We start from the raw sequence: 144,179 nt of genomic DNA on the forward strand, positions 1-144,179 counted from the left end.
CACACACACACACACACTCCAAAGAAAGGCTATGGGAAGATACACACACACTCTCTCTCTCTCTCCAAAGAAAGGCTATGTGAAGATGTAGCAAAACGTTAGCCTGGGAGCCATAAAGAGGTCTTACGCTGCCAGATCTTAATCTTAGATACTCCAGCCTCCAGAACTGGAAGAAAGTAAATATCTGACTGTTGTACTTTGTTATGGCAACTGAACAAACTCATACAGTGGCTGATTTTGTGACTGATAACTTTCAGTTAGCAGAGAGTTAGAAACAGGGCTTCCCTGGTGGCTCAGTGATAAAGAATCCACCTACCAATGCGGGAGATACGGGTTTGATCCCTGGTCCAGGAAGATCTCAGTGCCATAGAGTGGCTAAGCCTGTGTGCCACAGCCATTGAGCCTGTGCTCTAGAGCCCAGGAACCACAGCTACTGAGACCATGTGCTGCACCTGCTGAAGTCCTCATGCCCTAGAGTGGTTCTCCACAAGAGAAGCCACCACAATGAGAAGCCCTTGCACCACATCAAAGAGTAGCCCCTGCTCGCCACATCTAGAGAAAAGTCCTCATAGCAACAAAGACCCAGCAGAGCCAAAAATAAATAAATAAAATAAGTGCACACTTAAAAAAATGTAAGTAAGAAACCACCAGGGGGATTCAGTCAATGTCCCTTTTAGGGGCAGAAGTGACCCTCTTCACTTCCAGTCGTGTCCTCTTGGCCAGAGCTCAGCCACATGGTCCCACCCAACTGCAAGAAAGGCTGGGAAACATAATCTTTGTCCCAAGTGGCCATGCACCCAGCTAAAAGTGAGAAGTTAACGTAGAACTAAAGGTCAGACTTTGGTAGATCAGATTAGATCAGATCAGTCGCTCAGTCATGTCTGACTCTCTGCGACCCCATGGATCCCAGCACGCCAGGCCTCCCTGTGCATCACCAACTCCCGGAGTTCACTGAGACTCTCGTCCATCGAGTCAGTGATGCCATCCAGCCATCTCATCCTCTGTCGTCCCCTTCTTCTCCTGCCCCCAATCCCTCCCAGCATCACAGTCTTTTCCAATGAGTCAACTCTTCGCATGAGGTGGCCAAAGTACTGGAGTTTCAGCTTTAGCATCATTCCTTCCAAAGAAATCCCAGGGCTGATCTCCTTCAGAATGGACTGGTTGGATCTCCTTGCAGTCCAAGGGACTCTCAAGAGTCTTCTCCAACACCTCAGTTCAAAAGCATCAATTCTTTGGCGCTCAGCCTTCTTCACAGTCCAACTCTCACATCCATACATGACCATAGGAAAAACCATAGCCTTGACTAGACGAACCTTTGTTGGCAAAGTAATGTCTCTGCTTTTGAATATGCTATCTAGGTTGGTCATAACTTTCCTTCCAAAGAGTAAGCGTCTTTTAATTTCATGGCTGCAGTCACCATCTGCAGTGATTTTGGAGCCCAGAAAAATAAAGTCTGACACTGTTTGCACTGTTTCCCCATCTATTTCCCATGAAGTGGTGGGACCATTTTTGCCATGACACATGAGAAGGCATTTCCTTTATAGGATCGCACTAAACACTGGTGTTTCTGTAGGGAATCTTGTTAAAATGCAGATTCCAGTTCAATAGGTCAAGGATGGAGACGAGGGACTTTCCTGGCGATCCAGTGGTTAGGACTTCTCCTTCCAGTGCAGAGGATGTAGGTTCGATTCCTGGTCAAGGAGCTAAGATCCCACATACCTCGCAGCCTAAAAAACATAAAAAAAGAAGCAATATTGTAACAAATTCAATAAAAATTTTTAAAATGGTCAGTGGTCCACATCAAAAAAAAAAAAAGAAAAAGATTAAGAAAAAAAAAGAATGAGAACAAGATTCTGTATTTCCAAACAAGCTCCCAGATGATGCCAGTACTGCTGGGAGATAAATCACACTTCAGTAGTGATGCTATACACAGTACTCTATTCCTTTTCACACTCCATTACTTACAGATCCAATTCTTTTTCATGACAGCCTGATAATCCATTGACTTGATAGATTTTGATTTATTATTTTCATATTGGTGGATAGTCATGCTTTTTCCAATTCCCTCTCTACAAATAATGCCACAATAATTATTCATAAACATATATCCTTACAAATGGTGCTTTGATTTCTATTAGGCAGAATTGTACAAATGGGATTTCCAGGTCAAACCATGTGAGTATGTAGTGTTAATAGATCCTACCAGAACAGCCTCCTTCCTGCCAGCAGTGGGTAAGAGTGCCTCTTTTCCCATCTCCCCACCAGCTTGTGGATATTATGAATCTTTAAAAATTTTGCTAATTTGATAAGATGGAAAATGGTATCTCATCATGTTTTTGTTTTGGCGTTTTTTTTTGTTTGTTTTTGGCATTTTTTTTTTTTTGGCCACACCACAAGGCATGTGCGAACTCAGTTCTTGGATTGAAACCAAGTCCCCTGCAGTAGAAGCATGGAGTATTAACTACTGGTTCATCAGAATGTACCAGCATAGTTTTAATTTAACTTCTAGCAATATATTGAATCTTTTGGCTACTGAATCTAACCATTGAGTTTCTGAGTTGCATCTTTCTCCCTTGAATTATTTATCTTTTTTCTCATCAATTTATAGGAGATTTTTGCACATTGGTCGATATAAACATTTATCTAGCACATGCTCCAAATATGTTCACTATTTAGTTTCAAATATAAAAGTTTAAATATGTAATCTGCATATATTTTCTCTGGAATATGTTGCAAAATGAAGAAAAGTGTGAAGAAGAAAAAGAAACCACCTGTAATCCCACTGCTCACTGACAACTTTGGTTGACTTTTTGATGCCCAGGGAGTCAAGGTAACTCTTAAATTATTGTGCAGTGGAGCCAGACAAAACTGGAAATCCACCAGTTTGGGGGAGCCAGGCAAAACTGGGGTTCCTGAGTTCACAATTTACCAGCTGAGGAGTATTCTAAAGACTTATTTCATCTCTCTGAACAGTAACTTACTCATCTGTAAGGGGTATTAATAATGCTCATACCTTTTGAGTGAACATAACACCTGTGATACAGTCTGTGTTTAGTTATATGCACATTTTACATGTTTATATGCATATTTACAAATCTCACACTGAACACATTATTTTACATTCTGCTTGGTCTTGTTGCATTAAGTATACACACTGTTACTCAACCTTAAACCTTCATAAATATTATTGCACGGACTAATTATTGCATAATTAGTATTGTTCAACATCCAAGTTTCCAATGATGTATTTTCTCTTACAAGTAACGTCACAGAATAAACTTTTTTCTCCAGTTAGGTAGAAAAAGAAAGATGAAGTTACTGGGTCAAAGTGTATGAATATGTTCTTGATGTATATTACCAAATCACTTACTAAACAGGTTTGGTTTTAAATTTTTATTGAAGTTGATTTACCATGTTGTGTTGTGCCTCTTAGTCCCAAAGCCCAATCTCTGGCCCCTCCCCCTTTCTTCTTCTCACAGGTAACCTCCAGTGTGTTCTCTATGTCTGTGGTGTGTGCGTGTGTGTGTGTTTGTCGCTCAGTCGTGTCCAACTTTGTGACCCCATGGACTATAGCCCACCAGGCTCGTCTGTCCATGGGATTTCCCAGGCAAGAATACTGGAGTGGGTCGGCATTTCCTTGTGTGTGTGTGTGTGTGACTGAATATATGTATAATGGAATATTAGGCTTCCCTGGAGGCTTGGATGGTAAAGAATCCACCTGCAATGTAGGAGACCTGGGTTTGATCCCTGGGTTGGGAAGATCCCTGGGAGAAGGGAATGACAACCCACTCTAGGATTTTTGCCTGGAGAATGCCATGGACAAAGAAACCTAGTGGACTACAGTCCATGGAATCGTAAAGAGTCAGACACGACTCAGCAACTTACACTAACTAATAATGGAATATTACTCAGCCATAAAAATGAACGAAAATTTGCCATTTGCAACAACACAAATGAATCTGGAGGGTAATATGCTTAGTGAAATAAGTCAGACAGAAGAAAGACAAATACTGTATGCTTTCACTTATATGTTGAATCTAAAATATAAATGAATAAATATAACAAAACAATTGGACTCACAGACATTTGTCTCCTCATCAGTTGTGAAATGCTTCCTACCTAGTATGTTCCCTTCTACCTTACCTGTTATATTCTTCAGTGAATCTCTTTTATCCATGATGCCTTCCAACATGTCCATAAAAAAGGTATCTAAGAATGAAATTGCACTACTTCTCAGTACTTGTTAATAAATAACATTTTCCCCAGTGTTGTCATGTGAATCAGCTGTTTGAACATATAGTTTCTTCCACAAAATGATTTAGTTGAGGTGAAAACATGAATAATATTGTTTTCTTTCTTTTTTTTTTATGTCTCCCTCTCTCTTTACATGTTTCTTTTTAAAAATATTTATTTTTGACTGTGCTGAGACTTTGTTGCTGTGCACAGGCTTTCTCTAGTTGCTGCAGCAGGGGCTACTCTCTAGTCGTGGTGCTCGGGCTTCTCAATGCGGTGGCTTCTCTCCTTGTGGTGCATGGGCTTGGTTGTTCTCAGGCACGTAGGATCTTCCCAGACCAGGGATCCAACCAGTGTCGCTTGCATTCCAAGGTAGATTCTTAACCACTGGACCACCATGGAAGCCCCCTTTCAGGGGTTCATCCTAGCGTTACAAGGGGTATGACTGGCTCTGCTTAAGATAGACAATTGAGCGTCCAGACGTACCTGGACAGCTCCAGGACTGGACAGGGCAAGAAGACTAGCTGAGCCCTGGGTCACATGGAGCAGGAGAGGACAGTGGAGGGGAATTCCAGGAGGGATCCGCTCAAAAGAGGAGGATGAGACCCCAACATGTTGCATATGAGGCACTAGCTTCACGTTCTCATGTCTGAAGGCTGATAAATTGGGCTTTCTCTGAGCAACAGCCACTAAAGTCCCAAGTTTCTGCCTCAGAAATCTCTTGACTTGGCTCTTCCTCCGGACGCCGCTGCAGCAATGTCCTCTGTTGGCACAGGAGCGCCCCCTGCAGTTCCTCCTTGTATTACCCCTAGAGGAACCTTAGAAAAAAGGTCGGATTATTTCTCATCTCCCTGAAGAACCACACCTTTGGGGTCGTCACTGTAAAGGCCCTTCATATGTGGCATCAACCTTTCCAACCCCACCTCCCTGCCTTCCCTATACACACACACACACACACACACACACACATTTCACACTTCTGTGCTTTGCACTTGCTGCTTCTGTCTGTCTGCTAGAAAGTCCTGCTTTCTCCCAACTGCATTATCACCTCCTCCAAAGAGCTTGCCTTGATAATCTCATGTCCCAAGCAGTTTGGGTTCCTAGGTCCTTTCATTTTTCCACACTTTATAGGGATGCTGTGAGGGTTACATGAGTCAATGCCTAGAGCCTGGCAAACAGTGAAGGCTCAATAACAGTAAGATATTTTTAATTTTTATTTTTATTATCTTTACAATTATTAGGGCTTCCCTGGTGGTTCAGACAGTAAAGAATCTGCCTGCAATGCAGGAGACCAGGTCAATTCCTGGGTCGGGAGGATCTGCTGGAGAAGGGAATGGCAACCCACTCCAGTATTCTTGCCTGGAGAATCTTATGGAAAGAGGAGCTGGCAGGCTACAGTCCATGGGGTGGCAAAGAGTTGGACATGACTGAGCAACTAACACTTAAGATTATTACTTAAAATATAAAATTGTTTTATTTATCTTGGTGGCTCCTGAGACCTGGCACACAGCAGGTGCTAGATAAACACCGAAGGAATGAATGGCAGAGGACAGGCTTTCCAAGCCGAGACATAGAAAGGAGGTGGTCCCAGGCCTGACCTCCAGACATTTCTGTAGCTGCTTTCCATGCTCTGGCCTCCAGCTGCATCAGGCTCCAGACAAGGTGGTCTGTCCAACTTCAGCCAGCGAAGCTCTCTGTACCTGGCCATGTCAAGTGAAATTACCTGGGCAGACATTCTCGAAGATGGCTCACACCTTTGCCCACTGAATTCTACTCTCTACCAATCAGAGTCATCTTTGGGAAAAGCAGGATGGTGAGAACTTCAAATAAAGTTTGTCAACCCCCCGTGCCACCCCCCTACCCCCAATATCCCTGGCCCCATGCCTTCCCAGTCCTGATCCTAGCCTGGACTGGTTGATCAGTGGATCCAGGAGAAGCCTGCTATGGCCAACAGACATGGCAATTTTCTCAGCAGAAGGCTTTTAGCTCCATGCCTGGTTATTCCTGCAGCAGAACATGGCTGGGTACTAGTAGCCACCCCATCTGTCTTCATTGCTCTCCATGTTTAGAGCTCCCTGAGGTCCCCGGGGAACAGGAGTAGAGCACAGAATAGGGAGCAGGGGCTATGGAGGGGACCTATGTGCCAATCCCAGTGTCAGGCCAGGCACATGCATTATAAAATACCCCTCATAACCATTGAGGAGATAATCTACCTCTCACTCTGCTTTATAGCCGAGGAACCTGAAGGATCAGGTGATTTAGCCAAATGTCACAGGATCTGAAGCTTGGCTTCTTTCTTTCATGAAATCCCATTTCCATGAAAACCTTCAGTTTTCTCATCTGTAAAATGAGGATAATTATACCCATCTTACAAGGTGCAAATGTGCACGTTAGTTGCTCAGTTGTGTCTTTGTGACCCCATGGACCGTAGCCCGCCAAGCTCCTCTGTCCATGGAATTCTCCAGGCAAGAATACTGGAGTGGGTTGCCATTTCCTTCTCCAGGGGATCTGCCTGGTCTAGGTATCAAACCAGGGTCCCTGCACTGCAGGTGGATTATTTACCATCCAAACCAGTACATGAAATATGATAACACAGGGAACTATACTCAGTACCTTGTAATAATCTATAGGGGAAAAGAATCTGAAACAGAATATATATATATATATATATATATATATATATATATGTATATAACTGAATATATATATAACTGAATATATATATAACTGAATATATATATAAGTGAATCATTCTGCTGTATACCTGAAACTAACACAACATTGTAAATCAACTATACCTCAATTTAAAAAAATAAAGAGGTGTACTTAAAAGAAAATAAAAAGAATGTACATTAATGGATATTTAAAAATTTTTGGTAAATGTTAGTAAAGTGTTTTACTTCATTTGCTTAAGACATGACACATGAACTGAGCTCCCCGCCCCCACCATGATGTCAATCTGATGGGATGTTTTTGTCATTCCTTGGCCTGGGGTGGGGCCTTGATGATGAGACTGCAGAAACAGGACTGGGAGGCTTCTCTGAGATAATACTAACAGCCCTTACATGTGTATATTCTTCAGCGTTTACAAAACACAATCGCAGATGCTATCTCCCAAGATGTTCATCTCATCTCTGTGACTTGGGAATTCTTAGCCCCATTTCACAGAAGGATAAGTACCTAAGGCAGGGCGGGGCTGCAGACCTCAGGCTTGTGCTGCAGTGTGCCCTCTTCTGGATCAAGTGGCCATCCACTGTGGATTGGAAACTCTGAAGTCACGCCTAGCAGGCAATACTATCTGAGCACCTTGATAAAATGCTGATCCTCAGCCCCACCAGGTGTGGGTGGAAAGTCGCTAGGTCTGGAGCAAATGTCAAGCATCTGCATTTTCATCCAGTTTACCTGGAGATTGGCTCCCTGGTGCTCTGAGAAGCAGCAGAAGAGAATGCCGAGTTCCTGGAAGTCTTGACAAGATCAGCCAGTAGTAAATCTCTGATGGAGCTAAATCACAAAGTGGGGTGCAAGAGACAGCATGGAGGGGTGGAGATGGATCAGAGTAGCAGCTTTTTTTTTTTGACCGAGACACACTGGCTTATGGGATCTTCCTTCCCTGATCAGAGATTAAACCTGGACCCTTTGCAATGAGGGCTTCCCCTAGTGACTCAGCAGCAACCCGTTCCAGTATCCTTGCCTGGGAAATCCCATGGACAGAGGAGCCTGATGGGTTACAGTCCATGGAGTCATAAAAGAGTCGGATACTACTTACAGACTAAACAACAAACAACAGCAATAACCTTGGCAGAGAAAGCCCCAAGTCCTAATCACTGGACCATCAGGGAATTTCAACACCTATTTAAATGTCTCAAGAGTATTTTGGCCACACAACAAGCCAGAATGTGTGCATTAATTTCCAAACATCTCCCTTGTGGCTCAGCTGGTAAAGAATCCACCTGCAGCATGGGAGACCTGGCTTCTATCTCAGGGTTGGGAATATCCCCTGGAGAAGGGAAAGGCTACCCACTCCAGTGTTCTGACCTGGAGAATTCCATGAACTATACAGTCATGGGGTCACAAAGAGTCAGACACAACTGAACGACTTTCACTTTCAAAACGTGTGTATGTGTATATACATATGTATGTACACACATACACATATGTGCACATACATGTACACATATGTGTATGTGTATATATGTATATGTTTCACTTATAAGAAGTACTTGGAGTAGTCAAACCCACAGAGACAGAAAGAGAAATGGTGATTGCCCAGGGATAGGAGGAGGTGGAAAGGTGGTGACGTAAAAGTTCTGGAGAGGGATTGGTGATGGTTACACAAAAGTCTGAATATACTCAATGCTATTGAACTATACACTTAAATGTGGTTTGAATGGTACATTTTATGTTATGTGTATATTTTATCACACACAAAATATATAAATATGTGTGTGTGTTAACTCACTTAAATCACGTCTGGCTCTTCATGTCTGGCCACCAGGCTCCTCTGTCCATGGGATTCTCCAGGCAAGAATATTGGAGTGGGTTGCCATGTCCTCCTCCAGGGGATCTTCCTGACTCAGGGATCGAACCCACATCACTTTATGTCTCCTGCATTGGCAGGCAGGTTATTTCCCACTAGTGCCACCTGGGAGGCCCATGTATATATATACACGTGTGTGTGTGTGTGTGTGTGTGTGTGTGTGTGTGTGTGTAGAACACAAATGAAAGAAGCATCTGAGTCCCTCACATACCAAAAAAGAAAAAAGGCCGACAGTGCAGGAGAAAAATTATTTTTGAATTCAACTCCTTACTTGTTTGCAAATATTTGTTTAATGGTATATGCCAGGCACAAGTCTAAGGGCTGGGAGTACAGCAAGAACAGTAAGACAAGGAGATTCCATACCAATTGGAAAAATGATAATAAACTAAAAAGGAAAGCAAGAAGGCTGAGCACTGAAGAATTGATGCTTTTGAACTGTGGTGCTGAAGTAGATAGACTTCAAGAGAGTCCCTTGGACAGCAAGGAGATCAAAGTAGTCAATCCTAAAGGAAATCAACCCTGAATATTCATTGGAAGGACTGATGCTGAAGCTAAAGCTCCAATCCTTTGGCCACCTGCTGCAAAACGCTGACTCATTGGAAAAGATCTTGATACTGGCAAAGACTGAGTGCAGGAGAAGAAGGAGGCGTCAGAGGATGAGATGGCTGGATGGCATCAATGACTCAATGGACATGAGTTTGAGCAAGCTCCCGGAGTTGGTGATGGACAGGGAAGCCTGGTGTGCTGCAGTTCATTGGGGTTGCAAGAAGTTGGACATGACTTAGCGATTGACCAACAGCAGGAGATGCTGGTAGAATTAACCATGGCCCAGTTGTTTATGCTACTTGTAGGTGGCTACTCATAGTTCCAGTCTTCTCTCCACACTATCATTCTGAGGCTAGGCTACTGGAGGAGTGCTGAAATAAATGGAAAACCTCACCCACATCTACCTCAAACGTTAATTTGCTTATGAATCATTTGGGGGCTCCAGTTAAAGTGTGGATTCTGAACCAGCCAGTCTGAGGTGTTGAACCTGAGATTCTGCATTTCTGCCCACACTCCTGGGCCAGCAGGACTATGACTGTTGAGGCTTGTGGTTCCCAGCCTTGATTGTATCTGGGAATCACCTGGGAGCTTAAAAAAAAGCCTGATGTCTGGATGTCACAGACAGAGAGTGTGGGTTTTTAAGGCTGGAGTGTGGCGGGGGGTTAATGGCATTTTTAAAGGTCCCAGTATTCTAACCTGCTGCAGAGATAGAAAAGCAGAGCTTTAAAAATCATCCAGGGAGTTTTTGTTTGTTTGTTTGTTTTAATGTAGGTTCCCAGGTGGCTCAGTGGTGAAGAATCCGCTTGCCAAAGCAGGAGAGGCAGGTTCCATACCTGGGATAGGAAGATCCCCTGGAGGAGGGCATGGCAACCCAATCCAGTGTTCTAGCCTGGAGAATCCCATGGACAGAGGAGTCCATGGGGTCGCAAAGAGTTGACAAGGCTTAAGGACTAAACAACATGTTCTAGGATAACAATTCCTAAAGCCTTTGATTTTTCAAACCTTAGAAAAGGTTCCCCCAAAAATGTGCGTTTTAGCAGGCACCCCTAGAGACTCCACTGCCCATGAATCGCATTCACGCGGGAGCGCTCCCCCTCCCCCGCTCCAAACGATGCCCAAGGCCAGCGATTATCTGAATCAGATACAGCGGGTTTGGACTCCAGGCTCATTCAATAGCTGCATAATTGCAGGTAAATCACCTTAAAACAAAACAAAACAAAACCTTATTTGCCTTTCCCACTAAGGTTAATATAGTGTGTGGCTATTTCTGAAGAATAGATTCCACAAGGGGAATTTCTGCATCAAGAAGAATTTGCTTGCAAATTTCAACAGATACCAAAATTCATTCAAATGCATTCTTCTTTGCATTCCTAACACTGTGGAGAATTCTTTTTATCACACACGCACCCCCACAGGTGAATCTTTCAAATTCTTGCCATCGACGAGTGGAAAAATGGGATCCCCGTTGTTGCTTTCGTTCGTATTTCCCTGTTGAGCAGGGAGGTTGAGTTCTCTTCATTCATATATTTATTTTAAAATATTTACAATCCGTCTGATGTGCCTGATTATCCCTATTGTGGGTAAATCCTTCGACTTAGTTTTCCTTTCCTCCGCTATAGAATGGAGGCAATACTATCTCCCAAGGCGGTTGTGAAGATTAGAAGAGATCTCATGAATATACAGTGCTTAGTATAGGAGTGGATGTACAGTAGGCGTTCCAGGAATGTTTGCCTTTGAAACTCGCGCAGGAGCCCACCCTACCGCGGGCAGCAGGTCTGAGCCCCAGGCAGGTTCATTCTACCCAAGGGAGGGGAGAGGGAAAGAGGGCGGGAGGTGGGAGGTAATTAACAACGCGGAGGTACCAGCTCCTCCGCGCAGTGCGCACCATTCGCGCAGCGTCCGCGGTCCATCACATCCCCACTAAAGTGCCCCCTGTCCAGTTCGCCTTCCTGCATCTGCCCCACATAGGGACAAGCCACTGGACCGACTAGGTACCACCCAGTCAAACCCCACGGTCCGCGGAGCTCCAGCCTTCCCTCGGTGTCTTATCGCCCCCACGTGGTCAATCTGAGCTCTCTTCCTCCCGGGCCGGTCTTTGCACCAACAGCAATTCCTGGCGCCACTCCCGGCTGCGCAGGAGCCAGACATCAGACCGCGGGCCAGAGAATAGATGTCTCATTCACATACCTTTGGTCTTCAAACCCTCTGGCCACCCTGCGCCCCGGCTCCCCGCGGAGTCAAACCGAGGAAGATTCTCAGGCTGCCCTATTGACCTGAAGCTTAGGGTCAAAGTTCTGAAAGAAAGGGGGACTTTTCAGCACTAACCCCCACCTGCCTGGCCCCACAGGGCAGCCCCACACCCCTCGGGTAACAAAGGGCGTCTCTTGATTACTTTAATAATAACCACACTTTCATCTTAACCTAACACATTATCCTCGTAACATCAACTGTCAGCCTCTGGTCTTTGTCATATGTATATTCAATGTCTGTAGTTTTGCAGAAACAGTATGAAATTTATAAGCTACATATTTTACTTTGGGATCTTTCCTGCTTTCGTCTCCTGTTTCCTTCTTTTCTACTCCTTGAGGGCAGTTAACAGCCAGGGGTTCTTTCTCTACCTTCCTCTCTCCCCGATCAGGTAATCGTAGATTTGCATATATGCACTTTTGTGTGACTCTTTAACTGAAATTATGTCACTTAATCCTCATAGTAACTCTGCAACAAATTATGCCCATTTTATGTATTTAATTTTGACTGTGCTTGGTCTTCGTTGCTGCTCCGGCTTTTCTCTAGTTGCAGGCAACAAGTGGGGATTAGTGTTCATTGCAGTGTGTGGGTTTCTCATTGCAGTGGCTTCTCTTACTGTGGAGCATGGGCTCTAGGGCACTCTGGCTTCAGTAGTTGCAGCTTGCAGCCTGGGTTGCTCTTTGGCAACTGGGATCTTCCCAAATTAGGGATTGAACCCCTGTCTCCTGCATTGGCGGGTAGATTCTTTTCCACTGAGCCACCAGGGAAGCCCTATTTGTTTACTTCTATTGTTGTTTAATTTTTTGGCCATGCTGCACGGCATGGGGGATCCTAGTTCCCAGATCAGGGATGGAAACCGAGCTCCCTGCATTGGCAGTGGGGAGTCTTAATCACTGGACCACCAGGGAAGTCCCAAATTATACCCATTTTAGAGTTGAGGAAACTGAGGTTATGATTTTGTTTTCATTTCTATTTATTGAGTGTTTACTACTTGTAGGATTCTGTGCTAAACGTTATATATCTTATCCCCTTGATCTTCAAAACCTGTTACTTGCAGTTGTGGAAACAGATTAAAGAGATCAAGGAAAATTATACTAAACAAGTAAATAGTAATACAGCTGATTGTGACTACAAAGCAGTCTCTCGTTACCTGTCACTCTTCGAAACTGCCCTCTGGATTGAAAGAAATCAGAAGTGAAATTGTGGGTGGTGGGATGATAAGTGGATTATTACAAGCTTCCTGCTTTGTGACTGTAGTTATTTTAACAATGGTGTTGGTTCCTTATGGATAAAACTGCCGTGAAAATATCTGAGTTGCAGAGGGCCCAGCAGAATTAAATGAGACCATATCACGTCTGTCTAAACTATAAGCAGCAGGATACAAAGATGAGATCAATTAAAATAGTGGAAATAGTTTATTGGTTTCCTTTTTCTTGTTTTATTAATTGATTATTCTTTGATCTTTTATAATTTTATTTTTATTTACTTGTTTAGTTTTGGCTGTGCTGTGTTTTCATTGCTGTACAGACTTTTCTCTAGTTGTGGTGAGCGGGGGCTGCTCTAGTTTCGGTGTGCTGGCTTCTCATCGTGGTGGTTTCTCTTGTTGCAGAGCATGGACTCTAGGTCTCACAGGCTTCAGTAGCTTCGGCTCCCAGGCTCTAGAGCACAGGCTCAGTAGTTGTGATGCATGGGCTTAGTTGCTCCGTGGCATGTGAAATCCAGACCAGGGATCGAACCCATGTCCCTGCATTGGCAGTCGAATTGTTTATCACTGAGCCACCAGGGAAGCCCTTGAATATTGTTAATCCTGAAAATAGTGCCTCTGTTGAAAGAGGTCAAAGGATGGGTGAGATGAAGATTGGAGTTAATAATCTCTTCCTTTGACCCTCCTCCCCTATTCCTCTCTCCTGAGATAAACAGTGTGGTGTTTGGTGTAGGTACTTCTAAACTTTATCCCAATGAAAATATTCCATTTAAACAGATATAGAAGCCATTCCATTTGGCTGCAATCATACTACTCACACTCCTTTGCAACCTGGAGATTTGTCACTTATCTGCTTTAATCATTCCATCTAGGCTGCTGACTCATTTGCAACATATCAGAGTACAAATGTATCTTCATCTATTCAGCCTTTAGTCTGAGTATTTCTTCAAAAGATACTTTTGAAGAAAGAACACCCTTTCCCCTTCATTACTTCTCAGAATCAAAGCCTCTCTCTGCCACTGGGCAAATTTCTGACCTTTCTGGGGAGTGCGGATTTCCTCTGTCTCCTGAAAGCACCTGAGTTCTGACTAGTGAACTCTGCATTGTCTGGGCTCCTCTTCCTACCCATGTTCTTTCTGCTTGCAACAAAGCAGATGCCAAGGTTGAGCTGATCCCAACCTTGCTGTTATCCTTCCTGACATATTCTCTGAGTGAGCTCTTGTTGTTCAATAGCTCAATCATGTCTGACTCTTTGTGACCCCATGGACTGCATCACACCAGGCTTCCCTGTCCATCACCATCTCCCAGAGTTTGTTTATTTCATGTTTACTGAGTTGATGATGTCATCCAACTATTTCATCCTCTGTCACCCCCTTCTCCTCCTGCCCTCAATTTTTCCTAGCATCAGGGTCTTTTCCAGTAAGTTGGCTCTTTGCATCAGGTGGTAAGGATTGGAGCTTCAGCTTCAGCATCAGTTCTTCCAATGAATATTCAGGGTTGATTTCCTTTAGAATTGACTAGTTTGATCTCCTTGCTGTCCATGAACAGTATGAAAAGAGTGAGTTCTAAAAGTCCTTATCTCCCAATTCATCCCACCCGCTTCCCTTCCCCATTTGGTATCCATACATTTGTTTGTTTGTTCTCTGTGTCTCTATTTCTGCTTTGCAAATAGGTTCATCTGTACCATTTTTCTAAATGAATTGTGAGATTGGGAATGACATATATATACACTATTGATACTGTATATAGCAAATAGACAACTAATAAGAACCTACTGTATAGTTCAGAGAACTCAGTACTCTGTGGTGACCTAAATGGGAAGGAAATTTTTAAAAAAGGAGGGATATATGTATACATATAGCTGACTCACTTTGCTGTACAGTAGAAACTAACACAACATTGTAAAGCAACTATACTCCAATAAAAATTGATTTTAAAAAAGTTAAAGTAGAACTACAAAAAAATCGTAAAATAAAAGCTCCCTGGACTTCCTTGATGGTCCAGTGGCTAAGACTCCAGGCTCCCAATTCAGGGGCCCCAAGTTCAATCCCTGGTCAGGGAACTAGATCCCACATGCTGCAACTAAGACCTGGTGCAGTCAAATGAAGAAATAAATAAATATTAAAAAAAAAAAAAAAGCTCCCTTCTTTTCAGGAGGCAGAAGACAGGGAGCCTCCCACTGCAACAGCGCCTGGAGAAATCCTTCCATACCCAGCACTAAAGAGTGATGACAGAAGAGTGGCCCTGGGCTCCTGGGAGCCAGCCCAGGCTTAATCACTGGACAAGAGGTGTCTTCTGGCTCCCACAGACCAGGCTCAGGCCCTTTGCCCACTCTGCTGGGTGAAGGCCTCTCTCTCCAGTCCATTCTCTTCCTCACTTGCCACAGGGATCTTAAGGATCACATCACATCTGAGCCTCCCTGGCTCAGAAACTTGGAATGGTTTCCCATTTTCTCCTGACTAAAGCCCCAGGTTTGTTTTGTTTTTTTTTTTACCACAGAGACCTGGGAAATCCATTATTTTCAAAAGGCAGCAAACCAAACCATCTCCTCCTTCTTTTAGATTCTATGGAAGTTTCTGCACTAGAAATCCAAGAGCCTGGGAAAGGAGGTGGGAGGGAGGTTCAAGAGGGAGGGGACATATGTATACCTATGGCTGATTCATGTTGATGTTTAGCAGAAACCAACATAGTACTGTAAAACAATTATCCTTCAATGAAAAATAAATACATAATAAAATAAACCTTAAGAAAAAAAGAAATCCAAGACTCATCTTTTTCTCTTCTACCATTTATTCACTGACTTTATTTTTTTGGGCTCCAAAATCGCTGCAGATGGTAATTTCAGCCTTGAAATTAAAAGACACTTGCTCCTTGGAAGAAAGTTATAACCAACCTAAACGGCATATTAAAAAGCAGAGACATTACTTTGCAGACAAAGGTCCATCTAGTCAAAGCCATGGTTTTTCCAGTAGTCATGTATGGATGTGATAGTTGGACTATAAAGAAAGCTGAGTGCTGAAGAATTGATGCTTTTGATCTGTGGTATTGGAGAAGACTCTTGAGAGTCCCTCAGACAGCAAGGAAATCCAACCAGTCCATCCGAAAGGAAATCAGTCCTGAATATTCGTTGGAAGGACTGATGCTCAAGCTGAAACTCCAATACTTTGGCCATCTGATGGGAAGAACTGACTCATTTGAAAAGACCCTGAAAGGGTCGGTGATGCTGGAAAGATTGAAGGCAGAAGGAAAAGGGGAAGACGGAGAATGAAGTGGTTGGATGGCATCACCAACTTGATGGACATGAATTTGAGTAAGCTCAGGGAGTTGGTGATGGACAGGGAAGCCTGGCGTGCTGCAGTCCATGGGGTTGCAAAGAGTCAGACACAATCGAGCGACTGAATTGACTGACTGACTGACTGAATTATTCACTTAATTCCAGTGTCCCTGGCCTTCCTGCCTCAAAAATAATTGTCAAGTTCTTTTATTTCTCTCCACTCCCATTACAGAGAGCTCACTTTCTCATTCCTCCCCTCCCCACCAAGCCTTTGATTGGGCTGTTCCTCCTGCCTTCCCCATTTTTCTTATTGCACCAGCCCGAGCAGGGGAAGCAGCAAAAGAAGATACTCTCTTGCTCTAAAGAGGGATGCTGAGCCAAGATGAGGGATGCTAAAGCTGTTGGAAGTAGCCAGTACATATTGCCCTAGGTTTATTATTTTAAGTCATTGTCCACTTGAGGAATTTAAAAGTAGCTCATGGCAGAGGCATTATGGGACTTGTGATGGTTGAATTTTTTTATGTCTGGCATGTTTAAGTCAGTCACTGTGGACCTGCTTGTTATGGTGTTCTCATGATGTCTGGAGGAGGGGCGATACCTTTACAGGTGGAAGAGTGTTTTCTATTCCAGCTCTCAACTTACCATGGAGTTACAGACCCATACGCCGCTAAGTCGAAAACGCATTTAAGTCAGCCAACCTTCTGAATATTATAGCCTCACCTATTTTAAATGTGCTCAGAATATTAGCCTCAGTTCAGTTCAGTCACTCAGTCGTGTCCAACTGTGCGATTCCCATGGACTGCAGCACACCAGGCTTCCCTGTCCATCACCAACACCTTTAGCTTACTCAAACTCATGTCCATGGAGTCAGTGATGCGGTCCAACCATCTCATCCTCTGTCATCCCCTTCTCCTCCTGCCTTCAATCTTTCCCAGCATCAGGGTCTTTTCCAAGGAGTCAGTTCTTCACACCAGGTGGCCCAAGTATTGAAGCTGCAACTTCAGCATCAGTCCTTCCAGTGAATATTCAGGACTGATTTCCTTGGGATTGACTGGTTTGATCTTCTTGCACCCCAAGGGACTCTCAAGAGTCTTCTCCAACACCACAGATCAAAAGAATCAATTCTTTGGTGCTCAGCTTTCTTTATGGTCCAACTCTCACATCCATACATGACTACTGGAAAAACCATAGCTTTGACTAGATGGACCTTTGTTGGCAAAGTAATGTCCCTGCTTTTTAATATGCTGTCTAGGTTGGTCATAGTTTTTCTTCCAAGGAGCAAGTGTCTTTTAATTTCGTGGCTTCAGTCACCATCTGCAGTGATTTTAGAGCCCAAGAAAATAAAGTCTGTCACTGTTTCCATTGTTTCCCCATCTATTTGCCATGAAGTGATGAGCCCAGATGCCATGATCTTAGTTTTTCAAATGCTGATTTAAGCCAGGTTTTTCACTCTCCTCTTTGACCTTCACCAAGAGGCTCTTTAGTTCCCCTTCACTTTCTGCCGTAAGGGTGATGTCATCTGCACATTAGTCAGGCAAAATCTTCTAATACAAAGCCTATTATTATTTTTAATTGCACTGGGCCTTTCATTGCTGTGGCAGGCTTTCCTAGCTGCGGTGAGCAGGGACTACTCTCTAGTTGCGGTGCGCATGCAGGCTTCTCTCTGCAGTGGCGTCTCTTGTTGCTGAGCACAGGCTAAGTGCACGAACTTCAGCAGTTGCAGCACACGGGCTCGGCAGTTGTGCCACTGGAGCTCTAGAGTGCGGGCTCAGTAGTTGTGGCTCACAGGCTTAGCAGCTGTGTGGCATGTGGAATCTTCCTGGATTGGGAATTGAACCTGTTCTGCTGCTTTGGCAGGTGGGTTCCTATTCACTGAACCACCAAGGCAGAGTTCCAAAGAATAGCAAGAAGAGATAAGAAAGCCTTCTTCAGCGATCAATGCAAAGAAATAGAGGAAAACATCAGAATGGGAAAGACTAGGGATCTCTTCAAGAAAATCAGAGATACCAAAGGAACATTTCATGCAAAGATGGGCTCGATAAAGGATAGAAATGGTATGGACCTAACAGAAGCAGAAGATATTAAGAAGAGATGGCAAGAATACACAGAAGAACTGTACAAAAAAGATCTTCACGACCCAGATAATCACTATGGTGTGATCACTGACCTAGAGCCAGACATCCTGGAATGTGAAGTCAAGTGGGCCTTAGAAAGTGTCACTACAAACAAAGCTAGTGGAGGTGATGGAATTCCAGTTGAGCTATTCCAAATCCTGAAAGATGATGCTGTGAAAGTGCTGCACTCAATATGCCAGCAAATTGGGAAAACTCAGCAGTGGCCACAGGACTGGAACAGGTCAGTTTTCATTCCAATCCCAAAGAAAGGCAATGCCAAAGAATGCTCAAACTACCACACAATTGCACTCATCTCACACGCTAGTAAAGTAATGCTCAAAATTCTCCAAGCCACGCTTCAGCAATACGTGAACCGTGAACTTCTTGATGTTCAATCTGGTTTTAGAAAAGGCAGAGGAACCAGAGATCAAATTGCCAACATCTGCTGGATCATCGAAAAAGCAAGAGAGTTCCAAAAAACATCTATTTCTGCTTTATTGACTATGCCAAAGCCTTTGACTGTGTGGATCACAATAAACTGTGGAAAATTCTGAAAGAGATGGGAATACCAGACCACCTGACCTGCCTCTTGAGAAATTTGTATGCAGGTCAGGAAGCAACAGTTAGAACTGGACATGGAACAACAGACTGGTTCCAAATAGGAAAAGGAGTATGTCAAGGCTCTATATTGTCACCCTGTTTATTTAACTTATATGCAGAGTACATCATGAGAAACGCTGGACTGGAAGAAACACAAGCTGGAATCAAGATTGCCGGGAGAAATATCAATAACCTCAGATATGCAGATGACACCACCCTTATGGCAGAAAGTGAAGACGAACTCAAAAGCCTCTTGATGAAAGTGAAAGTGGAGAGTGAAAAAGTTGGCTTAAAGCCCAACATTCAGAAAACGAAGATCATGGCATCTGGTCCCATCACTTCATGGGAAATAGATGGGGAAACAGTGTCAGACTTTATTTTTCTGGGCTCCAAAATCACTGCAGATGGTGACTGCAGCCATGAAATTAAAAGACGCTTACTCTTTGGAAGGAAAGTTATGACCAACCTAGATGGCATATTCAAAAGCAGAGGCATTACTTTGCCAACAAAGGTTCGTCTAGTCAAGGCTATGGTTTTTCCTGTGGTCATGTATGGATGTGAGAGTTGGACTGTGAAGAAGGCTGAGCACCAAAGAATTGATGCTTTTGAACTGTGGTGTTGGAGAAGACTCTTGAGAGTCCCTTGGACTGCAAGGAGATCCAACCAGTCCATTCTGAAGGAGATCAGCCCTGGGATTTCTTTGGAAGGAATGATGCTAAAGTTGAAACCCCAGTACTTTGGCCACCTCATGTGAAGAATTGACTCATTGGAAAAGACTCTGATGGTGGGAGGGATTGGGGGCAAGAGGAGAAGGGGATGACAGAGGATGAGATGGCTGGATGGCATCACTGACTCGATGGACGTGAGTCTCAGTGAACTCCGGGAGTTGGTGATGGACAGGGAGGCCTGGCGTGCTGCAATTCATGGGGTCGCAAAGAGTCGGACACGACTGAGCGACTGATCTGATCTGATCTGAAAGTGAAAAACAGGATAGCTGTCTGAGTGCAGAATGATTTTAAGTGTACTGGTTGTTTCTCTTCCTAACTGTGTGGCCGAATTCCCAGCATCACTAGAGAATACATCACGCAATGTATCACTAGCTCAGGAAGAGATCAAAATTTTAAATTCAAAGTACAGTTTCTACTGAATGTATATCATTTTCACATCAATATAATGTCCAAAGATCCTGTTTGAAAGGTCTGTGAAAGTGAAGTGAAAGTTGCTCAGTCGTGTCCGATTCTTTGTGACCCCATGGACTGTCCATGGAATTTTTCAGGCCAGAATAGTGGAGTGGGTAGCCTTTCCCTTCAAGGGATCTTCCCAACCCAGGGATCAAACCCAGATCTCCCACACTGCAGGTGGATTCTTTGTAGCTCAGCTACAAGGGAAGCCCCTGAAAGGTCTGTACTACTACTACTACTAAGTCATTTCAGTCGTGTCCGACTCTGTGTGACCCCATAGACGGCAGCCCACCAGGCTCCCCCGTCCCTGGGATTCTTCAGGCAGGAACACTGGAGTGGATTGCCATTTCCTTCTCCAACGCATGAAAGTGAAAAGTGAAAGGGAAGTCGCTCAGTCGTGTCCGACTCGATTTCTTGGGAGAAAAGGTGAAAATGAGCCCCCTGGTGGCAGTTACGGTAGTTGCAGGACTAGAATCTGGATGGGGAAGTCTCCTTAGGCAAAGTGCCTTACAAATCTAGTTCTCAAAAGAGCAAACGTCCCTGGAAGTGATCCAGAAAACATCCAGAGTTCCTGCTTTGCCCTTGACTTACTCCAAGAGTAAGACTGAGTCACTCCATGATCCCTGATTGCACTGGAAACTTGTTCTGTCTCCACTTCCTTGGAGAAATACAATCACTTTTGGTGTAAATGCTTCCATAGGAAAGTATCAGTGAGAAACAATCTGGAAAAAGAAAACTGCCTGGAATATCCTAAGTGTCCGCTTTTCTGTTCTTCTAGGAGGCAAAGGGCAGGCTAGATAGCTCGTTTTCAGAATTTCTCACAGTCTTCCTGACCTCTGGACCAGTACTCACTGCCAAGGTATTGCTTTCCTGAGGGAATCTGGAAGCTGGAAGCTGTGTGCATGTGCTTACTCCCAGCACAGAGTCTATAAGCTGTGTGGCTTCCCTATGGGACCCCACCCCTGCAGGGGTGGGGGATGTAACCCACTTCAGTGAAAAATGGAGAAGGTAGTAGGCTAAAGCAACAGCATCAGGCAGAGCCAAATGGATGCTCAGGGTCCCAGCCCACTTTTCCTCTCATTTAAATTAAACCCTAAGATCTCATTCCTTTAGAAAACTTCCAGGATTTGAGATTTTTAAATCTGTTTTTAACATTAGGATTGTTGAACCATCTTTTCTCCTTCACTTTGCAAATAGTTATTTATTGCCATGACTGGTACATTTCCTTTCTTCCTCATTTGGCTATTTTCTGAGGGCTGCAGCTATGTCAATTACATGTTATGTTCTCCAAATCCAGTTTGACAAATAAGCGATCAAGTACCACACCTTATGCTGGATGCTGATGGGATTACAAGAAGGGGTACCCATACCTTCTGAGATCTCAGCTATTAAGGAGATTGGTTTGTACCAATTACTGGCTCAACTGCATCCTGTGGGGCAAGTCTGGAGGGAGAGGGCTTGAAAAGATGTCAGAAAAGCAACAACTTGAAGGAGGAGGAGGTAGGGTTTGGAGTCCAGAAAAAGAGCTCTGGGAGACAGTGCTGGAGACTCCATTCTGGCGACCCCTGAGGAGTTGTCAGGTTCTTGTGGCCCAGCCCCTGAGCTTCCAACACTGCTTTCGTACTGATAGCCAGCAGAGGCACAGGCAGAATTAAAATGAAAGAAGGGGGGCTTGCTTCCCTGCTGATCCATTGGCTAAGACTCCGAGATCCTAATGCAGAGGGCCAGAGTTCCATCCCTGGCCAGGGAACTAGATTCACATGTGTCGCAACCAAGATCACAGACCCCGTGTGAAAGTGTGTTAGTCTCTCGGTCATGTCCAACTCTTTATGACCCCATGGGTTGTAGCCCACCAGTCTCCTCTGTCCATGGGATTTCCCAGGCAGGAATACTGGAGTGGGTAGCCATTCTGTTCTCCAGGGATCTTCCAGACCTAGGGATCAAACCCGGGTCTCCTGCATTGCAGGTGGATTCTTTACCATCTGAGCCACCAAGAAAGCCCAGGTTAGATACTTGCAAATCCTTAAGACAGCTTGGTATGAGGGAGTAGGCAAGAACCTTAACTAGGGACTGGAATTCCTGGGATTTGGTCCCAGTTCTGCTCTGATTGGCTGTTAATAAGGGGCAAATCACAGCATCTTTCTGGACCTGAGTTTTACAATAAGAATGGTAATAATAACATCTGCCATGGTATTTTTTATAACTTTAAATTTTATTATTTTACTATATATTTTTATTTATTTGACTGCACCAGGTCCCAGCCTCAGCAAGCGAGATCTTTTTTTTTTCAGTTGCTGCATGTGGAATCTGCAGCTCCCTGACCAGGGATCAAACCTGGGCCTCCTGCATTGGGAGCCTGGAGTCCTAGTTACTGGACCACCAGGGAAATCCCTAAATAGCTAGCTCTCAGGGTGGTTGTGAGGGTCAAAGGATCTGCAGCTGGAACCGAGTTGGCAGAATGGGAAGAAATCAACAGGATCCCTCGCTGGGGTGAAGCGGAAAATAGTCACTGAAGCAGGCTAAGAGAGGAAGAAAAAAAAGAGTTGAACTGGCTAGGAGCCAAGCTGAACAGGGAAGAAAGACAGTTGGAGCCTCATTAAGCAGTGAGAATCTGGGAAGAGCACACAAAGATCTGTGACGTGTGCCCAGCTTACAAACTGCTCAAACTCTATGGGGCAGACATCACGTGTCTGTAAGATGGAAACAATCATTACAACCCTGAAGGCTGTGTCTGGCGAGTTTGTGCCTGGCAGCTCTGCACGCCAGATGCCTCCATCAGACACATCGTGATCGCAACACAACTGGCTTTGCCATAGCCTTTGCTCTGCGCAGCCTCCCTTTAGGGTAGAATGGTCTTTATGTCTCTGGCACAGAGTAGAAACTGAGCTAATGTGTTTGGATTATGAGTCCAGTGAATTTTGAAAAGGACTTGGTCCTGTGAAGTCTTTGGGAGAGGACGAGAAGATGCCTGTTTAGAACAGGTTCAGTTCAGTGTCCGACTCTTTGCGACCCCATGAACCCACAGCACGCCAGGCCTTCCTGTCCATCACCAACTCCCGGAGTTTACCCAAACTCATGTCCATTAGAACAGGTTAGGAATAAGTTTTCTTTCTATTGTCTTAAATTAATTTTTATTGAAGTATAGTTGCTTGAAATGTGTTAGTTTCTGCTGTATAACAAAGTGAATCAGTTATACACACATGTATATCCCCCTTTTGGGGTTTCTTTCCCATTTAGGTCACCACAGAGCACTGTAATAGAGCTCCCGCTATACAGCATGTGTGTATGTGTGTGTGTGTGTGTGCTCAGTCATGTCTAACTCTGCGACTCCATGGACTGTAGCCCACCAGGCTCTTCTGTCCATGGAATTTTTCAGGCAAGAATATTGGAGCCAGTTGCCATTTCCTACTCCAGGGGATCTTCCCAATCCAGGATCTGAACCCTTGTCTCTTGCGACTGCAGCATCGTCAGGCAGATTCTTCACCACAGAGCTACCTGGGAAGCCCTGTGCTACACAGTAGGTTCTCATTAATTATCTATTTTATACATGGTATCAATAGTGTATATGTGTCAAGTCCAGTCTCCCATTTCATTCCCTGGCCCTTGATGTCCATATGTTTCTTCTCAACATTTGTGTCTCTATTTCTGCTTTGTAAATAAGATCATCTATAAGGAATAAGTTTTCTTGAGAGTAGGGTTATGACTCTTTGGAGACCTATGATCCCATTTTAAAATCTGAAAAATTCCATTTTGGAGCTAGTTCCCTCAAATAAGAATCAACCATATATCATTTCTAAAAGTTTTATTAAACCATTTAGACTTGAAAGAAGTCACAATAGTTAACACACTTTTAAGTGCGTTCTGTACACCACCAACCCAAATGGATTGAGTTCAGAATTTTTATAAATAAAAAATAAACTTATTTACAGTGAAAAATAAAAACGTTAGCAAGTTAGATGATTAAACTGTTATCTACAATCAGTTCTGAGACAGTATCAACCTACAGTATTACATTTAAGACATTTAAGATTTCATTAGATTTAAAAAGTCCATAATTGAAGCAGTTAGTTGTAATATATGATTTGTTTCTTACTACGGCTTTTTTTCCTTCTCCAAGCCAGAATTTTTGACCAATTTACACAAAAAGCTTCATTTTCCTTTTATTGGAGGTAAAAGTACAAAAAACCCTTAAAAACCTTTCTCCCTAGAACTATCTGAGGAATAAAGCTATTTAATGCTACAAATGACCCTAGAAAACTAGCTATATAATTTGTGCTACTTGTCCTCCAAAATAATGCAGCTTCCTAATTCACCCACCAGGGACAAAAATGGGAGTCAGCTTTGTTTTGAAATCAGTCTTAAAACTTCCACTATCTCTCTAGAAAGCATCTTTCTATAACAATATGGTTACCACCATGTAGGGACTTTCATTTTTCTGTACTATAAAAATATTTCCATTTCGTAATTCTCTCTGTACATTTTAGGGATTGCTTCTACCTCCTTAGGCAAAACGTGAGGACAGAATGCTTGGCCAGCCAGTTTCAACAGACCAACGAGGGAAAGGACCGCATGTGACAGCCCTCCCCTCGACTGGAGCGAAAATCAAAAGTTGGCTCAGATGAGGTGTGAGCTCCAAAATCCAGTTTAAAATCTGATTTAGAAAAGGCAGCCTAAAACAAAATCAAGTGGAGAACCATATTTTCAAGTCTGCGATTTTGGAAAAGCAACATTCCTCTGAAGCAGGCTATTCTGACGTCACTTGTTAGGGGCGAGAGCGGAACTTAAGGCTAATTGCTGGGCAAAGGGCTGTGGGGGCTGCTGGAGTGTCTTGAATGTTTTGCTCCGGGCGAGCTCATGGAGCGAGACCTCTGTCTGAGGAGTGTCTTTTCTGGAAACTCCAAGTCCTCGAAGATCGCGTTTTCAATGATGCTCGCCGCTTCTGGCCGTTCAGTAGGGGATGGGGACAGCATGTCTTGCACCATGGCATACTGAAAGATAAAAATTGTTTTGTGATGGCCACTAAACCATTGCCTAAATCAGGAGTCCACTAAATATTATGTTTCCGTAACTATGTTAAGTTGGTGAGCCAGTTTCTCTTTTTTTCTCAATTAATTTTTATTGGAATACAGTTGCTCTACAATGTTGTGTTAGTTGTGCTGAACGTTGTCGAACCTGGGTTTCTGGCATTGCAGGCAGATTCTTTACCATCTGAGCCACTTGATTCCATAGGGAATCAGTTATAGGTACACATATATCCCCCCTTTTTTGGATTGCCTTCCCATTTAGCTCACCACAGAGTACTGAGTAGAGTTCCCTTTGCTATAGAGAAGCTTCTCGCTGGTTATCTATTTTATACATAGGATCAGCAGGGTATGTATGTCAATCCCAATCTCCCAAGTCATCCCACCCCATCCCACCCACCTCACCTCACCCTCCCTTGTCCATATGTTTGTTCTCTACATCTGTGTGTGAGCAACTTCTCAGCTCTGCCACTGAAATACAAAAGCAGCCACAGACCGTACGTAAACAGGTGGGCCTGCCAGTGTTCCCATGAAATTTTATTACCAAAACAGGTAGCAGGCTGGATTTGGCCTATGGGTCATAGTTTGGCCAAGTCTTGCTCCAAATACACATGGACTATTCCAGGTTAATTGGTTGTTTCCTAATATAAAGGGCCTTAAATCACATCTCTGAAACACAGTCTGACCCTTAAAATAAATTCATCTTACAACTGCATGTGAATGTACAATTACTTCAATAAAGATGTCAATTAAAAAATAATCATACCAAATAGAGACACCGAGAAGGGACATGTGGACACAGAGGGACGGGGAGGATGGGATGAACGGGGAAAGGAGTGTTGATGTACATACACTACCATGTGTAAAAGAGACAGCTAGTGGGAAGCTGCTATATAGCACAGGGAGCTCAGCTCAGTGCTCTGTGATGACTTAGATGGGTGGGATAAGGAGGCAAATAGAGGAAGATACGAGAGGGAGAGGATATATGTAAATGTATAGCTGATTCACTTCATTGTACAGCGGAGACTAACAACACTGTAAAGCAATTATACCCCAATAAATAAAAAGAAAAATAAATCATGCCAGTGGTCAGTACCTAGCCCCTTTTCCTGATTTTTTTCCAACCACTTTAATATAACACAGATTCTTGTGAGTCCCCCAGGAACTGATTCACCACTTTGCAAAATATACAACAAACTAATTTTTAGTAAAATAAACTTCACTTTAAGTTAGCATATCTCTATATTGTTATAAAGTTCATTTTTAATGCAACCCTTCAATATACTTAAAATACTGAAAGATCAATTAGACTTTTTCCAATTTGATAATTAGCCACAAATTTTAATTTTCTTCAACTGAATTTACTAAGAAAATCCAAGAACCATCAGTGCGTAAATTTTAAAGTGATGTGCTTGTGGACATAATATAAATAAACAAAAACTGCAAAAAGAAACTTCAAACGTTCATTACACAGTTTTCACTATCAAGACCATTTTAACTTTCCCTTCCCACTATTCTGAATCATTTACTGTTTCTCTGAGGGGTATAATTCCAACACACAAAATCAGGGGAAATGAGTGACTTTTTTTTAAGAAGCTGGTTTTTAAGATCTGTGTCAAATTCATTAAGATAAAGAAATTAATGGCCTGATTATAATGGCAACTTGATTCCTATGAAGGTGGGGTCTTTAGGTTCAGCCTTACTGAAAGGTGTGCACATGCTCAATTGCTCAGTCATGTCGGACTCTTTGTGACCCCATGGACTACATACAGACTGCCAGGCTCCTCTGTCCATGGAGTTTTCCAGATAAGAATATTGGAGTGGTTGCCATGATCGAACCTGCGTCTCTTGCATCTTCTGCATTGGCAGGAAGGTTCTTTACCACTGAGCTACCTGGGAAGCCCTACTCAAAGGCAAGGTTGTTACAATCCCTGAATGGGCTATCATGCAGCATGGAGCAGACTCCTAGCTGCCAGAACAGGGACTAAACTCACAACCCTGCAGTGGAAGGTCACACTCTTAACCAGGGAATTCCCCAGCCTTTGGTTTAACAAGTTGTATGTTGTTGGGATCAGGTCACTTTCCTCTTTAGACCTTAGGCCTCCTCATCTATAAAATGTGGAAACTGATGAGCTGACTGCTGACTTCACATCCTAAGTAAGATTTTAAAGAAAATAAAAGATGAGAATTATACCAACCTCACGAGGATATTTTTGAGCAAATAGTGGTGGAAATTTGAGATCTCTTACATCAGTTAGGATCTGCAAAGAAAGAAAAGTGTTACTTATCTTTAAATCCATTTTGATATGTTAATCTATTTAAACAGAGATATTTTTTGATACTGTAAGAAAGGCTGAACATTAAGTAGATAGAAAATTTATCAATAGCTTTTTCTGACTTGATAATCTACACATCAGTGCTTCCTGGGCACAGATTTATCTGCCACCAAATCACCATATAATTTACATATATTAGAACTGTACATGATCCTGACATCTGGATTTTAACTGAAAATGGACTGATCTGCATAAAAAATAATTCAATCATTCATGAACACACATTTGTGTTCTTAAGTGGGTAACTTTTTCTACTAGTCACTGATCACTTGTATTTGATATAAAAGGACACAGTGTTCTTTTTGAGTGAAGTAAACTAAGTCAATTGTGCTAAATTCTGAATATAAAAAATAAACTAGCTTTTTGGGAAATTTTCATACAAACAGGATAACAGTGTCTACTTTGTATGATTGCTTTGAGACTTAAATGAGGTAATTCAGGCAAACTATTTGGCACAGTGCCTTAAACTCCTTTAAAACATTTTTATTACTTATTTATTTTCGGTTGCTCTGGGTCTTCGTTGCTACACTTGGGCTCTCTCTAGTTGCAGCAAGTGGGGGCTATTCTCTAGCTGTGGTGTGTGGGTTCCTCACTGTGGTGGCTTCTCTTGTTGCAGAACACAGGCTCTAGGCACATGGGTTTCAGTAGCTGTGGCACATGGGCTCAGTAGTTGTGGCTCCCGGGCTCTAGGCACAGGCTCAGTAGTTGTGGCTCAGGGGCTTCGTTGCCCCACAGCATATGGAATCTTCCTGGACCAGGGATTGAACCCATGTCCCCTGCATTGGCAGGTGGATTCTTTACCACTGTGCCACCAGGGAAGTCCCTGATACTCCTTTTGTAATGAATTAGTTTTGAGAAATGAAATAAAGCAAGTATGTCTTCATATTTCTTGAGAAATAAGCTAAAATGTACTTAAACAAAAACATGAACTGGGCTGGCATTTGTCACTTCCCACTAAAGGAAAACAGAAACTTCACTAGAAGAATCTATGACACAAGCCATAGAAGGGAGTGTTTCACCTGCTAATAGGTAGGTCCTACCAAATAATGTGCAGATAAATGCTTGAGTCTTGAATCACAGAATTTTTAATCCCATAACATGTTTTTTTTTTTTTAACCTGCTGCCCTTTCATTAAGAAAATGAAATGGGAAGCCACTGGCTGGAATAAATTAGTCGTAATACATAATACATATACTTGGCAAAGGACTTGAAAAGATGGTCAAGGTCATTAGTCATCAGAGAAATGCAAAGTGAAACCACAATCTGATTGTACTGTACTCCTATCAGAATACCCAAAAAATGTAAAGACTAAAACCTAAGTGTTGATAAGGATGCCGAGGACCTAGAACTCGCCTACACTGTGGGTGAGAATATAAAATGGCACTTTCTTATACAGTTAAACCATTTACACATAATTTACCAATCCTACCTCCTAATTACCCAAGACTAATGAAAAACAGATGTGTGTCTACAAAGAGACCAGTTTACAAATGTTCACAGCAACTTCCACTTTATTTACAGGTGTTTCCAACAGGTAAATGGACACAGGAACTACGTATAGATACCATGGCATGTTACTTAATAAAAAGGAGAAACTGCTGACACACTGAGTAATGAATGAACCTTAAAACCTTTAAGGCGAGTCAAAGAAGGCAGACACAAATGTATATACATGTATGATTCCATTCATATGAAACTTTCTAAGACAAAATAGATGAGTGGTTGCTTGGAATCAGGATGGGATGAAAGAACAGGAGACTGACTGGGAAGGAACAAAAGGCAACTTTTGGGGATGATAGAAATATTCTGTATTTTGAATGTAGTGGTCATTACATGAAGGTTTAAAAGTATCAAAATCCCATAAAAATGTAGAAAGTGGGTACACTGTACTGTATGTAAATTATACCTCAATAAAATTAGTTTTTCAAAAAACATCTTGGTCAAATCACTGAATAGTCTCTTTTACATTCACTAATAGAATCTCAGAGGGGTTCTGGCTAAACAACGCAGATTTTCTGGAATTCCTTGATGGTCCAGTGGCTAGGACTCTGCCCTCCCACTGCCGGGGGCCTGGGTTCAATCCCTTGTTAGGGAACTAGATCCCACATGCCACAACAAAAGATCAGAGATCCTCTGTGCTACAACTAAGATCCAGTGCAACCAAAAAAAAAAAAAAAAAAGAGTAAACATGGCAGATTTGTTTTTTTAACTATATTTCAAAGTAAACATTTTCACTAAAACAACTCCAAAGAAAGGAAAAACATTTTAAATCTTTAAAATGAGTGCAATGGAAGAAAAGATCACATCTTTGGAAAGAGAGAGAAAGTAGATGGAAACATAGTGTAACTACTTTAGCTCAACAGAGAAAGGTAAACCAGGGTGCCCACGGGGGATAAGGCCAACAGATGGGGAACTGCTTAGCTGTGTGGAACCTGCAGGAAGTGGGGGTGAGGGATGAAGATGGCTGTAGGAGAGCTGTGGGAAGTTCTGTATATGAAGTGATATTATAAACCCCCATAGGACACAAAGGGCTTCCCCGATGGCTCAAACAGTAAAGAATCTGCCTGCAATGCGGGAGACCCAGATTCAATCCCTGAGTCAGGAAGATCCTCTGGAGAAGAGAATGGCAACCCACTCCAGTATTCTTCCCTGGGGAATCCCATGGACAGAGGAGCCTGGCAGGCTACAGCCCATGGGATAGCAAAGAGTCAGACAGGACTGAGCAACTAACGCTTTCACTGTTCACAGGACACAGAGGTTTGTCCTTTGAAGAAACTGAACCAAGGCATTCCAAACAGAGGCATGAGGATGAATTGGGGGGTGGGGGGCATGGAAAACAGAACGAGTGAAGATCTTCAACAGTAAGACACTCTCCACCCCCATCCATCCCAATTCTTTCTCAAGCAGGAGAATGAAGCTTCTTCTCTGGAGAGAATGAGGAAAGTCCGAGATGCTAACGTGGGGATGCTAACATGTGGGAGATGCTAACATGTGGGAGATGCTAACATGCTAACACTCGTTCTCCCCCACCTCCACCCTGAAGAAAGCACTGGATCATAACACTTAACAGTCATGTCCACTTCAGGTTTTTTTTCTTTTGGTTGCATGGCTTGCAGGATCTTAGTTCCCTGTCCAGGGATGGAATAGGGATCCACAGCAGGTGAAAGCTCTGAGTCCTAACCACTGGACTGCCAGGGAATTCCCTTTTTTGTTTATTTTTTAATGTCCACTTCTGGTTACCATTTTAGAGCACCATTCTTAAATATGAACAGTCAGGATTGTCAACATGTGAAACACACACACAAATCATTAGAAAACTCAGAGATATTAGTAGGGAGAAAGTAAGTGTGACTATAAAGGGGTAGCAAGAGGGATGGAACACTTCTGTATCTAGACTGCAGTGTTGGTTACAGAAACCATAAAGAGATAAAATACCCAGAATACAAAGTACCAATGTCAAATTTATGTTGTACTATAATTATGTAAGACATAACACTTAGAAATTAGATGGAGGGTATTTCTTATATTATCTTTGCAACTTTCTGTGCATCTATAATAATTTCAAACAGAAAGCTAAAAAAAAAAAAGGAAAGAGACAGTATAGGGGAAGAAATACATACATACATATAATTGAGATTCTCAGCAATATGAAGAGACTGAATTCATGTAAAAAGAGTGCAAATACTACAAAAAAGGAACAATCTTAGACGATAAAAACTGAATTGTCAAAGGAATTACGAAAGTTAGAGAAGAACAAGTTAAGGAACTTCTGCAAAAAATAGTACAAAAAGACAATAATAGAAAATAGGAGGGAAAAAAATTAGACATTTTTAGGAATAAGTCAGGAGTCCCAGAAAAAACAAAAAAATTGAAGAATTTATCCAAAAAAAATATGAGAAACTTACTAGACTGAAGGATGAATCCTTCTAACTCAAAGAATCTACCAAGTGCTAAGTACAGTAAGTGAGCAGGGGGTGGGCAGGGTTGGTGGGGAGATCTGAAAGGATCTGAGAGGACTAAATTTCACAACAGCACTGATAAAAACTAAATCCCTAAAGCCCTCAGAAAGGAAGATATAACAGATCCAAAATACCCCATATAAAAAAAAAAGACACATCAAAATGGTATCAGCTTTTCAACAGCACTATTGGAAGCTATAAGAGAACGGGGCAATGCCCTCAAGGTTCTGAAGGAAAGTTATTTTCAATCTAGAACTAGAACCTAGTCAATTTATCAATTATGTATAAGGATAGGGAAAAAAAATACATTTTCAGATACCCGAGGACTCTAAAATTTTCCCTCATACATTCTTTCTGAGAAATTTACTGCAGAATGTGCTCCAGCAAAATAAGAGAGTAATAATAATGAGAGTAAACAAAACAAAACATGAAATCTAGGAAACAAGGGATCCAAGCCAGGATCCAAGGTGATTAACATCTGGGTTGCTCCTACCTACTAGTCATTATGAAAATGCTACTATGAACATCTGTGTACCAATTTTTGTGTGGACCTATGTTTTAATTTCTCTTGGAGAAATAGGAGTAGAACCTAGAAGAACACGGTCATTCCATGTTTACCTTTTTGAGGATGGGTCACACTGTCTTACACAGTGGAATGTACCACTTTACACTCCTACCAGCAATGCACAAGAGCACTAATATCTCCATATCCTCGCCAACACTTATTTTCTGCTCTTATTTTATTCTATGATAGCTATTCTGGATGGTGTGAAGTGGTATCTCACTGTGATTTCAATTCACATTTCCCTGATGAATAGTGATGCTGTACCTACTGGCCATCTGTAATCTTCAGAGAAATATATATTCAAGTCCTTTGCCCATTTTTTAACAGGGTTGTTTGTTTCTTGTTGTTGAACTCTAGTCATCCTTTATATATTCTAGGCACTATTTTTAAGACTTTCAGTACTATACTCCTTAAAGGCAATAGTCATGGTTTAGTTTGAGAGGGGAAAGAAAACTTAACTACGCTTAGTTTTTCAGCTTTTAAGCATATGACTGTGTGGTCATTTGTTCTCTGGAAAATTCTCTTGACCACCACCATCGCCCCACCCTGTGGTTCCCCTAGCTTTGCCCTTATGACAAATTTGAGTGCAAAATATGGTTAAGTTATGATGAATTTAAGCAACAGCAAGAAAACAGACAATTCACCACAATAATTTTTGAAGACTGAGCTTTAAATGGAAGCAAAGAGTCTACAAATTATTTCTCTTCTACTTGCAGTCAACCAAGTTGTTGGTATTAAGAATAACTTATTTTTCTCTTACAACTCATTCTTTTGTCAATTGAAGAGTATTTTCTTCTGCCTTTTTGGAGGGGAGGGGAAGAACTTACCCTGACCCTTTCCATCTGAGTGCCGAACGGGTATAGTAATTCAAACAGAATGAGCCCCAAAGAAAAGATGTCCACTTTATGAGAGTAGCTGTTGCCATGAATCTGAAATCCCAAATAAAGAAGATTAGGAGAACAGTCACAGAGACAGTATCATAGATGATCATATAGCGTGAGTGAATCCCAACAATGACTTAGTCCCTACTTGGTTTAAATGTAATCCTGCAGGTAAAAATGTTAGCAAAGAGTTAATCATCTCTGAAGCCTCTTTTCTTTAAGTCACCCACAGCAAGAGTAATTAAACTACTCAGCATCACAGAAGGAAGCCCAGGTATAGCACTGAGATATGCATCAGTAAAATAGGCCAGCGGAAGCCAGGAGCCAGGAAAAGCTGCCCCCATACCCCTGAGGTGAAGTTTTTCAAAGCCGGCACTATCTAAAGCAAATCTCTCATTTCTGACTATCTTAGTCCTCACCTATTTTCATGAGAAAATCTTCCAAACCACTCATCAACTGTGGTTAGCCCTCATTACGGCACTTAATTATGGACTTCTCTGCATTCTCGGCTGTATTTTTCATGTGTGTTATTTCTTACTCTTCACAACTAGATTATAAAGACCTGGAGGGAAGGGAGCTGCTTCTTTTGTATTCCTACCATCCAGAACTGGGCAAAGTAGAGAGAAGGCGTTAACAAGAACTTATTTGCTAAAAGGAACAAACGAATTACAACCCAACAGACTCTTAAAAAGTCTCATTCAAATTAAAAGTGACCTCCTAGGACTCATAAGAAGCCTTTCATTTGGGAAAATGAAGCTAGCCACATAACTTGACACTTGGCAAAGGCCAACAAAGGCCGGAACTTTGAGAATACTCACATCAATATTTCTTTTTATTTAGTTAGAGGTATGCAGAATCTTAGTTCCCCAACCAGGGATCAAATACCCAAAAGTGAAAGGATGGAGTCTTAACCGCTGGACCACCAGCCAATGCACCAAGATATTTTTTTAACTCTTATTTACCTAAAAATACCTATTTTCTTTTACACGAATGACTTTTGTCCAGAAACATGATTTGCAGGTCATAGCTATTTTTCATCAAAACTGTACTTATTGGTTTATTGTCTTCTAGAGTTGAGTGTTACAGAAAACAAGCTCTTTAAGCTGTAACCTCTTTTTTTCCCTACCTAAATACTTTAATACTATTTTTCCTTTATCTTGAAATTCAAGATGTCTAAGTATAGGACTATATAAAAAAAAACCAATTAAATTAAAAAATGAAAATGTTAAGCATGAAAAATAACACACTTAAATAATGCAAACAACTCAGGCAGTCTAGAAGGATATTGTACAACAGTAAAATAAAGGCTGATTCCTATGACTGGTCTCTGATAAAACCTTCCAAAGATAATCTAATCCATTGGTTCTTAAAGTGTGGTCTATGGATCCCTGGGGATCCCAACATCCTTTCAGGAGGTCTACAAAGTCAAGACTATTTTCATAATAATTCTAAGATATGATTTGTCTTTTCACTGTGTTGACATTTGCTCTGCTGAATCTTAGCACAAATTAAGGCAATGGCACCAAACCATACTAGTAGTAATTATGTTCTTCAGTTTACATACTGGGGGAGTAGGGTGGGAGCAAAAAAAAGCAAGAGAAAAGGAGAAAGCAAGAGAGCCAGTGAGAGAGAAAGAGAGAGAAAGAAAAAGCAAGAGAAAGAGAAACAGAAAAAAGAGAGAAAATGAAAGTAAGAGATACAAAGAGAGAAAGAGAGAGAGAAAAGGAGAAAGAGAAAGCAAGAGAGAGAAAGAGAAAGAGAGAAAAGGAAAAAGAGAAAGCGAGAGAGAAAGCAACAGCAAGAGAAAGAAAAAGAGGGAAAGAGAAAGCAAGAAAGAAAAGAGAAAAAGAGAAAGAGAAAGTGGAAGTAAGAGAGAGAAGGACAGTTTCACTTAAAATATCCTTGCTGAAGCAGTAAAACTGATTAATTTTATTATGTCTTGCCCCTCAGGCACGCATCTTCTTAATATTTTGTGTGACACAGTGAGCAGTGTTCATAAAGCAGTTCTGCTCCACGCTGAAGTAAAATGCTGTCTCAAGAGAAAGCATTTATGCAATTGTTCGAGTTCCTATGTGAACTTCTCACTGAGCACTTCTCATCGAGCACCACTCTGACTTGAAAGAAAAACTGGTAGACCAACTGTGGTTATTCAGACTTGGAACTTGACAGTATTTTCTCAAAGATGAATGAAGTGAGAATGGCACTTCAAGGAAAACTGACAGTTGTTGCCAAAGATAAAAGCTGAACTTTGAAGTGAACTTCAGAATTTTGGAAAATTTGTGTCCATCACTGGGAACCTGACAGCTTTCCTAATACTTAAAAGCGCTTTCTGGTGAGCTTGGTTGGTGATATTAAAATATTGATGATTTTTAAAAATATTATATGAGATTGAGAGGAATAGGAGAAGGGGGTGACAGAGGATGAGATGGTTGGATGGCATCACCGACTCAATGGACATGAGTTTGAGCAAACTCTGGGGGATAATAAAGGCCAGGGAAGCCTGGTGGCTACAGTCCATGGCATTCAAAGAGTTGGACACGACTTAGCAAATAAACAACAACAATACTGAATTGTGACAATTTTTGGAAGACACATAACGTAGAGACCCAATAATTTCCAAATGACCAACGCACAACTTTAAAAACTCATGCATGAAAAAGAGGTCCATTCAAAGTGTGAAATGGGTGTTACAGTAACAGAATACAGAATGTCCACTGCTATGGTTTTAGATTCCACAGGGCAAATGATTCTTCAGAAACTTTTGCTTATTGAGTTTTGGTGATGCCCATATCTACCTGGAAATGGTATTAAAATGTTCCTCCCTTCCCCACTGCGTATCTGTTTGAGGTCAGATTTGCTTAATATACTTGAACCAAAATAACATAGTTCAAGGGATTAAATGCAAAAGCAGATATGAAATCTAACCCTTTTAAGTCAGAGAGTAAAGAGCTTTAAAAAAATGGAAATAAATACCACTATTCTCACTAGTTTTCTTTGGGAAAATATTTATTTTTCAGAAAGTATCTTGAAGATTTGATAGATTTAAGACAGTTATTTTTAATTGAATTACTAAAATTTTATAAATTTCTGCTTTCATCTCTAATGTGGCAAATATTGATAGATATAATCTCACAAGAAAAATTATTAAGCTCTCAATCATATTTAAGTATAAACAGGCACTGGCCAAAAAGTCTGAGAACCACTCATCTAAGCATCTATAAGCTTGTGAATATCATCAGCTCTGGGGATGCTACACTGAATCTCCTAGGATGCCCTGCTCTGACCACTTCCGGTCTCTGTTCCATTTACAGTTTTTCCCACAAGGCAACACAGCTCAGCCTGTCTGCCTCTGTTTCCTGCCATGCCTGTGGATGAACACAGAGGGCAGTTCACTAAACTACCTCCAACTGTCTCTGAAAACAGTTCCTACCTAGTTCACATAAGGGGAAATGAGAGTTAGGTTTGGGAGGAGGACATTCAAAGTCTCCTCTAAATTTCTGGGACTTCCCTGGTGGTCCAGTGGTAAAGAGTCTGCCTGCCAGTGTAACAGACACAGGTTCGATCCCTGGTCTGGGAGGGTGCCACCTGCCACAGAGCAACTAAGCTCGTGGGCCACAACTATTGAGCCAGTGATTCAGAGCCTGGGAACTGCAACTACTGAGCCCATGGGCTACAACCGAAGCCCGCTGCCTAGAGCCTGTGCTCTGCAATAAAAGAAGCCACCACAATGAGAAGCCTGCGCACCACAACAGAGAGCAGCCCCTGCTCGCCACAACCAGAGAAAAGCCTGCAGCAATGAAGACCCAGCAGAGCCAAAAATAAATAAACACTAAATTTCTGGCTGTTGTCAGGTTCTGGTTCAGAAGGCAAGCACATTTCATGCATTGTGAATATTTTTCTTTATCCACCCCCAATCCAGGTTGCAGGAATTGCACCCTAGCTGTGTTGCCTGTGGAACACTACTGTCAGTTTTCATCATTTTCAGATTTTTATTTTATTGGGTATTTGAAATGTAGCACAGATGGAGATTCACAGGGGTACATCTAGCTTGCTGCCATCCTCATTAATAAATTATTTAGGGACTTCCCTGGTGGTCCAGTGGTTAAGACTCTGTGCTTCCAAAGTACGTGGCATAGGTTCGATCTATCATCAGGGAACTAAGATCCTGCAGGCCAGACTTCATGGCCAAAAAAAAAAAAAGACAGAGCATACCTAAAAAAACTATTTTAACAAAAATCTATTTATCCTCAGAAGGAAAAGGAAGAGCTCACCTGTTCCGGGCTCATATACAGCTTGGTCCCCACTTGCCCCGTGTGCCTGGCATAGCCCGGCATTGGGGTCAGAACCATCTGATCTTCCTCGTCTTGGTCCATTGCTGTCACCAGTCCAAAATCCCCAACCTTGACCACATCATCCATTGTAAAGAATATGTTGGAAGGCTGGAAAAAAGCAGGTAAAAGCACAGTGGGTGTGTATGGAGGAGAGACAGGGACGAGAACTATTTAAATGACTACAGAAAATAAATACAGGACACTTGATATTCTCAGGCATCTTTCCCTTTACAATGGACTAATGTGAAAATGAAAACAACCCTTCATTCTAGACAAGTACTGTGAATAAAGAAAAGGCAAGGGGAGCAAGTGTTCATTGAACATCTGTCTAAATAAATCCTTAGAGATTCACATTCCCTAGTGTCTAGGTACTTAATCCTCAATCTCCTTATTCTTTTCTTAATTTTTTATTTTGTATTGGGGGTACAGCCAATTAACAATGTTATGCCAGTTTCAGGTGAACAGCAAAGGGACTCAGCCACACACACACACACACACACACACACACACACACATACACACACACGTATCCATTTACCCCCAAACTCCTTTTCCCATCCGGGCAGCCACATAACAACTAAATCTCATTATTCTATACACTCGGCAAGCTCCTCTACATTCTGACCTAAAGGATGATTATAATAATAACAAACACACACAGAGCACTTGCAATAGGCCAGAAGATGATCTAAGTGGTTTATTACTGTTTATTATTATTAACTCATGCAATACTCATAACCCTTTTAGTCCTATTGGTCCCTCCTTCCACAGATATGAAAACTGAGGCCCAGAGAAGCTAAGTAAATCACCCAAGGTCACCCAGTTAGTAAGGAGTGGAGCAGGTTCAAACCCAGGCAGTCTGGCTCCATGAGAAAAGGGTATCTGCTCCACTGCCACGTGTCCAATTCTTGCCCTACTGTAGCAAATCACTACTACATGGTGAATGAATGAAACAGACTGACATTTGGGCTTGTTATAAAAGGGAAATGTAGGCTGTCAAGGAGAATAATAAGAGCTCTTAACAACAATCTTTATATATATATATGTGTGTGTGTGTGTATATATATATATATTTTTTTTTTTTTTTTTTTTTCCTGGCTGTGCAGCTTGAGGAATCTTGGTTCCCTGATCAGGGATTGAACCTGGGCCCCACATTAGTGAAAGTGCAGAGTCCTAACACTGGACTGCCAGGGAATTCCCTTAACTACAATCTTATGTTGTCTCTTCTAATACAGGGTCCCATATACCTTGTCCCAAATTCTAAACTTTGTCCCGAATTCTAAACTCTTATATGCAGCTGCTCATTGGATATACCTGACCATGGGCTCCTCACATTCAAAATCCTGCACAAGAAATATATCACCCTGGGACTTCCCCGGCAGCCCAGAAGCTAAGACTTCGCCTTCCAATGCAGAGAATCAGGTTGGATTCCTGGTCTTGCGGAGCTAAGATCCCACATGCCTCTTGGCCAAGAAACCAAAACATAAGTCATAGTAACAAATTCAATAAAGACTTTAAAAATGGAATGGTCCACAGCAAAAAAAAAAAAAATATATATATATATATATATGCATATATAATATTATCATCTTTTCCTACAGCTTACTCTAACCTCAGCTAACATGACCACCATTCATAGGCCTTTGAAATAAGGGGGAAAAAAAGCCATTTAGCTCATAAAATTTACTTTCGTTGGGCTTCAAATGGGGCTTCCCAACTGGTACTAGTGGTAAAGAATCTACCTGCCAATGCAGGAGATGCTGGAGATGCAGTTTCAATCCTTGGGTCAGAAAGATCCCCTGGAGAAGGAAATAGCAACTCACTCCAGTATTCTTGCCTGGAGAATCCCATGGACAGAGGAGCCAGGTGGGCTACGGTCCACGGGATCAAGAAGAGTTGGACACGACTGACTGACTTAGCATACTTTTCAACTGGGAATATATATATAACTGAATCCCTTTGCTGTTCACCTGAAACTAATACAACATTGTGTTACTTCAATAAAAATAAATAAGTACTGGAGAAGGAAATGGCAACCCATTCCAGTATTCTTGCTTGGGAAATTCCACAGAGAGAGGAGCCTGGCTGGCTACAGTCCATGGGGTGGCAAAGAGTCAGACGTGATCAAGCAACTGAATAACAACAACAAACTGAGGCTGAGATGTGCAGTCACTCAGCTCCCAGGGGGCTGGCCCAGATGGGCCTGACTCTGAAAAGTGGTTCAGAAAAGTCAAGTCCATCTTCTAAAAAGAAAAATAAATAAGTAAAGGACTTCCTTGGTGGGCCAGTGGTTAAGAATCCACCTGCCAATGCAGGGGACACTGGTTCAATCCCACGTGTTGGGGAGCAACTAAGCCCATCAGTTCAGTGCAATTCAGTTGCTCAGTCATGTCCAACTCTTCGCAAGCCCATGGACTGCAGCATGCCCATGCACCACAACTACTGAAGTCAAAGCACTCTAGAGTCTGTGCTCTGCAACAAGAGAAGCCACAGCACTAAAAGATCCTGTGTGCTGCAACAAAGACCCAATGCACTCAAATAAATAAGATCAATTTTTAAAAAGTAAGTAAATGAAATAAATAGAAAAATAAAACAGGTTGAAACCCTCGGGTGACAAACCACAGATAACAGACCTTGAGGTCCCTGTGCATGAGCCCTTTGCTGTGCAGAAACTCCACCGCCTCTGCAATCTGCAGAAAGACGTGCAAACATACGCTCCTCTCTCTCGCCTCAATGGTGCAGCGGCTGTTCAGCCAGTCTTTGAGGTTTTCCTTTCTGCACAGCTGCATCTGGATGTACAGATACACCTTGGGCGAACTGGGCTGGAGTTTCCCCACCGAGCTTTTAGTGAGGTCTAAACTTAAAGTGGTTGGTCTTGACGGAGAAACAGACACAGTAGGTTCCGAAGATTTGCTACCGGAATGCCGGAGTGCAGACAGTTTATTCGAATAATGGTTGCCCACAGGGGGTTGGTTCATTCTGGGCTCCTCTTTGCTGGACGCGTTATCACAGCCAGAATCTTCAAATACTATAGACGAGGAGGTTCGCTCCCTGGACCTTATGTAAGGAGAAGCTTCCGAAGGACAAAGTTCAAAGGAGTGCCCTTCATCATTACCATCCATGGTACCATCCTCCCCCTCGCAGTCTGTAAGGCAGCTGTCCTGGAGTTGGCATACTGCATCTGCTGACTTGCTCACATTTCCGTGGTCCATCCCGGAAAACTCCAGCGGAGAGAACTGGCTCTCGGATGAACTGGTCTGGCTGCAAGAAATCCCAACTGAAAAAGACCTGCTGCTGTGTGGCGAAGGAGCTATGATTTCAATACATTCCTTTGTAGAGAAAGGATCCATTCTGCGTATTTTAACAGAAGGCGCGTCCACGGGACTAGGAGAGCTGAGCGGCCAGTCTGTGCTAAGAATGGGAGAAGTAAAAGGCACAAGAGTGAACATGTGCAGATTAAATTGCATGAACTACATCCTCTGTCTGCTTGTTTATTAAATTTTTTTAGAGTATCTTTTTTTAAATTTATTTTTTTACTGAAGTACAATTGTTTTACAATGTTATGTTCTTCCCAAGTGGCACTAGTGGTAATGCAGGAGATTTAAGAGACGTGGGGTTGATCCCTGGGTCGGGAAGATCCCCTGGAGGAGGGCATGGCAGCCCATTCCGGTACTCTTGCCTGGAGAATACCATGGAGGGAGGAGCCTGGCGGGCCACGGTTCATAGGGTTGCAGAGTCTGACACACTGAAGCGACTTAGCATGCATGCTGTACAACATGAATCAGCTATAAGTATACATATATGCCCTCCTTCTTGAGCCTCCCTCCTACCCTCTATTGATTTATTTTTATTGAGGTATAGCTGACTTACAATGTTGTAACTACACCCTTTGCTTCCAAAGCTTCAATTATAATAAAGCCAGTTACCAAAGGAGGACACAGAAATTCAATGAAAACATGCCACAGGAGACAAAGATCAGTCGGGCCATTCCTTAATTGGAAAGCTTGATTTCATACCAGAAACTGTTATCTGGGACTGTCATGCCCAGAGCAGCCAGGTTCTATGTAAAACACAAGGCACAAAGGAAGATCAAGGCCAGGAACCCTCAGTACCTGTGATTTGGAAGCCCCCATCCAAATCAGGGCTTGACATACAGAGCCACTTCTCCTGGTCCTTCTGTGGTTGGGCTATAGACAATGGTCACTGCAGCTAACTAGGTACCTCATGTGGACCTAGGGCTGTGTTAGGTACTTTTAGGCAGAAATTTTATTCCAGCTGAATACAATGTAGTTTATTTAGTAGCTAAGTGGTCTACTTAGTAAGTAGGCTTCCTAGGTGGCTCAGTGGTAAAGAATCCACCTGCCAATGCAGGAGACACAGGAGATATAGGTTTGATCCCTGGGTGGGGAATATCCCTTGGAGGAGGAAATTCCACTCCAGTATTCTTCCCTGGAAAATTCCACGGACGTAGGAACCTGGTGGGCTACAGTCCACTGGGTCACAGAGTCGGACACAACTGAGTACGCACGTGTTCGCACACACGCATGTACTCATGCTATTGAGTAAGTAGTCTATTTTTACTCCAGCCCTTTGGTAAGTAACCTGTTTCCTTTTTCTTTTTATTTAGTAGTTTTTAAAAGGACCTTCTCTCCTAGGGAATAGCATATTTAACATAGGAATTATCTACAGGTTGCCTGAGTTCATATATTTTTAAATGCAAGTAGTTTAAAACTACTTCAGAAAGGAGTTGTAAAATTGCTAACCATCAGTCCTAAGAAACTAAATGAAAATTGAAAATAAAAAATGGAGACAAAAGTCAGACAGTGTCTCTCATTGAGAAAGGCTACTGTAAATCCCTCAGTGAATTATAAATCATAGAGCCCTATCTACCAATGAGTTTAGAAATTCATGTTCTGGACAAACAAAGGGAAAAAAAAGTTCATGTTCTAAAAACTAAACCAACTTAAGTAACTAAAGAAGATTCTAAAACATGATAACAGAATCAGTAATGTGCTATTCTTTTGTTGAAAAAAAAAACCAACCTCTAAAGTTATAGTAATAGAAAGGATATTTTATTCATGTAAATCAAAGATTAACCTGAAAGAAACACTCATTTTTAAGTCTATGTCAAACCAAGTTACCTGTCATCTTTCAGCCAAATTTCATCCATTTTTTCTTGCCACTTTTCTGGTGGCGCTTCCAACCAAGCATTGAAATATCTCACAATTCCTGGGTGTTCAAGCTTGGCTAAGGCTTTCACTTCTCGCATTACCTTCTCCCGAGCCAGTTCCCTGAAACAGAGAAACAAAGAAGACCCTGAAGGTTGCTCTGAAGAAGCAGTTATATCCAACAGTGCAAAATACTAAGAAAAGAATTCTTGCTTGACTCTAAAAATCAGAAACAGAAAAATCAGCCTAGTAGCATAATTCTAAAAACCAACAAAGTGTTGTATTAAAAAAAAATGTATAGTATTTATTTTCTCTTCTAGAAATAAGTGCTACAAGTGTACCCATCCACTCAAATAAAGAGTTCTTAACTGACGAAAAATGAATGACTACAGACCCTTAAAGGTAATTGCTTAATGCTCATTCCTTAATAGGGAGATGAAGAGGTGGAAGTGAAGTATTCAGAAAAGAGGGCTCAGCCTGGCAGCTCTGGAAGACAGAGAAGAAGCACCCTGACAAGGTATACGCAAGAATCCAAAAGGCTTGTATGTGTGTCCTTCTTTGTTTAAAGCCTCAGGCTTCTCTGGTGGCTCATACGGTAAGGAATCTGCCTGCAACAAAGGAGATCCAGCTTTGATTCCTGGGTGAGGAAGATCCCCTGGAGAAGGGAATGGCAACCCACTCCAGTATTCTTGCCTGGAGAATTCCATGGACAGTGGAGCCTGGCAGGCTACAGTCCATGGGGTCGCAAAGAGTAGGACATGACTGCGTGACTAACACTTTCACTTTCACTGAATATCACGGCAGTAATGTTTAGCCAGAAAAGCATCTGGAGTTGATCTGCTCTGACACCTTTTCTGATGGATCTAAGCTCACATTCAAGGGATTCCACCATCACCTGAAACAACATAATATTAATGAATATGTTATATCCTCTTCCCTCCCTAAGAGTCAGCTACTCCCACTTTTCTCACTGGGCTTTATTACTGTTAATGGTCCTGCCCTGAAAATTCCAATAGATTTCTGAATTCTTCACATTCAGTGACCAAATCCTATCAGCTCCTCCTTTTAATTCCTGACACTCATTTCTTCCTCACTTGGAGAACAGATGGGGGAACAATGGAAACAGTGACAGACTTTATTTTCTTGGGCTCCAAAATCACTGTGGTGGTGAATCGACTCATGAAATTAAAAGATGCTTGCTCCTTAGAAGAAAAGCTATGACAAACCTAGAAAGCATTTAAAAAGCAGAGACATCATTTTGCTGACAAAGGTCCATATAGTCAAAGCTATAGCTTTACCAGTAGTCATATACAGATGTGAGAGTTGGATCATAAAAAGACTTAGTGTGGAAGAATTGATGCTTTTGAACTGTGGTGCTGGAGAAGACTCTTGAGGGTCCCTTGAACTGCAAGGAGATCAAACTAGTCAATTCGAAAAGAAATCAACCCTGAATATTCACTGGAAGGACTGATGCTGAAGCCCCAATCCTTTGGCCACCTGATTTGAAGAGCCTACTCATTGGAAAAGACCCTGATGCTGGAAAAGACTGAAGGCAGGAGGAGAAGGGGGCGACAGAGGATGAGATGGTTAGATGGCATCACTGACTCAATGGACATGAGTTTGAGCAAACTTTGGGAGACAGTGAAGGATAGGGAAGCCTGTTGTGCTGCAGTTTATGGGGTGCCACAGAGTTGGATGCGAGTGAGCGACTGAACAATTCCTTCCTCATCTGTCTCTACTTCTGCTGCACTAATGCTCTGCATCTTAGGATTGAACTTCTAAAAAAAAAAAATCTACTGAACATGCTTACATGCTTGTCTCTTACTACATACCACCTCCACTTTGATCATGTCCTTCTTCTGCTCAAAGGCACAAAGTTGACTGTCTATGGAATAAAATCTAAACTCCTTGCCTGGCATTTCAGGTGCTGGAAGCCACTTTTCCCATCTTTCTTCCGTACTCTCCTCCATTTTTTTTGGCCATGCTGCAAAGCTTACAGGACCTTAGTTCTCTGACCAGGGATCAAACCCATGCCCTGAGCAGTGGAAGCATGGAGTCTTAACCACTCGTTCACCAGGGAAGTCCTACCCCTCCATTTTTACCCTTGCTTCACTCCTGCCAGAATCCTTACTAATATTTACACCTCTGCGAGTGTGTGCCCAGAGACTACGCTCAGCCCATTCAGTGCATCTGGCTGTCCTTCCCCTACGTGTGTCCACCAAGGGACAGGCTCCCCTTGAACATGGTACAGACATCACCACCATCATAAGGCTTGCTTTCTTTGACTGCTTTTTGGCTATATCTGTGCTTTCCTCATGAGAACCTATTTACTAAGCTAAGCCATGGGTGATAATCTCACTCGCTTTGCAGTTATTTGAGTACACATACAAGGGCCTCAAATAGTTACAGGGTCTGGAGGGCAGAAGCCTTTCTTAATTTTACATCCTATCCAGAGCCTAATATATAGGAATATTTAAACTACGCAAAAATTATATACCAAAGAAAAGAAAATTATATATCAAAGCACTCATGTTACCAACCACGGTTCTTGGCTTCCTTAATCAATAGAAATTGATCAGAAGCCAGATAAGAAATTCAGGCAAGGCTTTACGGGGGCCCCTGCTATAGCAGGGGCAGCGAGAATAAACAACAGGTTCCCTTGCTCACTCACTGCCCGAGGAGGAGCAAGTTGGTTCCTTACATGGGGTGAGTGTAGGCATGTGTCCAGGGGTTGTGCCAGAGGGGTGGCTTAGGTGGTCTGCCCACCCCTTAGGTGGTGTTGTGTGCAGAGGGCATGCGCAGTACCCTGCTCTTGCTCCAGGATCTTCAAAAGAGGCAGTTGGGTTTTTTGATCTCTTTGTATCTTTTGTCCACAATTCGCCACAACTGCACATGCATGCACTATTTATTAGTCCTATGTATTAATAGTTTCTTTGTATTTTGTTGCTTGAGGAGAAGTGTGTCCAGGTGCAAGCATCGCAGCAAAGGGTCCCAGGTTCCAGCCTGTCTCACTCAGACCGTCTCATTCCTGTGTCTCTATCTGTTGGACAGCACGTTTAACTATTCATTAGAATGACAGTCCAGCAATTAGTGAACGTTTAATCAAGAATCCAAAGGAGAGGATGTCCCTGGCGGTCCCTGGTTAAGAATCCACCTGCCAGTGCAGGGGACACAGGTTTGGCCCCTGGTCCAGGAAGATCCCAGATGCCCGGCTGGAGCAACTGAGCCTGTGCGCCACAACTATTGAACCCATGTGCCCTAGAGCCCGTGCTGCGCAGGAACAGAAGTCCCCTGCTCGTCACATCTAGAGAACGCCCTCGTGCAGCAACAAAGACCCAGCACAGCCAAAAGTAAATAAATTCATTATTTAAAGAAAAGAACCCACAGGAGGCTTCCACAATAGATGGCAAGAAAGGTATCTGAAAGCCAATCATTTTAAGCAGCACACGTTTTGAGCCCAAAATTCTATTTTCAGGAATCTATCCTAAGGAAATAGATGTGATCAAAATTTTCTATAAAAGACGAACACTGCAAAGTTATTTTTAATTTCAACAAATTGGAAACCTAAGTATTTAATAACAGCAAACAGTTAAATAAGATATGGTACAAGTATTCGTTGGACTATTATCCAGGCATAAAACATCTTCAAAATATTTTAGCATTTCAATAACAAACCCTTAATTTCAAGGAAAATACTGAGCACACAACAAAGGAAGCAATAGATACACTGTATTATATTGATAACTGTGCTACCAATGAGGTAAATTTATGACCAGTAAAAAAAATCAAAAGAAAATACCCTAAAATGTTAAAAGTCTTTATTACTAGGTAGAGCAGACATGGATTGGTCTTTATTTTAATACTATTTCTTATTTTCCACAATAAATATAGATTATTTTTCAATGGTGATATGTACTAGAAGTTTGTAGTTACCAAAATTCACTGTGGGAATGCCCTGAGTTGTTAAGAATCAAAAACAGGGCATATTTGTTAAAAGGATACAAAGCGGTCAGCTGATTACCTGGTGGCACTTAGGACATAAGATTCAGAAACTATGTTTTCTATAGTCTCTATGGGGTACAGTAAGAAGGACATATTGCCTATGAGATTAGATAATACAGTTCCAACTCCAAGTTTACTAAAAGTATCATCCATTACCTGTTGGGGAGACGGATTCTCTTGATAGCATAATTGCAGTCATCAACCTTGTTTCTAGCTTCAAAGACAACTCCAAACCCCCCACGGCCCATGCACTGAATTGGTTCAAAGTCTGTTAGATACCTAAAAAAAAAAAAGTAAATTTCTAAAAGTTTGCAATAGTTTTAAATTTTGCTTTATATAAACTAAATCTAGAAATTATCTTAATAGACTGTAAATAAATTCTTATTTAGCTTTCTTTGCTTTTCTATTTGTATAAATGAAGCAAACACATTTTAATTTTTTCCTTGGGAAATTTATAAAAAGTTAAAAAGCTTCTGCTTCATGGGGAATCACTTATTAATCATTTATTCTTACAGCAATTTTTTTCTTAATTTATTTAATTTGAGGCTAATTACTTTAGAATATTGTAGTGGTTTTTGCCATACATTACCATGAATAAGCCATGGGTATACATGTGTTCCCCAACTCCCCTCCCACCTTTCTCCCCATCCCATCCCTCAGGGTCATCCCAGTGCACCAGCCCTGAGCACCCTGTCTCATGCATCGAACCTGGACTCAAATCTGTTTCACATATAATTATATACATATTTCAATGCTACTCTCTCAAATCATCCCACCCTCGCTCTCTCCCACAGAGTCCAAAAGACTGCTCTATACATCTGTGTCTTTTTTGCTGTCTTTCATATAGGGTCATTGTTACCATCTTTCTAAATTCCATATATATGCGTTAGTATACTGTATTGATGTTTTTCTTTCTGGCTTACTTCACTCTGTATAATAGGCTCCAGTTTCATCCACCTCATTAGAACTGATTCAAATGTATTCTTTTTAATGGCTGAGTAATATTCCATTGTGTATATGTACCACAGCTTTCTTATCCATTTGTCTGCCAATGGACATCTAGGTTGCTTCCATGTCCTGGCTATTATAAACAGTGCTGTGATGAACACTGGGGTACATGTATCTCTTTCAATTCTGGTTTCCTCGGTGTGTATGCCCAGCAGTGGGATTGCTGGGTCATATGGCAGTTCTATTTCCAGTTTTTTAAGGAATCTCCACACTGTTCTCCATAGTGGCTATACTAGTTTGCATTCCCACCAACAGTGTAAGAGGGTTCCCTTTTCTCCACACCCTCTGCAGCATTTATTGTTTGTAGACTTTTTGATAGCAGCCATTCTGACTGGCGTGAGATGGCACAACACTGTGGCTTTGATTTGCATTTCTCTGATAATGAGTGATGTTGAGCATCTTTTCATGTGTGTGTTAGCCATCTGTATGTCTTCTTTGGAGAAATGTCTGTTTAATTCTTTGGCCCATTTTTTGACTGGGTTGTTTATTTTTCTGGAATTGAGATTCAGGAGCTGCTTGTATATCTTTGAGATTAATTCTTTGTCAGTTGCTTCATTTGCTATTATTTTCTCCCATTCTGAAGGCTGTCTTTTCACAGCAATTTTAAAACTCTTCTGTCCTATCCAATACTTTCCATCATCCATCAAAATAATTAATCCTTAATTCTGTAACCTTTTATCTCCTGTGGCATTCTGTATTCAAGTAGAAAATGTATTTTACTCTTATGTCAGTGCCTGTATATTTTATGGAAAAGATTTAATCAGTCCTATTATATTTAAGTAACTTTTTTTTTTTGGCTGCACCATGCAGCATGTGGGATCTTAGTTCCGCGACCAGGGATCAAATCCGTGCCCCCTGCAGTGGAAGCATGCAGTCTTAACCATGGACTGCCAAGAAAGTCCCTTAAGTACATTTTTATCCAGAAATCTCTCTAGGAACCAAAGCTATCTGAAATTTGCTGAGATGCCTCAGGAGTCAGTGTGCTCATCACCAAAGGTATTTGGACAGAAGCTAACTCACCATCTGGCACTTACAGGCAGACCTCCACTTTGTAGCCTATTTCCCCATTACTGTCTGGCCTTGCTTCTCTGCTCTGTATATTCCAGTCAGCTTGCACCAGGTTTTCTCAAACTTGAGGGCTTTTGCTTCCACTATTGGCTCCAATGGGAACTTATTTGGACTTAATAAAATTCTATTCTTCATTCATTCTGTTTATCTCACCACCTCTGTAAGGCCTTCCTAGACCCCTGTCTTAATGATCTTATAGCACTTTGCACACAGTACATGGAATATTTAAATTAAGTCTTACTATTTTGCAGTTATTTACATGCAGCTTTCTCTCTCCGCTGCCACTGAACTGTAGGGGACTTGACTACCTGGTGGCTCAAACAGTAAAGAAACTGCCTGCGATGCAGGAGACCTAATTCAATCCCTGGGTCAGGAAGGTCCCCTGGAGAAGGCAATGGCAACCCACTTCAGTATTCTTGCCTGGAGAATCCCATGGACAGAGGAGCCTAGCAGGCTACAGTCCATGGGGTCGCAAAGAGTTGGACAGGACTGAGTGACTAACAGACTTGACTGCAGGAAAGCATTCTTTTTTCTCTCTGTATTTCCATAGTCTGGTTTTACTTGGCAAATAGAAGGTCCAACAAATATCTATCGAATAATGCATGAATTAATAAATAAATGAATGCATGCATGTGTGCTGTGGAAGATATTCTTCCAGCCACGGAAGGGAGTGTTGAACTAGATTACCTTTGGTGTCCCTTATAAGGCTAAGTTTATTACTTTATGACTTGCACACTCATATTAATTTAGCAGTTGGCTCAGCTGGTTAGAGCATGGTGTTAGGAATAGAGACAATACATCCCAACCCTCCATGGGCCAATTACTGTCCAGAGAATGAAGAGTCATAATCTGTATGCCTAAAAATACATACTCAAGGTAATTCAGTACAAATCCATCTCCCCAACTGCAAAAGCCCATGAAGTTCACATCCTCCTCCTGGAGGGCCAACTGAATTATCTTCCTACATTAAAGAAAACACTAACATGAAAATAGATATATCTTTTGAAAAAGAGATATATCCATTATATATAAAATCATATCCTATACATGATTACAGACTCTATAAACCTAAGTATCACCTTGACTCAGGTCCCAACTTAGGACTTAAATTCATGACTAAATCCAGAGTTCATGCTCTTAATGATGCTTAGAACATAGTAGGCACTCAATAAACACCAGGTATTACACAGAGCTCCGGTATTTTAAAAACAACAGCATTCTCTTCATACTGAATAAAATGAAAGGAAAATTAAGTCTGATTCAATTTTAGAGTACATTATTCCAATTCTCTTCAGAACAGCCTTACAAATATATGCTTATTCATCATACCCCACTCAGCCTCCATCTCCACCTGTCACTTACTCATGATTTATGCTTTAATTAAAATGTGACCTCATGTATGACACCTTGAATCATCAGGGTCAGGATTAGTCACTTAGCTCGTGGGTTTTTTTCTTATATGTTTTATCTAGTATCACCTTCCTCCACAGATTTTAAGCTCCTCCAGGTGATAAGCCCAGTCTTTTTATTGATATTTCCCCCAAAGCCTGAGTTACTGTCCTGTACATAGTTCCTCAGCATAGATGTTGAATGAACAATGAATGGCTTGGGTAGTGAATTGCCCATGGAGCTGGTGGGCCCGTCTCCTCTCCCTCCCTGCCTGCTGGTGGTGTTGGCCACTGACATGTAAGTCAGCATCTCTATTAGCAAGGGTATTAAAGCCTTTACCACTTGCTGGTCACCCAGTACGTTTTGCTAGAACATACTGATTACAGTCAATTCTCAATTTTTGAGGATACAGTATGAATGCAGCTTAGATAAATTCACAGATGATCAAAATAACACACATTTTAGTTGTAATTATCAGTCTTTTCTGTCATAAAGCTGTTATTATCCTGGATATTAAGCAATAAGTTTCATACAGAACTTCCCCTTGTCCCCACATTACGGAAGTGCTAGGCACAATATCAAAACCAAGGGGAAATGTAGCAATAATCCATGGAATAAGAAAACCAAACCACAGCATCATTTCTAGTCCCACAAAGCATTAAAATCTGTACACCTGACAGATCTGCTAACAGATTCTCTACTTATATTTTACTTTCAAATTATTTGAATTGGCTGCTTTTTAAGTAACCAATCTCTTTTTTATGCTTTTAACAATGATCTATTCTATTGGTGTATTTCTCCCATTTTTCTGCTTTTTATTTTAGACAGAACAAGGATAAGATAAATGAGGATTAAGTAACACAGGAGATCTACATCATACTCTAATAATATAATAATTAACATTATTATTTATATCATATTTTAGTAATGTAATAATTATCAATTATTAATGTCAAGCCCAATACATGGTAAACCCTCAATAACTAAGTTATCTGAATAACAACTCAATTTGATGGCCATAATTCTTTTTTTAATTTCAATTTTACTGAGATGTAATTGACATACATGGTGGCTGTAATTCTAAACTTTTGTAACACTATGCATCTATCTATCTTTTATGCCACTTTGAATGAGTTTAAGTCATTTGAAGGATAAGTCTGTTTCAGGGCTTCCCAGGTGGCGCTAGTGGTAAAGAACTCGCCTGCCAATGAAGGAGACATAAGAGAATAGGGTTTGATCCCTGGGTCTGGAAAATCCCCTGGAGGAGGGCATGGCAACCCACTCCAGTATTCTTGCCTGGAGAATCCCAAGGACAGAGAAGCCTGATGGGCCACAGTCCACAAGGTCAAAAAGAGTTGGACATGACTGAAGCGACTTAGTACACATACATTAAAAAAAAAAAAAGTTAAACAAGATCTTAGTTTAGAGGTGGTTTCTTCTTTTTTAATTGAAATATAGTTGGCATATAATATGTAAGTTTCAGCCGCACTATATAACGATTTGGCATTTGTATACAATATAAAATGATCACCATGGTAAGTCTAGTAACCATCTGCTTCCATAGACAGTTACTGCAGTATCATTAACCATATTCCTTACACTGTCTATTATATCCCTGTGACTTACCATATAACTGGAGGTTTAGAGCACATGTCAAATGAACAACTACTCTAGTCTTCATCTATTTCGCTCACCAGTCCCACTCCTCTCCATTCTGGCAATCCATTTGTCCTCTCTATCTAGGGCTATTCCTTTCTGGATTGGAACAGTTACCAGCAAAAGCTACAGCACACACACACTTTAGCATAAGACTCTTACCGTGACACGTATCCAGAATTTTTTATGTCATTCCAGCTACTGTCATTAGCTTCTCCACTGACAGCATCATATTTATTTTCAGTTTGACACTGAGTTTCAGATTCCTTCCTTTGCTGAAGAGGTGGGGGAAAAGAAATCACTCTCAGTACAAAAGCTGAACTGAAGTTAGCTAACAATATTAGGCTGTAAAATAACATGGAAGAACAAATAATACTGAAAAAATGTATTAGAAGAACACAAAACAACAGCATTTTCTTTGTCAAAGGGAAGGGAAATGATCAGGGTGGAGCTAGGGTTGAAGAGTGAAGGAGGAGTGACAAGCACATGGAAACAAAAATATAGGCAACAGTGATTTCAGGGTGAAATTTAAGGAAATGTACCCTTTGCCCAGCACATGGGCACGTGCGCACGCACACACACACATAAAGTTTTCTAGAGTCCCAACACTCTGAAATAAATGAGATTCCAAAAAATGTCTTACTCTGTGAGGATGAGGATGGAAGAGTCTGCGTACAATGAAAGTTGTTGCTACAATACAAAACACGATGGTTCCAACTATTTCTTTCCACCAGTGTAAGAGAAGAACAGGGTCCTTCTTGCGGATGTTCTTGTAATTCGGGTTGTCAAGAAATCTGACCGTGATCTGCGTGCTCCGTTTGTTTCTTTCCCTCTTATAGTATGGCAGATAATAACCATTATCTTCAAAAAAATAAACATTAGAAGTGGGTTTCTTTAAAAAGATAAACCAATATAGTTCCACCATTAATTGCTAATAATTATCTAATTTCCTATGACTTATAACACTTTCAATTCCTTTTTTTAAAATATCATCTCTTTAGCAAATTTCCACAGCCTCATTTACCGTGCTTTTTCTTCCTTCTACACAGATATATTTTTCTTTATTCCATAACACCATACATTTTCTTTCTACTGAATAATAATAAGACTAAAAAAAAACTCTTATTCATTTTCTCATTAATAATTCAATCCTTTAAGTGGAAAATAAAATTAGTATTCAAACTTCCTTCAAGAATTTTAAACTTTCCTTTCATTTAGCCCCAAAAAAATACCAAAATACCAAATTTTAGCATGACTCGTTCTTCACAAGGAAAGGAAAACATTTCCACTGTGCTCTCTGGTTCATTTCAGGCTGTCAAAATGAGTCTGTCCTAGAAAGCAGCTTTCTTTTTAACTTCTGTTTTACACAGTATGGGCAGATTACACAATTCTCTTTTGCGTTCTATGTTGATCAATAACAGACTTTAGCACCTTGTTCTGTTTTTTTTTTTTTTTAACGAAATCAATTTAAATTCTACAATAACCTCCCAGTTCTACCATCTAGGGTAACTAACTGATGAGGAGCCTATGTTTTTGCCTAATACAGATTTGAGGATTTTTTTTTTTAATGTTCAACTGTTCAAAAGATGTTCAACTTTCATATCTGAATATACCCAGCTTTCCCGGTGGCTCAGATGGTAAAGCGTCTGCCTACAATGCGGGAGACCTGGGTTCAGTCCCTGGGTCAGGAAGATCTCCTGGAGAAGGAAATGGCAACCCACTCCAGTATTCTTCCCTGAAAAATCCCATGGACAGAGGAACCTGGTAGGCTACAGTCCATGGGGTTGCAAAGAGTTGGACACAACTGAGCGACTTTACTTTCACTTTCCTAAATAAACAGGAATGTGTTGCATGCCAAATTTCACCTATTTTTGACTTCCATGCTAATTTTCCTTGTCTTAAAACAAAATTAAAATAATCCCATTGTATAGCATTTTCACATAGCTCTTATGGGAAACATCTATTTTCACTATACAGATGGATATTACATAGACTACATTATATAAGCTGATCATTAAATAAGAGGTAATAACAAGAACTAATGCTTACTGAACATTTACTATTTGCCAGACTTGGTGCTAATTAAGACTAAGCATTATTGGATTTCCCTGGTGGAGCACTGGATAAGAATCCATCTGGCAAGTTCAGGGGACATGGGTTTAATCCCTGGTCTGGGAAGATTCCACATGCTGAGGGGTATCTAAGCCCATGTGCCACAACTGTGTTCCAGAGCCTGTTCAGTCACAACCATTGAGCCACAATTACTGAAGCCTGTATGCTTTAGGTCCCACAAGCCACAACTAATGAGCCCGGGCACCAGAACTGTTGAAGCCCTCGTGCCCTAGAGCCTGTGCCCTGCAACAAGAGAAGCCAACACAATGAGAAGCCCTTGCGTACTCATGGTGGGAAGCCCCTGCTCTGCATAACTAGAGAAAGCCCACATGCAGCAATGAAGACCCAGGGCAGCCAAAAACAAATACATTTTTTAAAATAAATAAATATAGCAGTGTGTACGTGTCAAAACAAAAAAAGACTACATTATTTCATTTAGACCTTAGAACAATTCGATAAGTAGATATATAGGATTATCATATCTTTGTTTTACAGATGAAGGAATAGAGACATAGGTAAGTTAGGTGTGTCCAATCTAGCATGTGACAAAACCCCTGCAAACAGTCTCTGGAACCTTGGCCACCATATACAACTTTTGCTTCCCAAGATATTTTATTTTTTACCCTCCAACTGATTACCCTGCATTTGAATTCTATTAATTTCAAATTAATAAACTAAAATAAATAGAAGAGTCAGACACCATTTTCAGTTCAAAGGTAATCACACTTACCATAAGGATACTGCAAGATTGAAAGCGCACCATTACTGTACTCTTCGTGAGAAAACTTATCATTACTAAGACATTTGTCAAATTCATCAGAGCCCACCAAGACAGGAGTTCTAGAAGGAGAATCTAAAAGAAAACGGTGAAATCTTCACTGTTATGATTTTAATGAAAATGTGCATGCCTCATTCATTCAAAACACAGATATTCAACCACAGTTCAGTTTAAACATGTTAGTCAAACAATGGCCCAAGATTTTTTCCCTTGAAAAGCAGTCTTGTAGAGAAGATGAATCATTTATACAAGTCATTAAAATCTGATGTGGTGTATGTGATAAAAAAACATATACAAGGTACAGAAAGACAGCCGAAGAAAATAGATGGCTTAATATTTGAATTCAATTCATTTGAGTGTCTCAAAGAATATGATGTGATAGCCAGATAATGTTTCACAAATATTCTTAACATAAATATAAACTAAATGATACCAAGGCATGGTCAGAGAATGATTAAAAATTTTTCTAACCTGTCTAGAAAAACATTTTATTAACACTGATTTCTACAGAAGCAGCTGTTGCTTCGATGAAATCATGTTGTAAATGATAATTAAAATTCATTAACTTCTGAAATACCTTCCCCATTTATTAGAAAGTACAAGCATGTGTGCTCAGTAGTGTCTTACTCTTTGCGATCCCAAGGACTATAGCCCACCAGGCTCCTCTATCCATGGGGTTCTCCAGGCAAGAATACTGGAGTGGGTAGCGATTTCCTCCTCCAGGGGATTTTCCTGACTCAGTGAGTGAACCTGTCTGCATTGGCAGGCAGGTTCTTTACCTGCTGAGCCATTAGGAGGGCCATTAGAAAGTACAGAGTATATAATAGTTGTGATCCTCGTGATACTCAAAACTAGGGCAAAGACAGTCATGATCAGGCCTCTGAACATCTTAATAACATTTATAAAAGTTCACAGTTCACTTACGAATTAGAGGTTTCCATTTGATGGTTGGCAAAGGAATAATAGCATTTTCACTATTGACAGATTCCAAGGCCTTGGGACTCGTAGGAAACTTTTCTGAAATTCTGACTGATGATTGCAGATACAGCTGGCCTCTGTACATTCCTAAATCAACCAGAACCCTGTCAATTACATTTAGAATCAAGTGCCAATGATTTTTTTTCCAAAAAGGTTCATTTTGATTTAATAAAATTAGACGAATTTCAGTTATTTATTCATGTGCTACACAGCTCTTTTCAAAGACTCATGCCTGAAGCACTCAAATTTGACCCAAAGGTTATTCAACAAAAACAGGGCAGGAAAGTTATGTACACGTTACAATGTTTCTCACTGAATAATCTTTGGTAAAAACTGGAAAACCCCTCTGGCAGGAAAACTGAAAGAAATAATTGTAATCTTAGGAAACTAATAGCTTAGATGAAGTCACCTTTTCTTTAAGAAAACCTAAACACCTATCATTCACAAGATACTAACAATTCAATTAAATACTGTCATATCATGTGTGTGACATGTTACTCTTTCAAATTCTTGCATTTCACTGAGATTGAGGGGTGGGTAGCACATTGATAGCGCTAAAAGAATTTTATGAGAATTTGGCCACAAAATTAGTTCAAATAATTAGATTTTAGGGTCTTCAAAATGTATTATATTAAAGGCTTTCAATTGCCCAGTAGCACACAAGAATTTTGTTTTAATTTTTTGGATAAGCTGTATAGATGTATCAGTTCAGTTCAGTCGCTCAGTCGTGTCCGACTCTTTGCGACCCCATGAATTGCAGCATGCCAGGCCTCCCTGTCCATCACCAACTTCCAGAGTTCACTCAGACTCACATCCATTGAGTCAGTGATGCCATCCAGCCATCTCATATAGAAAAAACTAAATATAATCTTTAAGAGGGTGCAAGTTGATAGGGATACAAATACAAATGTAAAAAGTTTTAGACTTTGAGGATACATAAGTAACATGAAACCATGCTATGTAATGGCAACACTGTTAAGCATTTTAAATAAAGGTCTCTGAGAAAAAGAATACACTATGGTAATTAGAAGTTTCAAAACTGAAAGAATGAGAAAACACTGCAGAACAGAAATCAAAGTATAAATCTTAAGGCCAGAGAATGTACTAAGAAATTAAAACTCCTATAGGCACACCTGAAGTAGGGAGAGACCATGTAGAAATAAAACCTGGATTCAACATGTACTATCTCGAGCTAAGAGACATCCACTCACCCAAGTAAACACTGTTTTCTGTGGCTCCCCGGGCAGCTTCTACAATATCTTCTTCATCTTCTAAAACTCCATCATTGGGCGCGTAACTTGTATCATCAAAAAGACTGATGGGAATGACTTTGCCATCCTTAACCAACCAGGCAGATGCAATGGGAGTACAAAACTAAACAAACAACAAAAGGAAAAGAAAATTTAAATATCTTCAAGCAGTATTTATATGTATCCCAACTCCTGAAATACCATTTAAAGACACAGATTTATTTAAAATTTTTTCATTTTCCAGCTTTTTTGTTATTGTTCAGCTTTATTGAGGTATAATTGACAAATAAAAATGTATGTACTTATGATATTGTTGTTTAGTTGCTAAGTCATGTCCAACTCTTTTGTGACCCCATGGGCTATAGCCTGCCAGGATTCTCTCTCCACGGAATTTCCCAGGCAAGAATACTGGTGGGGGTTGCCATTTCCTTCTCTAGGAAGAAGATCTTCCTAGACCCAGGATTTCTCTAGGATCTTCCCGACCCAGGGATTGAATCTGTGTCTTTTGCATGGCAGACGGGTCTATACCACTGAGCTACCTGGGAAGCCATTTATCGTATAGAGTATGATATTTTGGTACATGTACACACTGTGAAATAATTAGCACAATCAAGCTGATATAGCCATCATTTCATAGTTACTTTGTATGTGTATTGTAAGAACATTTAAGATCAACTCTTCACTTCTGTTTAATATTATAAGGATCCTCCATGCTGTTTCCCATAACATCTAGGTCAAAGAAACGCTGCTATAAGCTGTTCACCTCACCCACACTTGCTATCTTCTGTCTTTTTCATAATAGCCACATTCTAACAGAGGGCTTCCCTTGTGGCTCAGCTGGTAAAGAATCCACCTGCAATGCAGGAGACCTGGATTCAATCCCTGGGTTGGGAAGATCTCCTGGAGAAGGGAAAGGCTACCCACTCCAGTATTCTGGCCTGGAGAATTCCAAGGACTGTATAGTCCATGGGGTCACTGTATAGTATAGTCCAAGAATCAAATACAACTGAGCAACTTTCACATTCTAACCGATGTAAAATCACAAATTTCTTAGAGCACAGAGAACAAGTTGAAAAATTGCAAAATGGCAGTCACCTCCCCTTACCCAACGTGTCTGGTCAGACTGAGAAGGAAAGAAACGCATTCATAAATTCTCAGCGGTTCTAGGTACCTGGTATTCCCACTCCAGGTGTCCTCCCTTCTTATTAAACGCCATAACTTTCCAATCTGCAACGGAGACCTTTATCACTGTATCCATCATGACAGCTTCCTGCTCTTCCACGTCTGAAATAATTTTAGACTGTTCTTTGTTTCCACTGGGCTTTAAGGTGCTTTCAATAAATCCGGCTCTAGTTTCCATGTCTGGAATATACCGAAGTTCAAAGTGGCCAACACTGAAATTCCACCTTAAATTTACAAAGACGTGTTTTAGAAATTTACATTTTAAAAAAGGGACCAAATAATAAAGAACTCTTGTAGAGTGAAGAAACAAACACTAAAATTTGGGTGATGAGAAAAGGAACAATTAAACACAATCTTCTGGAAAAGAGCACACTATACTGATTTCAGCCACAAGAGGGCATAAGTTGGGTCCTGGCCCTTTAGAAACTGGTTCTGAGAGCTGTGATCTGACAACAGCTATGGGATAGATTTTTCTCTCAAAGATTAACAAATGTTCACATTTCTAAATCAAGGCAATCTTCTCAAAACACATCAAAGTCACATCAAAATGACGCAGCTTGCAGTCGGTCCTACTTCTTAATTAAAGTGTGGAAACATTTCACTCAAGTGTAGAGAAATTAACCCTTATTGGGATATCCCAATAAGCCAATGTAAAAGGCAAGATGAATACATCAAGTTTAGATTTTTATGAAAATAGAGCCTTGAAAGGCAATGTGACCCAGTATACCAAGTCTGAAGGTCATAACACCTCAGTTTCAATCTTAGTTCTCTTTGGTTAGCCTTAACCTTGCCTGAGTTTCAGTGTCCGTATCTGTAAAGTGGTAGCAGTAATGTTCCTCTATAATTAACATACAGAAAAATCACATATCTATTGACACTATAATGGTCTTGACACTTAGATATAAAATGGCCCTAGAATTCTGACATCTGTTAAAAAGTAGATACTCAAGGAATATGGATCTCAGGTGGCAGACTCTTCCCATTCTGATAATTCAAATTCTGTTAAGTTGCACATCTGCTCCTATGGTGGCTGAACACCCAACAAGCACTCAACATTTAGGGAAACAAAATCTCATCAGGATAAAGGAGCTCCGGTTGCCAGCAAAGCCCTCGACTTACAGTCCAGGGAATGAAGAGAGAATACATTCTTCACTGAACTTGAGAAACGTTTTCAGGAAACAATGATTGTGCATCAAATTAGACAAAATCTCAAAGAATGGTTCAAAGTCCGGTTCACTTTCAAAAAGATAAACATGGGCTCTCAAATTCTTTTTATTGCATGGCAATTTAGAATTTAAACATTAGGTTTAAAAAAACTCAAGCATGTAATTTATGACCACTAGCATATCTAATCCAATCACATAATTTTATCTTAGTTTTTTAAATATTTATTTTATTTGGCTGCATTGGGTCTTAGTTGTGGCAAGCAGGATCCTTTGCTGTGGTGTGCGGGCTTCTCTCTAGTTTTGGCTTGTGGGCTCAGCAGATGTGGCATGTGGGCTTATTTGCCCTGTAGCGTGTGGGATCTTAGTTCCCTGTCAGGGATTGATCCCAGATTCCCACCCCCCACACTGGAAGGCAGATTCTCAACCACTGGACCACCAGGGACGTTCCTAATCACATTATTTTAAATGTAAAAATTTACATTATTTGAAAAAGGAAACAAAAAAGTATTTGACCAAATAAATTATACTTTAACACTTTAAGAAAATAGATTAAAATATTATTTTAAAATTGAGGTGGTAGTCAGACAAACCACAAAACTATCTACCAGAGAGAACTTCAGAGTCCAACAGGCCCAAGTGAAACAAAGCACATCAGCTTTGTCTGTCTGTATTCAAAGAACTTTGACCAGTGAGGTTGCTGTGAAAAGTATCATAACCTAAAACTAAGCTAATATATGGGCTTCCCTGGTGACTCTGGTAAAGAATCTTCCTGCAATGCGGGAGACGCAGAGATTTGGCTTTAATCCCTGAGTGGGGAAGATCCCCTGGAGGAGGAAATGGCAACTCACTCCAGTATTCTTGCCTAGGAAACCCCATGGAAAGAAACACCTGGGGGGCTACAATCCATGGGGTCGCCAAGAGTCAAACACAACTGAGCGACTAAGCAATCACAACAACAAAGCTAACATACAGTCATCGTATGGGACTCCTCCTGGTTACCATATCCAAAAGCACATGGTGAGAAGTTCAGCTCAAGATTTGTTAATATTAATAGTCATGAAGCCGTTTTAAATTTAGGGGCTACAGGGAGTTCCCTGATGATCCAGTGGTAAAGAATCTGCCTTCCGATGCAGGGGACGTGGGTTCAACCCTTGGTGGGGGAACTAAGATACCACATGCCACACATCACAACTGGAGAAGCCTGTATGCTGCAGCCAACACCCAGCACAGCCTAAATAAACAGATAAATTGAGGGGCTACATTTCTCTTTAAAAAGTAGTATGCTTTTGGGGAAACAAAAACAGTTCAGAAAATCTCAACAAAGAAAAAGCCGATGAACTCTGGTCTTACTGTACTTCTAAACATCAACAGCAACATCATCTAAATACACACTTCTCATTGCCACTGCGAGGTCCAACGGCTCTCACAGTTTTCTGGGTGCGCTGCAGAAGCAAGATGTCTTCTTCTTGTTCCATTTCATCATTATCCCACTGGCGACAACCCAGAGCTGAACAGATGTACCTCACCTGAAAAGACAGGTGTAAAATTAGTAAAGAGAATACATTCCAGGAGATCAGAGACAGTAAAAGACTCTCGATAATTTATAAAAAGTGAAAGGAAATTGAGGAAATGTATAAAAAGTACCCAAGGATTAAGAAGCAACAGCTGTACTGTTTAGCACAGGGGCCTCTACTCAATACTCTGTAATGGCCTATATGGGCTTCCCTGGTGGCTCAGCAGTACAGAATCCGCCTGCCAAAGCAGGAGACATGGGTTCAATGGAGAAGGAAATGGCAACCCACTCTAGTATTCTTGCCTGGAAAATCCCATGAAAGCTACAGTCCAAGGGGTCGCAAAGAGTTGGACACCACTTAGCGACTAAACAACGATGACAGTGGCCTATATGGGAAAAGAATCTTAAAAAAGAGTGGATATATGTACAACTGATTCACTTTGCTGTATACCTGAAACTAACATAACACTGTAAATCAACTATACTCCAATAAAATTTTTTTAATAAATTTTTAAAAACTGGAAAAAAAAAAAAAGCAGCAATAGCTAGATTACCACCAGTTCCTAAAATGAAACATTCAGAACCATAGAAGTGCCAGTGAATATTTACTTCAGGGAACGAGTTTCAGAATTTAGACAATTTCAGTCTTACTGTGAGCATTTATTTCCATGAAGAAATGGAGAGCTAGTTGTGATCTCTTAGTAATAATACCATGAATAAAATCCAAGGTGAGCTAAAAAAAAAAAAAAAAAAGAAAAACCACCTCGGAGATTCCATATAGCAGATGCATTTAGTTCTAAAAAATTCAAACCTTCTCTAACAGCTGTTAGCATTTTCAAGTACCTCTTTCAAATCCTCATTCAAAGGAAAGGGGAAATTCTTTGAATGGTGTGACCAAAATCCTCACAGAAAGAAGCGTACCTGCTAGGATACCAGAATTTTGGAGCAGCACATCAAACCACAAAACTAGCTGCCCAGGTTCAGTCCCACTGCTTCACAAATGAGAACACTGAAGGAGAGAGAGGACCATAAGGCCTCCTCAGTACAATACAGATGCAGGTGGCTGGAGAAGGCAAAAAAAAGCTTGCGAGAACAAGAAGGGCCTATGGGCCGAACACTCAGACAAGGGATCATCAAACTTGAAAAACTCAAGGATCAAAGACCTTTTCTCTATTCTTCCTTGTTTTCAAGTCTATATACAAATATTCAAGTATCAATGTGTTCAGGGGTTAGAAAGAGATTTTTACCTTTCTAAAAAAGCGTATTTTTAGTTATTCCCAACAATGGATTTATAAGACCCAATCTTAACAGTCAGATTATTTCCTAAGAGCTAAGAATGGAGAAAGCATAGGTCATTAACAGCATGACTTTTTCATCAGACAGATTTAAATCAAATCTGACCTTGGAAGTTTCTGAACCTTTGAAAGCCTCAATTTTCTCATCTTAAAATGAGCACGAACTTGCCTCTTAGATTCTCTCATGACAGGCTCAAACTAGAGAAATAAATAAGTAGTAGCGCTTATTCTTATCATCAGGATTATTATTAATCCTTGGAGCATTCCTCATCTATCCAAATAAAAAATTTTAAATGTAACCATTAGAAATATTGTGATAATTTCAAAATGATGCATGAAAAATGCATCTGACACACAGCAGACCAGTTATTCCTTCTCTTCCTTCTGCTGTTCCTGGCTCTGCTGTTTGACTCTGTTGTTTATTCTGTTGTTTTGGATAAATTCAGTTTTTCTTAATAGTACTTCCCCCTTTCTACTTCACAGTTCTTTTATCAAAAGAAATGATATCCTTGGGGAAAAATTATAACAGACCTCAACCAGTAATAGTACAGTTTAAGAAATTATTTCTTCTATTCTTGTTTAGTCTGACTGTGTTCTTGCCTGGAGAATCCCATGGACAGGGGAGCCTGGTGGGCTGCCGTCTATGGGGTCGCACAGAGTCGGACACGACTGAAGTGACTGAGCAGCAGCAGCAGCTCCCCAAACAAACTAAACATTTTTACTCACCTTTCCACTATATGCACTGAGTCCATATGTAGTGAGAGACTTTCCTCCAACCAAGACAACATCATCTCCAAACTTATAAGACGATTCGAGAAGTGATTCAACTGTAAACGGAACTGTTTCCATGCTCTCACGGTCCCGGTCCCACTGGAAGAGGTCTCCATCCAGGGAAGGAATGATCATCTTGTTCCCAAATACCTAAAATAAAAGCTAACTTTTAAAAGGATTCTATGAATGAATAAAGAAGATGTGCTACACATATACAATGGAATATTACTCAGTCATAAAAAAGAGCGGAACAATGCCATTTGCAGGAACATGGATGGACCTAGAGATTATCACGCTAAATGAAGTAAACCAGACAAAGATAAATATCATACATATCACTTATATGTGGAATCTAAAACACAACACAAATGAACCTAACTACACAAAAGAAACAGACTCACAACAGACACTGAGAATATACCTGCGGCTGCCAAGGGATGGAGGGTGGGGGAGGGATGGATTGGAAGGTTAAAACTAGCAGATGTGAACTATTATACGTAGAATGAGTAAACCAACCACAAGGTCCCACTGTTTAGCATAGGGAATTATATTCAATATGCTGTGATAAATCAAATAGGAAAAGAATATGAAACAGGATATATATATATATATATAACTGAATCACCTTGCTGTACATAGAAATTAACACGACATTGTAAATCAACTATATGTCAATAAAACAAATAAATAATAAAAATAAAAGGATAAAAATAAATATAAATATAATGTTAATAGTTAAACAATTGACAAATTAATTAATAATTAAATAATTACCAAATTAATTAATGATTAAATAAATAATAAATAATTTTTAAAATAAATAAAAGAATCAGCAGGAACTAACAGCCATGGTCTCATGCCTGATGTACTTTGGCCTCTGGAGCAGCATACAAAGTTGTACAGCTTATCAACCAAAAGCAATTTAAAAGAACCACCCGTCTCTCCTGGGGCCCACAGGTACACTCCAGTATGGTTTTCCTCAAACTCTGTTCACCAGGAGCCAAGAGTGCTCCATAACAAGACCAAATGAGAGTTCTGTGACTAAGTGTGTTCAAGCAGAAGTTACTGTAGGAGTTCTTATGGTGATTACTATGCTAATGGATAATGTAATTTTCTAGTAAAGGGACAGTTTATGCAGCACTTTCCAGGCCTATTTTATCCAAGCCAGTTACCATCAATGATTCAGGTCTAAGGAACATAGGTTGATTTAAGCAGCATCCCACTCTTTCTTTCATTCAATTTCTCAGATCTGCTATGAGCAAGAAGCCTGGTAACCAAGCTTAATGATTTCATGCTCTTAGTTGTCCTTCCTTCTTTTAACAACGTTTATGGAGGGCCTATTACATGTCATAGGAAATACTGCCGTGGTCTCATGCCTGATGTACTTTGGCCTCTGGAGCAGCATATGAAGTTGCACAGCTTATCAACCAAAAGCAATTTAAAAGAACCACCTGTCTCTCCTGGGGCCCACAGGTACACTCCAGTATGGTTTTCATAGGAAACAGAATAGGAAAGACTAGAGATCACTTCAAGAAAATTAGAGATACTAAGGGAATATTTCATGCAAAGATGGGCTCAATAAAGGACAGAAATGGTAGGGACCTAACAGAAGCAGAAGATACTAAGAAGAGGTGGCAAGAATACACAGAAGAACTACACAAAAATGATCTTCACGACCCAGATAATCAGGATGCTGTGATCACTCACCTAGAGCCAGATATCCTGGAATGTGAAGTCAAGTGGGCCTTAGAAAGTGTCACTACAAACAAAGCTAGTGGAGGTGATGGAATTCCAGTTGAGCTCTTTCAAATCCTAAAAGACGATGCTGTGAAAGTGCTGCACTCAATATGTCAGCAAATTTGGAAAATTCAGCAGTGGGCACAGGACTGGAAAAGGTCAGTTTTCATTCCAATCCCAAAGAAAGGCAATGCCAAAGAATGCTCAAACTACCGCACAATTGCACTCAGCTCACATGCTAGTAAAGTAATGCTCAAAATTCTCCAAGCCAGGCTTCAGCAATACGTGAACCATGAACTTCCAGATGTTCAAGCTGGATTTAGAAAAGGCAGAGGAATTAGAGATCAAATTGCCAACATTCGCTGGATCATCGAAAAAGCAAAAGACTTCCAGAAAAACATCTATTTCTACTTTACTGACTGCCAAAGCCTTTGACTGTGTGGATCACAATAAACTGGAAAATTCTGAAAGAGATGGGAATACCAGACCACCTGACCTGCCTCTTGAGAGATCTGTATGCAGGTCAGGAAGCAACAGGTAGAACTGGACATGGAACAGACTGGTTCCAAATAGGAAAAGGAGTACGTCAAGGCTGTATATTGTCACCTTGCTTATTTAACTTCTATGCAGAGTACATCATGAGAAACACTGGGCTGGACGAAGCACAAGCTGGAATCAAGATTGCCTGGAGAAATACCAATAACCTCAGGGATGCAGATGACACCACCCTTATGGCAGAAAGTGAAGAACTAAAGAGCCTCTTGATGAAGGTGAAAGAAGAGAGTAAAAAAGTTGGCTTAAAGCTCAACATTCAGAAAACTAAGATCATGGCATCTGGTCCCATCACTTCATGGGAAATAGATGGGGAGACAGTGGAAACAGTTGCTGACTTTATTTTTGGGGGCTCCAAAAATCACTGCAGATGGTGACTGCAACCATGAAATTAAAAGACGCTTACTCCTTGGAAGGAAAGTTATGACCAACCTAGACAGCATATTAAAAAGCAGAGACATTACTTTGTCAACAAAGGTCCGTCTAGTCAAGGCTATGGTTTTTCCAGTAGTCATGTATGGATGTAAGAGTTGGACTATAAAGAAAGCTGAGCGCTGAAGAACTGATGCTTTTGAACTGTGGTGTTAGAGAAGACTCTTGAGAGACCCTTGGACTGCAAGGAGATCCAACCAGTCCATCCTAAAGGAAATCAGTCCTGAGTGTTCTTTGGAAGGACTGATGTTGAAGATGAAACTCCAATATTTTGGCCACCTGATGCGAAGAGCTGACTCATTTGAAAAGACCCTGATGTTGGAAAAGATTGAAGGCAGGAGGAGAAGGGGACGACAGAGGATGAGATGGTTCGATGGCATCACCAACTCAATGGACATGAGTTTGGGTAAACTCCAGGAGTTGGTGATAGACAGGGAGGCCTGGTGTGCTGCGGTTCATGGGGTTGCAAAGAGTCGGACACGACTGAGCGACTGAACTGAACTGAACTGATTACACGTCAGGGACTATTCAGTTGCTTAGGATACACAAGTAAGCAAAACAAAAAGAAAACAAAAACACCTGCCAATGTGGCTCTCAAACTCTGGACTGGGGAGTTAAATAACATAATAAATAATTACAGACTATGTTAGGGGATAAATGCCATAAGGAAAAAAAACAGAACAAGATGAAGGAGGAAGGGAAAGTATATGCATAGGAGAGGAAGGGACTGTCATTAATGGTTAAGTTCAGGGCAGGCTCCCATAGAGAAAGTAACATCTGAGCAAACTCTAAACACAAGTACTAACTCTGATGATATAGGGGAACAGCCCTTGCAAAGGTCTTAAGCAGGAAGTACACGGTGACAGCGGAGGGGAACAGGCTGGAGAGGCAAGGATGGAGAGCAAGCGGAAAGCCCAAAACTGTGGTGGTTGTGGACAGTGGAGGTGATGCCGGTGGTTAGATTAGGGATGCGATTGGAAGGTAAAGCCAGTAGGATTTCATGGTGGATTCCCTGTACACACGAGCGAAAGAAAAGAGCCCAGGATGACTCTAAAGGAGCCCAGGATGACTCTAAAGGTTTTGGCCAAGAACACCTTGTTTCTGGAGAAAGAGTTTAAATTAGTACATGCCTTTGTGACACTGGCCTTTCAGCATTAACAAATAGACGCAACTCAGGAATTCCCTGGTGGTTCAGTGGTTAGGACTTGGTGCTGTCAGTGCTGGGGTCCAAGTTCAATTCCTGGTCAAGGAACTAAGATCCTGCAAGCCATGTGGTGCAAAAAAAAAAAAAGGACACAGCTTGACTTATTTCAGCTAATGCCACAACTATTTTCCTGACTGTGAAGGCTCAAAACTTTGGAAAAGGGGCTATGAAAGAAGTATGAGTTTAAAAACCAAAAGCCTCCAAACAAATGTCAATATAAATGTAAAAAAAAATTTTTTTTTCTCTATGGACTTCTTTGTTCCTTAAGCAGCAGAATCTTTTCTTTAAAGAGATACTTACAGGGATATTTTAAAGAGATCCTTTTCTGTCACAAAGAGTTTTAAGTGTTGTTCAGTTAATATGTTCTTTCCCCCACCCCCTACCCCCAGGTTTGTCCCACACTCCTGGAGTTCTAGAAAACAGGTTGAAAAACACGACTCTAATCCACTTCTTTCCTTCATTTCGTAGTTCAAATCCTTATATCTCTGGTTTGAACTATTATAATAATCTCTTCACAGGTCTTAGCTGGAAATTTCCTCAACCTAACCTCTGTGTATCTTCTAGATTAATCTCTAAGTCAGTTAAGCTTGTTATGACACTATTCAAAAATCCTCAATAGCTCTCCATTATCTTCTTACTAAAGACCCCAAATGCTAAGTCCAACATTCAAAGTCCTCTAAACACAACCTCATACAACCTTCTCCTCCTTGTCTTTCTTTTTTTAATTTTTTAATTTTTTTTTTCCTCCTTGTCTTTCACCTTTCCCCACGTGGGTGGAAATCAGGCATCATTACTTAGGCAGGATATTTAATGTTATTACTGTTATTGTTCACTTATGTCATTGTCAATGTCATTCATTCTCCCTGGAACACCCCAGTACCAACTCTGCCCACTGAAATCCCATTCGGCCTTCAGGCTAGCATCGCTTATATTTTTCCTTTGAAATCCAAGAAAATTTTAGCAGTGGAAGTTCACTGACCGAAGTCTTCCTACTATACTTTTTGCTGTGACTATACTGAGGCAATATTACAGTCTCCAAAAGTGTTCACTGTACTGTTAAATGTTAAATATGTTAATGTGTACGTGTTTATGCTTATACAGTGGCTGTAAAATTAATGCACTCAAACCTAGTGGGCAGACTCTATCAAACTCCGTTCCCTCAGCAAGAGAACAAAGGCCTCTGAGAGACATGGCTGACTCTTGGGCTGGGGCAAGGCAGGTAGAAGGTGAATCTTTAATATCTTATTGGTCTGAAAAGTAAGAATATATACAAAAAAAAAGATGGAAACATGTCACTGACCACATCTGGAACTGAAGCACCAGAATGATTAACTACTGAATTATAAAGCATTGAAAAAAAAATAAGGAATTTATGAGTCCATATTGTTAACAAACAGATAAAATAAACAACATATGGGAGAGAAGGGAATGCTTTTACTGCAATAAAATGCCAAGAGTCTACTGATATATTTGAAGGGAGGACTGCAGTTGGAAAAATTAGCATCTTGCAGTCATCACAGTTAAGACTGTGTCAGGCAAAAATCAGCCATGGTGTGAAATCTAGGGGTAATTTTGACGAGGAGCAGGATATCTGCATGGTCCTAAAGTATCTTCCTGCGCTTCCCTGGTGGCTCAGTGGTAAGGAATCCAACAGCCAATGCAGGAGACGCAAGTTCAATCCCTGGGTCGGAAAGATCCCCTGGAGGAAAAAATGGCAACCCAGTCCAATATTCTTGCCTAGAGAATTTCATGGACAGATAAGCCTGGCAGGCTCTAGTCCATAGGGTCGCAAAAGAGTTGGACATGACTTAGCAACTAAACAACAACAAAGTATCTTCCAAACTGCTTATGAGTAACAGTAGATTAAAAACAAAAAAACAGAAAAGTCATTATATAGCGGAGAATTTAGACAATACCTTGACCAGATGATCAAATGAGTTTGATAGACAGGAAACCCTAAGAGAAGGTTACCTACACAGCATTCTGAACCAAGAATGCACAGCCTGGATCTAATTATCAGGAAACATCAGACAAGCACAAAAGAAGGAAAATTCTATTTTATTTTTAAGTAAAAAGCCAGAGAGACAATATTTTTCAAAAATGTCAATGTTGTAAAAGATAGTGTCTGTGGGGAAAAAAATCCAGATTAAAAGAAGCTAATGTGACAAGTAACTGTACTACCTGACCCTAGACTAGATGCTACACTGGTAATGAAAGACACCATAAAAGACATTATTAAGTCAACTGATAAAACTGGAATATAGACGACTGATTAAAAGTTGATGACTGTACTGTGGTTATGTAAGAGAGTATCTCTATTAAGAAATGCATGCTGAAGCATTTAGGAGTAAAGAGCTATAATGGATATTTCATTTATCTTTAGATATTTCAAAAAAAAAAGAGTATGTATGGGGGTTTGGGAGAGGAGAGATTACACATACAACTCAAATGATAGAGCAAATAAGTTTTGAGCAGATTAATCTGGGAATACAAGGGTTGGTTCTTTTTTTTTTTTTTGGTACTACTTTTCATACCAAAACGTGTGCAACTTCTTGTACTGTGAAATTACTTCCAAATAAGAGATTAAAGAGAACAGATACTCAGCTTTGCAGCTGTAATTAAAATCAGAAGGCTATACCATGAAATTGAAGGTTCATCATAATTCTTGCTATTTAAAGATCTCCAACTATTTCTCTTTGTTTTTTAAAAATCTAAATTTGGGGAGACTTCCCTGACGGCTCAGTGGTTAGGACTCTTCCGCTCCACTGCCAGGGGCCTGGGTTCAATCCCTGGTCGGGAACTAAGATCCCACAAGCCATGTAGCACGGTCAAAAGTAAATAAATACATAAATAAAAATAAACATTTGATTTTTAATGAGCTCTCAAATGACACTGGCATGTATACATATACACCGCAAATTATCTTAGAATTTTAACATTACTATTTTATTCTTTGCTTTCTTCTATTTACTGATAACAGATAAAAAAATTCTAATTTCAAAAATCAAAGCCTTTCATCTTTTGAAGAATGTTCAACTCAAAGTTGTCATTAAGAACAGATTTAGGTCATGGTGAAGCTACCAAAGTAATCTCCCCTTTTAAGTTACACATTAGTCAGGAAATCAAGAGTTTATTGTTCTCTACCATCCACATTCTCTCTTCTATTTACTAGAACAATAAATTCAAACTATGATATAAAAATGATAATAAGGGACATCCCTGGTGGGCCAATGGCTAAGACTCCTGGCTCTCAACGCACGGGGTTTGAGTTCAATTCCTGGTCTGGGAACGAGATCCCACATGTTGCAACTAAAGATCAAAGCTCCTACATGCCACAACTAAGACTTGATGCAATGAAATAATATTTTTTTAATTATAATAAAAATAATGATAATAAAAACTTCAATAAAATGATAAAATTAAAAAACAGGTATTGTCTGGTAATGTCAACAGCAAGCACTGGCTGAGGACAAATAGGCAGAGCAGGTGTGTATCACTACAAGAAAGAGGAAGAGTGGTTGCTGGGTCTGCAGGAAACAAATAACATTTATTTTTACTTGTTTCCTCTTCCATTAAACAACTTCTCTTTCTCTAAACAAGCGGCAGGTCCTTAGGGAATGCAAAGGCTTCGAAGTGCAACCACCCTCAATCACTACCCCCCCACCCCCTACACACAAAAAAGAACAAACAAAAACCTCCATCAGATGAACAGGAGCTAAAGTTCACCTTTGCTTCCAAATGTAAAAGAAAGTAAACTTATCTGCAATTAAAAATACGGTTTAAACAACCAAGAAGATGTCATGTGATTGACCATACGGAGACAAACTGCCTTATTTTATTTGCCTTTTTTTTTTTTTTTTTGGACTTATTTTAAAAGAGGACAAAACCCAAAACAAAAAAGCATTATGATTCCAGCCTTGATCATGTCATATTTCTGGATGATGATTTTAAAGTTTACTTTCAAATAGCTGCTCTTCACTAATTGGCTGCTTATGAGTCATACTCACGGCTGCTAACCTCTGCACCAATCTTTGTGAAGTCTTTGAGGCTGCAGCTGTGAAAGCAGATGGCGCTTTTTCCTTGAGAGCCACAGAAGCGGTCGAGGCCTGCAGTTCAGGTAGAGAGATGACCTCACCTCTCAGAAAAGCATTACCTCACCCTCCCAGCATAGGAATGAGTCACCCGGAGAGTCAGCTGCAAATCTCTTGGTATAAAAAAAATGTAGGTTATGGTGATGCATTTTCACATTCCATCAGTTTGTCTCTGGAAGGAGCCATTTGTTCTGATTCGCTGCTCTGCATCTCAGACTAATTACGTGCTTCGCTTCCCACTTCAGTCATTTTCAAAAACACACATGCTTATTATTTGGGGGTGGTGGCGGGGTTTCCCTCTATTTGTTTTTTCCTGTGAATAATTTTAAAATAAAAGGTTTGTCAAATTGGCAGGCAAACTCGGTATCAAAGATCCAACCCCGGTCTTTAACCACCAAGTCACAAAGCAGCTTAGTAAAAGTAATTTAGTTACCATTTCTGATCAAAACCTGAATGGCATAATGCATACCAGTGGCACCCGGAATCAAGGACTGCTATTTGAAATCAGAATGTGAGGATAAGAACTCTGTTTTCAAGTGGCAGAAGGAACTTCAACTGAGAAAATAAAGGAACTGACTGAAAACAAAAATTCCTCTTATTTGAAAAAAACATATTTTCATTTGGTTCTTCGTTCTTTTTCTATGCGATCACCTCCCCACCCACCCAGCCCCAACCTCCCACCATCAACACATATACTTTGGGTGGGTAATATTCAACTTTAACTTAAAATGAAAGTTTTGAAACATCAAATGTAAAGAGATGACTATAATAAAACCCCATGTGTCTATGACCCAGTTTCAACAATCATCAGCATTTTGCTACTTTCCATTCATCTGCTACATCTATTTGTTAGGGCAGTATTTTAAAGTCAGTCACAGGCATCATGTCATTTCACCTACACATACTTCAGTATTTGCTGCTGAGAAATAAGTACCATGCCAAATGTTACATCTAACAGAATTAAGAGGAATTCCTTAAAAATCATCTAACATTCAAATTTCCCTGACTGTTGCAAAAACATACTATATAATTGGGGCTTCCTTGGTGGTGCTAGTGGTAAAGAACCCACCTGCCAAGGCAGGAGATGTGAGAGATGTGCGTTCAATCCCTAGGTCAAAAAGATCCCCTGGAGGAGGGCATGGCAACACACTCCAGTATTTCTGCCTGGGAAATCCCATGGACAGAGGAGCCTGGTAGGCTATATAGTCCATGGAGTCTCAGAGTCAGACACGACTGAAGTGACTTAGCACTCAGAACTATATAATTCATTTGCTCCAACAGGAATATAAAGTCCACATATCACATTTTATTCTTTTTGTCCCCTATCAGGCCCCTTTTACTCCCTTTTTCTCGCTTTGGTTTACTTGAGAAACCAGATTATTCATCCTACAGAATGTCCCTCAGTGTGGATTTTGCAAGTGACTTGTTACTTTATTCCCAGTATTTCTTTCCTTTCTTTCCCCCCCACTTTTTCTTTTCAAAATTTATTTGGCTACGCCAGGTCTTGGTTGCCGTGTGTGCGATCTAGTTCCCCAACCAGGGATCAAACCCAGGCCCCCTTACATTGGGAGCATGGAGTCTTAGCCACTGGTCCACCAGGGAACTCCCTATTCCCTGTATTTCTTTAAAAGGTGTAATAAAAACTGGAACTTTGATCTGATGCAGCTTTGATGTTTTGGGACAAGACTACCTCACAGGCTGTGCTGTATATTTCCTATTATATTAACAATCAAGGTCAGACATTCTCATTTATTTCTGTATCACCTATGACTGGTTTCTCACTATAAGTAGAAAGACTGCATAACCCACAAAGCCCAAGATATTTACTATCTAGCCCTTTACAGAAAAAGTTTGCCAACCCCTGAGTTATGTCATATGTGTTACTATTAATCAGTGGATTCAGTACAGTCAGTCTGGTCCCTCCATTTTAAAGAGTCCCATCAACTTTTCACCATTTTAGTATCAACTGAGGATCTACTACTTCAATAAAATGATAAAAGAATGACTTTCAATTCTATCATTCTTTCTTCATTTCTTAGCTAGAATTTTTCTAAAAAAGAACTTCCCTTGTTTGGCTTTAGATGCTGGATTTGCCTCTAGTTCCCTGATCAGGGATGGAATCTGGGCGTCCTGAATTGGGAGCTTGGGGTCTTAATGACTGGACCATAGGAAAGTCCCCTCCACAGCTATTTAAAAAGGTATGTCTACAATAAACGCTGGAGAGGCTGTGGAGAAAAGGGAACCCTCTTACACTGTTGGTGGGAATGCAAACTGGTATAGCCACTGTGAAGAACTGTATGGAAATTCCTTAAAAAACTGGGAATAGAACTGCCATATGACCCAGCAATCCCACTGCTGGACATATACCCTAAGGAAACCAGAAATGAAAGAGATACATGTACCCCAATGTTCACTGCAGCACTATTTACAATACCTAGGACATGGAAGCAGAGAAGGCAATGGCACCCCACTCCAGTACTCTTGCCTGGAAAATCCCATGGATGGAGGAGCCTGGTGGGCTGCAGTCTATGGGGTCACTAAGAGTCAGACACAACTAGGTGACTTCACTTTCACTTTTCACTTCCATGCATTGGAGAAGGAAATGGCAACCCACTCCAGTGTTCTTGCCTGGAGAATCCGAGGGACAGAGGAGCCTGGTAGGAAGCCGTCTATGGGGTCGCACAGAGTTGGACATGACTGAAGTGACTTAGCAGCAGCCACAGCAGCCGCAGCAGGACATGGAAGCAACCTAGACGTCCATCAGCAGACGAATGGTTAAGAAGTTGTGGTACATATACACAATGGAATATTACTCAGCAATAAGAAGGAACACATTGGAGTCAGTTCTAATGAGGTAGATGGACCTGGAGCCTATTATAAACAGGGAAGTAAGTCAGAACGAGAAACACAAATACAGCATATTAACACATATATATGAAATTTAGAAAGATGGTAACAATAATCCTATATGCAGGGCAGCAAAAGAGACACAGATGTAAAGAAGAGACTTTTGGACTCTGTGGGAGAAGGCGAGGGTGGAATGATTTGAGAGAATAGAACTGAAACGTGTATATTACCATAGGTAAAACAGATGACCAGTGCAAGTTTGATGCATGAAGCAGGGCACCCAAAATCATTGCCCTGAGACAACCCAGAGGGGTGGGGGGGAGGGTGGTGGGAAGGGGGTTCAGGACAGGGGACACATGTGCACCCATGGCTGATTCATGTTGATGTATGACAAAAACCATCATAATATTGTAAAGTAATTATCCTTCAATTAAACTTAATAAATTAATTTTTAAAAAGGTATGTCTCTTGGTTCCCAAACTACTGATGAATGTTTCTACCATTTTGGGGATCCTGCTTTTCCCATTCCTTCTTCTGTTCCCCCAATTCTTCCACAGTCAAAACAGAAAGAGTTTTGGTGTTTTTTTTTTTAACATTTTCTTCTGCTTGGAGACCTTCAATCAGACTTTGACAAATCAAAGGGTTCTCTTAGTGAGGCACCTGCATTCTAAGCATATTTGTAAATACTTTTAAAGAATTCACACCAACCAGGTGGGTAAATCTACAAGAGGGCAGGAAAATCCTAAAATTCTACTAAAGCTAATCTATCCTTGAAACCCTTTTCTCTCTGATTCATCACTCTCTACTTGAATTTTAATAAGTTAGTGATTCTGCTGCTGCTAAGTCGCTTCAGTTGTGTCTGACTCTGTGCGACCTCAGAGACGGCAGCCCACCAGGCTTCTCCATCCATGGGATTTTCCAGCAAGAGTACTGGAGTGGGGTGCCACTGCCTTCCACTCAGCCATAAAAGGGAACAAAACTGGGTCATTTGTAGAGACATGGATAGACCCAGAAACTGTCAGAGAGTGAAGTCAGTCAGAAAGAGAGAAACAAATATTGTATATTAATACATATATGTGGAATCTAGAAAAAACTGATGTAGATGATCTTATTTACAAAGCAGAAATAGAGACACAGATGTAGACAACGAATATGGATACCAAGGAGGAAAAGTGGGGGTGGGATGAATTGGGAGACTAGGATTGACATATATATATTATTGATACTATGCATAAAACAGATAACTAATGAGAACCTACTATATAGCATAGGGAACTCTACTCAGTGTTCTGTGATGACCTAAATGGAAATGAAATCCAAAAAAGAGGGGATATATGCAGATAGTGGATTAACTCTGCTGTACAGCAGAAACCAACCCAACATTGTAAAGCAACAAAACTCCAATATAATTTTTAAAAATTAAAAAAAAAAGTGTTAGGGATTCAGAAAAGTTGGTTGGAGGTCATTTTCTCACCATACTCCTCTACCAAGGGATGGTTTCTCTCAGTTCCCGGGACACTAACACTCCTAACTTTTCTCTTCAGCACAGACTTTTCCTCTGTGAGCACCAGACCCACATATACAAATGCCTTCTTAACATCTCTGCTTGGAGAGCTCTCAAAGTCACTTTGAACTCATCACATCTAAACAAATTCATGTTCTCCCTCTCTACACCTGTTCTTAAGTTACTACTAATTCCTCCTTTGGTATTCTAATTTCACAAAGACTTCCCTCCCTAAACATCTCTTCAATCCATCACTTTACTTCCCTCCACTTCCTGTCTCACTCCAATCCAAGCTATCCCCATCTGTTCCAGACCAGTCTCTTAACTAGTCTCCATACTTCTGCTCTTCTTCCTCTTCCAGTCCATTTTCTATGGTTGTTGTTCAGTTGCTCAGTCGTGTCTGCCTCTTTGCGACCCCATGGACTGAAGCAAGTGAATCTTCCCTATCTTTCACCACCTCCTGGAGCTTGCTCAAACTCATGTCCATTGAGTAGGCGATGCCTTCCAACCTTCTCATCCTCTGTAGTCCCCTTCTCCTCCTGCCTTTAACCTCTCCCAGCATCAGGACCTCTTCCAATGAGTCAGCTTTTCCCACCAGGTGGCCAAAGTACTGGAGCTTCACCTTCAGCATCAGTCCTTCCAATGAATATTCAGGAATGACTTCCTTTAGGATTGGCTGGTTTGATCTCCTTCTAGTCCAAAGGACTCTCAAGAGTCTTCTCCAACACCACAGTTCAAAAGCATCAATTCTTCAGCGTTCAGCCTTCTTTATGGTCCAACTCTCACATCCATACAGGACTACTGGAAAAACCACAGCTTTGACTATATGGACCTTTGTCGGCAAAGTAATGGTTAGTACAACTATGTAACATAGTATACTATGGTCAGTACAGACAATATACATAGTCAGCAGAGTACAGGAGAGGTTGGTTTAGTAGGATTTTAAGAATTTATCTACTTTCTTCCAGATTTCCACAACTTCTGGCTGGTGTGAATACATCATAAATATTTTATTCTTATTTATTTGTTTGGCTGCACCAGGTCTTAGTTGCAGCACTCAGGATCTTTAGTTTTCATGGCAGCATGCAGGATCTTTTAGTTGCTGCATGTGACCTTTTAGTTGTGGCATGAAGAAAATCCCATGGACAGAGGAGCCTGGCGGGCTACAGTCCACGGGGGTCACAGGGCTGGACACGACTTAGCGACTGAGCACACTCATGGGATCTAGTTCTGTGACCAGGGATTGAACCTGGGTCCCCTGTACTGGGAGCATGGAGTCCCAGCCACTAGACCACCAGGGAAGTCCCTTTACAAATATTTTCTAAATGTAAATACTTCCACAGTTAGAGATAACTGGCTTATAATACAAATGCCTCACTGTGCCAACCTTCTGATTCATCAGTCTCATTGAAAGTCTCAGCAAAACAGAATGTCAAAAAACCCTTTCCATTTTGACTATGGAGGAGTCTCTCCCAGTTAAAGCCTTTCAGTGGCTTTCCATGGCTGAGGATGAAATCCAAAACGCTTCCCATACATTATAAGACCCCGAACAGTCTGACCCCGGCCTCCCTCTATGGACTCATCTCTACCTCACCCTCATCCGAGTTGCCACCCTTGCCTTCTTTAGTGCTCTGAGCACACCATGATCATTCCTGCTGCAAGGCCTTGACGCTGGCCATTTCCTCTCCCAGAGCAGTCCTTCTCTGCATCTCTGTCCATCTCTTACAGCTCTTTGTCCTCAAAGGATCTCAGTTGTAAACACTGTTTCTTCTGAGCAGCCCTCTCTGACCTCCCACCTTGGGACGTCAGGTACCCTTGCTAAGCCTCTCTTAGTTCTACCCTTCCTTGTGGCAGTTACCGTAATTTGACTATGATATTTACACTATAATAATTTTATATCTGGCTCCCCTGCTAGCTCCACATAGTGCCATGTAAGTTCCATAAAGGCTAGGATCTTACCAGACCTGCGCATTGCTGTAACCCCAGCCGCACAGTCCCGCAAGACCCTCTGCCGCCTTAAAGACCAGTTTGAGTTTGGGGTGTGTTAAAGTTCAAGTACCACTGACTCTCTCATTAGGGTTAAGAAGCAGGGACTTCTCTGGTGGTCCAGTGGTTAAGAATCCACCTTCCAATGCAGGGGATGTGGGTTCCATTCCTGGTTGGGGAACTAAGATCCCACATGCTGCAGGGCAACTAAGCCCACAAGCTGCAACTAGAGAGAAGCCTGCACATAGCAGTGAAAGATCCTGTGTGCCGCAACTGAGACCCAATGCTGCAAAACAAATAAATAAATATTAAAAAAAAAAAAAAAAAGCTGCAGCAGCAGTCAGGTGCTCACAGTGCACTGAGCACCATGGTAATTTGCTCTCTATTATGATGGGCTTCCCTGGTGGCTCAGATGGTAAAGAATCTGCCTGTAATGCAGGAGACCCAGATTCTATCCCTAGGTTGGGAAGACCCCATGGAGAAGAGAATGGCAACCCACTCCAGTATTCTTGCCTGGAGAATTCCATGGACAGAGGAGCCTGGCAGGCTACAGTCCATGGTGGTCCGCAAAGAGTCAGACACGACTGAGGGACTAACATACGATGTCTTTGTCCCTAAATTTCAATGAGAATGTTGAAATTAATGTGAGGGAGAGTAGAGGAAGCTTATTTGCTGAACATTCGGTGTTCCAGGGAATCATACCTCCTCAAGGATTAAGGACAGGGCCTCAGGGTTAACAACCAGTTGGTTGATCTAACATGAAGAATTATGAAATCTTTCAGTAGATTTGGATATTAGTCAAAGGCATCCTGTGTGACATGCTTAAAAGGAAATGTAGATTTAAAAGAAGAAGAAGAAAGAAAGAAAGAAAATGCAGAAGAAAAGACAAATCCTGAAGTAATTTGGTATTTATAATCATCAAAGATTCTGAATTATTGCGCAAGGGCAGTGAGATACCAAGTAGATAATCATTTTTTCATTCTTTCTTTCCTTAACCTACACTCAACCTATAAAACAAAATACCTCAAGGAAAACTACTAGCTTAACTGATTAAGTATACTTTTGGCATTCATGGTGAAAAATAGAGTTTAGTAACTACTTCTGCCTTCACTTAGATTAATAAACATCCATAAAGTAGATAAATAATATGCACAAGGGGTCAGTTTCCTACAAAACAGAGTCAATCAATTTCTCACTTGACAACATGCATGCTGGAATAAATCGATTTAGTTCACAGCACTGCTTTCAGACACGCTAAGGGATGAAAAAGACAAAATTATGTCAAAGCACTGTTTCACTTCTATAATTAAAAGAAAAGCAATTAACCTAAGCAATTATTTAAATATTGGCTTGCTCCATGACTGACAGCGACTTTTCCAAATAAACCACCATCTGAGATGGTGCTCATCTAACACTCACATTGTGCTAGTTTATGTACAAATGAAAAACTGCCAAATGATCAGACATCTTTCAGTATAAATTATAGAATCTTTAAAAGAGATTACAGAGTATCTTTTAATAAAGCAATGCTCAAAACAGTCTACTGATGGACCCTTTATGAACAAATCAAGTATCCATTAAAAATGTACTCTTTTTCAAAGGCTCCCTCCACCAACCCTCAGCCTCTTGAAGGCCCATCTTAACAAATGCAGTCTGATGCAGGGCAGGGAGGAGGCTGGAAGGCTCTCGGATTATAGTTGTTTCTGCACCTGTCTGAAACCAAAGGGCAGTGTGTCCCTTGGGGAGAAACATGCCTAAAATAAAATAAAACAAAACCCCAAACTCTAAGTATAGACTTATAATAGAATTGTTTGTTCCTTTTAAGAGGAAAAAAGGGGAGGACATTTTAACAGAAAAATGAAACAAAAAACAAATATGGTATCTCTAAATAAAGAAAAGGTAAAAATATTGTCTAAGGATAGACTAGCTATATATACACAGTTATAATATACATTCTAAATACAGATAAGGAAGGTCTTTGTATTTATAAGTGTGTTTCAAAACATAGAGAAGTAAGCAGATAGTTCAAGAATCTGATGTCTACTTAGATTTGGTGAACTGTAATCCTAATGCCATCCAGAGACCCCAAAGAAAAACCATGCTACTACTTACAATAGCCAGGACACAGAAGCAACCTAGATGCCCATTGGCAGATGAATGGATAAGAAAGCTGTGGTACATATACACAATGGAATATTACTCAGCCATTAAAAGGAATGCATTTGAATCAGTTCTAATGAGGTGGATGAAACTGGAGCCTATTATATAGAGTGAAGTAAGTCAGAAAGAAAAACACCAATACAGTATACTAATGCATATACATGGAATTTAGACAGATGGTAACAATGACCCTTTATGTGAGACAGCAAAAGAGATACAGATGTAAAGAACAGTCTTCTGGACTCTGTGGGAGAAGGCGAGGGTGGGATGATTTGAGAGAATAGCATTGAAAAATGTATATGATCATATGTGAAACAGATTGCCGGCCCAGGTTCGATGCATAAGACAGGGTGCTCAGGGCTGGTGCACTAAGATGACCCTGAGGGATGGGATGGGATGGGGAGGGAGGTGGGAGGGGGGTTCAGGATGGGGAACACATGTACATCCATGGCTGATTCATGTCAATGTATGGCAAAAACCACTACAATATTATAAAGTAATTAGCCTCCAATTTAAATAAATAAACAGATAAAAAAACAAACAAAAAAAAACTACCATGCTAAGGAGATCCAACCAGTCCATCCTAAAGGAGATGAATCCTGAGTGTTCATTGGAAGGACGGATGTGGAAGCTGAAACTCCAACACTTTGGCCACCTGATGTGAAAAACTGACTCATTTGAAAAGACCCTGATGCTGGGAAGGATTCAAGGCAGGAGAGAAGGGGACGACAGAGGATAAGATGGCTGGATGGCATCACCGACTAAACAGATGTAAGTTTGGGTAAACTCCAGGAGTTGGTGATGGACAGGGAGGCCTGGCGTGCTGCGGTACATGGGGTCACAAAGAGTCAGACACGACTGAGTGTCTGAATTGAACTGAACTGATGTCACAAAAAATTTTAAAACCATCAGTGAAGAACCATGGCCAAATCTCCTGAGTGCTTTGACTCTGCATATAAATCACTAGAGAAAAGCAAATTGGATTTCAGGTGATCCTTCTGAAAACTGAAAACAAAATTCTTAACTACTGTCAAAAGTATTTGATTTAAATAGATAGCCAGTGGGAATTTGCTGTATGACTCAGGGAACTCAAACTGTGGCTCTGTGACAGCCTAGAGGGGTGGGATGGGAGGTGGAAAGGAGGTTCAGGAGGGAGGGGACATATGTATACTTATGGCTGATGCATGTCGATATATGGCAGAAATCAGTACAATATTATAAAGCAATTATCCATCCATTAAAAATAAATAATTTTTAAAGAAAGTATTAGATATAGAACCTAGGAGCACATGTGCTGAAGGTAACAGAGTAAACTTTAGGTTCATCATTCATTCTGACACACAGACACACACACACACATTTTAGCTTGGTTTATATCACTGTTCTTTTGAGGAAGTTTATAAATACCTAGTTAAGAGGAAAGAGTGGCAAATCAGATCTCTGTCCCAAGGCAACTCAACCTTCCTGCAGCTTACAGTTCATTTTAAAAATAATGTGAAACTCTTGTTTTTAATGGAACCATCAATCTCTCTTATCCTCTGGGAACTCATTTTTTTTCCTTAACACAATTGAAACATGACTAAAGCAACATAATAAGCTATTTTATACGCCTTTTGAGTCAGAAAAGGTTAAGGGCATCATCAGAGCAGGTTGAGAGGCAACAAGATATGTACCTAACGGTCGTGAATTTGTGTTATTTTTAAACGAATCCTTAAAGGTACTAAAAAGGGAAATCAAAAAATTCCTCTAGATAATTTATAAGGGTGTTTCATGTATTTGATGGTACCTGAGCCCTGAAGTTAGGACAATCTTTAGAAATTTAGTCCTATCCATCATTTTACAGAGAAGGAAATTAAAGCTCTCCTGAAATAAAGAACATGAGTTTGCACAAGCTCTGGGAGATGGTAAAGGACAGGGAAGCCCAGAGCGCTGCAGTCCATGGGGTCACAAAGAGTCAGACATGACTGAGCGACTGAACAACAGCAACAACAACTGAAATAATTTAGCCAAGTCACACAGCCAGTTAACAGCAGCATCTCAACTAGAACTAGCCCCTGAATCCTGGTGCATACTCCATACCACACAGACTACAAAGTTCCTGTGATGCTCTCACTTTATTATCACGCAAAAGTACATGTGACTCACAACCAATTCCTCTAGCACTAATAACTTTAAAAGTTTCTTTACCACTGAGTCACCTGGGAAACATCAGATCAATCACTTTAATAATCACTGCACAGAGGACTTTCCTCATGGTCCAGTTGTTAAGAATCCGCCTGCCAATGCAGGGGACACAGGTTTGGTCCTTGGTCCAGGAAGTTTCTATAAGCCATCGGGCAGCTGAGCCCAGGCACCACAACTACTAAGCCTGCACTATAGGGCCCACATGCTGCAACTACTGAATCCCGTGTGCCTAGAGCCTGAGCTCTGCAACAAGGGAAGTCACTGCAGTGAGAAGCCCGTGCACAACTAGAGAAAGTCCACAAAGCAGTGAAGACCCAGTGCAGCCAAAAATAAATAAATAAATAGCAAAAGAATAAAAATAAAAAATAATCACTGCATAGAGAATTGGAGAAGGCGATGGCACCCCACTCCAGTACTCTTGCCTGGAAAATCCCATGGACGGAGGAGTCTGGTAGGCTGCAGTCCATGGGGTCGCTAAGAGTTGGACATGACTGAGCGACTTCACTTTCACTTTTCACTTTCACGCACTGGAGAAGGAAATGCACTTCAACCCACCCCAGTGTTCTTGCCTGGAGAATCCCAGGGACGGGGGAGCCTGGTGGGCTGCCGTCTTTGGGGTCACCCAGAGTCGGACACGACTAAAGCGACTTAGCAGCAGCAGCATAGAGAATATGTTCATCACAGCACTGTTTATAACAGCCAGGACATGGAAGCAACTTAGATGTCCATCAGCAGATGAATGGATAAGAAAGCTGTGGTACATATACACAATGGAGTATTACTCAGCCATTAAAAAGAATACATTTGAATCAGTTCTAATGAGGTGGATGAAACTGGAGCCTATTATACAGAGTGAAGTAAGCCAGAAAGAAAAACATCAATACAGTATACTAACGCATACATATGGAATTTAGAAAGATGGTAACAATAACCCTGTATACGAGACAGCAAAAGAGACACTGATGTATAGAACAGTCTTTTGGACTCTGTGGGAGAGGGAGAGGGTGGGATGATTTGGGAGAATGGCACTGAAATATGTATAATATCATATATGAAACGAGTCACCAGTCCAGGTTCAAAGCATGATACTGGATGCTTGGGGCTGGTGCACTGGGACGACCCAGAGGGATGGTATGGGGAGGGAGGAGGGAGGAGGGTTCAGGCTGGGGAACACATGTATACCTGTGGCAGATTCATTTTGATATATGGCAAAACCAATACAATATTGTAAAGTTAAAAAATAAAATTAAATTAAAAAATAAAAAAATAAATACTTACTATAAATAGTTTGTAAAAAAAAATTAAGAGATCACTGGTAAGCTCTTTTATTTTCAATCATCTATTCATTTAAATAATGTGTTGCAATAAGACATAATCCTTGGTAATCAAAAGACTCAAGTCATAATTTCATCCATAAAAATGAACTCTGTATGTATTCAAGTAAGGTTTATATAAGGTACATAAGATTTATTCTGATTCTAAAATTGTTATGATTTAGAAAATTATGTTTGAAATATGATAAGATTCAAAGCCAATAAAAGTTTGAAATCTAAAAAAAAAAGAATACACCCTCTCTGGTCTTCTGGGTTTAATCTGTTTCATCTTCATACCACTCCTGATGAAAGTATGGAAAAACTGACACTCTAATAGAGGAGTCAACAAATGGAGACTTACTGTCACCTGGGTGGCTCCTGTTACATCTCCCCACGAGTTCCTTCTGCCTGCTGGGTTCTACCCAGTCCTTCTCTCTACACTACCTGCCCTAGCAAATGCTGAGCTTCAGACAAAGAAAATTAATTTTTCTCCCTAAAAGCTAAGGACTGTCATAAAATAGTCTATCAGATGCATTCAGAAGGGTACTGTCACGCTATGCATCTAATCTGGGGCATTTCAAATAGCAGTTTCTGTTCCTCTTTTGGTGGTGTGTCGTCCAGTTTCTGAACATAACTTCTAGAGGATGAGTGACGCACACCTTGCTGAGTAACGGGTGACCCAAGCCCACCTGTTCTCTCTCCTTGTTAATGTTTATAACCTTACCAATACTCTCCTAATACTTCTATTATATACTAGATCAGTTGGTCTCAAAGCATGGTCTGTGGATTCTGTCCCAAGTGCACATGGTCAAGCGGTTTTCATAAGAAGGTGGTGCTATCTGCCTTTCCCTGGGGTGATATTTGCATTTACAGTGTAGAAGCAACAGTAACTAAAACTGTGCTTTAGCCTGAATCTAGCACCAAATCTGTAGTCCTGGAATCTTCACTTGTCACACACTTGTGACAAAATAGAAGGAAAAAAGTTTCACTCAAGAATGTTCTGATGATACCCCAACGTTCATTGCAGCACTATTTACAATAGCTAAGACATGGAAGCAACCTAGATGTTCACTGACAGATGAATGGATAAAGAAGTTGTGCTCCATACATACAATGGAATATTACTCAGACATAAAAAAGGAAAGCATTTGAGTCAGTTCTAATGAGGTAGATGAAACTGGAGCCTATATACAGAGTGAAGTAAGTCAGAAAGAGAAAAACAAATACCATATATTAACACATATATATAGAATCTAGAAATACGATACTGATGAACCTATTTGCAGGGCACCAGTGGAGATGCAGGCATAGAGAACAGACTTATGAACAAAATGGAGGAAGGAGAGGGTGGGACGAGTTGAGAGAGCAGTACTGAAATATACATATGACCATATGTAAAAGAGATAGTCAGTGGGAATTTGCTGTATGATGCAGGGAGCTCAAATCTGATGCTCTGGGACAACTTAGAAGGGTAGGATGGGGAGGGAGGTGGGAAGGATGTTCAAGAGGGAGGAGACATACGTATGCCTATGGCTGATTCATGTTGATGTACGGCAACCACTGCAATATTGTAAAGCAACTATCTTCCAATTAAAAATAAATTTCTTTAAAAAAGAGTATCCTGATGAAACAATAAAAATTAATTTCATCAAGTTGTGACCCAAATACATAGCTTTCTACTATTCTGCCCAACCAACTAGGAGGTGTGCACTAAGGACTTCAGCCACTAATGGAAGCATGTTTTGAGAAAAAGTACTTGTGAGACTGAGTTTTGAGCTGAGCTAGCAGCACTGCTCACAAAGCTCCATTTTTACTTGCAAAACTGAAAGGAAAGCTATGATGATGAGACTCGGGTATCTGGCAGACATTTTCTCAAAAATAAACAAAGTGAACCTCTTACTTTGAGGAAAACAATTGACTGTGTTAATGATCAAATCTAAGTTGCCAAGTGAAAATTAGAATCTTGTAAAAGCTGTATCTTCCCATGTGAGCTTCCCAGTACTTAAAGGATTTTCTCATGAGATTGGTGGGGATAATAAAAAGTTTGACTTTATAAAACATTCTACAAGGAAATATGTCAACATTTGGAAGATCTGTGAACTCAGTGAATCAATATTTTCCCAATGATGTTAGAAGATCATGCATGAGTAAAAAGCAAGACAGGCCAATGGATGTTACTGCAACAGAGTACAACTGCTCATTGATATGATTTCAGATTCCACAGGGCAACTAACCTTCCAGAAACCTTCACCTGTTCTTGTGTAGAACCAAAAAAGAATGACCACAATTATATGAAAAGGCTACTAGAATACTCCCTTTTCCCAACTACCTGTGGATTTTCTTCTTCAAATAGCTCAACCAAAACAACAATGCAACATGTTGAAGGCAGAAGCATGTAGGAAAATCAAGCTGTCGTCTATTAAACTAGAAACAGGACATTTAAAATGAGAGTCCCATAACCAGTGCGAGTCTGATATTTGAAGCAGGGCACCCAGAACCAGTGCTCTGTAGCAACCTGGAGGGATGGGGCGGGGAGGGAGTTGGGAAGGGGGTTCAGGATGGAGGGGACACATGTACGCCTATGGGTAATTCCTACTGATGTATGGCAAAACCCATGACAACACTGTAAACTAATTATCCTCCAGTTAAATAAATTTCAAAACAAAAAAACAAGAGAGCCCTAATAAACCACAGAAAATGGTAGGGACAGTGAGAAAATTGAATTGTAGTTTAAAAAACAGCTAATATAACTGCTATAGTAAGCAAAGCTTCAAGGTTGACCAGCTGCTTATAATTTAAACACACTCAATGGCACTCAGGTTATCACAACTATTTGTCATAACATGCAATTTCTCTTTTTGTCAGTATGTGTATTTTAGTTTGTAAAAGCACACATGCTTTACACCACTACAACACACCAGAATGTTACCTCAGGTGTAAACAGCTTACAGTCTTCTGATTTTGCTCATCATCTTTTACGTCTAGTTTGAAAATAAAGCAAAATGTGCATGCCCAAGCATTATCCCAGGAGGATACAAATAAATGACTCTTCAGTCTGGGTAGTAATTCATTTGACTATTGCACCTGATTCAAAATTTGTAACTTAATTTATAATCAAAGTGCTTTTATATTAATAATTCACAACACAGAAGTTCACGATTCTCGACAGATGGTTTTAGCATCCTGCTGGATAAGCAGCAGGCACTCTGAAAGTCTACTCAAAGCTTAGCATATAGCAAGCGTGGAGGCTGGGCAGTGCCACATCCCTAAGTATCTGCCTGGGTGCTCCAGAACATAATTCAACCTGGGTTTTCTAGAGAGCAGTGGGGTCACTGATGCAGTTTTTCCATCCTAATGTTCCATCACCACTAATCAGGTCATTCTCAAGCCCCTCATGCTAGGTTTTTCCCAAACTTGGTACCAGCTTAAAGCTTTTTGAAAGGGGAAGATTGACAACGAAAGGGGAAAAAGAGGAGGACTTCCCTGGTGCTCCAGAGGGGCCTCCCTGGTGGCTCAGACAGTAAAGAATCTGCCTGCAATGCATGAGACCTGGGATCGATCTCTGGATGGGGAAGATCCCTCAGAGAAGGGAATGGCTACCCACTCCAGTATTCTTGCCTTGAGAATTCCACAGACAGAGGAGCCTGGTGGGGCTACAGTCCACGAAGTCACAAAGAGTCAGACATGACTGAGAGATTAACACTTTCCCCGGTGGTCCAGTGGTTAAGACTGCATGCTTCCACTGCAAGGGGCTTGGGTTTGATTCCTGGTCAGGGAACTAAGATCCCACGTCCCACAAGGTGAGGCCCAAAAAAAGAGAGGGGGTGGGGGCAGGAGGAGGAAGAGTACCCTAGTGATTATCCTCTAAGAACAAGGTAAAAGGCTGAGAATGTTCTGGAAAACAGATGACTGCTTCTATGTCAGCAGTCATAACTCAAAAGAGGGACCTGTTTTAAATGATTTAAACAAGAGGGTAGAGTGCCAGAAAAGGAGAGAGTCTTCATCTAAGTCTAGACTAAAGGTGAGAAAAATAAACTTCTGTCATTTAATTCCCCTTAACCTGTTCCTCTCATCGAGGTAGGTAGGCAACGTCGTGACTTTATCGATGCAGATGCTAAAGCTCTGAGGGGCTAAGTCACCTGCGCAAGTTCACGAGTCACGTGCCAGAAAAGTTTTGAAAGCAACTAATTGCAAATAATCCAATTTGTTTAAAATTACAAGAAAATTTCAGATGAATTATATTTAAAATTAAGATGGACAACTGAGGGAACACATAGGGAATAATTTATGGGGTTTTGCAACATGTATTTCCAACTGTTAAAACACAGTTGTTTACATTTATTATTCCTAGGGACCTCGTGATGATGATGATGATGATGTTAGGAAGAAGAAATTATGATCATGTTACAGCTCAGAAAATGAGCTTTACTGGTACAGCAGATAGTATCCTCAATTACTCATTTATACGATTAACTCATTTCAGGCCCCAAACAATCCTAAGAAGTAGGTGACATCATCCACCTTATTTTACAGAAGGGGGAACTGAGGGAAAGAAGAGCTAAGCAAATGCCTCCAGGGGACACAGCTTGCTAGAGACAGACACCCCCCACACCTAGGTGATCAGCTCCTGAGCCCCAGTCCTATAAGCAAAATCAACTAGTAATAGCAACAAGTGCTCATTTTAACTAAGTTTCCCTGTCGACACATAACAGAAAATACTCACCTCTGGTTTGCTAAGGCTGGACGACACCAAGGAACCAGACCCCACGTCCAAATCCCACTGCTTTTTCCCATGATTCTCAGGATCCAAGGCAGCAATTCGGCCATCTAAAGTGCTGATGATCACTAATGATCTGTAAAATTCAAAACGAAAAGGACAGAGTTAAAAAGATACCAAAGGCATACACTTAAAAGAAACCAGCCTCTCCCGGACTTCCCTGGTGGTCCAGTGGATAAGACTCTACCTGCCAGTTTGGGGGACGTGGGTTTGATCTCCAGTCCAGGAAGACCCCACACGTCACAGTGCAAGTAAGTCCATGTGCCACAACTACTGAGCCCAAGCTCTAGAGTCTGTGCTCCACAACAAGAGAAGCCACCACAAGGAGAAGTCCACGCACCACAACAAGAGAAAAGCCGAAGAGCAGCAACAAAGAGCCAGTGCAGCCAATAAAGAATGAAAGAAAGAAACCAGCCTCTCCCCAGGGCTTTGTCTGCAAGGGCCGGGAGCAGGGGTACATCCCCATGAGACTTGTAGTCTTTCCACCTTGTCTTGAGCTCTCCAAGACAACCGCACTATGCCCTTTATCTGCTTGTGCCACTTATGAAAAGCCCCAGAATCCAAGGTCACTCCTCGTCCCCACACTCTAATCCCCACTTGGAACTCAACATACCCTGTTCTGTCCTTTACTCTTGTATTTCCCCAACTCCTGGAGCCTTCACCCTAAAACAGCCTCCCCTGAACGTCCACTCACCTTCTTGCTCTAAAAGAAACCTGAGGACACTCCTTCAGAAGCTATGAGAATTTTTTTTCTCCATCACCCTTACCAGGTCCAGGGATGGGATAAGTATAGTCCTTGTACCGTGCTACCATTTCTAGACTATTTTCTTTCCTTCCTCTCTAAAAACCCTCAGGATCAAATCATTCCATCCATTACCCCTCCTAATAATTGTCTTTTGATCTTTGGGTCGCTGGCTCCATTCCTTGGGAATTCTGGGCTCCTAGTTCATTGTCACTATTAACACATTCTGTGGGTTTTCATGATCTGTCCACCTTGCCTCAGTCATTACCATGAACAGACCTAAGACCTTGTCATTACCTATCACAGCTTCTCTGTCCCACTGAAATTTTAAGCATCCAACCCCAAGCCACAAACTCCTCTTTTCAGCTCACCTCCTCTACTTCTCTGACCCCACCAGAATCTATTAGCTATTGATCCTACCACTGTTACCCTGAACTTCACTACCATTATGCCTTTACTTTTTCCTTATCCAGTTTTTCATTTTGGTTTTTTCCTTAAAGCCAAGATAGTTTTTATTTACTTGACTGCACCGGTCTTAGTTCTCACATGAGGGATCTTTGCTGCCGAGTGTGTGATCTGGCTCTCTGACCAGGGATTGAACCCAGGACCCCTGCATTGGGAATGCTGAGTCTTAACCACCAGACTGCCAGTGAAGTTCCTCTTATTCAGCTTATATTCCACATCTTTCATCTTAGGCACTTCCCTGCTCATGCCTTCAATTCCCTTTTTCCTCTCCTACACATCACACTGGACTAGCAGAACTCCAACCTGAGTTAAACTCAACTTTCTGCCTTTGCTCCATCTTGCATCTGTGCAGTTGAAGACAAACATAACCATGCTGACAGGTCTCACTTTTATTCAATTACCATCAACATCAAAAGGGCTACAAATGTAGTCTATCCTCTCCCACTGTCCCAGGTTAACTATTTCATTCTGCCTGTGTCCTCAAACTTCCTACACTACTTCTTCCAAGCTCATGCATCCGAGGGACTAGGCCTCCTAGACAGGTGTTTACTAAGGAAAACAGAAATAATCAAGAGATCCCACCATCTCATCTCTCTGTGTATCAGCACTTGGACCCATGAAATCCCCCTCGCCTCCTAGTACTGCAAATGAATTGTCCACATTCCCATCCACTCCCAACACTTCCACTCAGGCAACAGGTCTTTCCCCATGCATATGTGAGGACTTATTCCTCAAAATCTCTCCTCTTGCTTTCCCATCAATTATTTCCCCTCTAACATGGCACTCCCCACCCCCAGTCATCAAACCTGCTACTATTTTTCCCAACTTAAAAACCAAACCAGATTACACATAACCATCAACTCTCCCTGCTCCAGCTTCCAATCCATTGCTTGCCCCACTTTGGAACAAAGCTCCTTGAAAGAGTTGTTGTGTAGTCTTCGTCTCCAAATCCTCTCCCCACTTCCTGTACTGAACTATTTCTAATCAAGTTTTTGTCTCTACCCCTCCATTGAAAAGGCTTTAATGGAACTCACCCATGCCTTTCACAGTGACAAATCCCATTCACTTGACCATCCAGTAGCACGTGACCAGCCACTTCTCCTGCTCTCTATCAGCTACATTTTTTCCCCCTAGTTTACTGGCACTTTTTAAAAAAATTGTAGCTGATTTACAGTATTGCGTTAGCTTCTGGTATACAGCAAAATGATTCAGTTACATATATCTATGTTCTTTTTCATATTCTTCTTTTTGCTTTATTATAGGATATTGAATGTCATTCCCTGTGTTACATCAAGAAGAACTAAAGAGCCTCTTAATGAAGGTGAAAGAGGAGAGTTAAAAATGCTGGCTTAAAACTCAACATTCAGAAAACTAAGATCATGGCATTTGGTCCCATCACTTCATGGCAAATAGATGGGGAAACAATGGAAACAGTGACAGACTATTTTTTTGGGCTCCAAAATCACTGCAGATGGTGACTACAGTCATGAAATTGAAAGACACTTGCTCCTTGGAAGAAAAGCTAAGACTAACCTAGACAGCATATTAAAAAGCAGACATTACTTTGCCAACAAAGATGTGTATAGTCAGAGCTATGGTTTTTCCAGTAGTCATGTATGGATGTAAGAGTTGGACTATAAAGAAAGCTGAGCGCTAAAGAATTGATGCTTTTGAACTGTGGTGTTGGAGAAGACTCTCAAGAGTCCCTGGGACTGCAAGGAGATCAAACCAGTCAATCCTAAAGAAAATCAGTTCTGAATATTCATTGGAAGGACTAAGGCTGAAGCTCCAATACTTTGGCCACCTGAATGTGAAGAGCCAACTCATTGGAAAAGACCCTGATGCTGGGAAAGACTGAAGGCAAGAGGAGAAGGGGACGACAGAGGATGAGATGGCTGGATGGCAACACCAACTCAATGCACATGAGTTTGAGCAAGCTCCAGGAGATGGTGAAGTACAGGGAAGCCTGGCATGCTGCAGTTCATGGGGTTGCAAGAAGTCGGACACGACTGAGCCACTGAACAACCCTGTGTTATACAGTAGGATTCCATTCATGAACAGAGGAGCCTGGCGGGCCCCAGTCCATGGGGTCGCAAAGAGTGGGACACCACTTAGTGAATAACACACACATTAGGACCTGGTTGTTGATCCTCCATCAGCCACCCTTCACACAGCTTCCAGGACACCATTCTCTCCTGATCATTTTTTCTCCATTCTAAGCTTCCTTTCTCAGTCTCGTTTCCTGGTTGCTCCTCATCTCTCCTATCTCCAAAAATATTCTCTACCTACATGTACTTTTCTTTAGTGTTCTCCTAGATTAAAATATCATCTATTCCTGGTGGCTTAGAAAGTAAAGAATCCACCTGCAATGCAGAAGACGTGGGTTTGACCCCTGGGTTGAGAAGATCCCCTGGAGAAGGAAATAGCAAACCACTCCAGTATTCTTGCCTGGAGAATCCCAGGCACAGAGGAGCCTGGTGGGCTGCCATGTATGGGGTCACACAGAGTCAGACACAACTGAAGCGACCTAGCAGCAGCAGCAACAATAACGACATACATCTGCAACTTTCAAATTTATATTTCTGGTTCTAGGCCCCTTCCCTGAACTCTGGGCATACATATCTAACTGCCTGCCAGATTCGGACTGTGTAACAGGCTTCTCAGTGTCCACATACCTAAAATCAATATCCCCAGACTGATTCCCCCAATTCCTCAAACACACGGTGTGTAATTTTCCCTCAGATCTTTGTACCTGCTGTTCCTTCGCATCCTGGAAAATACACCCCAGGTACATGACAAGCTCTCAATAAATACTTGTGGAATGAAAAGATGTGTTGAACGGTCCTTCTAGGAATTTGTTAGGTGTATTTGTCTACTTCTCAAAGATGATACAAATTCCAAGCATAGACAGTTATGTTCCTGGTTTGGATTATAAAATGCTACTTTTATCTATTCTACTTCATATACGATATATAGAAATTCAAAGTAAAGCTACAAGTTGACCAAGACAAACCAGTTCAAGTAGTCTCCTTTGAAACCTTTCAAAGAAAATAAGACAAGCCAGTTCAAGTAAACTCCTTTGAAACCTTTCAGAGAACTTACTCATTTAGCAAATGAATAAATTTATCAAGAGAATAAAAGTGTTAATTTAATTTAGTTCCCTATCTATACCAAGGGAACATTTCATGCAAAGATGGGCTCGATAAAGGACAGACATGGTATGGACCTAACAGAAGCAGAAGATATTAAGAAGAGGTGGCAAGAATACACAGAAGAACTGTACAAAAAAGATCTTCAAGACCAAGATAATCACGATGGTGTGATCACTCACCTAGACCCAGACATCCTGGAATGTGAAGTCAAGTGGGCCTTAGAAAGCATCACTATGAACAAAGCTAGTGGAGGTGATGGAATTCCAGTTGAGCTATTTCACATCCTGAAAGATGATGCTGTGAAAGTGCTGCACTCAAATATGCCAGCAAATTTGGAAAACTCAGCAGCGGCCACAGGACTGGAAAAGGTCCGTTTTCATTCCCATCCCAAAGAAAGGCAATGCCAAAGAATGCTCAAACTACCGCACAATTGCACTCATCTCACAAGCTAGTAAAGTAATGCTCAAAATTCTCCAAGCCAGGCTTCAGCAATACGTGAACCATGAACTTCCAGATGTTCAAGCTGGTTTTAGAAAAAGTAGAGGAACCAGAGATCAAATTGCCAACATCCACTGGATCATGGAAAAAGCAAGAGAGTTCCACAAAAACATCTATTTCTGCTTTATTGACTATGCCAAAGCCTTTGACTATCACAATAAACTGTGGGAAATTCTGAACGAGATGGGAATACCAGACCACCTGACCTGCCTCTTGAGAAACCTATATGCAGTTCAGGAAGCAACAGTTAGAACTGGACATGGAACAACAGACTGGTTCCAAATAGGAAAAGGAGTATGTCAAGGCTGTATATTGTCACCCTGTTTATTTAACTTCTATGCAGAGTACATCATGAGAAACACTGGGCTGGAAGAAGCACAAGCTGGAATCAAGATTGCTGGGAGAAATATCAATAATCTCAGATATGCAGCTGACACCACCCTTATGGCAGAAAGTGAAGAGGAACTCAAAAGCCTCTTGATAAACATGAAAGAGGAGAGTGAAAAAGTTGGCTTAAAGCTCAACACTCAGAAAACAAAGATCATGGCATCTAGTCCCATCACTTCATGGCAAATAGATGGGGAAACAGTGGAAACAGTGGCAGACTTTATTTAATTGGGCTCCAAAATCACTGCAGATGGTGACTGCAGCAATGAAATTAAAAGACGCTTTCTCCTTGGAAGGAAAGTTATGACCAACCTAGATAGCATATTGAAAAGCAGAGACATCACTTTGCCAACAAAGGTCCGTCTAGTCAAGGCTATGGTTTTTCCTGTGGTCATGTATGGATGTGAGAGTTGGACTGTGAAGAAAGCTGAGCACCAAAGAATTCATGCTTTTGAACTGTGGTATTGGAGAAGACTCTTGAGAGTCCCTTGGACTGCAAGGAGATTCAGCCAGTCTGTTCTAAAGGAGATCAGTCCTGAGTGTTCTTTGGAAGGAATGATGCTAAAGCTGAAACTCCAGTACTTTGGCCACCTCATGAGAAGAGTTGACTCATTGGAAAAGACTCTGATGCTGGGAGGGACTGGGGGCAGGAGGAGAAGGGGACAACAGAGGATAAGATGGCTGGATGGCATCACCAACTCAATGGATGTGGGTTTGGGTGAACTCTGGGAGTTGGTGATGGACATGGAGGCCTGGCGTGCTGCAATTCATGGGGTTTCAAAGAGTCGGACATGACTGAGTGACTGAACTGAACTGAACTGAATTTATGAAAATAAGATTTTGCCATACTATGCTATGCTATGCTATGCTAAGTCACTTCAGTCGTGTCCGACTCTGTGCGACCCCATGGATGGCAGCCCACCAGGCTTCCCCGTCCCTGGGATTCTCCAGGCAAGAACACTGGAGTGGGTTGCCATTTCCTTCTCCAATGCATGAAAGTGAAAAGTGAAAGTGAAGACACTCAGTCGTGTCCGACTCTCAGCGACCCCATGGACTGCAGCCTACCAGGCTCCTCCGTCCATGGGATTTTCCAAGCAAGAGTACTGGAGTGGGGTGCCATTAAGAAAAGGAACAACTGGACTTCCTTCCCCACACATTATCTTGCATTCTAAAGAGATCTACTGGGACTTGGAGAAGAAGGATAAAGTAAGTAAAAAAATTATATCATAAGGAAAGGTATAAAAAATTCAAACCACCATGGAAAAGAAAATGAAAAATAATATACATATATGTATATATAATTGAGTATATTATATGCTTACAATTGAGTGAGTCACTTTGCTATATGGGTTCAATCTCTGGTCTGGGAAGAACCCAGATGCTGCAGAGCAACTAAGCCCATCTGTCATAACTACTGAGTCCATGCTCTAGACCCTGCAAGCCATAGCTACTGAGCCTGTGTGCCACAAGTACTGAAGCCCGCATGCCTAGAGCCCGGACTCCTCAAGAAGAGAAGCCACAGTGAGAGTCCAAAGCACTGCGGATGGCGAGCAACCCCCTGCTCACCACAACCAGAGAAAAGCCCAAGCAGCTACGAAGACAAAACAGCCAAGAATAAGCATTTCTTAAAAAAAGACACATATGTCTTATGTAAAGATTCTGCTTTTTAAAATAAACAAGATATTTTCAGAAAATAAGATATTTTCAAATGATGAATTGTATCTAGAGGGTATGTGTGAATTCAAGCAACAAGTGAAAGAAAGAAAAACATGCAGGCAGGAACAATTAAGTACATCACGCTCTTAACTGGCTATTGATATTAGTATCAAATTCTTAGATCTGTATGGCGTATCCTTAATTCTTGTTAACTCCTCTTAATGGGAATAACAGAAATTTCCATAACAAACCCTGTCAATTCCTCTTGCATGCTCAGGTATGTCCAACTCTTTGCGACCCCATGAACGTAGCCCACCAGGCTCCTCTGTCCATGGGATTTCCCAGGCAAGAATATTGGAATGGGTTGCCATTTCCTTCTCCAGGGGATCTTCCTGACCCAGGGATCGAACCTGTGCCTCCTGCATCTCCTGCACTGGCAGGTGGATTCTTTACCACTTGAGCCACCTGGGAAGCCCATGTCAGGTGTCCAAAAAAAAATTCATTATCCCCACTGCTACAATTTATGGGCTGGGTCTTAAGCACATCACTGGAAGAGGGCTTTCCCTTCTGCTGCTGCTGGAAATAAGTAACAGCTGGAGGGCAAAGAGATACTTAACAGTTACATCTTATCACATTCTTGGAGAGAGATGCTCTGAAATTCTATTGGTTGAGAGCCACCTGAAGGAGACAGACACTGCTGAAAAACAGTCCTCCAGCTGAGGTCAAAATAAGATCCCCTTTCCTCAAAAACAAACAAACAAACAAACAACCCCCCCAAAAACAGGGAGAATCTAAGACCATTTATCTCCCCATGATCCACTCTATTTGGCAGTGTCTATGAACGAGATGAAAAACTCTTTAACTTATTTAAAAATCAAAAGAACTACACAGGCAGCATTTCCAGGGGAAAGAATCAGAGCTTTGAAGTCAACCCTGTGTGCCCATCCCCACAGCCCTGCTGTTGTTCTGCTCATGGCTCCATTCAAATTGCTTTTTCATGGATAAAACAGGACGATTTCACCCAGCTCAGCATAACTCAAATTGACCTGATTACCAAAATAATCTGGAGTGCTTGTTAAAAACCAGTGAAGATTCAGAGGTTCCCTCTGCAGAGGGGTTTCAGAGATGGTGGCTTAACAAGTACCTGAAGTGAGTCTCAAGACCAGTCTGGCAAAGAGTGATTTACCTCAAAGGGCGATTGCCTGGGAGTAAAAAAAAAAAAAAAAATCCATTACCTGGATTAAGATGGCCTACTAATCAACGCTATCAGCAAACTCTAGAAATTTCTCTCACTTACAGGCTGCTTCAGTTTACAAAGTCATTTGTTTGGGTGATTCAGCAGCAAGCACTTTCTCTCACTCATAGTGTGATTCTTCAAAGCCCCTTTCAAGAAAGGTTTGCAATGACCTCTCTTGAGGCCAGGTCTCCTCCCCTCATCAGGTTTGTCCCTCCAGAGATAGCTGGAACACAGTGCGTGTGCTCACTCAGTCATGTCCAACTCTTTACAACCCTATGGACTATAGCCCACCAGACTCCATTGTCCATGGGACCTCCCAGGCAAGAATACTGGAGTGGGTTGCCATGCCCTCCTCCAGGGGATCTTTCCAACCCAGGAATTGAACCTATGTCTCCTACGTCTCCTGCATCAGCAGGCAGATTCTTTACCATTGAGCCACCAGGGAAGACCTTAGTCGGAACACTGGCTGTCTCCCATTCTAGACTAGTTCTTGCCCCCATCCTCACCTGCCATCCTTACAGCTTTCAATCTCCAAAATGTAGGCTGAGGAGTTCTAGTTTTGTCCAAAGTCCATCACTTACTGTATGTGTAATCTGACAGCTCCCTAAACTAATGTAGTATTTACAGTTCATCCCTCTCCCAACCCCAGTTCAGCATTTTCAGCAGGGCATCACCACAATGCATTCAGAAAGCTTCCCTTCTCTCCCCAGGCTTTCTGCATCCACCCTATCACTGAACATCTATATCGGAAATGAAACCTGCCTCCTCCCTCCCCCCCTGCATTTCAACAACAGTTGTGTACTCTCGATCTGTTTTTCAAGCTTCCTTTAAATCTTTTCATTCTTCTTCAGTCCCAGTGCCCTTGTTCTATGACATTAGAACATCTTAAAAAGACGTCCAGCCTACAAACCAAAACCAAACCAAAAAAAAAAAAAGACTAAAAAAAAAATTAACAGAAAGCAAAACCCAAAACAAACAAACAAAAAAAGACTTCCTGCCTCTGGTTTCTTCCTTCCTCTACTCTTCTGACAGTTTTGTTTCTATAACAGATTTGATCAACTTCCAAAGCTCCCTGTGCCCACTGAATAAAGGCCACACTACTTGGTATCACACATAATCTGGCATAATCTAGGTTTCTAACTCTTTGAACAAAGTTCCTTTGTTAACTTGGCTCATATCTTTTTTTTCTTTATTTTTTTGTTGTCTCATGTCTTAAATGATTTCATATGTCCCCCAAATATCACTTCTAATGAATTTTCCTATCTTTAGAGAAACTATTTAAGTACTAATCACAATATTCAAGACTTTTGGAAAGAAAGAGCTGATATTACTAATTAAGTCTGGTATTTAGTTCCAGTGCAAAACCGAGAAAACTTGACTTTTTAATTAGCCTTCTCCTCAGTGAATGGCCAATCTCCCTTAGGTTATTTGGAAATCATAGAACCAATCTCCTGGCTCCCCCACAAGCAAGTACATAAGGGTCCCAGAGCCCTGGTTTGGCAACCACAGCTTTGAGCCTGTGCTCACATCATCCCAGCAGCTGAGACCTTCCTTGACACTTCATATTCAAGGGCTCGCTCAGTTGACGTCTCCGTTCTCTTCGCTCTCAAACTCCTCTTATGTCGTTATCATCCATCTCAGTACAGTTAATTCTTTAACACTTGTAGCTCCCTCTCAGGCCTGGACTCAAGGACAGTCCACGTATCCATCCCCAGCACCCAATAGTGTGGAGCTCCTAATAAGATGCAGTAAATGTTCGTTGGATGAATAAATTTTGCTGGGGCAGATACTACTACTCACATAAAACAAAAAAGGAGCTGAGAAAGATGTGAAAAGATGCAACTTGGCTAAGGTCATGCACCTAAAAGAGATTTTGGACAGAACTGTGAAGTATAAATTTCGGGGTTTTTTTTAACTCTAATTCAACTATTCTGTTAACTATATGTCTACATAAGTGACAACTCCTATATTACTATAAGGTGCAGCTTTTATTCCCCCCAGAAATCTCATCAAAATGTCACACATCCTGTTACTGTTCTGATTATGCCCTTAACTGAGCAGAAATGCTCTTAGACCACAATGAATACCAATTTTAAAAAAGTTTGTTTGCTCTGACTTCCATCACCCAGAATCCCTGCCTATTATAATTAAGTTTATCAGAGTCTGATAAGTAAATGCTGAATTCTTTCATACAGTAACTTTGCCTGAATACATTTCCCATTTGAAACAGAAGTAGGTGACAGTAGAAAGTTCTATCGATTGAATGGTTTCTATGTTAACAACTGCTTATTTTAAAATTGCGTATTTCCTTTCATAGGAAAAAAAAACAGTCACAATATTAAAAATGTGATTGGGTTAAATCTGCTTTTTTTTTAATGTAAAAAAGAATCCTCTGCCTAAAATATATGCTCTCACTCAAGGAAGCCTATATTCTTGTTGAAAAACAAACGTATTAATTGGACTTTACTTCGTAGTCCTCACCTACTAAGTAAATCTTCAGATCAAACTTCCTTTATTTAAACCTGTCACAAGACTAGTCATGCCCCCAATACAAACAAATATAGTGCCAAAAATTACTAACTATATAACTCTGACATATCAGCTAAGCCTTACAGAAATCCAGTGTAAGTTTTCAATAGCATAAACCAAGTGAGAGCAGCAGATATCTGTTTCCAATTAGAATTAAACATTTTCAAAGCATTTTGTCTGCTTTATTCCATGAAATCTTTTAAATAAAATGGTTATTGACAAATAGAACAGCGTGGAAAACATTAAAACAATGGTTTTTAAACTTTTTATTTTGTATTGGGGTATAGCCAATTAACTGGAGGAGGAAATGGCAACCCACTCCAGTATTCTTGCTGGAGAATCCCATGGACAAAGGAGCCTGGCAGGCTACAGTCCAAAGGGTTGCAGAGTCCAACGTGGCTGAAGTAATTTAGCACACAGCCAATTAACAATAGTGTGTTAGTTTTAGGTGAACAGTGAAGGCACTCAGACATCCATATACATGTATCCATTCTCCTACAAACACCCCATCCAGGCTGCCACATAACACTGAACAGAGTTCCATGTGCTATACAGTAGGTCCTTGTTGCTTATCCATTTTAAATATAGCAGTGTGTACATGTCCATCCCAAATTCCCTAACTACCCCTTCCCCCCAGGCAACCATAATAAGTTTGTTCTCTTAAGTCTGTAAGTCTCTTTCTGAAAAACTTAAAAAAAATTTCCCCCTCTCACACTTAGTTCTAAAATCTACCAGCTTTACTTCCTGCATTTTAAAATGTTTTGTAATAGAAATATACAATCAGCTCCTATCTTACCAAAAAAAAAAAAAACAAAAACTCGATGGAGTTTCCAGACAGTATTTATGGAATGAAGGACCATGCGGAAGCCACAGCTTACAGCAGGTGATAAAGACAGGTCACCTTCTGCGCCCAGGAGTGTGAATACAGAACAGTTTCCTCTACCCTGTCAATCTCAAAGCCAGAGTCCAGATGTCAATTACACTAAAAAGACAATTATAGACAGGAAGGATAATCTATTATTCACCAAGTATATTTACTTTGGCTTATAGCCTGCCTTGAAAGTTATGCACAAATTCTTCTTTCAGTGTGATTCTTAATCAACTTTAAAAGTCTGGGATCTTATGGTTGCCAAGGGGACGGGATAGTTAGGGAGTTTGGGATGGACATGTACATAGTCCTATATTTTAAATGGCAAGCAACAAGGACCTACTGTATAGTACATGGAACTCTGCTCAGTATTATGTGGCAGCTGGATGGGAGGAGAGTTTGGAGGCGAATGGATACATGGTATCTATGATAAGGTTCCTTTGCTGTACACCTGAAACTGTCACAACATTATTAATGGACTAGACCCCAATACAAATTAAAAAGTTTTAAATAAGTGGAAAAAAAAAGTCTGGGGTCAGAAAAGTGAACAGATAACTGAGTTTCCTTTCAACTCTGTATCCTATAATTCTATTATTCAATGGTCATTTTAGTTGAAAAAAAAAAGGCTTGATTATGAATTTGAAAATCTGAGGAAGACTAGATTTCTAAACCATTGATTCAGATCAGATCAGCTTGTAAAGGATAGAGAGGAGAAAGAAATACAGAGGAATTAAATCATCTTATATTTGGGAAGTGTTTTCCTGTTTCAACTCATTAAATCCAAAAATTCCAGTTTACAGATGCACAAATTAAAGAAGCATGAGAGATGAAATGAATGTCAAATGTAGTGACTCTTTTGTTAGAGGGGAATCAGAGGCAAAAGGAACATAATACTTTAAAAATTGGTGTGATAGCTAAAACTAGTGCTTTACAACTTCCAAGGTTGTCAGATGTCAATCTGAGGATGCTCAACCCATCACAAGAATGCCAAATGACATCTTGCAGTTTGCTTTTTGTGCTGAAGTCAGAAAACTGGTAACTCATCATTTAACGCCAACGTGCATGCACAAAACTGAACAGTGAGGTGAGATTTTGACTTTCTTCCCAACACTCTGAAATGACCGTCTCATTTAAATTTCAACTAAATGTAATATTTACCAGAAGAACCGCTGACAAGAAGACTGCTACAAGAAAAACAAGTTCATTTTAGCTACTTTTTAAAGGGAAAAAAAAATAGTTTATTCACTCATTTACATGTCTGAGATGCAGAGTAAGCATTCAGATTGAAAATTCCATCACAAGAAAATAAAAATTCCATCAAGAGAAAAAAAAAAAAAGAATGAGCAAGTTGCATTCTGCTTCTTGGGAGACAAAATAAACCTGTAAAAACAAAGATCTCAATTTCCCACCTCCTACTTTTAAAAGTTTTGCAAAGACTATGGCTCTTCACAGTTATCTGAAATAAACGCTTGGTTAATCCAAATTTGTTCCCCTAATCTTCCTTCTTTAAATAAACAGGATATTGGTTTATTGTTATAGAATTGATATTCTCTTTTTTTTTTCCACTTTTTTCTGTAGTGCACTTAAAAAAAGTCTTTTATAAACTACATATTTATCTCTTGCTGATTCTACCAATTTACTTACTCAAGGTTTCTCAAACTTACCATACTATTTAAGCTACTAGGCAGACACCTAAACCCCAGCCCATATTATCCTAACCAATTCTGTTTGCCAAAGATCTCTTATTCTCTGGCAGGCAAAACTCCTCTCTTTTCACTCTTTTTCTTTCTGAGAAAGAAGCAGTTCTGCTTGCCAACTACCTTCGCCTCCTCTCCTATTCCTTTCTTTTCCAACCTGTCTATATAAGCTCGCACTCTCTGAATATATAAAGAAGATCAGCAATCCCAACAGGTTTAACAGTGAGGGACTGAGGAAGTGGGGCCAAAAAGGATGAATCTTTTCTTTGGGGGTTGCGGGGAGCAGGGAGCTGTGTAGCGTGGCTTTAAGGATCTCAGTTCCCCAGCCAGGGACTGAACCTATGCCCCCAGCAATGGAAGCTCAGAGTCCTAACCACTGAACCACTAGGGAATTCCCAAAAATGATGACTCTTTAACCCCTTCTCTAAGTATGCTTGCTTGCTTGGTAAGTCACTTCAGTTATCCAATTCTTTGCAACCCTATGGACTGTAGCCTGCGAGGCTCCTCTGTCCATGGGATTTTCCAGGCAAGAATACTAGAGTGGGTTGTCACTCCTGACCCAGGGATTGAATCCTCTCTTACATCCACCTGCGTTGGCAGGTAGGATCTTTACCACTACCTTCATCTTCTCAGTCCTCACCCTATGCCTCCTGTACAACCTGGCCAGCTGTACCTGTCTCCTTTGCCAACTTATCTCTCCAAAACATAAAGGGCATTTCCTGAAGTTTTTATCACAAGCTCCTCTTTGCACAGTTTCAACCATTTACCCTGACATCTCTCCATCTGCAGGCACTGTTCCTACTTAATGTCTCCCTCTAGACTTCCTGCCAGCACTGCCAAGTCACCATGTCCAACACCAGTTACCTTTTCCTCTCTGCTCCCCTTAATCTTTCCACTTTCCACCTGTGCTCTACTCCCTAGCCATCCCATCTGCATCTTTAGCTGGTGGTGCCAAGAGAGGAGGAATCAATTTATTTGCCAAGAAGCAAGGTTCCACCTGCAATCTCTCAACTCCACCCACTCTGTTCTCTATCCACTGGACAGTGTACCTCTCATGGGCACTGCTATAACATGCTCCTTTTGGTTTCCACACCTCAAGTTTTTTTACTGTACACAGTAATGCCGGAGAAATAGTCCCTAAGCACAAACTTAGATCAGGCCTGGCATTTGACACAACACTTCTCAAACTGTAGTGCGTGAGGGACTTTCCTGATGGTTTAGTGGTTAAGACTCCTCACTTTCATTGCAGGGGGCACGGGTTTGATCCCTGGTTGGGGAACTAAGGGAGCTTCCCAGGTAGCGTTAGCGGTAAAGAACCCACCTACCAATGCAGGTAGACGTAACAACACAGGTTCGATTCCTGGGTTGGGAAAATCCCCTGAGGAGGAAATGGCAACTCCCTCCAGTATTCTGGCCTGGAGAATCCCATGGACAGAGGAGCCTGGCAGGCTACGGTACACAGGATCACAGAGTCAGACACGACTGAAGTGACTTAGCATGCACCCATTCAGGGAACTAAGATCCTACATGCCAAGGGGTGCAGCCAAAAACAAACAAACTGCAGTGTGCATGTGAATTGCATGCTGATCTTCTTAAAATGCAGATATTCATTCAGTGGGTCTCAGCAGTGCCTGATTCTGGATTTCTAACATTTCCAGGTGTTGATGATGTTACTAGCATATGGCTGTATATATACAACATGGCTGCAACCTATTTTTCTAGGCTTATCGTCTACCCCTCCCTGCCCAGCACATATGTATGTATGTTTGTAACTCTTTCGTACCTACAGGTCACTCACATGCACACATACACACAGATGCATACAAACAAAAATAATGGGTGTGTGTATGCACTCAGTTGTGTCCAGCTCTTTGGGGCCCTGTGGACTGCAGCCTATCAGGCTTCTCTGTCCGTGGAATTTTCCAGGCAAAAATACTGGAGTGGGTTGCCATGCCCTCCTCCAGGGGATCTTCCGGACCCAGGGATCAAACCCGAGTCTCTTGCATCTCCTGCACTGGCAGGCACTTTCTTTACCACTAGCACCACCTGGGAAGCCCTCCCTAAACACACAGTTTCTGTGCCCCTGGCTGTTTCCTCAAGTCCAGCCTCTGCTCATCACATTTCTACCCACTTTTGAGGAAGCAACTCATTCTGCCAGAGTGTTTTCTTGTCTTCTTTCCTACCTCACCCCAGTACCACTCACTGAACACCACAAGAAACATGGGACACTGATAGCACTTAATTTGCATGGCTTCTGCCCTGTAATGTCATTACAGGTCATCTTATTTAATCCTCACTGCTGGACTGCACCTCTTCCTGGAGGACAGGGGCTATCTGCCTAACCTCTGTAACCCCAGGGCATCAGGGGGGGGCCTTTTAAGCACCAATAAATACCTGCTCCAGTGGATCTGTATTTTAGGAAAAATGAAACATACTATTCCACTTCATGTAACTCACTTTGGGCAAGTGCTTCAGAAGTTTAAGATAAATGAAAACATTCTTTCTGGATAGCTAGCTAATTCATTAGCAAAACCTCTGAAAATTCTGTCAAATGTTTGGCATTTTAAAATCATCTACATATAAACATTCAAAGGGTGTTTCTAAAATTTTAGTACTTCCCAGGTGATGCTAGTGGTAAAGAACCCACCTACTAAGGTGGGTCGGGAAGATCCCCTGGAGGAGAGTATGGCAACCCACTCCAGTACTCTTGCCTGGAGAATGCCATGGACAGAGGAGCCTGCCGAGCTACCGTCCACAGGGTTGCAGAGTCTGACACGACTGAAGTGACTTAGAGCCCTCACCCAGGCATATAGATCAAAGCGCTGATATTTAACTGAAAAATTAAAACTAATTTGTCATAATCTAGTCATTACTACATTTAAACTTAAAATGCTTTCTAATTCAGTAACCCTCTCTGGTTTAATTTACCTAATGCTGCTGTTATCATTCCATCCATTAAATGGGATCTCACTTTCTCCTCGGGTGTGCTAAAGTTAGTCATCTGCGAAATAATTTACCATTAAAATGCCTCACATGTGCCCAGCCATGAAAAGTGCTTTAAAACATGTATTTTGAAGAAACGTTTTTAAGGAGATGAAACAACTCAACCAAAACAGCCCTATATTAAATGTTTATATACTAAACCCTCTAAATATCAAAGAACTGCCGAAATTCAAACAAACCATAGCTTCTGAACTTCAGTGTGTTCAAGAATTGTCTGCAGTGCGTATTAAATGTGCAGATTCCAGTTTCTTACCTTGAGGAAGTCTAATCCAGTCAATCTGGAATGGGATTTAGAAAACTGTACAGTCAACCAGCATCCCCGGGCGGTTCTAATGCAGGTGTTCCACAGATCTCAATTAGAGAAATACTGACTTCAACCCTGGTGCGTGGGCACTACAGGGATGTATTTAAAGAAAAATGTTGAAATCTCTTTATGAAGTTCTTTCCCCAAACAGCTGTCACACTAGCACAGACATAAGGTAATTCATTAAAAAAAAACGATGAGGAGTGCTGTAAGTTGCTTGGGGTAGGAGTAAAGCTCGAAAGCAATTAAAGAAGGAAAGTAACGTTTCTTTCCCACTTCTCACTCCGTTCTCCTAGCATCCTCCAGGTACCTTCGAGGATGCTGCTCGCACCAGGGAACTACAACTGGGCGCCAGGGAGCAGAGTGAGGCCCTTCTCTGGTCCAGGGGATGGGCAGGCGGCCCCGCTCTCTCCCCCAGGTCGTCATCAGTGGTCCTCTGCCAGCTAGAAGTCGCGGCGGAGGGGGGACCGCGGGCCACGGAACCTCCGCGGCGCACGCGCATAAACAAGTCGCCTCCAGGGGTCAGCGATCCCGGTGCTCTACCCGCGCCCCTTACCTGCCGCACGGCCGAATATCGGGCTCCTCTTCCGGCTCCGGTTCCGGCTCCCGCGCCTCCTGCTCGCCTGCAGCCGCCGGCAGCGCCTCGGAGTCCTCCACCGTCACTTCGGCTGCAATCACGGCTCCCGTCGCCGGCACCCGCGTAGCCGAGGTGGGAGCCGCCGCGGCCCCAAGGCCGAACGCCGCCTCCGCTGTCGGTGCGAGGAGGTCAGAGGTGCGCCGCGCGGTCACTGTCCCCGCCACGAGCCCCAGCAGCAGCGGCAGTAGCAGCGTCCGTGCCAGCGACCCCGGGCCGGTGGCGCGCTCCATCAGCGGCCCGCCCCGCGAGCCGGCATGGAGGTGTAGCCGCCGGCGCCCGCCTCTCCCGCAGTTCAGAATCCCCGACTAAGGCGAGGACGCTCTAGGGACTCCGCCGCCGCCTAGATGGTCAGGAAGTCCAGCAGCTTTCCCTCGGCCACGTCTTAGCCCGGCCTCCGCCAGCGCCACCTGAGTGACAGCCTCCTCTGGACATCGCCCATTGAGCGAGCTTTCCGCGCATCTGCTCGCTGATTGGCTGCAGACTCTGCCACTCTGGGTACCGACGCTAGTCTTGTTGGAGCAGGTGGGCTCTCCAGGGTTGTCAACAGCAAAGCTGCCAATCAAATTGTATTGCCTTTAGCCCGAGGCCCGCCCTCTTCCGGACGCGCTTACCAATGAGAAACGACTCTCCAGGCAGCATTTTTACCTGATTGGTTGATTTGGCAGTACCCAGAACACCATTCCCCAGAGAAGATTGGCCACTGTGCTGATTGGCCTCGCCCCTCAAAGCGAGGCGCTAGAGAATACTTGAAGATCATTGGTGAAACTGGATGTCCCTCAAAAGTCTGAGATAATTTCCTCTTGATTGGTTGGAAGCAGCACTTACTACGTGGCGGATTCTGACTGCGGAGAGGACAGTCCCAAGTGAAAGGAAGAGTGAAAGGCGAGTCCCTGGTGGTGGGGAGGCGGCCGATCTTCAAGGAGTTACCGCTGTAAAGCCTGGTCTGTTTGGAAAGCCAAAAGAAGAGCGGGAAAAATAAGTGACCGCACAAAACATGTAGTTCCTGAAGGTGAAAGGGGTAACGTGAGTTGGATGGAAGATCCATCCACTGGGCTGGGAATTACTGCTTGTTTAAAGATGCTGATTTCTTCGATGACCTACAGCAATCTAGTCTATCCGACACGCCCCTTCCTTGTTAGAAAGGAGAAGGAGCACAGGCCTGGTGCACTTACGTCATTTGTCTGCAGTCACATAAGTAGTTATTTACAGAACCATGACTTTTCATCCAAGCCTTCTGATCTTGGTCTGCCATGCTTTGTAGTTCACTAACAAGGCAAGAAAGAGATAAAACCACAAAAGGCCAAACTGGAGATTTGAATGTTTGGCCAAGGCATAAGAACTTTTCACGCAGCAGTTCCGGACACCCTGAAGATTCCTGACCAGATGAGTGAAGTGATAAGAGTTGTGGTTTAGAAACAACCCAACTGCTGTGAATTCCTCAGCAGTGTTTTCAAAAGAGCATTAAAGATGAGACCAGTTGTGTGGCTATATGTGAGAGGCTATGTCCCCATCAAAATTTTGAAGATCTTAATTTTTTTAAGCTACTGGCATACAGACATGCTCTTAATTTCTTCAGTCCAAAAGCAAAACCCTCCACTTCCCTTTCCACAGTCAACTATATTTCATAGTTGCTCAATACAGGAAGAACTCTAAAGTGTCTTCAATTCCTCTTGTCCCCTTGTCAAACACACTACTTTTGTTGCCACAACTCCACCAAACTGCTCATGCTGTGGCCGCCATTGCTAAATTCAAAAGACGATTATCCATCTTCATTTTATCATCTATATAATAAACCCAGACAGAGGATGAATGGTTGGATGGCATCACTGATTCAATGGAAATGAACTTGGGCAAACTCTGGGTGATGGTGAGGGACAGGGAGGCCTGAACTGCTGCAGTCCATGGAGTTGCAAAGAGAGAGGACTTGGCAATGGAACAAACAACAATAGCTAACCCAGTACATCAGTCTTTCCTGTATAAAACACTTAACTGGTTTTCCAGCTTCCACATGGGCCAAATCATAGCCCTCATTACCACCTCATTTTAACTTAATCTCCTTAAAAGATGTCTCTCCAATTAAGGTTACATTCGGGGGGTACTAGGGTCAGGACTTAAACGCGTGAATTTCAAAGGAGACACAATTCAGCCCATAACACCCAGATACTCATGAGACTAGTTCTCTCATTTCTTTCAGGGCTCTGTTACCTTCCCAGTAAAGCTTCTCCTGACCCTTTTTAAAATTGAACCCCCTACCCCACCTCAATTCCCAAACTACTCCCCTGCTTTATTTTTCTCTTTAATAAAATCTTTTTGGTTCAGTCACTCAGTCCTGTCTGATTCTTTGGGACCCCGTGGACTGCAGTACATCAGGCTTCCCTGTCCATTATCTCCCAAGTTTGTTCAAACTCATGTTCATTGAGTCAATGATGCAATAATTTGCATATTTATTGTCTATCTCCCTCCATGCCTACATAAATTCCATTAGCATTTACACATTGATATGTTCAAAGAGCCTAAAACAATGCAAAGTATTTAGTAAGTGTTTAATAAATATTTGTTGAATAAATGAAAATCTGAGGACAGAGCAAAATGGATAAATGGAAGAGATTGTAGTTGCTGTAGATAGAAGGGAGTGATTAAGGAAGCAAGAACCCAGAGTATCTGGAGAAAACAGAGACTGTTGTGCCTTCCATGTTGAAAGTAGAGATTAGAAAGTACCCCAAAAAGAAATTATTTTGAAATGAGAAAATAGATGAGAGAGCTCAAACTAGTTAATCACTTTCTACTCAACTAAACAGATCAGATCTCCTAAGTGAGAGAATATAAGAGATAATATGAGGAAAGTGTCAGAAAATTAATGTGAGATGAGAAATGATTGTTGACTACTTGTATTGCCCATTTGAAATTGCCCTGTGCTATGTGCCCAGTCATGTCCAACTCTTGGTGACCCCATGGACAGTAGCCCTCCAGGTTTCTCTGTCCATGGCATTTTCCAGGCAAGAATCCTGGAGAAGGGTTGCCATTTTCTTCTCCATGGGATCTTCCATACCTAGGGATCGGCCTGCATCTCTTGTGTATCCTGCATTGGCAAACAGATCCTTTACCACCAAGCCACCTGGGAAGTCTGCATTTGAAATTAGCTTGTGTATATATTTTAGTGGATTTAGTCTTCATAGATCTGTGACTTTTTCAAAAGATGATCATGGCTTGAACAATAACAATCTGAGCTAATGAATCAGAAATCTGCTTGCCATTTGTAAATTCTGTGGAAGGTTTTTATTATTGTTATTATTCATTTACTATGCAGGGAGGACCATGTGTCCACCTGTATGTAATGGGAATAAAGATGTGAACAAAATAGGCCTGGTCCCTGCCCTTCTGAAGCTTAACAATTATCTAGTTAGGGAGACAGACACTATTTTAGTAATGTATTTATATTATTAAAACCAAGATAAGTGCTATGATGGAAAGGGAACAGGCAGGAGAGCACAGTGGTTAGGAGAGTCAAGCTTTATACTCAAGGGAAAAAACATGCAAGAAGTTCCATTTTGGAAAAAGAAGATAAGTCCTGAGTCATGGTCAGCTGAATGGGATAAAAAATTACTGGAAGGGAAAAGAGTATGTGCCAGTTTTAACAGCGTGCAGAGTCACAGTGACTACACAGTAGCTCTGGAATCTGAATCAGTGAGACCGGCTGGGGCCTTGGACTCTTTAATGCAGTGCTGCAATGCTTGACCTGGCATATCTCTCCTAGAGCGGCAAAATATAAAGAAACTGTATGAGATTAAAAATAACTACATGCATGTGCATGCATGTACAGTTGGGGCAAATTATGGCCCCCAAAATACAAAGAGACCAAAAAACCCAACTGTCACTTTTGAAGAGCCTGGAGCAAAAACAAGGTTGATCCCTGGGTTGGGAAGATCCCCTGAAAGAGGAAATGGCAACCAACTCTAGTATTCTTGCCTGGGAAATCCCATGGACAGAGGAGCCTGGTGGGCTACAGTCCATGGGGTCACACAAGAGTTGGACATGACTTAGCGACTAGACAATAGCAAAACTAAAATAAGTAACAATAGTACAAGAGGTGTGTGCTTAGTGTGTCCTGTCTTTTTGCTACCAGTCAAGAATACTGGAATGGGTTGCCATTTCCTCCTCTAGGGGATCTTCCTGACCCAAGGATCAAACCGTCATCTTCTATGACTCCTATATTGACAGATTCTTTTACCACTGAGCCACTGGGGAAGCCCACAGCTTGAAAGGTGGGAGTAGGTAAATGCAGTGAAAGCAGCCTAACACTGAACTTCCCAGGTGGTTCAGTGGTGGAAAATCTAAGTGCCAGTGCAGGGGACACGGATTCGCAATCCCTGGTCTGGGAAGATTCCACATGTTCCACAGCAACTAAGCCTGTGCACCACAACTACTGAAGCCTGAGCACCCTAGAGCCCGTGCATAAGATAAGCCACTGCAACAAGAAATTCACACACAGCAAATAGAGTAGTCCCTGCTCGCTGCAGCTCGAGAAAGCCCTAGTACAGCAATGAAGACCCAGCACAGCCAAAAATAAACAAATAAAATTTTTTAATAAGCAGTCAAACATCTTTGCATTATCTGGGAAAATAAAGTACTAACTTAGTTATACTGCATTAGGTCAAGGATGCATGTTATAGTCTTAGGGTAATCACTTAAAGAATGATATTAATACAAAGGTGATATAACTAATAGGAGGAAATGTAATAATAAAAATCTGTGATTTATTCAAAGTGGGCAAGAAAAGAGGAAAAAGAGGACAAGAAACAGGTGGGACAGGTAGAGATTAACAACAGTAAGTGGTAGCTATAAATGCCAGTATATCAGTATTGACATTAAGCATGTATGGCATAAGAACTGTTATAATACAAAGCTTATCTGCCTGGATAAAAGATAAGAGACATATCTGTAAGGTGTACATGCAGAAGTTATATATGCAAACAATAGCAAAAAGAAATCTGATGTGATCATAATTAGATCTGGAACAGTTAATTTTTAAAATGACTTTAACATTTTAAAAATAGATTCTACTTTTTTATTGTATGATGATTTTATTTTTTATTGGAATATCATCGCTTTACAATGTTGTGCTAGTTTCTGTTGTTCAACATCATGAATCAACCATGCTGCTGCTGCTTCTGCTGCTAAGTCGCTTCAGTCGTGTCTGACTCTGTGCAACCCCATAGACGGCAGCCCACCAGGCTCCCCTGTCCCTGGGATTCTCCAGGCAAGAACACTGGAGTGGGTTGCCATTTCCTTCTCCAATGCATGAAAGTGAAAAGTGAAAGTGAAGTTTCTCAGTCGTGTCCGACTCTTAGCGACCCCATGGACTACAGCCTACCAGGCTCCTCCATCCATGGGATTTTCCAGGCAAGAGTACTGGAGTAGATTGCCATTGCCTTCTCCGAGTATACCTATATCCCCTCCCTCCTGAGCCTCCCTCCCACTCTCCCAATTCCACCCTCTAGGTCATCACAGAGCACTGAGCTGAACTCCCTGTGCTATGCAAGGGAGTTGCTTCCCACTGGTTATCTATTTTACTCATGGTAGTGTATATGTTGGAGAAGGCAATGGCACCCCACTCCAGTACTCTTGCCTGGAAAATCCCATGGACGGAGGAGCTTGGTAGGCTCCAGTCCATGGGGTCGCTAAGAGTCGGGCACAACTGAGCGACTTCACTTTCACTTTTTACATTCATGCATTGGAGAAGGAAATAGAAACCCACTCCAGTGTTCTTGCCTGGAGAATCCCAGGGACAGAGGAGCCTAGTGGGCTGCCGTCTATGGGGTCGCACAGAGTCGGACACGACTGAAGCAACTTAGCAGTAGCAGTGTATATGTGTCAACGCTACTCTCTCAGTTCATCCCCGCCTCCTTCCCCCACTGTGTTGAAAAATCTGTTCTCTACATCTGTGCCTCTATTTCTGTCCTTCAAGTAGGTTCATCAGTACCATTTTTCTAGATTCCATACATATGCGTTGATATGAAATATTTATTTTTCTCTTTCTGGCTTACTTCACTCCAAATAATAGGTTCTAGATTCATCTACCTCACTAGAACTGACTCAAACTGATCCTTTTTTATGGCTGCATAATATTCCATTATATATATATATATATATATATATATATATATATATATATATGTACCACATCTTCTTTATCCATTTATCTGTCAGTGGACATCTAGGTTGCTTCCATGTCCTGGCTATCGTAAATAGCAGTACCCTGAGCATCAGTGAACATGGGGGCATTTGTGTCATTTTGAATTACGGTTTTCTCAGGGTATATGCCCGGGAGTGGGACTGATGGGTCATGTGGTGTTCTACGTTTAGGTTTTTAAGGACCCTCTTTACCGTTCTCCACAGTGGCTGTACCAATTTACACCCCTACCAACAGAGTAGGAGGGTTCCCTTTTCTCCACACTGTCTCCGTCATTTATTGTTTGTAGATTTTTTGATGATGGCTATTCTGGCTGGTATGAAGTGATACCTCACTGTGGTTTTGACTTACACTTCTCTAATGATTAGTGATGTTGAGCATCTTTTCATGTGCCTCTTGGCCATCTGTATGTCTTTGGAGAAATGTCTGCTTACGTCAGACAAAAAGATTACTCTCCAAAATGTGATAACAACTTATGGAGCTCAATAGCAAAAAAAAAAACACAAAAAACAAAATACAAACAATCCAATCAAAAAATGGGTGCAGACCTAAATAGACTGTACTTTTCAAGAGTAGTTTAGGACTTCCCTGGTGGTCCAACGGTTAAGACTTCGCTTTCCAATGCAGGGGGTGCAGGTTTGATCCCTGGTCAGGGAGTTAGGATCCCATATGCCTCCTGGTGGAAAAAAAAAGAAAAAAACACCAGAAAACAGGAACAATATTGTAACAAATGTAGTAAAGACTTTAAAAATGGTCCACATCAAAAAAAGCAATCTTAAAAAACAAAAGAGTAGATTTTAGGTTTATAGCAAAATTGAGCAGGAAGTACAGAGTTCTCATATACCTCCTCTCCCCACATAGGGACAGCTACCCACAGTAGCAAAGTCCACCCTCACCAGGGTGGTACATTCGCTACAATCAATGAACCTGAGTTGATACATCATTATCATCCCAAATCCAGTGCATTTATCCCATGAACCCAGCAAGCAGATTGAAAGGTTTTGGTTACCCTGACTTTGAGGTCTCGAGTTTAGATTCCTTGCTCAGTATTACCCTGAGTATCAGTGAAGGATTTCTAGAAGGCAGGAGATTTCAAATGGATATTGCTGATCCAATACTGGATCCTTCGGCTGATACTTGGTTCTTTTGGCCAAGAGATTCACACTGTAGGACTCATCCTGCTGCGGACAGCTTTGATAACTACTTGTCCAGAAGAGGTGATGAGAGCTTCGGAGACAAGTGTTGAGATAGTTATGATTCATGCCAATATCACGATGTGTGTTAGGATAAATAGGATAGTAGGATGGTCCGGTCCACATGGGAATGTGGATTGACATGGGGGCCAGGATTGCTATGATGACTGAGGCAGTAGAGACTATGACAGAGGCTATGATTACAGGACAGGCAGTGGCAGGAAGAGTATTTGGTCGTGGGCACCAGAGAGATTAGAAATACAAAGGAAGAGGAGACGACTATGAAGATAGTTATGGCAGACGACATGATTAGAGAGGCATGATGGTACAGGTCCTCCCACCCACAGACTCATCGTGAATGTAAAGCCTCAGGGTACTGCCAAGGAAGACATTTCCTCTACCAGCACCTCCGGGTGAGCAGCCTCTGTGAGTGAGGGGCAAAGCTTGTTGACATAGCTGCTAGGGACATTCTAGAGCCAAAACTAGAACTTCAAACTCGGGAGAGACACACAAGCTGACAAAGTGAAGAAATTCAGGAAAAGGAAAGGCTGAGGACAGGAAGTGAGTCATCACAGACCGCACCTAGCAGAAATGTATGAAGAAAAGATAGGAAGAAGTCTCTAGAAAAGAAAATACTTACTAAGGAGAAAAATTGTCACTCTCCAACTTCTAAGCCTCCCAAACCTGAGCAATCTCTAAAGGTAATGCCAGCCGCTCCACCAAAGGAGAAGGCTCCTGGGGAAGCAATCTAACCCTCCTGCTGATCTCAGAGCTCAGACACAGAGCAGCAATAGTAGTTCCGGCTCTGCCATCTGAGCAAAGACCAGCAGGAAAGGTGAAAAGATAGATGAGCAAATGTCCCAAAAGGTCAAAGTGACAAGGCCAGTCCTGATCCAGACCGTGGAGGGAACAAAGCCTGCCAGAGAGTCAGGTGTGAAGGGCGGTAAAAAGGATCAAGACTCCTGATCTGATGTACATTGGAGGCAAAGAAACATGAAGAAAATCCAGCCTCCAGGTTCAGTTCTGCAATCGGTCATGCTGCTCTTTCCTTTGATAGTGAAGGTGAAAACAAAGCTGACAATCTAACCCTGTGCTTTCTCCTTGTCTCTCTCCATCCTGGAACATTTGAGAACAAATCAAACCTCCATCCAGACAAGATGAAATAATACTCACCATCTCTATTGCCTGGGCAGGGTGCGGGGGAAGAGAGGATCAACCCACCAAGATGATTGAATGGTTCTGAGACTCCTGGATTTTCCAGGACTTGAAAGCTTGTGCCTTAAAACTGGGAAGGTTTGGGGCAAAACTGGGATACATTGGTCCCCTTTTATGGTGCCAAAAGACCAGGGATCCTGTGTGTCACAAATAAGCCCTAGGCTTCCTTGTAGTCTCTGACTGGTTATATTTCCCTCCCATCTTTCAACAGTCTGAACTCCGTTCTGTCTGAAAATGCACTTCATGACTCTTCTGTTTGCCTGTGCTTCTTCTCTTTCACAGCAGCTGTTACCTACTGTCCTCTCCTAAACTTTGGTCTCTAATCCTTCTAGGAGAGAAGAGACTTGGGTTCAATCCCTGGGTGGGGAAGATCCCCTGGAGGAGGAAATGGCAGTCCATTCAACCCATCCTTGCCTGGAAAACTCCATGGACAGAGACTGGTGGGCTACAGTTCATGGGGTCCCAAAGAGTTGGACATGACTGAAAACACATGCACATACCCTCTAGGACTCTGCCCTAGGCTTTTCTATTAAAAAGAAGATGGTGGAGGGAGGAGGAAGGAGGGTTCAGGATGGGGAACACATGTATACCTGTGGCGGATTCATTTCGATATTTGGCAAAACCAATACAATATCGTAAAGTTTAAAAATAAAGTAAAATAAAAAAATAAAAAGAAGATGGTGGACTTCCCTGGTGATCCCCTGGTTAAGACCCTGCACTCCCAATGCAGGGGACCTGAATTTGATCCCTGGTTGGTTTTTTTTTGTTGTTGTTTTTTGGTGTTGTTTTTGTTTTTGTTTTTTTGTGTGGCTCAAATGGTAAAGAATCTGCCTGCAATGCAGGAGACCCAGGTTCAATCCCTGGGTCAGGAAGATCCCCTGGAGAAGAGAATGACAACCCCCTCCAGTATTTTGGCTTGGAGAATCCCATGGGCAGAGGAACCTGGTAAACTACAATCCCGTGGGGTTGCAAAGAGTTGGACACAACTGAGTGACTAACACTTTCACTTTCAGGGAACTAGATCCCGTAAGATGCAATTAAAATATTCCCCATGCCTCAGCTGAGACCCAGTGCATCCAAATAAATAAATTAAATTGATTAAATAAAAAGAGGGTGATATATACTTCTGTATACATATGGGCATGTGTGCTATTATATGCATACCAGTTCAGTTCAGTTCAGTCGCTCAGTCATGTCCGACTCTTTGCGACCCCATGAATCGCAGCATGCCAGGCCTCCCTGTCCATCACCAACTCCCAGAGTTCACCCAAACTCATGTGCATCAAGTTGGTGATGCCATCCAACCATCTCATCTGCTGTCGTCCCCTTCTCCTCCTGCCCCCAGTCCCTCCCAGCATCAGGGTCTTTTCCAATGAGTCAACTCTTCACATGAGGTGGCCAAAGTATTGGAGTTTCAGCCTCAACAACAGTCCTTCCAATGAACACCCAGGACTGATCTCCTTTAGCATGGACTGGGTGGATGTCCTTGCAGTCCAAGGGACTCTCAAGAGTCTTCTCCAACACCACAGTTCAAAAGCATCAATTCTTTGGTGCTCAGCTTTCTTCACAGTCCAACTCTCACATCCATACATGACCACTGGAAAAACCATAGCCTTGACTAGACAGACCTTTGTTGACAAAGTAATGTCTCTGTTTTCTAATATGCTTTCTAGGTTGGTCATAACTTTCCTTCCAAGGAGTAAGCATCTTTTAATTTCATGGCTGCAGTCACCATCTGCAGTGATTTTGGAGCCCCAAAAATAAAGTCTGACACTGTTTCCCCATATATTTCCCATGAAGTGATGGGATCAGATGCCATGATCTTCGTTTTCTGAATGTTGAGCTTTAAGCCAACTTTTTCACTCTCCTCTTTCACTTTCATCAAGAGGCTTTTTAGTTCCTCTTCACTTTCTGCCATAAGGGTGGCGTCATCTGCATATCTGAGGTTATTAATCTTTCTCCCGGCAATTTTGATTCCAGCTTGTGCTTCTTCCAGCCCAGCATTTCTGATGTACTCTGATGTACTCTGATGATGTACTCTGCATAGAAGTTTAAATAAGCAGAGTGACAATATACAGCCTTGACATACTCCTTTTCCTATTTGGAACCAGTCTGTTGTTCCATGTCCAGTTCTAACTGTTGCTTCCTGACCTACATATAGGTTTCTCAAGAGGCAGGTCAGGTGGTCTGGTATTCCCATCTCTTTCAGAATTTTCCACAGTTTATTGTGATCCACACAGTCAAAGGCTTTGGCATAATCAATAAAGCAGAAATAGATGTTTTTGTGGAACTCTCTTGCTTTTTCCATGATCCAGTGGATGTTGGCAATTTGATCTCTGGTTCCTCTGCCTTTTCTAAAACCAGCTTGAACATCTGAAAGTTCACAGTTCACATTTTGCTGAAGCCTGGCTTGGAGAATTTTGAGCATTACTTTACTAGCGTGTGCTGCTGCTGCTGCTGCTGCTAAGTCGCTTCAGTCGTGTCCGACTCTGTGCGACCCCATAGACAGCAGCCTACCAGGCTCCTTCATCCATGGGATTTTCCAGGCAAGGGTACCGGAGTGGGTTGCCATTGCCTTCTCCGTTACCAGCATGTGAGATGAGTGCAATTGTGCGGTAGTTTGAGCAGTCTTTGGCATTGCCTTTCTTTGGGATTGGAATGAAAACTGACCATTTCCAGTCCTGTGGCCACTGCTGAGTTTTCCAAATTTGCTGGCATATTGAGTGCAGCACTTTCACAGCATCATCTTTTAGGATTTGAAATAGCTCAACTGGAATTCCATCACCTCCATTAGCTTTGTTCGTAGTGATGCTTTCTAAGGCCCACTTGACTTCACATTCCAGGATGTCTGGCTCTAGGTGAGTGATCACACCATCGTGATTATCTGGATTGTGAAGATCTTTTTTGTACAGTTCTTCTGTGTATTCTTGTTTCTATGTAAAGGAATGTGTATATCTATACCTATCTATATCTATATCCCTCTGGAAGAAGAAAACAGACGACAAGATTGTTTCTGGAAAAAACAGAGTGGCCAAGGCACAAGAATGGGAGGATTGAAGGAAGATTGTTTCATTTTTCTAGCAGCCTTATTGAGATGCAATTCGCATAACATACAATTCACCTATTTAAAGTGTAACATTCAGTGATTGAATATATTGCCCAGTTGTGCAACCAGGAAGAATTTTATTTATGCTTATTTTTTTCTTGTACCACATGATTTGTGGGATCTTAGTATCCTGCCCACACCAGAGATCAAAAGTGCTGAGTCCTAACCACTGGACCTCCAGGGAATTCCTAAGAAGGAGAATTTTAAATGTGTACCCTTTTGTATCTTTCCAAGTAGGCATCAGATGTCATATCATCATCTGCTGCTGCTGCTGCTGCTGCATCACTTCAGTCGTGTCCGACTCTGTGTGACCCTAGAGATGGCAGCCCACCAGTCTCCCCTGTCCCTGGGATTCTCCAGGCAAGAACACTGGAGTGGGTTGCCATTTCCTTCTCCAGTTATATCATCTACTACAACTTAAATAAATAGATTAAGGGACTTCCCTGGTGGTGCAGTGGATAAGAATCCACCTGCCAATGCAGGGGACATGGGTTCAATCCCTGGTGTGGAAAGATTCCGCATGCTGCCGAGCAACTAAGCCCATGCACTGCAACTGCTGACTCTGCATACTAGGCCTGTGAGCTACAACTACCGAGCCTGTGTGCTGCAACTGCTGAAGCCTGTGGGCCCTGGAACCCTTGCTCCACAACAAGAAGCCACCACAATAAGAAGCCCATTCACTGCAACTAGAGAAAGCCAGCACAGCAACTAAGGCCCAGCATAGCCAAAAATAATTATTAATAATTTTTTTAAAAAAAGAAATAGATTACTTAATAAAAATTGACAACAACAAGAATTTTTATTCCCCTATGGTCTATCATACAATAGGGCTGGAGCTTATAAACAGACTCAGTGTTTTCTACTTGTTTTATGCATTCTTTATCAAATATTTTAAATGCCTAGGCCATGGCCTGCCTGCTAGGCACTGAGATTCAGACAGAAAGTATTCTCATCATCAGGAGAAAAACAGTATTCCAGTCCATGGAATTCTCTAGGCCAGAATACTGGAGTGGGTGGCATTCCCCTTCTCCAGGGGATCTTCCCAACCCAGGGATCAAACCCAGGTCTCCCACATTGCAGGCGGATTCTTTACCAGCTGAACCACAAGGGAAGCCCATATTTAATTGAATTGTAAGTTTGGTGTTAGTATGGTGCTCTTTTCCTCCTCTATCAATTGTCTTCCAAAACAGAAATTCCTGACTTAACTGCCTTTCCACCTTCCAATTTACATCTTTTCTGAAGTTCTAATTCTAGTTCCTAGCTCTCTGCCTCCCTCTCCTTTACCTTTCATTCTTGAGCAATATAGCTCTTGCCCAAATAGTATGCCCAGGGTCCTTGACTTCCAGCATTCCCAAGATGGCCATACCAACAAAGTCCTTCTGGAATCCTCATCGTCTCATATTCATTTCATAGTGTTGGGTACTCAGGGCTTAGTAAAACTTATCTATGTGTAAGGGACAAGTTCCCTAGGAAGACAGGAGATGGAAACCCTGGATCCCAGGGCAATGGACTTTTGAGAAGTTCCCCCTTCATCTTCTTACTGTTGGCAATAAAGTTTACTCAATCAGTTGATTGAAAGGAAGATCTTCTTTGGTTTGGGTGGGTGTTCAGGACAGTTAGCGAAGGTGGAAAGAGAAATGCTCCTTCCAATGAACACTCAGGACTGATCTCCTTTAGGATGGACTGGTTGGATCTCCTTGCAGTCAAAGGGACTCTCAAGAGTCTTCTCCAAAACCACAGTTCAAAAGCAACAGTTCTTCAGCGCTCAGCCTTCTTTATGGTCCAACTCTTACATCCGTACATGACTACTGGAAACACCATAGTTTTGACTAGACAGACCTTTGTTGGCAAAGTAATATCTCTGCTTTTTAATACACTGTCTAGGTTTGTCATAGCTTTTCTTAAAAAGAGCAAGGGTCTTTTAATTTCATGGCTGCAGTCACCATCTGCAGTGATTTTGGAGCCCAAGAAAATAAAGTCTGTCACTGTTTCCATTATTTTCAAGGGGTGGGGGTGAAAAAAAAAATATATATATATATACCTGGGTCCCACCCTCAGAGAATCTGATGTAATTAACTAGTTAGAGATACAGCCTGGGCATCAGGCTGGTTAAAAGCTCTCAAGAGATTTTTTTGTAAAGTACACATAACATGAAATTTACTGTCCTAACCATTTTAAAGGATGTAAATCAACAGTATTAAATACATTCATAATGTTGTACAACCATCACCACCATTCATCTCCAGAACTCTTTCCTTATAAAACTGAAACTCTAGACTCATTACACAATAGCCTTGGCAATCATCATTCTACATTCTATCTCCAAGATTTTGACTCTTCTAAATATCTCATATAAGTGGACTTATACAGTATTTATCTTTTTGTGTCTGGCTTATTTCACTTAGCATAAAATCCTCAGAGTTCAACCACGTTGTAGTGTATGTCAGAATTTCCCTCCTTTTTAAGCCAAATAGTATTCCATTGTATGTGTGTAACATACTTTGCTTATCTATTCATCCATTTATGAACACTTTGATTGTTTCCAAATTTTAACTATTGTAAATGATGCTGCTATGAAGATGGGTGTACAAATATCTCTTCAAGACCCTGCTTTCAGTTATTCTGTGTGTATGGATCCAGAAGTGGGATTGCTGGATTACATGGTATTAATAATTTGGGGGGAGGGAATGATCCTACAAGAAATCAGAGTTCTATCAGTTGAGGAGGGGATGAAGGCTGGGTAGACAAAAACAACAGGTGTCTAGTACTGAGGAGAGGAAGAACTCTGGAGTGGGGCCTTAGCATAGCCAACTGTGGAGCTGGAGTTCCAGAAAGACTGAGTGGGCCTTAGAGAATCAATTTCTGGAGTTATGATTTGGGCCCTTTATTTTCTCTTCACTGGTGAAAGCCTGAGAAACAAGAGCTGCACTGGAGAAATAGAGGTCCCATAATATACATAATGGAATATTACTTGCCATAAACAAGAATTAAATACTGCCATTTGCAGCAATATAGAAGGACTTTGGAAGAAATGATGCTAAAGCTGAAACTCCAGTACTTTGGCCACCTCACGCGAAGAGTTGACTCATTGGAAAAGACTCTGATGCTGGGAGGGATTGGGGGCAGGAGGAGAAGGTAACGACAGAGGATGAGATGGCTGGATGGCATCACTGACTCGATGGACGTGAGTCTGAGTGAACTCCGGGAGTTGGTGATGGACAGGGAGGCCTGGCGTGCTGTGATTCATGGGGTCGCAAAGAGTTGCACATGACTGAGCGACTGAACTGAACTGAGACGGACTTAGAGATTGTTATACTAGTGAAGTAAATCAGAAAGAGAAAGATGAATAGCCTTTGATATCATGTATATGTGGAATCTAAAGTACAACACAAAGGAAGTTATTTACAAAACAGGAACAGACTCACAGACATGAAAAACAGACTTATGGTTACCAAAGGGGAAGCAGGAAGGAATAAATTGGGAGTTTGGGGTAAGCAGATACAAACACCTACATACAAGATAGATAAACAGGGAGCTACTATATAACAAAGGCAACTATATTCAATATCCTGTAATATACCATAATGGAAAAGAATCTGAAAAAGAATATAGATATGTGAAATATATATATATATATATATATATATATGAAAGTGAAAGTATTAGTCACTCAGTTGTATCAGACTCTTTGCGACCCCATGGACTGTAGCCTGCCAGGCTCCTCTATCCACGGGAATTCTCCAGGCAAGAATACTGGAGTATATCATCCCCCACTGATAATCAGGGGGCAAAAGTTTTTATAGGCAGAGAGAGGGGCTACATTGCAGAAAGAGCACAGTCAGCTCTGACGGTCATCTTGAAATTGGTCATCAGAGTTGTGATCAGCATCTTCCTGATTATTTTAGGTACAGTTAATCTTCAGTTCCAGGGTGGATTTGTTCCCATTTCCATGAGACCAGTTCTTGAAATTGTGGCGGCTTATGTCATGGCTACAGTCTGGTCATTATGTAGTTAACTTCTCCCACCTGGTGGAGGTTTCAGTCTCTATAAGACAGCTCACAGGATATGGCTCCAAATATTATCTATAGCCCTTGAGAAGGAACTAAAGGTCCTTGACTTTGCTTACTGTCTAATCTGTTATTGTTTTGTTCTGCTTTTCTTTGCTTCTGCTTTTTCTCACTTCTCTGATTAAACTTATTCTTTGGCTAAATTTTCCACAAACAAAAGGAAGGTTGAGGACATGGGGCCAAGGAACATAGGGTCTCGTTCTGTTTCAAAACTAACACAACATTCTGAATCAATTGTACTTCAGTTACAATAAATAAATGAACTACCTGGATATTTAAAAGCAGATTTCAAAGTAATAAAGGAGAAGAAACAACATGAAAGATTCCTGGGCAGGAGGACATGCAGGTACTCACCAAAGCTCAAGGCAAGAGCTCTGCCACCTGCCCATGACAAAGAAGTTCCCATCCATTGGCCCAGGTGGATAAGGGTTGTGTTTTCAGTGGTCCCAGGTCACTAGCCACCAACTCACATAAATCCCACTGTGTGAAAGTTTCGAGAGTCTTGTCAAGGGTGGTTGCACTGTGATGTTGAATTGTGAAAAATGTAGAGCAGTAACAGTCCCGATCACAAAAGCAGAGCATCTTAGAGAAAATCAGGAGACTAGATGCAGGTGAAAGCTAAAGAAGTTATTCAACACTGGAGTGATTTATCTAGGAAGCTGTGACATTTTCTTCCTTAGATATCTTTAAATAGACAATGAAATAAATTTCAAGCTAAATATCAACTTCTAGATGTCTTTTCTAGGTGCTGCCAGTCCTAAGGTTTTTTATTCTCTTAAGAGCTGAAAAGTAAAAAAAGAACCAGGATGTGTCTTTCAATTATAGGTTTGATGCCTCTTTGACATGTTGTATTAATTCCTGCTTTCATATTCTGAAACTTGGATGCTGAGATTTGAAGGATGAGTGGCTGTTATCTTTATTCATCAGTTTTTAGAAAGATCTGAACCCTTTGGGCACAGCAGTTAAGAGAAGCCCAGGAAATAGCAATATTAAATTCCAATCTTGTTTTACCCACTTCACTGCGGCAAAGCTCCTGACTTATACAAAAATACTTATTTATTTATTTTTATTTGGCTGATCCTAATATTTAGCTGCAGCGTGTGAGGTCTTTAGTTGTGGCATGTGGGATACAGCGTCCCAACCAGGGATCGAAACTGGGCCCCCTGCGTTGGGAGCTTGGAGTCTTAGCAACTGGGGAAGTCTTCCTCCTGACATTTTTTTTTCCCCTATAATTTTATTTATTTATTTTTGGCTTGCTGGGTCTTCTTTGCCCCCCTCGGGCTTTCTCTAGTTGCGGCGATTGGGGGCTGCTCTCTAGTGGTAGTGCTCAGGCTTCTCATTGTGGTAGCTTCTTTTTTTTTTTTTTTTTTAGGCTCAAATGCATCTTTATTATAATAATCAAAATAGGAACCATTACAATGAGGAACCATAACAAACACACTTTTGCCAACAAGAAATAAGCTTATTCCTGTATCATAAAAATCCATGCTTTGAGAGTCAACAAACTCTTGGAAAGCATTTTCTGCCTCCTGTTGGTTGTGGAAGCACTTTCCCTGCCAAAAGTTGTCAAGATGCTTGAAGAACTAGTCGGAGAGAGGTCAGGTGAATATAGAGGATGAGGCAAAATGTCATAGCCTGATTCATTCAAACTTTGAAATGTTGGTTGTGTGACATGCAGTTTGGCATTGGTCGTGCAGAATTGGGCCTTTTCTGTTGACCAATGCTGGCTGCAGGAATTGCAGTTTTCTGTGCACCTCATTAATTTGCTGAGCATTCTTTGCAGGCCTAATGGTTTCACCGGGATTCAGAAAGATGTGGTTGATTAGACCAGCAGCAGATCACTAAAAAATGGTGCAAAAACCCCACATTTTTTTGGCATTAGAAAGTGCTTTGGAGCTTCTTCTCACTCCAGCTGCTGAGGTGGTCATCACTGATTGTCATATAAAATCCACTTTTCATCGCACGTCACAATCCAATCGGGAAACTCGTTGCATAGAATAAGAGAAGACAACGCTTCAAAAGGATGACTTTTTTTGATTTCCAGTCAGCTCATGAGACACCCATTTATCAAGCTTTTTCACCTTTTCAATTTACTTCAAATGCCAAATGATCTTAGAATGGTTGACATTGAGTTCTTCGGCAACTTCTCTTATAGTTAGTTGTAAGAGGATCAGTTTCGATGATCCCCTCAACTGGTTGTTGTCAACTTCTGATGGCAGGCGACTGTGCTCCTCATCTTCGAGGGCCTTATCTACTTTGCAAAACTTCTTGAACCACCACTGCAGTGTATATTCGTTAGCAGTTCCTGGGCCAAATGTGTTGTTGATGTTGCAAATTGTCTCTGCTGCTTTACAACCCATTTTGAACTTGAATAAGAAAATTGCTCAAATTTGCTTTTTGTCTAACAACATTTCCCAAGTCTAAAATACATATATAATATACAACAAGTAATAAGTCATCAGCAAAAAAAGCATAAAGCAAGAAATGTGCATTAAAATGATCTAAGTATAACCACATTTATTTAAGAATGTATTCCAATATCAAACAGCAAAGTTCAACAAGGCATAACTGCAATTACTTTTGCACCAACCTAATAATTCCTGCTAAACATGATACTGATTGCAACTATTATTTCAGTACTTAATGCAAAGTTGCTGAAATGAATTTATTTCCACAAATTTCATTTGTGCACCCATTAAATGCTATGCTATGCTATGCTAAGTCACTTCAGTCATGTCTGACTCTGTGTGACCCCATAGACGGCAGCCCACCAGGCTCCCCCATCCCTGGGACTCTCCAGGCAAGAACACTGGAGTGGGTTGCCATTTCCTTCTCCAATGCATGAAAGTGAAAAGTGAAAGTGAAGTCACTCAGTCGTGTCCAACTCTTAGTGATCCCATGGACTGCAGCCCACCAGGCTCCTCTGTCCATGGGATTTTCCAGGCAAGAGTACTGGAGTGGGGTGCCATTGCCTTCTCCATGTGGTAGTTCTCTCTTTGTGAAGAGCACAGGGTCTAGGGAACATGGGCTCAATAGTTGCAGCTCCCAGGCTCTAGAGCACAGGCTCAGTACTTGTGGTGCTTGGGCTTAGATGCTACTCAATATGTGGGATATTTCTGGACCAGGGGTCGAACTCATATTTCCTGCACGGGCAGGTGGATTCCTTACCACTGAGCCACCAGGGAAGCCTCCTGACTTCTTTAAGCTCCATTTCTTTCTCCTTTTTATTCCCTACTTCTTCTTTTCCTATCACTTGCTCATTTATCTTGATAAAACCGAAGCACTAATGATATCAGAGACATTAGTTTAATTTTTAATTATCTTTGAATATTCTCAGTAGGAAAAAAATACTTACCCTTCCCTCCTCTATTCTATGGTTCTAACAGAATAATTCCCATTAATTTTATAGAATAATAATAAACTTATAGGGAAATCCCTGGCAGTCCAGTGGTTAAGACTCTGTGAAGACAAGGGGTGCAGGTTCGATCCTTGGTCAGGGAACTAAGATCTCATATGCTGCATGGCATGACTGGAAAAAAAAAATTATAAACTAATAATTCCCTTTAATTTTCTTACAAATAAACACAACTGGTTGGAGAGAGGACTGGTGCAAAGAGTTTGAATCAATGCTGACCCAGAACTAAGAAAATAATTCAGAGTTCACACTATTAATTGTGAGTCAGTAAGTGTCATTTTCCTGGAAAAACACTGGGAGTCAGAAAAGGAAGTCAGAGGGATCATCCTGACAGAACCTTCCCTTTTCGTTTTTGGCAGCGAGGGATGCAGGAATCCTAGGTACCCAACCAGGTATCAAACCCAAGCCCAGTGGAAGCATGGAGCCCTAACCACTGGTATGCCAGGGAATTCCCAACTGTCCCTTCCAACCCAAAGGTTTTTTGGCTCTCATGTTCATCTATTTGCACTTCTAACCCCTGCAGGTTGGCCCTTCTTGAGTAGCATGAAGACAGGGTCATCTGTCCTTTATCCTAAAGCACCGTGGGTCTGAGCTGCCACCAGTTCAAGTACAGCCCTTCTTGTTAATTGCTGTCTCTTCAGCATCCGTGCAACACTGGACACCTAGTAGGCGCTCAGTAAGTACTGGTGAAATGACGTGAAATAACCAATGAAAAAATGAATGACTAGAACCAGTGGTGTTAGCCTGCACTTGTTGCAGAATTGAGATGGTGGAGGTACCCACCCTTCTCTTAATGCTGAGTTTAGAGATCCCCCAAGAGCAGGAAATTTAGGCCAGTATCACCTTTACAGACTTCCCCCAACAACCATACTCTGAGGGAAGTGATCAACCCTGGCTGAGCTGACGTGGAGGGTTGTCAGCCTGTGATATTTGCTCTTCTGATCCATCTGTAGAAACTCAGGCTTCCTCTCTCGCAGCTGTGCTTTGAGGTAACAAGATGTTTCTACATTCTTCCTTTCCGGACAGCCTGTGGTGAACTGAAATCCTCCTTTCACTTTGAAAGCAGCTTCCTTGCAGCTCCTGAATTTCAGAAGCAGGGCAAGCATGCCTAAAATACATTCACTCTTCCTATTGGCTTAGTAATTGTGTTTCCAGCCATGCGACCATCACCTGATCCTAGAGGCCAGCCCCCGTTTCACCCAGAGAAGCCACCAGTGACTCAGATGTGGATCTGTTTTTCTGAAATCCTAAGGCAGATGGAGCTGTGGCCGGGCTGCTAGTGGGTGGGGCCCAGACGATCTGTGCTTCCTTAAACAGTTTATTCTGAGAGAACTGGCAGAAGCCAAAACGTGGAGATCAGAGAGAGGCTGTGGGATAGAAGAGTGTCCTCCACTTTATCCTTTTAAACATCTCTCTGATGACTATCTCCCTCTTTGCTAAATCAGTGAAAAAAACTATCCTTTATGAGAAAAACTATTTTTTTTTTTTTTGGCTGCCCGGCATGAGAGATCTTGGGATTCCAAGGTGGCACTAGTGGTAAAGAATCCACCTGCCAAGGCAGGAGATGCAAGAGACATGGGTTCCATCCCTGGGTTGGGAAGATCCCCTGGAGGAGGAATACTGGCAACTCCAGTATTCTTGTCTGGGAAATCCCATGGACAAAGGAGCCTGGCAGGCTACAGTCCTTGGGGTCACAAAGAGTCCAACACAACTGAGCACACAACAACAACATGTGGAGTCTTTGTTCCTGGAAAGCCACACCCTTGCCCCTTGCAGGGAAGCGTGGAGCCTTAACCACTGGACTGCCAGGGAAGTCCCGCTTTCATAAGAAAACCTTAATCTTAGTTCTGAAAAGAAGGCAGGAAGGGTGGCTTCTACACACAGCTCTGGCCTTGGAATTGTTTTTCTAAGTTAAAAGGCCAAGCACGTCATGAACTTGAATGTGTACCAGGTAGCCAGCCATAAGCAGTTCAGCAGGGAGGAGCAGAGATAACCCCCAAGTAAAGGTTCTTTAAGGATGGGAGAGAGAACCTTTTCTTGAAAGGAAACATTTCAAGCCTAGCAACCTTCTTACATGGAAGGGCGTCTTCCAAGGGCCTACTCAACGCTGGTTCAGACTTGATTGCATAGTATCGTTCTGTAGACATTGGGTGTATTTCTCAGCTTGTGGCAATACCAGAGACTTTGTTTTTTCTTTTTGCTTTTCTATGTTGGTTAAAGGAGGAAATGCTAATTGGTCCTCTGCAAAACCAAAGCGTATAAATAACCCAAACCACGAATACAGAAGTCCTTTAGATGTAAACCCCAGCTCTTATGACTGGTTCTTAGTTCATACTAAATTTCTCAGAGCTGTATGAGCCTCACAGGACTAAGCATTACTTACTTCTTTTCTAAATGCAAAAGGCGAGACTTCCCTGGCAGTTCAGCAGTTAAGATTCAGCATTTCCACTACAGGGGGCATGGGTTCAGTCTCTGGTCAGGGAACTAAGATCTGGCATGAAGCACTGTATGGCCAAAAATTAATAATAATAACAATAAAAATTAAATGCAAAAGGCCCTTTGTGCACATGTACTAGGATAGAACCTTTGTATATAGATCTTTCTTGTCCTGAGAAGCCAAATAAATCCTTCTTTTATGAATGAAAGATGGGCATGGACTTGATCAGTTCCAGGGATGGTAAATTTGATTGCATCACTGAACAGACATCGTGAGAACCGTATCTACTGTCAGGACAGACACAGAAGGCAAAAGTGGAAATGAATTAAGATAAAGTCATCTGAAATATACAAAATCATTATCTGAAAATACCAGCAAGAGATTTGGTCTTTAGAGTTTCCAGGAGAACTTAGCTAGGTTACCAGAAATTAGATTGCTTTCATATTAAACAACTAACTTCCTCCACAGCAAATTTGCTTGATTTAAACATTCCTTTGAAAGTCTAAGAAGCTGACGTAATAGCTAAGATAGCTGTGAACCTTATGGTCAAAGAGGGAGTGGGGGTAGGAGGGAGCAGGCAAACCATTTCTTGCTCAAGAAAAAATTCTGTTAGTCTAGCCCCAGACCAGAGACTTCAGATTTGACTAGTCCTAACTCAAGTAGTTTAATAAAACCAAAAAAGAAGGAAAGAAAGAAATTGTGAGAGATACACCTACAGAGCAGGGGCCAGGTTGTGAAGGGCTTCTTTTGTCAGACTGAGAGCTTTGTTCTGCAAACAAAAGGAATAGAGAACTGGGGAGTAATAAGAAAGACTATGTTTATTTCATGTGTCCCATGAAACACAAACCTCAGGAAACGCTTCTTGAAAAAATGGTCACATGGACAAATCAGTTTTGGAAAGCCAGTCCACTAGTCCTGGAATCTCCTGGAGATGCATTTGTTCTAAAAGTCCCTGAAATGTCACAAGAAACTGATTTTATTCTTCTTAGTTCAGGGAAAGAGGAAAACACAAAAGAGAGTATATTGTTGACAAATCTATTCAGTTTTTCTAGTTCACTTCACAGCAATGAATTGATAGGTTGCCTTTTTTTTAATTTGTGGGGCTTCCCTGGTGGCTCAGATGGTAATGGAATATTGTCCAATTAATGTAGTATCACACAAATATAACTCACATGTTCAAACTCTAGTAGTGAGTAACCTCAAAATAAAGTCCCATGATTATAATATGAAAAAACCCAGTGCTCAGGGACTTCCCTGGTGGTCCAGTGCTGAAGAATCTGTCTTGTAATGCAGGGGATACAGGTTCGATCCCTGGTTGGAGGACTAAGATCCCACATGCCTCAGAGCAACTAAACTGGTGTGCCAAAACAAGAGAGTCCCCAAGTCACAGTGAAAGATCCTGAGTTCTGCAACTAAGACCCTTGGCAGCTAAATAAATAAACTCAATGCTCAGTGCCTCTAACAGAAAGTCTTGGGTTTCTAGAGATTCTCCTCTGAAGATATGCCTTGGATGCTCACAGGTCTAGTCCCAATGCCCTTTCTGTGATAACTGCTCAGTCATGTCTGACTCTTTGTAATCCCATGGACTGTAGCCCGCCAGGCTCTTCTGTCCATGGGATTCTCCAGGCGAAGAATACTAGAGTGGGTTGCCATTTCCTTCTCCAGGGGATCCTCCCAACCCAGGGATAGAACCCAGATCTCCTGAATTACAGGCAGATTCTTTACCATTACAGCCACCAGGGAAGCTTTAATGCTCTTTAGGCTTGGCCAGTTTGATTCCAGTTAAGCCCCTTTTCCTATTAGGAGAACAAATGGGCTAGAGAGACCCTGCTCAGATCCATGCCCAGCTCACCTGGTCCTGCTTGCCGACTGTTGTCACTCCTCCCTGCCCACTCACTGCCTGGACACAGAGAGCTTCTAGATGACTCTTCGTCGTTTGTCTCCTCTCTGGGCAGCGGGGAAACTCATTTCACAGTGACTGCTCCTAAGGGAGCTGCAGGATGCCCGGGTCATAGTTTTCCCCTTTAGCTGTACCTTTCCCCTTCTCTGAGTGTTAAACACACCTGCATGCTGGATATGTATAATGGGGGAAATCGGACCTTGGGAGAAGGCTCACCTCCTGTACTAGGCAGGGTTCTCCAGAGAAACAGAGCCAATAGGATGTCTGTGGGGGCAGGAATAGAGCTGCAGATGTAGAGAATGGGGGAAAGAGAGGGTGGGACCAAATGAGAGACAGTAGCATGGACATACATATACGCTACCATGTGTAAAACAGCTAGCTAATGGGAAGCTGCCGTATAACACAGGGAGCTCAGGCTGGTGCTCTGTGATGAACCAGAGGAGTGGGATGGGGATGGTGTGGGAGGGAGGCTCAAAAGGGAGGGGGTTTTCTTATTGTTGTTCGGTTGATCAGTTGTATCCAACTCTGTGACCCCATGGACTGCAGCATGCCAGGCTTTCCTGTCCTTCACAATCTCCCAGAGTTTGCTCAAGTTTATGTCCATTGAGTTGGTGATGCTATCTAATCATCTCATTCTGGGCCGCCCTCTTCTCCTTTTGCCTTCAATCTTTCCCAGCATACATATATCCCAGCAGATATGTATACCTAAGCTGATTCACATTGTACAGCAGAAACCAATACAACGTTGTAAAGCAATTATCCTCCAATTAAAAGCAAACTTAAAAAAAACTTTTAAAAGTGTAAAGAAAAAAAAAAGATGTGTGTGTTGTGTATGCATGGAGAGAGAGAGGAGGGTTTTTAAGGAATTGGTTCATGTGATTTGAGGGACTAAGTTTGACATTTTCAGGGCAGACCAGCAGGCTGGAGATGGAGACTCAGGGATGATTTGATGTTGTGATCTCAAGTCCAAAGGCCATTTGGAGGCAGAATTCCCTCTTCTTCTGGAGACCTCGAGCTTCCTTGGTGGCTAGCGGTAAAGAATCCACCTGCTAATACAGGAGACTAGGGTTTGACACTTGGGTCTAGAAGATCCCCTGGGGAAAGAAATGAAAATCCACTCAAGTATTCCTGCCTGGAGAATCCTGTGGACAGAGGAGCCTGGTGGGCAACTGTCCATGGGCTTGCAAAGAGTCAGACATGACTTAGAGACTAAACAACAACTGGAGACTTCAGTCTTTTTTTCTTAAGGCTTTCAATTGATTGAATGTGGCCCACCCACGTTATGGAGGGTAATCTACTTTACTCAAAGTCTACCAATTTAAATATTAATTTCCTCTAAAATGTGCCTTCACTGTGATATCTAGACTAAGTAAAAGTGAAAGTCACTAAGTCATGTCTGACTCTTTGCGATCCCATGGACTATACAGTCCATGGAATTCTCCAGGCCAGAATACTGGAGTGGGTAGCCTTTCTCTTCTGCAGGGGGTCTTCCCAACCCAGGGATTGAACCCATATATCCTGCATTGCAGGTCGATTCTTTACCAGCTGAGCCACAAAGGAAGCCCAAGAATACTGGAGTGGGTAGCCTATCCCTTCTCCAGCTGATCTTCCCTACCCAGGATTCAAACCAGGGTCTCCTGCATTGCAGGTGGATTCTTTACCAACTGAGGTATCAGGGAAGCCTGATATCTAGACTGGTGTTCAACAAAAACTGGGTACAATGATATACCCAAGTTGACATACGAAATTAACCATCACACCTAGGTGTGATGTGGAGTTGGGTTCACTCTGCCAGGCTCCTGGGTCATTTGCAGTGACTTACCTCTTGGGCTACTTGTCCTTCTCTGCCATCTGACATCCTGGGGCCAGACTGCAACTAAGCTCTTAACTCAGGTACAGCCAAAGTAGTATAAAGTAGACAGAACCTTTCTCTCAAACCCATCAAACCAACTCTGATTTATTTGCATGACTGTTTGCAGTTTTGTCATTAAAGTTCCTTTGGCAAAGAATTTCTTCATTCTTCAAACACTGAAATCTTTAAGTTTATTTATTTAAAAACTTAATAGAATGACAACATGGAAATGCAAGGTAAGTAACTGGCTACCAGACAATAAAGGAAGACAACAATACTATCTGATAATTTGATGCTCAAAGAAACTGAGTTCAGAGCATGACAGGAGTTTTGGGAATGTCAATGTATAATGGGAATAAATGGGTGATACCGAGCCAGGGAACCTGTGTGATGCTCTATGGGCCCTTATGTGGCAGAGAATATTTTCAGCTGTAGTGATTTGGTTAGATCTACCTAGGCTCTTAATCTCAGATTCATTAAAACTGTTTTGAGGGGTGAGATTTATGATTTCATCCATTAAATGTTTTCTAAATTTTACTTCTCTCCTCTTTCCATTCTAAAGTCATCCCCTTTTCTTTTTTCAATCTTCCCCCTTCAGAGATGCCAGTGCTAGAACTCTTTTGGAAGCCAGGCCCCTGTCACTAAATAATGTCTGGTGATTTTGATACTGCTAACTTATTTTACACAATAAACTAGCTCAGGCATCATAGTCCATTGTGAAATGTTAACTTCTAATTCTGCCTACTAACAGCATGTGACCCTATAAACTGTAGCTCCTTTGTCCGTGGGATTCTCCAGGCAAGAATACTGGAGAGGGTAGCTATGCCCTTCTCCAGGGGATCTTCTTGACACAAGGATCGAACCCAGATCTCCGGCATTGCAGGCAGATTCTTTACCATTTGAACTATCTGGAAAGGCCCTGTATTTGATGTGCATACCCTATAATTCAGAACACTATTTTTTTGTTCTTCTAGCTTTATTGAGAGGTAATTGACAGACACTACTGTGTAAGTTTAAGGTGTCCATCATAATGATTTGACTCACATATGTCATGAAAAAATCACCACAATAAGTTTAGTGGCCATCCACATCTCATACAGAGAGAAAATTAAAGAAACAGAAAAAAATGTTTCTGTGTAATGAGAACTCTTGGGATTTACTCTCTTAACAATTTTCATATATGACATATAGCAGTGTTAATTATATTCGTCATGTTGTATATTATATCCATAGCATCTTAAGTTACATTCATAACATCGTTTTTAGTTTTTGTTACTCTAGCATAGTTTTGAAAATATATTTATTTTAATTGAAAGATAATTGCTTTACAGTGTTGTGTTGGTTTCTACCAAAGATCAACATGAATCAGTCATAGGTTTACCCATGTCCCCTCTCACCTAAACCTCCCTCCCACCTCCCTTCCTATCCCACCCCTCTAGGTTGTTACTGAGCCCCCAGCTTGAGTTCCCTGGGTTATACAGCAAATTCCCATTAGCTATCTATTTTATGTATGGTAATGTATGTTTCCATGTTACTCTCTCCATACACCCCACCCTCATTCGTAACTTTTTAAAAAATCCCATTATGTTAAAAAAATTGTTATAATATGGATCCATATTGGAATTAAGCCAAGCCTTTGACTTTAGAACACAACGGACCACACCTTCATCAGGCCAAATGACACAGAGCCCAAGAGTATCATCATACTGAAAATGTGTTCCAAGTCTTAATTGCTTGTGCAGTGCATAGTCTTATGAATCTGAGCAGTCTGAAAGCATTTGTACCCATTAGGAAATGGTGCATCATCAGTATCCAGTTTTCTTCTGTGGCCATTTAATGGACATGTGTAGTGCTGAATACCTAAGCAACAGACTCTAAGAAAAGGATGTAGTCTAATCTGCAACTCCCTTGTCTTGGATGTTTTTTCTCATGGTAATCTGGGAATTTTAATATTCATCCCCTTTCTAATTTTCATAGTCTTTCCAACTACCACTAGTGAGAACTTTGAATAATAACCTAGCTGGTTGCTTGAGACCCTTAGCAGACTAAAAGAGAGCGTACTAGCCTCCAGTCTTAGTGAGATCAGTGCAAATGCTTAGTGCTGTGGCCAATGCACAGATAAATGGTTTTTTTTTTTTGTCCAGGTGAGTAGTTGTCTAATTTTGCTACCTATTAGATTTTTGAAATCCTATTGCTCGACTGTATTTCAGATCCACAAAATTAGAATATCTGGAGGGAAGCAGGCATTGGTAGCTTTTTAAAATTTATTTTATTGAAGTATAGTTGATTTACAATGCTGTGCTAATTTCTGCTGTACAGCAAAGTGTTTCAGGTATACATATATACATATGTATATAGATTCTTTACATATATACACTTTTTTTTTTAATATTCTTTTCCATTACGGTTTACCACAGGATGTTGGCTATGGTTCCCAGTGCTACACAGTAGGTTGTTGTTGTTGTTATTGTTCAGTTGCTAAGTTGTGTTTGACTCTGCAACTGCATGCACTGTAGCCTGCCAGGCTCCTCTGTCCATGGGATTTTACAGGTAAGAATACTTGAGTGGGTTGCTATTTCCTCTTCCAGGGGATCTTCCTGACCTGGGGATTGAACCTGCATCTCCTGCATTGGCAGGTGAATTCCTTACCGCTGAGCCACCTGGGATTTTTGTAAGGACATGGAATTCTCCTACATATGAAAGTCCCCCACCTTTTGATTTTCATTTTTCAAAGTCAAAGACCTTTGAACTGAAATCTAGTCCCTAAGAACTCCTGGAAGTATCAAGAATTTCTTTGGGGGATTTTGAAGGAATATCTTTCTAGAAGGGTGGAGAGACTCATAACCAATATTGAAGAAGGAAAAGTTAAGAGATGAAGAAGGGGAAACTCCCTTATTTTCCTTGGATCCTATTCAAATGGGAGTCTCCTGAGTTTGGGATAGAGTTGTATCTTGGATTCAGGTGACGTTCTCTTCCTTAGCATGTTGATCCCAACCTCAGAGACCAAGGAATTATTACCAGACTTCTGAAAACCCACCCAATCACCAAGTCTTTGACTGAAGGCTGACTAAACAATGTATCACACGCAGATATATGACAATCCAATATCTGTAGAAATGGCATATTTAATAAAATACAAAGATATTTAAATCCATTGAAGAATTTATGCTAGATTTTTCATTATGAGCTTTATTTGGTTTACAAATAATAGAAAAAAAAAACAATAATAGAAAAAGCAATTAAAAAAACCCAGCAGAAATCTGCAAGATTTCTTTTTTATATGTTACTCATACTTATTACTGCTCACTCCTTCTTGAGGTAGACATTGTTTATAGCTGATTCAGCTGTAATATAAGATCTAATAGGAAGAATTTGCTCACAGATGGGCAAGCAGAGGAAAAAGACCAATGGGTCTAAACAAGGGTGCAATCTCAGGGTCCAGCTGCCTGCACCTCATATGGAGATTCTTGGTCTTGTTTGGAAGCTCTGGGTTTTGTTTTTATGGAAGGCTCCATTCTGAGGCTTCCCTGGTGGTTCAGTGATTAAGGCTCTGAGCATCTACTGTAGGGGGCACAGTTTTGATCCTTGATGGGGAACTAAGATCCTAAATGCCGAGTGGCCGAAAAAAAAGGCTTCCAAAAAAGGCTTCCATCCTGACTCTGATTCAAGGTCAGAGATATTTGAGAGAAATCTCCTTGGAAGCAGTCTCTGGTAGCAACATAAAGGTAAAAACACAGACAAAATACTGGACCAGAATAGTCATTCACTCATTCAACAATCTTGACTATCAGTTATAAGTAATAGTTGTTCAGTCATGCCCAACTCTTTGTAACCCCATGGACTGTAGCCCACCAGGCTCCTCTGTCCATGGGATTCTCCAGGCAAGAATACTGGAGTGGGTTGCCATTTCCTTCTCCAGGGGATCGTCCTTATTCAGGGATTGAACCCATGTCTCCTGCATTGGCAGGTGGATTCTTTACCAGTGAGCCACCAGAGTAGCCCTACATGTAAACATATTAGTGACTAAACACAAGGGTGAAAGTATTAGCATGGAACATTATCAGGACCGGATTGAAAGTGACAGTGACCTATTAAACAAGAGAAAGATTCAGTCATTTATCTCCATTTCACATCAAACTTGACTTCAGGTTAGCCAAAGAACAGACAAAGGAAGACTTATCTTTCTCAACACCTCTATCAGTTCCCTCAGAGCCTAAGGATGACACAGGAAATGACTGCAAGCCACTGAGGTTGGAGGAGGGGATGACTGCTGGTGACCGTGCCTCATGACTCACCCGAACTAGACTTAGGCTGTCCGGAGGGTGGCTGGATGGTCCCTCGTACACTCTCCTCAGGTGCAGCCATTCCCAGGCACTGTGAGTCATTATCATGAGATGCCTGCCTCTGCTCCCGCCCTGGCCCTGTGCCAAATCAAACACACTGGCCACAGCGCCCTGAGCCTTGTTTACCTTTAAAACTTGGCACAGCCCCGGAAGTCTATGCATTATCGATGTACAGGCTGTGCGTGGACAGCATGGGCTGCAGGCTGGGTCCCACTCTCCTACTCATCTACCCCACTGTCCCTCTTGGTTCCCAGCACTGAGCAGCATCTGACAGTGCCAAGTGATCCACCTTTGTGCAATCCTCCTAACATTCTTTTTTAAAAGGAAGGATATTCTTTTTCTTCTTCTTTTTTTAAAGTGAAAGTATTAGTTGCTCAGTCATGTCTGACTCTTTGCAACCCCATGGACTGTAGCCCGTCAGGCTCCTCTGTCCGTGGAATTCTCCAGGCAAGAATACTGGAGTAGGTTGCCATTCCTCAGGGGATCTTCCTGACCCAGGGACTGAACCCAGGTCTCCTGCATTGCAGGCAGATTCTTTACCTCTGAGCCATTTTATATTTATTTATTTGGCTGTCCCGGGTCTTAGTTGAGACATGCTGGATCCTCCATCTTCAGTGTGGCCTGTGGAACCTAGTTCTCCGACTAGGGATCGAATCCAAGCCCCCTACACTGGGAGCATGGAGTCCTAGCTAGTGGACCATGAGGGAAGTCCCTCTCCTAACTTATTTTAAGCACGTAACTGGTGTCTGCTTTTACCATGCTTAACCAGATGTTCTTGGTAGCAGAGTGCAGAGCTGTGTAATCCATACACTCAGCCTCCGAGGGGTGTTTGTGTGTGTATGTGTGTTGCAGAGGGTGGTGTTGCTGAAGACTGTGTGTGGTTGAGTGTTTTCACTAACACCAGCTGACCAATTCATTGCCTCAGCTTCGCCCAAATTTCATGCCTAAATCAGCGTCCATTTGCCTATGCCCAGTGCAAAGGCTGGGCTTCCCAGGTGGCTCAGCGGCAAAGAATCCACCTGCTAATGCAGCCAATGCAGGAGACGTGGGATTGATCCCTGGGTCGGGAAGATCCCCTGGAGAAGGGCATGGCAACCCACTCCAGTATTCTTGCCTGGAGAATCCAATGAACAGAGGAGCCTGGCAGGCTACAGTCCATGGGGTCACAAAGAATTGGACACTACTAAAGCAACTTAGCAGAGAAGGCAATGGCAACCCACTCCAGTACTCTTGCCTGGCCATGGACGGAGGAGCCTGATGGGCTGTAGTCCATGGGGTCGCTAGGAGTCAGACACGACAGAGTGACTTCACTTTCACTTTTCACTTTCATGCACTGGAGAAGGAAATGGCAACCCACTCCAGTGTTCTTGCCTGGAGAATCCCAGGGATGGGGGAGCCTGGTGGGCTGCCATCTCTGGGGTTGCACAGAGTCAGACACGACTGAAGCGACTTAGCAGCAGCAGCAGCAAAGCAACTTAGCACTCACACATGAGGGGTTTCATGGAATGTGGGATTTTTAGATCTAATAGTGGGAAAGTCCCAGCAAAACTGGGACAGATTGGTTACCCTATGACCCCGGATTTCTTGAGAAGGTACCATAGTTTATTTGAAATCCATCTGAATCATTTTTGTCCACTTGGTCATATTCTTTCTAGCTTTGCCCAGGTCAAAGCATTTTGAGTGTGAAGTAGAACAGATATATTTTGCAATTCCTTATATGATTTATATAGGAGGATTTGATAGGGAAACACTTTGCAATAAACACACACACACACACACACACACACAGTCTAAAAGCTACCATGCCATGCATGGCTCTGTCCCCAGCCCTTTGCAGAGTATTTGTCATAGGAGCTTGATAAATACTCGATACACTGTTGAACCAAGTTTAACTAAGGGTTGGATCACATTAAAAAATCTCAGGGTTAGAAAAATCTGGAGAAACTGGAGATCTCTCTTCCAGATATCTTGCAGAGCAGGAAACAGCAAGACTTCATAACCTAAATATAGCCGGTTACCATCACCTCCGGTGACCAAACCGATCTTCAATAGACAGGGTGGTCTGCCACCTAGTGGTAAGTGTTAACATTGCTTCCTGGTAAACCACAATTGCTGTTTTGGTTGGGTGAATTTACTGAGCATAGAATTACAGTGGGTAAGGACTGGGTGAGTCCCAATGCTATGACTGACCACTAAAGAAACATGATAAAGAATATATTTTAATGATTTTTGAATTATTTTATATAAGAAAACCCATAAGAGGATAAGGGAAAAGACAAAGGAAACTAAAACGTGTGGAATGCTTATGTGAACTAAACATTCTATATAGATTTGTTTACTTCGCAACAGCCTTGTAATGTGGGTAGTATTGTGTCTATTTTATGGATGACAAAATGGATCCTCAGAGAGGTTAAGATATTTCTCTGAGATTAAAGAAGAAGATTATGGGTATGGCACAATTATTCCTGGCTCCAAAGCATGAACTCAGGCTGTTACACTACATTTTCCCAAACATTTAAAAGATCACTTAAAAATTAACTTTATTGTATTATAGCTTACATACACATAATTGTATGTGTTTAACATTTTATTTTTTTTATTGGAGTATAATTGCTTTACAATGTTGTGTTAGTTTCTGCTGTACAACAACATGAATCAGCCATAAGTATACACATGTCCGCTCCATCTTGTTCCTCCCTCCCACACCCATCACCCCACCCCTCTAGGTCATCACAGAGCACAGAGCTGAGCTTCCTGTGCTTTATAGCAGCTTCCCATTAGCCATCTATAATGGCACTCCACTCCAGTACTCTTGCCTGGAAAATCCCATGAGAGGAGGAGCCTGGTAGGCTGCAGTCCATGGTGTCGCTAAGAGTCGGACATGACTGAGCGACTTCACTTTCACTTTTCACTTTCATGCATTGGAGAAGGAAATGGCAACCCACTCCAGTGTTCTTGCCTGGAGAATTCCAGGATGGGGAAGCCTAGTGGGCTGCCATCTATCGGGTCGCACAGAGTTGGACACAACTGAAGCGACTTAGCAGCAGCAGCAGCAGTGTATATATGTCAAACTCAAACCCTCAATTCATCCCACCCTCTCCTTCCAGCCTTATGTCCACTTGTCGGTTCTCTATGTCTGTGTTTTATGTTGAAGTAATTATATACTCATAGGAAGTTGCAAACATTTTATACCTTCTGTAACTATAGTAACACAATCAAAGCAAGGAAATTAATATTGCTGCAATATATGTGTGAGTACTTTTTATTTGGTCATTTTTAAGTTCATGCAACCCAGCTGCAATCAAGAGACAGTATTATTCCTTCCCCAGAAATGCCCCGTAAAGTCACCCCATTCTGTGTATGTCTTAGCCTTCTGTAGGGATACTGTGGGCTAGAAATGCCTGAGCTATACTGCGCTTGATAAGCCCCATCTTATCATTTCCCCTTTTGGAGCCATAGTTGCAACTGGTCTGGCCCTTATGGTTCTTATTATTATTACATGACACATATCGTCAAAAGCCATCTCGGGACTTTGAAAAAAACAAAGTTTATTACACTGGAGGGTACACAGCATGTTTTGGGCCACACAGCAAGGTCACAGGAGAGAGCAAAAGAGACTATGGACCTAGGGTTCAGTCTTTATTGGGGTTGAAGATGGGGTGCCTAGGGTTTCTCAGGTTTACTCTTTTGGGAATTAAAATGTGGGAAGAAAAAAGCAGGATTGCTCACTCAAATGGTCAGTTATTGAGGTCGGTCAGGGCTTTCCAAAAGGGGAACTTCTTGTGTGGGGCAGCCTGGCTCTTTATCTGGTTGTGTTACAAGTAGCATGTGTGTTTAAGATGAGCACCTTTGAAGTGGAGGCCTCAGCCCTCAAAAGCTTAATGTCAGACACTTATATTTTACAATAAAAAGAGCTAATAGTCAGTTACTTGCAATATACACACCCCAACTCTCCCTTCCACCATTCCTAAACCCTGGTGGCCCTTAATCAACTCTCCATGTCCAGAATGTCATTTGACAGTGTTAGTTAATTGGAATCAATCATATAGTATGTGATCTTTTCAGATTGGCTTTTTTTTCACTCAGTGTAATGCTCTGCAGTCCATGCCTACTGTTGTGTGTATCAGCAGTTCATTATTTTCAATTGATGAGTCAAGTTCCATGTAAAGTATGTGCCATATTTTTTTAACCTTTCACCCATTGAAGGACCTTTTGTTAATAGCTGTTTCCAGTTTTTAGTATTACAAATGAAGTTTTGATGAACAGTCACATATAGCTTTTTGTGTGGATGTGGGTTTCCATTTCTCTGGACTAAACATCTAGGAGTGCAATTGCTGGGTCATATTCCTGGTGCATGTTGTTTTAAACTAAATTAAGTTTGGCAAGCTCTTTCCAGAGGGTATACCATTTTACATTTCCACCAGAAATATAAGAGAAATTCCTTTTCTTCATAGCCTTTCCATCATTTGGTATTGTCATCTATTTTTTATTTTATTGTATTTATTTTATTTGTGGCTGTGCTAAGTCTCTGGTGCTGCATGGACTTTTCTCTGGTTATGGCAAGTGGGGGCTTCTCGTTGCAGTGGTTTCTCTTGTTGTGGATCGCAAGCTCTAGGGCGTGCAAGCTTCAGTAGTCACAGCATGTGGGCTCAGTAGTCATGGTGCATGGGCTTAGTTGCTCCACCGCATATGGGATCTTCCTGGACCAGGGATGGAACCTGCATCTCCTGCATAGGCAGGCAGAGTCTTAACCACTGAGTCATGGCTTTCCAGGTGGTGCTAGTGGTGAAGAACCTGCCTGCCAGTGCAGGAGTTGTAAGAGACCTAGGCTTGATCCCTGGGTTGGGAAGATCCCCTGGAGGAGGGCATGGCAACCCACTCCAGTATTCTTGCCTGGAGAATCCCATGGACAGAGGAACCTGGTAGGCTACAGTCCATGGGGTTGCAAAGAATTGGAGATGACTGAATCAACTTACATGCATGCACACACCAAGGAAACCCACCCATTTTTATTTTAGCTGTTTTAATAGGCATGAAGTGATATCTCAGTATGGTCTTGTTACCTGCGTCCAGCCATAAGACATGATCAAGATAAAAAGTGAGAGAAGAGGGGGCTTTTCTGGTAGCCTGCTGATGCAGGAGACGCAGGTTCAATCCCTGGTTTTGGAGGATCCCACATACTGTGGAGCAACTAAGCCTGTGCTCTAGAGCCAGGGAGCTGCAACTAACTGAAGCCTGTGCACTTTAGAACACGTGCTCTGCAACAAGAGAAACTACTTCAGTGAGAAGCCTGTGCACTGCAACTAGAGAGTAGCCCCTGCTCTTGGCAACTAAAGAGAAGCCATGCACAGCAACAAAGACCCAGCACAGCCAAAAAGAAAAAAACCTGGGGAAGGGAGAAATTATTACTTGTGTCAAGTAAGGAGAACAACAGAGATCTTGCCCAAAGTAGCATTGATGCTGAAAGCTCAGACTTGTGCACAGGTGCCAAATCAAATCTGAGACAAGAGTTTTGAGTGAAGTAGAAGAGAATAGCTTTATTGTTTTGCCAGGCAAAGTGGAAACTTTGTGCCCCAACCCAGGAGAGTTTAGTGAGGAGTTTTATAACAACGTTTCAAGGGCAGGGGATGCAGTTAGGATTAGTGTGTGTGCAGGGCCTACCCTCCTGTAATCTGGCTTCAGGTGGTCTCCTGATTTCTGAAGAATGCTTCAAGTAATTCTGTCTTCCATTTGTTGAGGGGTTTGGCTCTACAAAGAGCTCAAAGATATTGTTATGTATATCCCTTGAGGGGGAACCAGGACCCTGTCTCAAGGCTGCACTATTGTTTCTCCTCCCTGGTCTCTGCATCCTCTCCCTTCCCTAATTAGCAATGGTTTGAACCTGGCCTTTGGAACTCAGGGAAGGTCAAGGAGTCTGAATAGAAAGTCTCCTGCCCCCAGGAGTCCCATAGAGTCCTGCTCAGTGTCAGTGTCTACTCAAAATGGCAAAATTATGGAAATTTTAAGCTAAGGATACATGCATATTCATGAAGGGTCAGCTGAGCGGTCAGCACAGAATTAGGGCAAAGGTTGACAGAGTGCAAGCGTTCAGTTCAGTTCAGTTGCTCAGTCGTGTCCAACTCTTTGCGACCCCATGAATCGCGGCACGCCAAGCCTCCCTGTCCATCACCAACTCCCGGAGTTCACTCAGACTCACGTCCATCGAGTCAGTGATGCCATCCAGCCATCTCATCCTCTGTCGTCCCCTTCTCCTCCTGCCCCCAGTCCCTCCCAGCATCAGAGTCTTTTCCAATGAGTCAAATCTTCGCATGAGGTGGCCAAAGTACTGGAGTTTCAGCTTTAGCATCATTCCTTCCAAAGAAATCCCAGGGCTGATGTCCTTCAGAATGGACTGGTTGGATCTCCTTGTAGTCCAAGGGACTCTCAAGAGTCTTCTCCAACACCACAGTTCAAAAGCATCAATTCTTCGGCGCTCAGCCTTCTTCACAGTCCAACTCTCACATCCATACATGACCACAGGAAAAACCATAGCCTTGACTAGACGGACCTTTAAGCGTTAGTTGACTGAAATCATGAGAGTTAGAAAAGGTCGGCATAATCATTCCTTAGGTTCTGACCACTCTGGGGGCTCAGCATGTAGTTACTGTCTTCCACCTGGATGAGGGGCTGAGTTCCTGCAGAACTCAAAGATAAGCATCAGATTGTAATGTATTTCCCTTGAGGAGGAACTAGAACTTTGCTTTATGGCTGAACTGTTGTTTCTTGACTGCTTTTCCTTTGTTCCTGCATTCTTTTGTTCCCTTAAGATCATTAACCACTGAGGCCTGTTCAAGGGCAAGTCTTGTGGCTAGGCTTAGATCACAAAATTGCTTCTCTTCTGACAAGAAAACCATGCTTCATTCTCTTCCTCTGGGGACCCCTATCCTACCTGCTGATAGTCTTAATTTTCATTTTCCTAGGGACTAGTGGTATTATATATCTTTCTATGTGCTTATTCCATCCCACCCCCCTTTTCCTAGTTGCATCCTTTTGGTTTTTGTTTTTTACTGCTAAGTTTTCAGCATTTTTAAGTATATTCTTGTCCAACAATAATCAAACTGAGGCTGAAAAGAACAAAAGAGTTTTACTGGGGGACTTAGGAACCACAATGCAGGAGACAGAGATTCAGGTAAAATAGAATGTTCCAAGTTGAAAAAGAGTCAGGGGCTTATATAGGCAAAAGCAACAAGATTGTTAAAGTTGTCCCTCAAGACTATGATTGGCTCTGAAGCAAAAAAGGAAATATTTGTCCTTATAGGCAGTCATGAGTTATTTAGAGTAACAGCCTGATAAGTTATCTTGAGTTTCTGGAACATTGTGCAGATGTTCTGGAAGCCTACTTTAAGACAATGTGTCCAAAGTTCATATTCCATCTGGCTGAGCCCTACATAAGTCACACCTCCTCAGTGGTCTCCTGGCTCCAGTTTAGAGCTCTCTTAGCAAAACTGACTTCATTCTGATTTTCTTTTCACATTCTAGATATAGGTTCTTCTTCAGCTTTGTGGCTTGCAAATATTACCTTCTAGTCTTTAGCTTGTCTTTTCTTCCTTTTCATCATTGACAGGGTCCATTAGAGAAAAATATAGAAGAATAAGAAATACATTTCACTTTCACCCATGATTCCTCTTAAAGCCCTTGTGATTTCCTAAGTGATAAGAGGTGTAGGAACATCTTTTGTTATGATATTTAGTTTTTGTTCCCAGCTCCTGAAATAGTTGCAGAGTGTAAAAGTGACAGGAGTATCTTGAGTTATTTTTACAAGTCCCTTTCAAATGAGACAGGAAGTTGGGAAGGTATAACCTTTAAAAGAATGACATGGCTGTTGAGGACATGACATAAACTGGTTAGAACCAGCTGGGTTCAAGATAGTGAAAGATTCAACTTCCAGTAGACTTTGAGCCTCATTATAATCTCATTTTAATACATTAGCATCTAAATGACACACCAGTAGGCACCCTGACAGTTCCTAGGTTAATCATAAAAGGCTAAAAATTGGATAATGACCCAGTTCCTGGAAATCTCTACCCCTTCCCCCAAATAGTTGGAATAATCTTCCCACTCATTAGCCTATGACGGAGAAGGTAATGGCCACTCCAGTACTCTTGCCTGGCAAATCTCATGGACGGAGGAGCCTGGTAGGATGCAGTCCATGGGGTCACTAGGAGTTGGGCACGACTGAGAGACTTCACTTTCCCTTTTCACTTTCATGCATTGGAGAAGGCAATGGCAACCCACTCCAGTGTTCTTGCCTGGAGAATCCCAGGGATGGGGGAGCCTGGTGGGCTGCCGTCTCTGGAGTTGCACGGAGTTGGACACGACTGAAGCAACTTAGCAGCAGCAGCACTAGCCTATGAAATTACCCAGCCCATAAAAGCTAACCACCCCTTAGTTGACGGCCTCTCACCTTCTGAGATGGACTGCACTCTGTCTACGGAGTGTTTCTCCCAGAGTTGCTCTCACTGTCTGAAATGGACCACATTCCGTCTATGGGATGTGCATCGCTCTAAATAAATCTGTTTTCACTTTAGTATGACTTGCTTTTGAATTCTTTCCCATGCGAAGCCAAGGATTCACACTTGGTGGCCTGTTCCAGGGACTCACTTGAGACCTGGGATATCACCATCCTTGTTCTTCCAAAATCTTGGCTTTCTCTGCCCACCACGGGGCTTCCCAGCCCTTTACTACTGGCCCTAGTAGTAAAGAACCCACCTGCCAATACAGGTAGATATAAGAGATCAGGTTCGATCCTGGGGCAGGAAGATCCCTTGGAGGGGGACATGGCAACCCACTCCAGTATTCTTGCTTGGAGAATCCAATAGACAGAGGAACCTGATGGGCTATTGTCCATAGGGTCGCAAAGAGTCATATATTACTGAATAACTTACCTTGCACACACGCCCACCAAAGACAAGAAATTATAGAGACAGAGTTTGGAGGAAATAGAAAGATGGTTTTAATCCTCCCTGGCTGAGGGCGGAAACATAGCACAGGCTGGAGCCTCAAGAACTGTGTTCCCCTAATCAGGAATCTGGAGGATCATATAGATAGGGGCTCCCAGTCAGGGGTAGGTGATAAGAAACAAAGGTGAAAGGATCTAACATTCTTGCATTGTTTCAAAAGCAGTCATAGGCTGGTGACATGTAGCCCTGTGAGTAGGTCTTGTAGCCACTTAGGTCTATTGTCTTGGTTTGGCTTATTGTACTGCAGCCTTCTTTTCTTTTTTAAAAAATTAATTTATTCATTTTTCTGCTCCAGGTCTTAGTTGGGGCACATATGATCTAGTTTCCTGACCAGGGATTGAATTCGGGCCTCCTGCATTGGGAGCTCAGAGTCTTAGCCACTGGACCACCAGAGAAGTCCCTGCAGCCTTCTTTCTATAGTGCAAAAAGAGAACTACAAGGGGTGTGCTGGGGCCCAGCCCCGGTGGATCCAGGGAATTCGAAGCGGGGACGGCGTCGGCGAGGATCAGGAAACAACTGCTTAATTAAACGCTAATTAAGGATATAAAGAGTAATAGAATGAGGATAGCTCAGTGAGGAAATTCAGTGGAGAAAAGAGGCTGAAATAAGGATAGCTCAGTGAGGAAATTCAGTGGAGAAAAGAGGCTGAATAATTCAGCCAGAAGGTAAGAGAAAGAACGACATGGTAAGACCAAGTTTCGGTGAACAAGGCCCGCACTTTTTTCCAAAGTAGTTTTTATACCTTAAGTTATGCATAGAGGATAATGGGGGAAGGGGTAGAGTCATGCAGTAAGCCAGGCTTTCTTCCTGCAAACTTATCATATGCAAAAGTTTAGGTGATTTGCATCATCTTCTGGCCCGGAGGCCTTTTTCTCTAAAGGTGATTATTCTAAAGTCAGGCGCCAGCCTCCAAAAAGCATTAGATAAAGTTGCATTCCTACAGAGCAAAGGTGTGGTGGGCTATAACAAGAAAAAGAATTAACTCAAGGGTCCCAGGTTACAAACATTAAAGCTACTACTTACACCAATTATATTAATCAATACACTGCCAGGGACACAGCAGATAAGGGATATGGAAACTTAGCAGCAAACATTGGCCCAACAAGTGAAAATCCCTTCACCAATACAATTTCTA

At 41.7% G+C, this 144,179-nt stretch overlaps 1 protein-coding gene and 1 pseudogene across 1 annotated transcript; one reads left to right on the forward strand and one right to left on the reverse strand.

Annotated features, from left to right (window-relative positions):
• Window positions 1–23,723: 23,723 nt before the first annotated feature.
• Window positions 23,724–106,639, reverse strand: EIF2AK3 (eukaryotic translation initiation factor 2 alpha kinase 3). The gene is made up of 17 exons (XM_086326644.1): window positions 104,247–106,639; window positions 87,099–87,228; window positions 62,321–62,515; window positions 60,179–60,312; window positions 57,610–57,844; window positions 56,400–56,562; window positions 55,135–55,275; window positions 54,163–54,285; window positions 51,964–52,181; window positions 51,483–51,595; window positions 46,356–46,478; window positions 42,171–42,320; window positions 39,663–40,440; window positions 36,970–37,137; window positions 32,645–32,746; window positions 27,156–27,218; window positions 23,724–24,924 (listed from the first exon to the last, which is right to left on the reverse strand). The coding sequence occupies exons 1-17, from the start codon at window positions 104,555–104,557 to the stop codon at window positions 24,724–24,726; spliced, it is 3,348 nt and encodes a 1,115-aa protein (XP_086182770.1). The 5' UTR covers window positions 104,558–106,639; the 3' UTR covers window positions 23,724–24,723.
• Window positions 106,640–111,490: 4,851 nt separating this feature from the next.
• LOC147363173 (eukaryotic translation initiation factor 4B pseudogene) lies at window positions 111,491–112,526 on the forward strand (annotated as a pseudogene).
• Window positions 112,527–144,179: the final 31,653 nt, after the last annotated feature.

Source organism: Bos grunniens, chromosome 11, assembly GCF_055505025.1.
Source record: "Bos grunniens cultivar Pamir isolate PY7600 chromosome 11, Bosgru_T2T1.0, whole genome shotgun sequence".
Classification (NCBI taxonomy): Eukaryota; Metazoa; Chordata; class Mammalia; order Artiodactyla; family Bovidae; genus Bos; species Bos grunniens.

Bases quoted from the DNA above. Each gene is read 5' to 3' on its own strand.
- EIF2AK3 (XM_086326644.1), bottom strand. From the start codon at position 104,557: ATGGAGCGCGCCACCGGCCCGGGGTCGCTGGCACGGACGCTGCTACTG. The intron at 87,229-104,246 runs GTAAGGGGCGCG...TGAATTTTACAG, and splicing joins GATATTCGGCCGTGCGGCAG to ATCATTAGTGATCATCAGCA. The intron at 52,182-54,162 runs GTAAGTGTGATT...ATTTTTTTGAAG, and splicing joins AATCTTGCAGTATCCTTATG to ATAATGGTTATTATCTGCCA.